General features: G+C 49.3%; 8 protein-coding genes and 1 long non-coding RNA gene across 19 annotated transcripts in view; 5 read left to right on the top strand and 4 right to left on the bottom strand.

The window, feature by feature from the left end:
- Window positions 1–16,434, bottom strand: part of CLEC4O (C-type lectin domain family 4 member O) — a 20,220-nt gene extending 3,786 nt beyond the window's left edge. The window contains exons 1-6 of one of the 3 annotated variants that reach the window (XM_045082360.1): window positions 16,169–16,434; window positions 15,723–15,830; window positions 15,146–15,199; window positions 14,960–15,049; window positions 12,510–12,661; window positions 11,540–11,643 (exon numbers count right to left, since the gene is read on the bottom strand). In XM_045082360.1, coding sequence (XP_044938295.1) covers window positions 11,540–11,643; window positions 12,510–12,661; window positions 14,960–15,049; window positions 15,146–15,199; window positions 15,723–15,830; window positions 16,169–16,250 — 590 coding nt within the window. In that variant the 5' untranslated portion in view covers window positions 16,251–16,434. The other 2 variants (XM_045082350.1, XM_045082357.1) reach the window with 2 other exon arrangements.
- A 12,750-nt stretch (window positions 16,435–29,184) lies between these two features.
- On the top strand, window positions 29,185–30,135 carry LOC101688009 (olfactory receptor 2Z1-like). Its single transcript, XM_004761184.1, has one exon. The coding sequence runs from the start codon at window positions 29,185–29,187 to the stop codon at window positions 30,133–30,135; it is 951 nt and encodes a 316-aa protein (XP_004761241.1).
- Window positions 30,136–47,981: 17,846 nt separating this feature from the next.
- LOC101687729 (olfactory receptor 1361-like) lies at window positions 47,982–48,929 on the bottom strand. Its single transcript, XM_004761183.2, has one exon. The coding sequence runs from the start codon at window positions 48,927–48,929 to the stop codon at window positions 47,982–47,984; it is 948 nt and encodes a 315-aa protein (XP_004761240.2).
- A 12,522-nt stretch (window positions 48,930–61,451) lies between these two features.
- On the top strand, window positions 61,452–62,399 carry LOC101687453 (olfactory receptor 1361-like). The gene has a single exon (XM_004761182.2). It carries the CDS (start codon window positions 61,452–61,454, stop codon window positions 62,397–62,399), a length of 948 nt encoding a protein of 315 aa, XP_004761239.2.
- Window positions 62,400–74,288: 11,889 nt separating this feature from the next.
- On the top strand, window positions 74,289–96,231 carry TPM4 (tropomyosin 4). Of its 4 annotated transcripts, none has more exons than XM_004761099.3 (9): window positions 74,289–74,476; window positions 80,214–80,339; window positions 84,731–84,864; window positions 86,840–86,957; window positions 87,429–87,499; window positions 88,514–88,589; window positions 90,464–90,526; window positions 90,612–90,681; window positions 91,717–91,990. In XM_004761099.3, the coding sequence occupies exons 1-9, from the start codon at window positions 74,363–74,365 to the stop codon at window positions 91,797–91,799; spliced, it is 855 nt and encodes a 284-aa protein (XP_004761156.1). In that variant the 5' UTR covers window positions 74,289–74,362; the 3' UTR covers window positions 91,800–91,990. The 4 variants fall into 4 exon arrangements, with proteins under 4 accessions (XP_004761156.1, XP_004761155.1, XP_004761159.1 ...); XM_004761098.3 differs by lacking the exon at window positions 91,717–91,990 and adding an exon at window positions 94,787–96,231 and having other exon boundaries at window positions 74,292–74,476; XM_004761102.3 differs by lacking the exons at window positions 74,289–74,476; window positions 80,214–80,339 and adding an exon at window positions 80,594–80,887.
- Window positions 96,232–99,028: 2,797 nt separating this feature from the next.
- RAB8A (RAB8A, member RAS oncogene family) lies at window positions 99,029–117,624 on the top strand. 2 transcript variants are annotated; one of them, XM_045082316.1, is made up of 9 exons: window positions 99,106–99,229; window positions 101,383–101,452; window positions 103,664–103,724; window positions 105,571–105,631; window positions 109,078–109,155; window positions 110,668–110,757; window positions 111,376–111,441; window positions 112,722–112,772; window positions 116,183–117,624. In XM_045082316.1, exons 2-9 carry the CDS (start codon window positions 101,443–101,445, stop codon window positions 116,273–116,275), a joined length of 510 nt encoding a protein of 169 aa, XP_044938251.1. In that variant the 5' UTR covers window positions 99,106–99,229; window positions 101,383–101,442; the 3' UTR covers window positions 116,276–117,624. The 2 variants fall into 2 exon arrangements, with proteins under 2 accessions (XP_004761153.1, XP_044938251.1); XM_004761096.3 differs by lacking the exon at window positions 101,383–101,452 and having other exon boundaries at window positions 99,029–99,229.
- On the bottom strand, window positions 102,546–105,349 carry LOC123392769. The gene is made up of 2 exons (XR_006607417.1): window positions 103,780–105,349; window positions 102,546–102,972 (listed from the first exon to the last, which is right to left on the bottom strand). It is a non-coding gene; the product is annotated as an uncharacterized LOC123392769 (long non-coding RNA).
- A 3,521-nt stretch (window positions 117,625–121,145) lies between the features above and the next one.
- On the top strand, window positions 121,146–130,315 carry HSH2D (hematopoietic SH2 domain containing). 4 transcript variants are annotated; one of them, XM_045082312.1, is made up of 7 exons: window positions 121,146–121,287; window positions 122,916–122,989; window positions 124,221–124,366; window positions 125,533–125,584; window positions 126,666–126,842; window positions 127,319–127,456; window positions 129,642–130,315. In XM_045082312.1, the coding sequence occupies exons 3-7, from the start codon at window positions 124,242–124,244 to the stop codon at window positions 130,206–130,208; spliced, it is 1,059 nt and encodes a 352-aa protein (XP_044938247.1). In that variant the 5' UTR covers window positions 121,146–121,287; window positions 122,916–122,989; window positions 124,221–124,241; the 3' UTR covers window positions 130,209–130,315. The 4 variants fall into 4 exon arrangements, with proteins under 4 accessions (XP_044938247.1, XP_044938246.1, XP_012916049.2 ...); XM_045082311.1 differs by having other exon boundaries at window positions 126,657–126,842; XM_013060595.2 differs by having other exon boundaries at window positions 125,533–125,622; window positions 126,677–126,842.
- A 1,466-nt stretch (window positions 130,316–131,781) lies between these two features.
- CIB3 (calcium and integrin binding family member 3) lies at window positions 131,782–137,439 on the bottom strand. 2 transcript variants are annotated; one of them, XM_004761090.3, is made up of 6 exons: window positions 137,308–137,358; window positions 137,054–137,088; window positions 135,266–135,377; window positions 134,164–134,311; window positions 133,099–133,294; window positions 131,782–131,907 (listed from the first exon to the last, which is right to left on the bottom strand). In XM_004761090.3, the coding sequence occupies exons 1-6, from the start codon at window positions 137,356–137,358 to the stop codon at window positions 131,886–131,888; spliced, it is 564 nt and encodes a 187-aa protein (XP_004761147.1). In that variant the 3' UTR covers window positions 131,782–131,885. The 2 variants fall into 2 exon arrangements, with proteins under 2 accessions (XP_004761147.1, XP_044938256.1); XM_045082321.1 differs by lacking the exons at window positions 135,266–135,377; window positions 137,054–137,088 and having other exon boundaries at window positions 137,308–137,439.
- Window positions 137,440–139,823: the final 2,384 nt, after the last annotated feature.

The raw sequence follows: 139,823 nt of genomic DNA, 5'->3' as shown, positions 1-139,823 counted from the left end.
AAAAAAACTCATTGTTCATTGGTGGATGGATGGATAAACAAGTTGTGAGATATCCGTACAATGGAATATCATTCAGCCTTGAAAGGGAAGAAATCCTGTCTCATGTTATAACACCAAAGAAGCTTTATGCTATGTGGAATCAGCCAGTCCCCAGAAAGGACAAATCCAGTATGATCGCACCTATCTGAGGTCCCTAGAGCAGTCAAATTCATAGAAACAAAGTAGAATGGAGGTTGCCAAGGGCTACAGAGAGTGGGAAATGGAGAGTTTTGTTTAATGGGTATAGAGTTTCTGATTTGCAGGGTGACCTGAGTTCTGCAGATCAATTACAACAACGTGAATCCACTTAACACCACTGAACTGCATACTTAAAATGGTTGGGGTCAACCTGGTGATTCACAGACCTGTACCCCTGGGAATAAAAATATATGTTTATAAAAAATAAAAAAAAAATTTAAAAAATGGTTGGGCTCATAAATTTTCTGTTGTGTGTTTTTTACACAACAAAGAAGGAACACATGCTGCGTCATAAATGAACGTTGAAAACATTCTGCTATGTGAAATAAAGCCAGGCCCGAAAGGTTGTCTGAAGAAAGGATTGTCTGCTTCCGTTAATATGAAATACCAAGGATAGGCAAATTCATAGACACAAAAAGTAGATTAGGGGTTGGGGGAAGCTGGAGCCTGGGCACGGGGGAATGGGGAAGTGACTACTAATGAAGGCAGTGTTTCCTTTTGGGTGATGAAAATATTTGACAGCTAGAAAGGGTGGTGATTGCACAACATCTGTCAATGTGCCAAATGCCTATGATTTGAACAATTCAAAAAGGTTAATTCTTTATTATGTGAATTGGGCCCGTTTTTTTCTTTTAGAAAGCAAACGAGCCTTCCTCGGCACTCCTTTACTTCTGAGTTGTCTCTCCCTTGATTCACAGCCCAGCCCATCCCCAGAAAGACAGAGAGTGAGTGTCTAGGGCCAGAGGGCAGAGGAAGAACCCATCACCTGCCCTTAAGCCTACCTGTGCCTTCCAGGGCAGCCACTGAGCCTCTGCCCAAGTGTGTGTGAGAACAGAAGGAGAAGCACCTCACAACAGCTCTTCTCAGGGGTGGGTGGCCTCCTGTCTCACAGACTGGGATCTGGGTGCCCCCTCTGTCTCACAAACACGTCCATGTCAGCGGGCCCCACGCCTCCACGTACCTGCATTCCCCTTGCCACTCATCCCCACAGGTGCAGCTGCCTTAAGCTCTCACACCAGATAGGCACCCAGCAGGCCAACAGGCACCTGAGCCCTGCCATCAGCCCTGCGCACTCACACAGATGCAGAGACCCCGCTGCGCGGATGGACCCACACAACAGCAGAGTCGTGGACACAGGCACACCTGCAGGTGCACACGGACCTACACTCTCACAGTAGGACACAGCACAAGCAGGAAGATGGTGACTAACGCTGGTGTCCCTGACACACAACCTTCCCGCTGAGATCTGCAGAGACAGCCAGGAAGTGCACAGGACTCTCAAGGAAACCCTCGTGCACAAAGCCCAGCCTGGATGCGCGATTCCGGATTAGAGGTCTCCGCCCAGGCACTATTTGCTTCAGACTTCGTTGAGCCCAGTTCGGGGTCCCAAGATCCACCCCAATATTCTTATTACCCACAGTCTTTCTCTGCATCCCGCTCTTGCATCACCTCCTCCTCAGAGACACCCAGGGGCACACACTCGCCTCTGTTGATGGCAGCCGAGAGCAGTCTGGGGGCGTCGCAGGGGAAGCCCGGGGTCCCCTCACTGGCACTCAACACCAAGAGCTCAGAAGTAGGGTGGGCAGGGCGGGAGGCTGCACCTGCACTTTATCTAGCTGTATTCCAGTGGCATTCCAAAGGCTTCCCAGGAGGAGGTGAGCAGCTGACTCAGCTTGTGGGCGGGGCCAACCTCAGGCCTCAGAGTTGGGCGGGGAGGGACTCGGGGGACTTCCAAAAGCTTCCCTGAGACCCACTGTACCTGCAGCCTCCAAACCTACCCTGAGGCCTCCCAGCTGGGCTGTGCAGAGGATGGTTAAGTCTGGAGATGGAGGTGACAAGACAGAGGAAGAAATACAGCAGGAGGCTGGCGTCCCTCCCCTACTCTCTGAGCATAGTCCTTTATTCTCATGCGTGCTGGCCTGGGCACACTCCATTCCCAATGCTCAGGCTCCATCCACACCCCACAAACAGGTAACCTGGGCTCTCTCAGACAGGAAAGTGTAGATTCTCAGAGCTTTAGTGTGGAAACCGTGGGACCCAGGCCCTGGGACTGGTCCAGAAGAGCTGCTGTCTGGCCTCCGCAGAAGCAGAAGTGTTGGGCCAGAGATGGGATCTCTAAGACATGGCCCTGCTCTGGACCCAACTGCCCAGGCTGAGGTCTTAGAGAGGAAGGAGGCAGTGCCAAGCCATCACATTTACCCACAGCCAGACTTGCCTTGCGCTTGAGGAACAGTGCAACTCAGTGTCCACTCACCTCCCACTCCCCGTGTCCAGTCCCCCTGCATGGTGTGAACACATTTGACCTAGAACACAGCACCTGCCCTTGCATTACTTTCCTGGGGCTCAGGGACAAATTGTCGCAACCCGGGGTGCTGCAAACTCCAGAAATGTGCTCTCTCACAGTTCTGGGGGTCAGGGGTCAGCAGGGTAGTTCCTTCTGCAGGCTCTGAGGGAGGATCAGCCCTATGCCTCTCTCCTGGCTTCTGGCGGCTGCCAGCAGACTTGACTGCATCATTTTAATCTCTACCTGCCCTCACATGAACTTGTCCTTGTGTCTGTATGTCTTCTCCTCTCCTTATAAAGACACTAGTCATTATACACCAGCATTTAGGAGCCCAGCACTCAGCATGTTTTCATCTTGAGATCCTTCTCTAATTACATGTGTAAAGACCCTATTTCAAACAAGGTCACATTCTGAGGTTCCAAGTGGGCATGCATTTCCTAGCGACACTGTCTTGACCCTTTGCAGCATCCATCCTGATTCAGTTCTCTGCTTCAGGTCTGGCCTCTGCACCTGCTTCCTGCACAGCATCAGAGGGATCCTGCTGAACAAACCACATTCCGTCTTCCCCTCTGCGTGGAACCAGCCATGGCTCCCTAGTCCCAGATGCTTCACTGCAGCCAACAGTCTAGTTCTTGTTGGCCTCTCCAGTTTCCTCTCTCAGCTCCCTCTCCATCTTCCAACACAGACCCCCACTTTGTATCTGTAGGCTAAAATGAGATGGGAGCATTTTCAATTTCTCGAGTGTAGCAGACTCTCGCATCCCCAGATCACACTGCATCCCTCATACCCCACTCCTATCTGCTTCAATCAACCGGTCTCACATCCCATGCCACCCTCTCCAGGAAGCCTATCCTGTGTCCTTGCACCACTGGCTTGGCCAGGGTCCTGTCTGACTCCTAGCTTGCCCTGAAGTCCCCCATCACATGGTGCTGTCATCACTGGTTATGGGTGTGTGTCTCTCACTAGACTTCGACAGACCTCCTGAGGGCAGAGATGGCATCTCATTGGGAGCATCCTGTGTTCCCAGCACCCAGAATGGTAAGTATTAAATGGAACAATACATACACAACAAATGCATTGAAGAAAACAGTGAAGGAAGCACATGCACAGTGCTGTGAGACCCTACAGTGCCTGTGGGAAGGGAGGAAGGTGGCATCTGAGCTGAACTCCGAAGGATGAACAGTCCCTGGAACACGGAGTCAGGGAGGGATTGGCCGGCAAAGGAACCACCTGAAGAAAAGGCATGGAGAAATGTCCAGAGTGGGGTTGGGGGAGTCTGGGAAGTCAGATGAGGTCAAAATGTGAAGGGACTTTAGGCACCTTGGATCCACCCTTGTAGCGTCCAGCAGATGGGGGTTGGAAGGAGGTCTCAGCCTGTACTGAGTGTCCCAACACTCTCCTCTAAGCTCTAGCCCACTGGCACAGCCGAAGACCCAGAATGTGAAGGCAATCTGGGAAATTCCTGGTACTACTCAAGTCCAGAAAGGACATCAGAGAAACAGATGTTCAACCAAGAAATGAATTCAGGTCTAAGGAGAAAGATCTTTGTTGTTGCTTCTGGATGCCCAGAGAAGTCAGGATATAAGGCCAAGGTCACAGAAGGGGGTCAGCAGGAAGTCAGGAGATGGAGTGGAGCCCAGTCTCAGTTCAGCCGCTTCTTCCATCCCTGCCTGGAGGGGGCGCTGTGACCCTGGACAAGGAGCTTGGCCTCTCTGAGCCTCATTTTCTATGAAATGGGGTGGAATGATAGGAAGAGACACAACCTGTATAAAGAGCCTGGCACACAGTAGGTGTGTGGTCTACCACCCTCAGCACCCATATCCACCTTTTTCTTGAACTGTGGGCACCGTGCTTTCATTTTTCTCACAGGTATTTCTTGTGCACCTACTGTGTGCCAAGCAGTGTGTGGTCACTGTAGATAAAATGACCAATAACCAAAGTCCCTTTGAAGCACAGTCTTATAGCTTTTTTTTTTTTTTTTTTTTTGTATACATACAGGTGCCTTGTAGCTTTGCTCAGCTGTTCTGTCAGGCAGGATTCAGGCATTTCTGGTTCTCTGCACTGGGTCTGATGTAGGGGTGACCAAGATATATTGTCCTAGTTGTTTCCTACCCTAGACATTCATCAACCCCTGCTGGGTTCTGGAATCTTTACTCACAGCTGCAGATGGAGAGATGGGTCAGACCCAGCCAATCACCAAGAGTAATGTCTTGCACCTACTTCTCTACACGACACTGCACTCCTGACCCCAGGAATGTGGAGGCAGTTTCCTGTGAGTCTTCCATCTGACCCCAGGCTCTGGGGGAGACAAGATGGTGGGGAAGTAGGAGGAGGTGCCGTTTCAACCTGTACCCTAAAGTGAGTTGATTACTTACCAAAGAACTCCGATCACCCATGAAATCAGCCTGAGATCAGAATTATACACGTCTGGATCTCTACAGGGGCAGAAGACGCCAGTGGGCAGGTAAAGCAGAGTGGGAACGTCAGACTGATATTGGAAGATAAACAAAAGGGGGAGGGAGCCACCAGAGGCGATTGGTTGGAAAGTAATACCCCTAATACGAGAGTGCCCTGCATCTGGGGACCAGCATTAACTTGGAGACTGGTTGAAAGCCATCTGACCCCAGGCTCATGGACATGGCAGGACTCATTAAATGTCAGGGGATTTCCTTTTAGGATCTTTTTACCTCCATGGGTTTCAGGGAAGTCACTGGGCCTGTAGCGTCCTGAGAGTCTACTGCACCTTCATGACATTTATCTCCAAGGATATGAATGATTTCAGCATTTGCCTGTCTCTCCCTCCTTGCCTGGTAGCCTTAAATGTTAGCACTTAGGTCCAGTCACTCTCCATCTCTAGCACAAACTAGAACACCATGAATGTGTACAGCACAATATTCAACTACAGACTGGACAGTTAAGTCAACTGAAAAACTCTCCAAATCTTTGGTCATCATCTTGCTTAAGAAGTCCTCGCTCATTTTGCTAGGTGGCAGTTTGTTGGTACATGGAGGGAGGAAGCCTCATGCTTGATCTGCTCCTTGATAACTGGGTAAAGTCAAACAGACCACACTAGCTGGTTAGTTTGATAAGCATGACTGGCCTCAACACTGTGGGCCAGATAACTCTTATCTCTGGCTGAGAAGACATCCAGCCCTAGCTAGCATGTATCCAATAGTTGTGTATACAATGCCTGAGTGCTTCCCTGGGGAGCCCACAGTGATCAGGACTGACATGCCTGCCTCTGTGCACATGACAGTAGAGGGGAGATGGTGGAAGAGAGATAGCTGAATTTAGACAAGAATATGAGATGAGTGAGGAAGGGAAGGTGGTGGGCTGTGAAAGCAGGGAAGATTGCAGGAGTTTTATGCAGAAGGGAGTATTTCAGTTGAGACTTTCTCCTCTATGAGTAGAGTGTGAGGAAAGGATGTGTCAGGTAGAGGGAACAGCACGTTCTGGGGATGTGAGGTGGGAATTTGATTGTCCCTTTCAGTAATGGAAGAAAGCCAAAGTGGCAGAGGGCTTGGACAGGAGAGGAGGAGTGAGTGGCTCAAGATGGTTTAAAGCCAAACAGGGATCCAAACAAAAGGACCCTACTCCATAACCCTAACTGCCACAGGATGGAACTCATCTACAGGAGATACTGGTTATGATACACACAAGAGGGTAGATGGGTTCCTGTGACATCTGTCACATAGTCACTCCTGAAAAGTCGATTTCAGATAAATTAGGGATGAACCATTCCTATTTCAGGAGGATTTTGCAGCTCATCTAATTTCTCTAGTGTTGTAATGAGAGGTGAGTTTGTTTTCTCAGCAGTTTTATTGACCACCTATTAGGTGCCCAGCTATGAGCATACAATATTAAGCTAATTTAGACTGGTCCTACCCTCTCAGGGCTGTTAGTCTGTGGGGAAGGATCAAAGGTGTTATCAGGTAATACTATAATGCAATGCAGTGACCATTACTGTGGAATTAGAAGCCTCAGCTGCTCCCAAAGCTCTGGAGACGTTTGTCCCTATTTGTGCCCAGCAGCATGCAGTGTTCACAATAGCCACTTGGCACCATGTGGTTTGTGGGCAATGGTTCTGCCATGGTGCGTGTTGTAGACCTCAGCCACTTTGAACTCCAAGAATCTGTTGCATGGGTCAAGAAATGGTCACCTCCATTTCCCACCAACTTCTCTTGGTGCTAATGCAACACCAAGTCTGAGCTTGAAATTAAGTGGTAAAACACTCTGGGGACCATTCCTCTGGAGTGAGCCGAACTTACCTAGCCTTGAGGTGTGTATTGAAACTCATCTGCCTGCAGATCTGTGGCCAATCCTTAGGGACTCTTTAAATTCCACGAAGGAAGTGGAGGTGTTGAACTGTGTGCCAACTTTTAATGAGTTCCCAGCTGTCACTTAAAATCTTGAGACTTGTTCAGTAATGACCATGGTCTTGGCTTCTAGGGATTGGTATGCCAGCTGGGATTGGCAGGCTGTACACAGAAGGAGTCCCATTGTGCTCTTTCATGCCTTTGACTGACTCCTGATGAGCCTAACTCAGTTCACCTCTCTGTGTCCTCCAGGAAGGGAGCCCAGGGGCCCTGGCAGATGGGCTCTGAGGCATGGGAGCAGGCTGGAGGTGGTGGATTCAGACAATTCTCCTAATCTCCTGCTACCCCAAGACATCACCTCCACTGAATTCTCTGGGGGCTTTTTGTTTGCTTCTTTAAACAAAGACTAACTAGACACCAGTGTGAACTGTTCAGCTCTCCTGAGGTTCTTTAACACAGATTGTTAGGCAAAGAGAGACTTGCATGTAGTAGCTTGGGTGGCTCTATGCCTCAGGGTACTGACTCACATCAGACAGACTCAAGTGGAAATCCTGGTGAGCCACTTCTGGTTGTGGGACCTTGGTGCAATGACTGGATCTCTCTGATTCTCTGTCTGAAAATGGGGACACCAATAGTAATAGCACCTGCCTAATGTATAAGCTGTCTGGTACTTAGCAAATGTTCAGGAAATGCTCGGTACTGTTATTTCTTTTTTTCTTTTTTTTTTTTTTTAGTACTGTTATTTCATCACTGAGGAGAGCCCTGTAGCAGCTTGGGTCCAGTGAATAGAATCAGTTCACTGTCTACCTACCTTACCCTATGCCTTTGGAACTCCTCCATCCATTCGTCCATCAAACATTATTGAGTGATTTCTATATTCCAGGCTCTGGAATTTTAAATACACAGCAACCAAGTTGAGGTTTCTTCTAGTTTTATGAAAATATGAGTTAATGATTCATAGAAATAAATGCTAATTTCCAGAAAATGGATTTGTGTTTGCAGTTCTTGGGCCAGATATAGCATAGAGTGGAGAAATAAATGGATATTATATCAGAGTCAGGGTGGACTGTGACAAAACTATTTTCCTGGATTTGAACTCGTCCCCAGTGAGGATCAGGTCCCATAGTTGTTTGTTCAAACCTACCGTCATGAGCATGCTGTGGAAGCACATACATATGTTGTGTCTTTCTATTATGTCAGCTTTATTCTGTCATAAAGCAAGGTTAACATAATTGTAAAACATTTTCAGGATCCCGAATTCACTGGTATTTTACTACATATTTAACTTGGCTTCACACACGTCACACAAAGCAAAGCACAAGACAAAGTGGTACCACAACCCAGAAACAACAGGGGTAAGAAGTCAGGAAACCAAATGCAAAGTCAGCCTGTGAGCATGCACTTGGGAGGAGTCTTTGGTCTGTAGTGGGTCAGCTCTCTGCCCTCCTGCTTATTATGTTCAAACAATGGAGGACCTCTGTTGTGTTCAGAGATCAGTCATGCAGACTTTTTGCAGGCAATTGCCTTTTTTGGTGTGGTCAGATGTGAAAGTGCAGCGTTTTGATTTTCTGACAGTTTGTTGCAAAAATGCTCCTTTTTAAAAGGAGTTTAATCAGTCTTGGGCCTCGGTTCAGCTGGTTACCAGATCTGGAAGCCATCCGCTTGTGTTGGTTTCAGCGATATCTGGTCTAAGCAGCAGCACCCTTAGCTGCTTATGTCAATGCTTGGCATAAGTTACTTCTTGACATGAGTGACTCCATCTTGCTCTGTACACCTGTTCTATCAGCTCCCCCTCTGCCACAAACTACAAAGCCCCAGGAAGGCATCCTGGTAACAGGTGTGTCTATCCCAGTTCTTAATCACTCTGTTTACCATGTTATATGTACTTATGAGTTTTTACTCACTACAGCAATTGCAAAATGCATCCTGAAAAAGCACATGGTTTGACCTATTTCACCAAATCATCATGAGACATCTGGTCTACCTGCATTTTTACAATAGCTGAACTAGCTAAACTTTCTGAGCAAAGAGCAAGACCCACTCTTAGTTTCTGACAGCTCATCTCCATGGTCCTAGAAGAGAATTGCATTTTATGTTTTTCTTCTCTGCATCAAGGATACAGATGTGCATCTCATTCCCATAAAGTTTCAGATTTAAGGAAAGAGATAGCAGGAACCAAATTGGTGTTTTACCTAATTCAAAATAGCATTTGTTGGAGAACAATTGTTCCGACAGACCCAAGCTTTGTTGTGACATGTCTATGTAACCATGAGTGAAAGATGTATAAGTAAGTGAGCCTGGGCCAGGTCCAAGGAATGGCCATAACTAATCCTAATGGCTGATGCCTTCTTACTGATCTTCTCAATGATATCGGTCTCAGGAATCCAGGCTTGCAAATGTGGAGGAAACTCACATAGGTTTTGGAATTAACAGAAGGGGGTCAGACACACTTAAGGGATTGAAGGATTTTTTAAAATGGGATAGAGATCCACTGCATCTGTACAATATAGACCATAAAATTTAATGAAGGTCTCTAAGAGGAAAACAAGAGTCAGACTCTGAGTACACCGTATACATGGTATCAGGTGATTTGGGCCCAATGAAGGAATAGAAATGAAACTTGGTCCTCTGTATTGGTCAGTTTAGGTTAAGTATGATGAGGTAACAACTGGTGGCCTCAAAATCATGGTGGCTGATAACCACAGAGCTCCATGTCTTTGTCATGTTTATGGTCATTGCAGGCCAGCAGAAGTTCCACTTGAGGGGGTCTTCTTCATTGCAAATTTGAAGAAGCTGCCCTCTCTGGGGAGAGCTGGTCTTGTGGCAAGAGCAAAATAAAGATGGAAGAACCACATAAAGCTCTTAAGATTCCTGCTTACTTGTGGCACATGTCAATTCCCAACACACTTCGTTGGCCCAAGCATAATCATGGCTGAGTCTGGCCTTAATGGGAATTAAGAATTATAATCCTCCTGCAGGGATGAGCCCTGCTTCTGGGGTACTTCCTCCATTCAGCAGAAATCAGGAAAGGAAAGAAAGGGTGAGCAAGCACAATGCCAAGAGAGGGATACTAGGCTTTGGAGAAAGGTCTTTTATTGTTGCCGTTGTGAACTCAGAACCCAGAAAAGAAAAGGCTGTGTAGAATGGGATCTACATTATCCCAGGGTGTGGATATAAGGGCTTGGGTCAGCAGTTCTGGCGCCTCTCACAAATGAAAGCAAATCTCCCTAATTCACAAGAGATGTCACTCCATTGTCCATAGCTTTGCATCAGCATGCAGGCTGGGGCAGTTATATTATCATGTGGTTCCTTGGAGTTCCAGTTGCTGTAAAGAGATGCCCACAAAATCCCTGAGTAGATGGGCCAGTGCCTGAGCAACCCCAGCCCTGTTTTCTATGAATGAGGGCCTTGCCCTGAGGGTCTTGAGGCCTCCAAAGAGTCATTTCTCGAGCCCATCTTCCAGTAGGCCTCCGGCCAACCCATTCCCATTTCTTTTTTTCTGAGTGGAGAAATGGATCTCAAATGAGAGTGGAGGCAGGCAACAGTCTTCAGAGAAGCTGAGGATCTCCAAGTTCTGGGACCACTCTCTTGATTGCATCATCCCACGGACCCTCTCCCCCTCTCTGAAGAGCATTTACTCTGAAGTCAGATTTTACCCAGTCCAAGATCTAGCTCTGCCCTAAGCTACTTACTTAATTTCTGAGTCACTGTTTTCCTCTTTTGCAAAATGGGAGCACATTCTGAGGATGTGATGACCAGTGCATTGTAAGATTTACTGTATGTGCTCAGACAGCAGATGAGTTTACAAAGGAGATGAATTCTGCCCTTAGCCTGGAGCCATCAAGGGCAGTTTGCCAGACAGGGAAAGGTGATGCTAGCAGATGGAAACATCCAAAGAAAAACAGAGTGTGGGGTGAGGCGGGTAACCTCCAGGAAGAAATCTGGGTTCAATATTGTCTCCACCAAAAAGATATGCCCACATCCTAACCCCAGGAATCTGTGAATGTGACCTTATTTTGGAAAAAGATCTTTGCAAATGAAATTAAGTGAAGGATATTGAAATGAGATCATCTTGTATTAACGGAGTGAACCCTAAATCCAATGACAAGTGTCCTTATAAGGGACAGAAAAGAGAAGACAAGGGGAAGGGAACAGTGTGTGGCCCCAGAGACCAAGATTGGAATGATGGGCCTCTGAGCCAAGAAATATCTGGAGTGGCCAGAAGCTGGAGGAGGCAGGAGAAGATCCCTTCCTACAGTCTTTGAAGGACATGCAGCCCTGCTGACATGTCGGTTTGGGACTTCTGGCCTCCAGAACTGTGAAAGAATAAGTTTATGTTGTGTTAAGCCACACAGTTTGTGGCTCTTTCTTACAGAGTCCATAATAAACTCATCCAGTTGACAACTGCTGCATTGTTATACTCCTGAGGAGGCCCAACCTGCATAGTAGCACCTTCAAGGTTCTGAGAAGTCCTGCAACATTGAATCTATCATTTCTCAAGCATGTAAATTGGAATACTCTCCCCAAGTAACAAAATAACAATAGCTGGTCTGGTAGAAAGTGTGGCATGTTGTTTGGGAGGTGCTGCAGGTAAATAGTGAGTGGTCATCAACTCACTCATCAAAAGCCCTGCCAGTCTCTTGGGGGTAGGGGACTATCGTGGATGATTAGGGGCACCTGCCTTGCAGACAGGGAGACTCACGTGTAGGTGGGAGTTGAGCCATCCATCCACTTGTGGTTGCCTTTCTGGCCCTCTTTGAAAAGGCCTATCCAAGATGTCACCTGCCCAGTTGTTGTCAGGAAGTCCTAGAAGGAAAAAGGCATATTGTGATGTAAAATTCCATCAAAGCTGAAAGGACAGAGGTTGGAGTGTCTGGGGTTTTCAAGAGGACTAAGGTACAGAGGAGCTCTCAGGTGGGCAGCAGACAGAGACAGCCATGCACAGTACTTTATATCCTGATGTAAACTCCAGACCCACTATGAGCATGTTGTATGTCTTCAAACAAGTAACCCACCCCTTGGTGTCCCCATCTGTACAAAGCAAAGAAGATTCTCCACCTCCTAATATATCCTCCAGATCAGAAGAATCAATTGTGTGAGGTATATGTATGTAGAAAGAAGTACTGGACAAATACTGGCTGTGAATGTTTCTTAAGGTCAATTCATGACAGAACAAGGGGTTTCATCTGTAGCCATAGAAATATCTCTGGCTGGAAACCCAACTCCAAGGACATTCTTGATGCCCTATTTCGAGCCAAGCCTTGTTCCTGAGATGGTTTAGATCCAGCCCCAGGCTTATAAGCAGGCAAACCTGATGCAGTGTGAAGTTCTATGATGAAACCTCTGATAATGTCATGAGAGAATATGGAGAAGGGATGTTTGCATTGGGGTTTTGACAGGTGAGTAAAAGCTGTCCACACAGATAGCAAGAGTAAGAGTGCTCCAAGCAGAGGGACCTAATGGATCAGAGCTTGGAGGCAGGACCACAGAGCAGAGAGTCCCTTCCCTGCATGTCATAGCAGTGAGGTTGGGTAGAGGCAAGAGGAGGCAGGTCTTGAAGAGCATACTAGAAGTGTTGTGCTAGATACCAAAAGAGACAGAAATATGAACCCCCAAATTCTTTTATAATACCTCCCCCACCCTGCTAAGATTCTAGTTTTCCCTTTTTCCACCTGCTCTGTTCGACTGTTGATGACAACCAGGTGAGCTTGCTTCTGGACACAAGAATCATTAGCCTGGGTCCAGGTGAGCTTGTCCAGGGAGAAGAAGTAACAGGAGCCCTGAAAGACCTTCCAGCCCAGGGGGCAAGGCTCACAAGAGGTTTCTGTGGGAATGGAGCCATTAGCAAAATCGGCATGTCCAGTTTTCCATCCAGTGAAGAGCTGTGTTACCCATCACTCCCTGGTCACATTCCCAATGGCCTCCCTTTGAGCACACCCAGCATCTGGAAATTCACTACCTGGTAAGTTGGTGCTTCCCATCATTGAGTAGTATCAGAAGGAAATAGTAAAATGCTATGGATATCCTGTGAGGTGGGGAAAAGAGATCCAAAGAACACTGTGGAGTTAATATCTTACTTTTGTATAAAATAGAGGGACACGTGTTTGACATCCTCATTTGCTTGAAGAAACTCCAGAGTGGTGGATTCTCAACCAGGGACAATTCTGCCCCCAAGGGACATTGAGCAACAACTGAGACCTCTTTCAGTTTTCTTACCTCAGGTAGGGTTCTCACATGTGGTGGGTCAACAACAGAGATGATGCCAAACACCCTACAATCCACAGGACAATCTCCCACTGTCCCCCACTGCAAAGTATGATGCAGCCCCGAAGGTCAATAGTGCTTAGTTTAAGAAACTGTGCTCTAAGGGAAAACACATATAACCACATAATATAATTACAGTGGTTCCTGAGAGTTAGGTAGGAACTTGGTAGCAAGGGTTCAGGAGTGATAGAGGGGATTCTCGTCTCATTCATTTATATCCAATTAGTGAACAGACACACACACACACACACACACACACATTAATCCTTTTTTTTTTTTTAAGATTTATTTATTTATTTATTTATTTATTTGACAGACAGAGATCACAAGCAGGCAGAGAGGCAGACAGAGAGAGAGGCAAGCAGGGTCCCCGCCTAGCAGAGAGCCCAATGCAGGGCTCGATCCCAGGACCCTGGGATCATGACCTGAGCTGAAGGCAGAGGCTTTAACCCACTGAGCCACCCAGGCGCCCCAAATTAATCCTTCTTATTTGCAGATTCCATATTTGCAAATTCTCCTACTGAATCAAATATATTGGTAACCCCAAAATCAATACTTATGAAGCTTTCCTTGTCACTCACAGAGATGCATATAGCCACAAAAAGCTCGAGTCTGAGGTAAAATAAAGCAAAGCTCTGCCTTCTTGTTCTACCTCTCAGACCGTACACAAGTGTTCTTTCCATGGGCTATTTTGTGCTACGATTTTCACATTTTTATGCATTCTGTCAGTGATTTTGCTGTTTAAAAAGGCTCTTGGGGTGCCTGGGTGGCTCAGTCAGTTAGAGTCTGACTTTGGCTCAAGTCATGGTCTCAGGGTCCTGGGGTCGAGCCCTGCATTGGACTCTGTGCTTAGTGGGGTATATGCTTGTTGTTCTGCCCCTCCTCCCACTCATGCGCTCTCTCTCTCTCTCTCTCTCTCCCTCTTTCTCAAATAAATAAGTAAAATCATAAAAAATAAGATAAAATTTAAAAGACCCTCAACCCTCAAGTATAGGGCAGAAGTGCTGCCAGTGTTCCTAAATGAGCACGAAGGTTGCAATATGCCTTATCAAGAAAATGTATGTGCATTAGGTAAGTTTCTTTCAGATATGAGTTATAGTACCTCTGGCCATGAGTTGAATGCTAATGAAACAGTAGCTATTTAAATAGAAACACACAAAAACGGGGCTATGTCTTGATTGGTTGAAAAAACATTATGGCCAGAGGCTTAAATAAACCTAACACTGTTATTTCCCCTCTATGAGCAATGATTCAATATGCACCAGTTTATCATTTGCAGGGACTTTATAAAACATAGCTACATGAATAATGAGGCTTTCTTGTATATTTTGTGAATGACATCCACTTGTACAAAAGTTATATAAAAAAAGGTGTGACACCGAGAACACCCCCTTCAGAAGCATCTGATCCCAATGGTTGTTTGGGAACAAGAAATGTACACTGTGGAGAATTCTCCAGGACTTGTAACATGCTGCTATGAACCGACCACATTTTGTAACACATCAGTGTGTTATTAAAAGTGGCAGCTCTGGATCCTGACTGCCTGTCTTGGAGAAAATATTGTTGATTATCCCCATTTCATAGCTGGAAGAGACTGAGGCTCCGAATGGTTTAAATGGGTTGCCCAAGGTCATATGCAACCACAAGCCCAGAGAGGTCTTGCTGTCTCAAAGGTCTTGCTTTCCTGGGAGCCCTCCAATACAAATATGATCTGATCATGTCACCTGAACTTCCTAAGAAGATCTGAAAAGCCATTGGCTTTGGGGTGCCCCTCTGAGAGCCACTGCTGTGGGCAGCCCCAGTGTTAACAGGTGCTGAAAGGAACACAGCCTCTTCCCTCACCACCTACTCTCCTTACCGTTGCCTGCCAGTATAGCCTTCATTTGTCGGAATACTTCTCCCCGGATGAAGTCCCGGTCGTGCCCAGCATCTCCCAGTCCTTGAGTTACTGGGAGGCCCAAAGAGAAACGGCTGGTGAAGGTCTTGGCAGAGAGAGGAGATACAGTTGAGGGGCAGGAGGCCAAACATACTGATCCCCACTCACCTTTTTCTTTGAGTTGGAAGACTTCCTTCTGCATTTGTTTTGTCCTCTTCAGTACTGGGGAGAGGTGCAACCAGCTATCCTGGACCCCAGAACTTCCCTGGGGTCTCTCCCTATTCCTTAAAGCCAAGGCTTTCTTGCATTCCCAGGGCAAGGCCTTCTGAGGCTCTGAAATGCCCCCCCCCATTTTTCAGATGGAGAAATTGAGGCCCAGAGAGAGAGGTAGAGGCCCTTGTCTAAGGCACCAATTAGTGAGCAGTGAGGCGGGACTTCTATTTAGGAGGTTCTGTTGAACTAGCTCTCTATGGTTGTTAGCAGGGAGCCTGGAGTTTTAGTCCAGGTCAGGGATGAGCTTTGGGGAGACACTCACCAATGATTCAGACTGACTTCAGTCCATAGAGCTCCCAAATGCCTCTGAGACTGATGGGCAGGTGAGCTCCACTCTGTTATCACTATGATCCCCCTAGGGACACAGACCAGCCACCCCCGCACTGGCCTTGTAGACCTGCCTTTGCAGGTTGGGAGCTAGTGTACTTGCTTCCCTGTGGTCACCCTGTTCCCACTGGCCCACATGCCTTACCTTCAGACAGGACCACACTGGAGATAATGACCACGAGAAGCAGGATCAGGGACACGAAGAGGCAGAGATACTTCCAGGTCTTGTCCTGGGATGTCTGTCCCCATTTCCCTGGGGGAAACCAGGTCAGCCTCCCTTTCCCCAAGGATATACACTCTCTTGCCCCCTGAGATGCCTCAGACAGTCTGCAGGAAACTGCCATATCCCCTGGGGTATTCTGGGTTCACTGCTGGACCCACCTGATAGGGAGGGCTCAGAAAAGGCTGGGAAAAAAGCCCATCCTTCTAGGATAAGAAGTCATGGGGGTGAAGGCCAGTGGGATGAGGAAGGGCTTCAGGAAGACTCACATCTCAGGTATTCCCTTCCTCTAATCTATGAGGGAATCAGAGCAACCCAGCACCCATCTTTTGTTGAAGTAAAGGGCCCCTGATCCCAGCTCCTTGACTCACCAGTGTTCCCCTGCTGTAGGGGGAGTTTTGTTCTCAATGCTGTAATCTCATTGGGGTTTGGGGACTGCCTGGCTTCGGCCATGGCTGCAGTTTACTCAGCTCTGAGATTCCCCTGCCCTGCAGGGTTTTCTGAGTGATCTACCCAGCTCTTAGAAGGAAGCACCCTCCTCCCCACCCTCCCACACTTGTCTTCCTTCCTGGCTCAGTGCGGGTCCCCAAGTTCTCTAGATGGCCGACAATCAAGTAATCTGATAGGGGAAGGGACCTGGGCACCTAGAGCAAAGGCAGTGGGCACCAAACTTCTCCTGAAAACTTGATCTCTGCCCAAGGAGGTTAAAACACAAGACAACACAGAACCGTATCCAAATTCCGGTACTCAAACCATTGCCGATCTTGGCTTCTAACAGCTTTCTGCGAACAGTTATCTTAGGTTTGCCCAGTTGTGGACATGTGGCCTTAGGAAATAATTATTTTAAAGATTTTGCTTATTTATTTGACAGACAGAGATCACAAGCAGGCAGAGAGAAAGGCAGAGAGAGAGAGAGGAAGGGAAGCAGGCTCCCGGCCAAGCAGAGAGCCCGATGCCAGGGCTCGATCCCAGGACCCTGGGATCATGACCTGAGCCGAAGGCAGAGGCTTTAACCCACTGAGTCACCCAGGCACCCCAGGAAATAATTTGCATGATTCTTTTCTTGGCTACTGAGGCCAGTCCCACTTCCCATTCATTCATTCATTCATTCATTCATGTATTACTCTAGCTAGCTAATTACCTATTTATTATTTTAAAGGTTTAAAATGTTGAATGTAAGGAAGAAGGAGCTAGCATTTATTGACTGCCCTCCGTTTGTCAAACATGATGAAATGCCCTTTACATACTCCATCTCATTTCATCTTCACACACACAAAAAAATGTCCAAAATAGTGACTGTTCAATAAATGAAAAGCTTGGCATGGTGAAACCACAAGGCTAATAAAAAGCACAGCTAGGATGTAAATCAATCCTTTTTTTTTTTAAAGATTTTATTTATTTATCAGAGGGAGAGAGGGGGAGAGAGCGAGCACAGGCAGACAGAATGGCAGGCAGAGGCAGAAGCAGAAGCAGGCTCCCTGCTGAGCAAGGAGCCCAATGTGGGACTCGATCCCAGGACGCCGGGATCATGACCTGAGCCGAAGGCAGCTGCTTAACCAACTGAGCCACCCAGACATCCCTAAATCAATCCTTTTTTACACCAAGCAGTCTTCCCCATTATTCTCTGCTGTGTTGCCAACATCAATACTATGCACTTGAGAGAAAAAGAAACATCACCTAGCCATCCGCTAGAGTTGAGTTGTAACCCTCATCCTCCCCAAATTCATGTGTGAAAGCCCTTACCCCCAGGACCTCAGAATGTGAGGGTGTTTGATAATAGGGTCATTGCAGATGTAATCAGTTAAGATCAAGTCACACTGGAGTAGAGTGGGCCCCTCATCCAATATGAGTAGTGTCCTTACCAAAAAAATGGGAATTACACACAAGGAAAATATCATGTGAAGATAAAAGTAGATGTTGAGATGAAGCTTCTACAAGTCAAGGAACACCAAAGATTGCCAAAATACCACAGAAGCCAGGAGGGAGGTTGGCCGCAGACTGCTTTCTCACGCCCACCAGAAAGAACTTATCTGCTGACACCTTGATCTGGGACTTCTGTCCTCCCAAACTGTGAGGCAACAAATGTCTGTGGTTTAAAGCACTCAATGTACCATACTTTGTTATAAAAGCCCCAGGAAATTAATACATCACCTATTTTGTGTATTGCATTGCAATCCTTAGCCACAGGCAAACCCATTTTATGCAGTTATGACCATAGCAGTCTATATCACAGTGTTTCCACATGCATCTTGAAATCCTGATAATTTTTTTAATTCCTTTTTTTATTCATTACAGTTTTTTATTTTTTATAAACATGTAATGTATTATTAGCCCCAGGGGTACAGGTCTGTGAATCGCCAGGTTTACACACTTCACAGCACTCACCATAGCACATACCTTCCCCAATGTCCATAACCCCACCACCCTCCCCCTACCCCCGTCTCCCTGGCGACCCTCAGTTTGTTTTGTGAGATTAAGAGTCTCTTATGGTTTGTCTCCCTCCCGATCCCATCTTGTTTCATTTATTCTTCTCCTATCTCCCAAACCCCCCACATTGCATCTCCACTTCCTCATATCAGGGAGATCATATGATAGTTTTTCTCCGATTGAAAATCTTGATAATTTTTTAAACAGGAAAAAGTCCTCACGCTTATTAGGGATCAGGAAGATGCACTCTAAATGAATAAAGAGATATTACTATGTGCATACCCGATTGGGGCATATTTTTAAATCTGTCACTAAGCGTTGGTGAAAATATGGAGAAACTGGAACATTCATACACTGCTGGTGTGAGTGTACATTGTTGCAGAAATTCTGGAAAACAGTTCAGCACAAATAACAAAGCTGAGAACACAAACACCCTTGGGGTTGCACTTGTAAGTGTATATGCAATCCAATCGCATGCTTGTTTGCATGTTTAATCCATCACATTTTTTTGTAATTGCCCAAACTGAAAATAATCAAATGCCTATCTGAGTAGGTTAGAAGAATACAGCTGCGGTATATCGTTATGACTGAAGAACAGAAAACATACATCCATGAAGATGAGCCAACAAGAGCTGTGTACAACAGCTTGGATGAGTCTTTCATATTTTATTCTTGTGAGAAAACATACACACATGCACGCATACACACACACACACACACACACACAAGACTACAAAACTATCTCTCCATAAGCAAAATCAAGTATCCAAAAACAATTTGTGGGTGCGCCTGGGTGGTTCTGTCGTTAAGCATCTGCCTTCGATTCAGGTCATGATCCCCGGGTCCTGGGATGGAGCCTCGCATGGGACTCCCCGCTCAGCAGGAAGCCTGCTTCTCCCTCTCCTGCTCCCTCCCCCTGCTTGTGTTCCCTCTTTTGCTGTCTCTCTCTATCAAATAAATAAATAAAATGTTAAAAAAAAAATTTGTCCTACCTACTCCCAAATGGATGAACAATGAAGAGTGTGTGAGAGATAAGCAGATAGGCAGATAGATGATAGATAGATGATAGATAATAGTTCATTAAAGCAATTCTAGCACAGAGTTAATAAATGGTGAATCTAGATGAAGGGCACACAAGTCCATTGGACTATTCCTGCAACCTTTCTGTAGATCTAAATTTTTTCAATTTAAAAGTTGTGGAGAAAAAGTTCAAAAATGTGAAATGCTAATGTTCATAGCGTTTTTGTATGTAATAGCCTCAAATCTCAAATAACTGAAACGTCCATCAATTTGTGAATGGATAAACAAATAGTAACATCTATGCAATGGACTACAACTGAGAGATGAAAAAGAAATGCGTTCTTGATTCGTGCAGCAGCATGGGTGGTTCCCAAAGGCATGTTAAGTGAGTGAAGCCAGACCAAAAGGACTAACTAACTACAGGATCTCCTCTACACAGAGCTAATTAGAGTGACAGAAAGCAGAATATACTTCTCTAGAATTGGGGATGGGGGATTGACTGGGAACTCTGAGGGAGTCGTGGAAATGTTCTATATCTTGATTGTGGTTGAGTTTCCATGTCAAATTCATCAAATATATATAACTTCAAATGAGGTCATTTTATGTGAATTATATATGAATAGAGTTGATTTTGTCTAATAGCAAAACTAAACTATATTGTTTAGGGGTGTATAGATAGATACACATGGGTAAAAAATTGTAAAGAAAATTGGTAAATGATTGTCAGAAATTCAGGATACTGGATAAGTCTGGAGAATTAACCTGTGTGATGAGAGACGCGTATGTGGCGCTTCTGGATCTGACAAGCATCTTTTACTGCACTTGGGTTGTAAATGTATGAATACTGATTACACAACTATTCATTGATTGTATATGTTTGTTAATACATTTTGTGTATATACATTATATTTCACAATAAGGATAAAAGTGTTGTGAAAAAGGGATATGAAAATACTTTGCACAGTTAAAATGCCATATAACTCTGAAACCAATAATACATGTTTATTTTTTAAAAAATAAAATAAAATGCCATATAACTGTTAACGGAATAGGGGACTTTATAGTTCCCTTGCTTTTTGGGATCAAATGTAAAAAAAAAAAAAAAGATGGATTTTCCAATTTGCATGACCTACTTGACACTCATCTATCAATTGGCATTTTCTGCAGATCTATTTTAGAAGACAACGTCATGATAATGTCATCTTACTTTTATACAACACGATTGGCTCCTATGTAACCACCAATTCATTTTTATGTCTGATATTGGGTGATATTGCCCTCTAGATGATTCCCATAAATTTTGTTTCCACCATCCTAGAGAGAAGTTATTTAAACCCAAAGAACATGCCAATTCATGCATACAGAATGAGCTAAGTTTATCATTCAATAGAGAAAAGGCCCAGAATACCTGCGTGTAGGCTGTAATTGACTACCAAGATGTAAGTTTTCAATTCTATTTATATGAAATTAAAACTGCAGTTGATACACATCACCTTATGGTAAACTGTTGGCACTTACTGAATTCACATGGTTTTTTTGGTATTAGCCATGCCTTTTAATTTCCTGATGTGTTGACACCTAGGGCCTTGCTGACTCTGGAGAGACTAGCCAATTTCTAGAGAGAGCCAACAACTCACTTAAGAGTACCTCATTCATATGCATGTCAGCGCATCCAAAGCCCATACCCCCAACTACCTCCTTTGTCTAGATACAAATCGTATAACTCATATAAATTTTATGTAATTATTTATAAATATTCATATATCTATTTTATATTTATAAAGTATAAGCATATTTTAAATTTGATATGCATTTAATTATATCTAATATTCATCAAATATTTATAAAAAGTCACTGTATATGTGGCCCAAGAAACACTCAAGAGATTCCAAACTACCCATACCTTTCTACTGCTAGTGAACCCTCTGGCTTAACCACAGACCCCAAGAGTTTAAACCCAAAACAGACAAGACCACTTAACTCATTTTTTTTTTCTTTATAAAATTATTTACTTGAGAGAGAAAGTGAGCAAGAGAAAGAGAGGGAGCGCGAGTGGAGAAGTTGCTGAGGGAGAAGCAGCCTCCCTGCTGAGCAGGGAGCCCGATGGGGGTGCTCTGGTAACTCAGAGTACCCTGGGATCACCACCTGAGCGGAAGGTAGCCCCTTAACCAACTGAGCCACCTAGGCGCCCCAAGACCGCTTAACTCTTACACTAAATCCCATTGTGCTTATTTCTTTTGCATTTTAGGAGGCACTGATAAAGGTGTTTTGCAATGACCCCAACGTTTCAACGGTCAGACCAGAAAAGTCCCACTAACAATGGACCGTCCAGAAGACCACACTCCACACGCCCCATTCGCTGCCCAGAGGACCGCCCCTGATCGCGCGCTTTCTGCCTGCGCTCTTGCAGCAACACCACTTTCCCCACAAACTCTCCTTATAAAACTCTAGGTGTCCCTCTTGTGGGCACGAGAGGTCCGTAGCTAAAGTTTGAGCCTGCACCTGCCCGGGCTGCCCATACACGAAACAAATCTCTCTCTCTCTTTTTCTTTCCAACCCTCCTCTCTTGAGTTACTGGCTTCTCTTGCGAAGAGTTTATCCGAGTTTATTCAGGCAACAGTGTTGGCGAGCCCAGCCAGCGGCTGCGCTCTCAATTTTTCCAGCCCCCCCCCCCTGGGGATTCCGGGAAAGCGGGGTTGCCATTGGCTGGGGCAGCACCAGGGCCGCCTGTTCCTTTTCTGAGTTCCAGGCTGTGATCCATCATCTGGTAAGAGCACGTGTACTCTTAGGCGCGTGGAGCAGCAACCTTTAAAAGTAACAGCAAACCGGGTCGCCTGTGTGCCTCAGTGGGTTAAAGCCTCTGCGGTCGGCTCAGATCATGATCGCGGGGTCCCAGGATCGAGACCCGCATTGGGCTCTCTGCTCAGCGGGGAGCCTGCTTCCCTTCCTCTCTCTCTGCCTGCTTCTCTAACTGTGATCTCTGTCTGTCAAATAAATAAATAAATAAGTAATCGTTAAAAGTAACAGCAAACTAAAATAAGTTAAAAACAGAGAGGGAGGCAAACTGTAGGAGACTCTTAACTCTAGGAAACAACGGAGGAATGCTGGGGCAGGGATGGGTATTAAGGAAAGCACATGATGGAATGAGCAGTGAGTGTTATATGCAACGGATGGCTCACCATCTTCTACCTCTAAAACTAATAATACAGTAAATGCTAATTAAGTTGAAATCAAATAAAATTAAAAGATAAAAAATAAAATAACAGCGAACTTCAAAATGCACACAACTAGAGATTGGATCGATGAAACCATTTTTTTTTAAAAAAGATTTTTATTTATTTGTTAGAGAGAGAGAGATACAGAGCGCAAGCACAGGCAGACAGAGTGGCAGGCTGGAGGCAGAGGGAGAAGCAGGCTCCCTGCTGAGCAAGGAGCCCGATGCGGGACTCGATCCCAGGACGCTGGGATCATGACCTGAGCCGAAGGCAGCTGCTTAACCAACTGAGCCACCCAGGCAATCCGATGAAACCATTTTTGAAACCAGTGGAAAGGCAGGTCTGGGTTGGTGAAAGTTAAGAGTTTAGTTTGGACCTATTGAGCCCAAGATCCCTAAGAATCTACTTTTTGGAGATGTTTCCAGGAGCTTTTATAATCTGGAGGCTACTTCTCTCCCCAGTCTTCCAGATGCGTGGAGATGTCAGGAATCCTATTGCTACACACCATGGGTCTTAAATTTTGTTTCATTAGGAAATAACTTAGATCTACTTACTTTCTGGTTATTTGTGGTTTTTTACAACTTATATTTTAATTAACTTCCTTTCAATTTCCATCTTTTTGGATTTCATATTTATTTTAATTAGCAATAAAGAAACCTGCTATTGAAAAATACCACACAGAGGGAGACCCTACACACATAATAGACCTCTCATGTATCTGTTTGCTGGTGAACCTTGTGAAATCATTCATGGACATCCATTTAAAATCTTTGGAAATGGCCCTAGGAGCATATGGCAAATGAAGAAACATTTATTTATTCCAGAATTGCCAGGTGGTCCCTTTGCTAATGACACAACCATAGAGCAGCACATTCCCCCATTGCTGCCTTTTGGTATCTCCTCTAAGCAGCTTCTCCAATAGGACTGTGGTCCCGCTCCCCCCTCTGTCATGGTTTGCTTGGGGCTTTGCACTCACTCTTCCTTCAGGACAGGATGCTTCTCTCCGCTAAACACACCTTCCCCAGTCTTCTTGTAGTTTTTAATCTTGGAATGCCTTTCACTTTCATTTTTGAAAGATGGCTTTGGTGGTGGATATATGATCCTCTGTATCTTTCCTTGACTCGATGCTTTTTGCCCATGAAGTACAAAGCAGGTTCATGGAAACAAAACCCCAGATCATTACTAAGGAATTACTCATGGGATTCTCGGAGAAGCCAGAGGATCAGTAACTTCTCTTTGGGCAGAATTTGATCTTCACGACTGAGTCCTCGCTTACTGTCACCTCTGACTCCCACCTCCACTACCCCTTGGGGTTTATCTTCTCCAGCTGCGCCTTTCCTTGGCATCTTTTCACCTCCATCAGGGTCCCTGACACACCAGAAGACATCCAGAAGGGTACAAAGTAATCACTTTGGCAGACTGCCTCACCTGGATGGTTTTAGCTGGGATGAACGATTGTCTCCTTGACCATGATTTGTTTGTAGCCAATTGCCTACTTTGTATCTTGCATGCTTTTATAACCTGTAACCTTACAGCTCTGTGTCCAGCCGGTTGCATCTCAGTTCATTATTCTTCTCCACTCCCTGATTCATCACCTGATTTTAATCAGGGTATTATTACACCCATACTAAGACCTTTCTCATTTCTTCAGTTATCTTGCCAAGGGGCTTACGGTTATCAATAGCTTCGATCTTCACTGAGTTCTCTTGTATCTGTGAGTTCGTGAGCACCCTCAGAGACTATGAATTGGAGAAGGGAATTACTCTGAAAAAGGTAGAATAAGTGGGGCTATTTCCTGGTTATTCTTCCAAATCACGGCTTCCTTATTTCACTCAGAAAAGATTCTCTACAATTAGAAATGTTATTTTTGTGTGTTCATGTTCATTTACATCCATGTTAGAAATACTTTTTAAATAAATAAATAAAGATTCTCACAATCCCTTCTCCCACAAGAGGACAAATAAAGACTTCTGAATTATCTGACATTATTGTTTGGCTTTGGATTCTTTGAAAAGTTTAATGATCCACCCAGGGATTCCCACCTTCCTGGAACTGAAGGTTGGAGAATGTATCTCCTGGCATAATTTCAGTCTCAAGGGCTCTAGCTCCCATGGTGATTAATTTTCTGTCTCTGATAAAAAAGGGAAGATAAAAAGAAGCTTTCTGATGCAACATAGTCCCTTAGAGCCTCTATCCTCAGACAATTCTGTCATTCACTCCATAGACCCAGGCAAGATTCATTAACCAAAGGTGCTCAGTCCCAGGGAGGTTTTATCAAAAAGGATACCCAGGATAAGGAGAATTGAGGTATGTATGGGAGCCAAGAGGGTGTCTCTTAGACCCTGGCAAGTAGAGGTGAGAGTCTGGAGCCCCACTGTTTGTGATGCTTTCTGGAGAGTAAGCATGTTTAGAGAGGAGATATTGATGGCAAGAAAAAGCCCCTGAAGTTGATAGTTTTATATACATTTTTATAATCATGCCGACTTTGAGTATATGCAGGCATCTGGAGGGACAGAGAAGACTGTATACACCTCTTAATCTTGCTCGGCTCACCAGTGAGCATCTTACCATTTGCTTTACTTCAGCCCATCAACACTGCCTCAAGCCTCAAGCCTCAAGCCTCGTGCTTTGTGCAGCAGGCGGGAGCAGGGAGTTGATTATTTTAATGTCCACACATGAACTTCCATAGAAGCTGGTGAGCTGGGAGGACCTGGTGTCCTTGATCATTGCCCAAATATTGGACTTAAGACATGCTCACTGCCACAGCCCAGAGACATCCTTCAGCTCCCCTTCCAGAAAGTCTAAAACACTGACATCCCAAAACAGTTTTCAGAGATCAGATCAGATCAGCTTGGAGAGCCAGGACAGAAAGAGGCAAACCTCTGTTCAGCTGGCAGAGTAGAAAGAACACATGATTGGGGCCCCTCAGAATGGGTTCAGGTGCCAGGACTGCCGGTCAATCCCTGTGCCACCTTGGACGTGTCATTACACTAAGTATTTCCCTTGAAGATTTTGTCATCCAGTAAATGCACAAGGAGCACTTCTACGTTCCTTATGCTGTGTGGTCAGGAGTGAGGGTCAAACAGAAAACAATCTGTGAGCTGAGCTCCCAAGTATTCATTATTTGATTACTAAATTAGCAAAGGAGGGGAAAGGCAGGAATGCAGTGTAACTTGAATGGGCCATAGACACTTTTGCTTCTGTGGACCCCTTCCTCCAAAAATAACAATATTAAACAATTATAATTTATAGCTTGTTATTGGTATAAAGACACTTCTAGTTCTGGTTGGATGCAGTCATCTTTTCTCTTCTGATTTTAAAATAAATAAATACATTTTAATGTACCCTGGACCACCTGTGTCATCTGATGGAGGAAGAGCTCAGCCGTGCTTCCTCATAGGTGAGAGATGCTGTGAAGGTTTTGTTGGCAACAGAGAGTCTGCAAACTCTAGTGCCTCTTCTCTCATCTTTCATTTCAGCAAAGGACATCAGATCTTAAAAAGCAGACAGTAAAGAGGGAAACATAGAAGTGGTTTAAAAGTCAACTCCAAAAACAGTTGGAGGGGCACCTGGCTGGCCCAGTTAGTAGAACATACAACTCTTGATCTCAGGGTCACGAGTGCAAGCCCCATGTTGAGTGTAGAGCTTACTTTAATAAAATGGTTGGAGTTGGAGGGGCTTTTCATCGTAAGGTGTGAGGTAACTGACTTAGAACAAGGAGACAACACACCCAAAGCCAAGACCGGTTTCTGTCTAGGGCTTCCTGCTGCCTCCCTTGGGAAGGTGGGTTTAGTGGAGGGAAGCATCCTATCCTGAAGGAAGAAAGTGTGCAAAGCCCCAGGCAAAACATGACAGAGAGGATGACAGTTCTGTTGGAGAAGCTGCTTAAAGGATATTCCAAAAGCCAGCAATAGGGGAAGGTGCTGTTCTGTGGCTGTGTCATTAGCAAAGGAACCCCCTGGCAATTCTGAAAGGAAAGTGAGGTTAGGGAAATAGGGTTGCGTATGAGGGAAGGAAAGCCTTTTATAGGTAAGACATTGGGGAGACATCATATAGTCTTCAGAGGTAGAGGATCCAAGGTACCAAGACAAGTAGTACTGAGTTCACATCATGCTCTAGACCAAATGACACTTCTTGGATGTAAACCATGGTTGATCTTCATGGTTTCTTAAGGTGGAGATTGGAGAGCTGTTGACCAATCCACTGTAAGGACCACCATGCCGAAGTCAGGTGAGTGAGCGGGGGAGCATCACAGCAAGGGAATTCAAGACCATGAACCCACAGCTAGTGAAGTGGCTCCTGTCCCAGGACAGGCAGTAGAATAACTGTCAAACAGAAGAGAAAAACTTAACATGATTGGAGCAGGAATGCCAAAGATTTACTTAGGAAAGCAGAATCTGAACGATCCATTATTTTTTGTTGGAAAGTAAGGCGTGAAGAAAAAACACAGGAACTTTAGAATCATACCAGCTGTTGTTTAAAAACTAATTCTACCACTTCTTTGCTGGGTGATCTTGGACTCCTGTATGAATGTCCTGGGGCCACTGTGTGGCCTAAAACAACAGACATCTGTTCTCTCACAGTTCTGGAGGCCAGATTTTCAAAGTCAAGGTGTTGCCAGAATTGAATCCTTTTAGAGGGTCTGAGGGAGAATCTGTCCCACGCCTCTCTCCTAGATTGTGGCAGTTCTGGCAATCCTTGGTGTTCCTTGGCATATAACTGGGTCGTCCATCTCTGCCTCTATCTTCACATGGTCACCTTCTTTCTGTCTCTGTGTGTCCTCTCCTTGTCTTACAATAACACTAGTCACTTGATTTAGAGAACACCCCAAATCCAGGATGATTTTATCTCAAGATCCTTAATATAGCTGCAAAGACCCTATTTCCATATAGGGGCACATTCTGAGATTCCAGGTGGATGTGAATTTGGGGGCAATGTTATTCAACCCAGTACAGTTGACTACTGCACTTCTTTGAATCTATGCTCCTTCACCTATACACAGCAGATGATAACATGTACCAGTAAGATCAAGTGAAAAAAAAAATGCCTGTAACACTTAAATGGTAAATCTTAAATGCCTATAGTACTTAAAATTATCCAGCCCTAAATGTCAATAGTGTCAATATCGAGAAACACTCAAATGAAACCCATCAGCCTTTCTCTGATCTTAACATGGTGTCTGGTACATAGTAAATGCTTTTTCCCCTTTGGTGGGGCACTTGAGGTGGAGATGTGGGTGAAAAGAGAAGAAATAAGTACACTGTCCACTTGAAAATCCTTTGACTAGCTCCAGAGAGACTGACTGGTTATGAGTTTACCCCCAAAGGATAATGATTAAAGAGCAAACCCTTCTCTATACAGAGTCACGGAAACAATGCAATTCTCCAGAGATATAAGTTGGGACTAGTCTTATTAATAATTTCTTTAAAATGTACCTGGAAATTCAACTTCACAGATTAATCTCCAGGCATGCATTGGGCATGAAGCTTATCTCTGCTAGAAGACCAAGATAATGGACCTAGGAGATCTCCCAGAGGCTCTGCTCCAGGTCAGAGAAGAGTTGATGGATGTCAGTTGAAGGGTTTCTCAACCTTGGCACTATTGAAATTTGGGACCAGACAGTTCTTTGTGGTGGAGATCATCCTGTGCATTATATGATATTTAGTAGCATCCCTTATCTCTACCCACTACATCCATTAGCAACCCCAGCCATGACAACTGAAAATATCTCCAGATATTGCTAATGTCCTAGGAAAGAGGGCAAAATCACCTCTGGTTGAGAACCACCAATTTAGGATAAGAACAGGGAAATTGTCATTTCAGGAGAGCATGACTGAGAACAGACTTGATAAATTTTTGTCATGTAACTGAACAAGAGTTATAATGTTGAATAACATCAACAAAAAGGGCTAATACATGTTGAACAGTCTTACTATATGCCAGACACTGAGCTAAGTACCAGACATACATTATCCTATCATAGGAGACTCATCCTACCCAGATGACTTTTTTAATGTATACATTTCCTCTACAATATGACTAATAGCTGTGAACTTAAAAAAAGAAATCCCCGTATGGTTGTCATTGAGCTAAGTTGTTTAATTCATTATCTCATTTAATACTCCCAGCTACTCCTACAAGGAAGGTGTTATTTATCCCTGTAGACAGAGGGGGAAACTGAATCCCAGGGTTAAATAACATGTCCAGAGTCACAAAACTAAGACACAGCTGAGTTGGTATTTAAATCTTGCTCTATCCAAGTTCCCTTAACCATATACCAAACAATCCACACACTCCATATTCCTTCTCCAGGCTCATCATCCCTTATTATCTTTGGCAAATTCTCCCTGCTTGATAGATAATCTCTTTGGAATACCTCCCCTGCTTTGGCTGAAGGGCATCTTGGATGGGGTATATTCCAATACTCCACTGGGACTAACTTGCACTCCCTAGCTCATGGACAAAGTTCAACTGAAAATATTGGTGGATTGTATTTGCTTGGAAGGCAAAGACAAGACTTTGCTATTCCCATCTCCTGACCGAAGCAGACATAATAAATCAGTGCTTTTTTTCCTACTGAGACTGAAAATGCTCCTCATCCTTCTTGAGACTTTAAGCAACTACTACCAAACAATTTTATTTGGCATGTAAGACAAGACTATTACCCACGGAGACTCCTTCCAAATATCCTGTTCTTCCTACACATGTGTGATGCTTCCTGGAGGATGAGAGAATCAAATCAGTCAGTGATCTCAGACTTCACTCTCACGGGGCTCTTCAACCACTCAAGGCCACATCTGGTCCTGTTCTCCCTTGTGGCTCTCATATTCACTCTGGGCCTTCTGGGCAATGCCATCCTGCTCTTCCTGATCCACATAGACTCCAGGCTCCACACACCCATGTATTTCCTGCTCAGTCATCTTTCCCTATTAGATGTTGGCTTTCCACTGGTCACCATCCCCAAGATGGCAGCTGACTTCCTGCAGGGAGAGGGCTCCATCTCCTTTGGGGGTTGTGCAGCTCAGATGTTCTTCCTGATGCTGATGGGTGTCTCTGAGGGTGTCCTGCTAGCCCTCATGTCTTATGACCGCTATGTTGCCGTGTGCCACCCCCTGCATTACCCTGTGCTCATGAGACGTCAGGTCTGCCTACTCATGGTGGGCACCTCCTGGTTGTCGGGTATGCTTGTGGCCTCTATCCAGACCTCCATCACCTTGCACTTCCCCTACTGTGCCTCACACACCGTGGATCACTTTTTCTGTGAGCTGCCTGCCCTGCTGAAGCTGTCTTGTGCAGACACCTCTGCTTATGAGCTGTCGCTGTCCATCTCAGGGGTGCTGATCTTGCTGCTGCCCCTGTCACTCATCACCACCTCCTACAGCCATGTGTTGAGGGCTGTTCTCCACATGCACTCTGCTGAGGCCCAACACAAGGCTTTTACCACCTGTTCCTCGCACATCACTGTGGTGGGGCTCTTTTATGGGGCAGCCGTGTTCATGTACATGGTTCCAGGTACCTACCACAGCCCACAGCAAGACAATGTGGTCTCCCTCTTCTACAGCCTTGTCACCCCTACACTCAACCCCCTCATCTATAGCCTGAGAAACCGAGAGGTTCGAATGGCTTTGGTCAAGGTCCTTGGCAGAACTGGCTTTAGGTCAAAGAGATGTTCCTAGGACCCTCCCTTACAGTTGAGGCCTGTCTCATTTGTAGTTCATGTGGTGCAAGGTATACTATACCCAACTCCTTTTCTCCTCCCAGACTTGCTTTTTTTCTTGAAGGTTTATAAAAAAAAAAAAAAAAACCAAAAATAGTGAACCCAATCACTGAAACAAGTGGAGGGTCTATTTGCTTGGGTTGGGTTTTTTTTTTTTTTTTCATTCTTAAACAGAAGAAAATATTTACCAAAATAATACTAACCCAACAGCTTGTGGATATTTCAGTCATGCGGTAGTGTCCTGGCTTACACCCCATTCTTATAAATTTCTGCACAATGAGTGGTGGGTCTGGGATCCAATCTCTGGAATCCAAGTAAGAAAGGAGATATAAGGCTAGTGCTCTGGCAGTGGTGTTCTATAAGTCCTTTCCCATGTTGGTTCTCCGCAGTATCTTTGTTTGAGTCCCACTTTAAGGTTTCACAGAAGTGGAAGACTGTCATTCTAGATGACCCCGGTTGGGCAGCCCAAGCATGTGTTACTTTTACTGTTTCAATTACTATGAAGCAGGGATGTAAGATGGTGAGGCCCACTCTTATCTGAATATCAAGGCCATATAATATTGAATGCTGCCATTTTTAAACTTTTGTTGTCATCACCATTAGGTACAAGAGTTAAATGTACTCAATTAAAGATTTCCAGAGGAAAGATACGTACTTGAAATTTATCTTTACAGAGATATTTACAAAATATATAGGTATCAGAGCTGTTCCTGTGCATATGAAGGCTGAGTTGACAAGTCACCCTAAGCATTTTGAACAATGGGTGCCAATCTATGTGTGTGTCGAAAAAAGGAATTAATTGAACGGGGGCTTTTAAGTATTTAAACTATGTCACCAAGCCCACATCTCAGTCTAGGCTCTGTTTTCAGAGCTGTCTGGGCCAGTCAATATAGGTATCAGGGATGTACTGTACTACTTGTACTACACAACACTACAATAAAAGTATCATAACTTGACTACAGAAGAGTATCAGGGTAGTATAGTATGGATCAGAGATGACTTACACTGGAATTAATATGGGCAATAAATAAACTTTTATCTATAAAACCAGCAGGGTTTCTATTATCACAGCATCCGCCCTCAACAACCCTGTGAGTACATACTATTATTGTCTTATTTATATATGGGGAAACTGAAGCACAGGGAGTTTAGGCAACATATCCAAGGTCCCCCAGCTAGGAAGTAGGGAAGCTTGGATTCTAACCCAAGCTATCTGAGTCCATGTTCAACATATCACAATGCTTCCAACTGGCAAATGCTCCTGAAGACTAGAAAAGAAATTGTAAAAATCGAGTTAAGGAACTATAGCATGGTGGCGAGACTTCTCTTGTCTCCTCCTGGCCACTGTCATCATTGGGTAGATCACTCTGAGGTCATAGGTGAGATGATGGTCTCATGATGGTTATCATGGTCTTGCTGTTCTTAGAGCTAGGCAGGTGAGTGGGGTGAGGAGGGCAGGTTTTAATGCAGTTTTACAAACTAGTAAGAACAAACCAGAAGGACCCGAATCTTCTCTATTGCCCTTCTCTTCTCATTTCTACCCTTGCTCCTCCCAGATCCGGTAAGGCTTCCCTGAACTTACAAAAAAAAAAAAATGGACTGGATGTGAGCATATTTCTTCCCAAACTTGAGATACTTTTAAAGAAATATTCCACTGTGGTGGGTAGAGTGACGGGAACATAGAAAAGAGTAAGTTTCTGTGGGGCTGATTACGTTTTTTATCTTATTTTATTTTATTTTAAAAATTTTTATTTATTTGACAGACAGAGATCACAAGTAGGCAGAGAGGCAGGCAGAGAGAGGGAGAGTAAAAAGTAGAGGAAGAAGTCCTGCTAAGCAGAGAGCCCGATGCGGGGCTCAATCCTAGGACCCTGGGATCACAACCTGAGCTGAAGGAAGAGGCTTTGACCCACTGAGCCACCCAGGCACCTCTGGGTACGTTTTTAAAAATTTTTTTTATTTAAATTCAATTAGCCAACATATAGTACATCACTAGTTTCAAATGTAGTGTTCAGTAACTCATCAGTTGCATGTGCTTGGGTGGCTCAGTCAGGTAAGCATCTGCCTTCAACTCAGGTCATGACCTTTTAGCATCCTGGGAACGAGTTCTGCATCAGGGACTCTGCTCAGTGGGGAGCTGCTTCTCCCACTCCCTCTGCCCTCCCATACTCTCTATTGCTCACTCTCTCTCTGAAATAAATAAATAATATTTTTAAAAAATTTATCAATTGCAAGGGCTGATTAGTTTTATTTCTTAGACATTTCATGAATATAGGCATGAGAGGCTTTAAGCAAGTTCAGTGGGAAAAATGACGCTAGACCTGTTTCCAGCTCTTCCTATGTCTTCACCTATGCCGCTGACCCTGTCAGAAGGACTGGGTCTCTCACTTCCTCCCCCTCTCTTCCTCTGTCTCACACCCATCTGTAATCTCCAAAAAATGAGTTGTGGGGCACATGGGTGGCTCAGTCGGTTAAGCCTCTGACTCTTGATTTTGGCTCACGTTGTGATATCAGGGTCATGAGATCCAGCCCCACATCAGTCTCCACACTTAGTGTGGAGCCTGCTTAATTAAGATTCTCTCTCTTTGGGATGCCTGGGTGGCTCAGCCAATTAAGCATCTGCCTTCAGCTCAGGTCATGATCCCAGAGTCCTGAGTTTGAGTTCCATGTTGGGCTCCTTGCTCAGCAGAGAGTCTGCTTCTCCCTCTACCTATAGCTCCCTCTGCTTGTGCTCTCTCTCTCTCTGACAAATAAATAATTAAAATCTTAAAAAAAAAAAAAAAATTCTCTCTTTCCCTCTTCCTCTGTGCCACTCACATGCATGCTCTCTTTCTCTCAAAAAAATAAGATAAAATAAAATAAAAGATAAATTGCTCCACCATAAAGTACACACATTTTTGCTTGAATAGATTTTTGCCAAAGTACCCTGAAAAGATTGTCACCTAATGAAGGATAGTGGTCATTTTTCCAACTATGTCACCACCATTTTGAATGGTAAAACTTCAAAATTAGCCAATTTCCTGGTGGGAAATTATATTTCTTGATTATTTTACTCTCAATATCCCTGATTTCTAGTGAGGGTGAACATCTTTTTATAAGTTTATTGATGATTCAAGTTTCCGTGGCTATGGATTTCTTACAAAAGTGTGGAAACCAAATGATGATAATAGAATCATAAGAAAGTTGGCCTGTCTACATCAATATCAGGAAAAACAGACTTGAAAGCAAGGAGAATTATCAGAGATAAAGAAGGACATTTCATAAAGATAAAAGGATCGATTCATCAAGAAGATAATAAATATAAATGTAGAGGAATTCATTCCTCAACCCCATTCACAAGGGCACCCTCTTTCATTACGTGTAATCCAAACCAAGCTCTAGGGGATGTTAGTGTTTCAAAATCAAGGGAATCATTCCCAAGATTCTCCAGTGGCATGTTTAACCAGAGGGTCTAACCAGCCCCTTATTTCTTTTCCCCAGCTTCAAAGGTGGGCACTGCCCACTAACACTCTGCAGCATCCCAGAAGCTTCTGGAAATAATTGAGATCTAGGAATGAAAACAAAATTTAAAAAGAGCAAAGCAGAGTTTTGCTCCAAAGCACAAAAGTAAAACCACAAAATTGAAATCATTAAATATTTAAAGAAATAACTACCAAATGAAATGTTACCTCAATTTCACTAATTGTTGGTTTTAATGTTTATAAAAATGACAATACAGCCCACAAAAGAACCTGCACACAAATATTCAGAGCAGCTTTATTTGGAATAGCCAAAAACTGGAAATGACCCAAATGTTGTTCAATACTTGAATGGTTGAACAAGTGTCAGTACACCCATACAATGATATTCTATCCTGTATTAGTTTGCTAAGGCTAACTGAATAAAGTACCATAGACTGGGTCATTTAAACAACAGAAATTTATTTTCTTGCAGCTCTGGATGCCAGAAGCCTGAGATCAAAGTGTTGGCAGGGTTGGCTCCCTCCAATGGCCACGAGAGGAAGGTCTGTCCCTAGCCTCCCTCCTAGGTTTGTAGATGTCTTCTCCTTGTGTCTTCATATCATTTTTTCTCTGTGTTTCTCTCCATGGGAGAATGTCCTCTTCTTATAAGACCATCAGTCATATGGGATTAAGGCTCAGCCTAATGAACTCATTTTAAACTTGCTTATCTCTGTAAAGACCCTATCTTCAAATAAGGTCATAGTCTGGGTTACTAGAGGTTAGAACACCAACATATGAATTTGGAGTGAGGAGCACAATTCAGCCCATGACATATCCAGTAGTGAAAAAGGAACAAAATGCCATGATACACAAAACAACTTAAGCAGATCTTCAGGGCATTATGCTGAATGCAAAAAAAAAAAAAAAAAAGAAAGAAAGAAAAAAAAAAAAAAAAACAATCACAAGAGGTTATATACTGTATATGTCTATGACACCCTCAAAATGACAAATTTATCCACACCTGTGATAAAATTGCATACAACTATATAGATACATTGTACTAATATAAATTGCCTGATTTTGATATTATACTATACTTATATACGATGTAACTACTGGATGAAACTCAGTGGAAGGTATGCAGAATTCACATACTATTTTTCAAACTCCTTGTGCATCTGTAACTATATCAAAATCAGTTGAAAAAACAATTCACTTTGGTAATAAAGACTCATTCTTGGGTTAAAAAATTTTCCAGTGGAAGTCATTTATGTTTTTGCTTTTTTACTTAATGGGAAAGTCTATTAATGTTCAAAGTATCCAACTAAAGGTTAAATAAGCAATATACTCATGGTTACAAAATAATTTCAAGAGAGAAACGTCCACTTTTTCCTCAAGAAATCACTTCCTCTTTTTTAAAGAGGAAAATACAGATATATTTACATATAAAATATATTTTAAAAATATATACACTATATATGTATGTGTATATATACATATATAGTAAATATATATATATTATATATGTATACTTTATACATAATATATATAGTATATATATTAGTCTTAATTTGTGTTATAGGAGTCCACATGCTTGGTAAAGTATATGGATGGCTTGAGTTATCCAGATTTCACTAAACCAACATTCACGAAATGGATAAGTGGCTTAAAGAAAATTTCTTGAAAAGAATCCACAGGACAAAATTAATTTTAACAATGCAAATACCATGCCTAAGAAAATGACTAAGGCTAGGATCCTTCACTGGGTAAAGTGTGAGAGGAAAAGATCGTAATCAGAGATGTTGGCAGATTGCATTTTCCAAGGATGACCATACCGATGTCTGTCATCCCACATATTGTCCTTGCAATGTGATGTTGATACTTTTCCATCAAAAAGTGAGACATAAATTCCCTCCCCTTAAATCTGGGCGGGGCACTGTGACAAGGGCAGAGTGGCCCCATGTGACTGCCAAAGCTGTATCATTAAAGGTGAACCATGAGAGACTACGGACTCTGAAAAATGATCTGAGGGGTTTGAAGTGGCGGGGGGGTGGGGGGGTGGGTAGGAGGTTGAGGTACCAGGTGGTGGGTATTATAGAGGGCATGGATTGCATGGAGCACTGGGTGTGGTGAAAAAATAATGAATACTGTTATGCTGAAAATAAATAAATTTTTAAAAATAAAAAATAAAAAAAGATAAAGGTCATACAGTTTCCACCTGGTCCTGTTGAGATGCTCGCTCTCGGAACCCAGCCACATGTTAAAAGGAAGCCAAGCTGCCACATGGAGATGCCATCTATAGGTGCTACAGCCCAGTCCCAGCTGAAGTGCAGCCAACAACCAGAATACACTGTCTCCAATGATTCCAACCCTCAGCCTTCAAATGGAAGAGATGAGCTGGCCTTGCCAAGCACCACTTAAGTTAAAATTCATAATCAAACAAAGACAATTACTACTTCCTTTCTACTTTGGATGCCCTTTATTTCTCTTTCTTGCCTAATTGCTCTGGGTAGGACTTCCAGGACCATGTTGAATAGGAAAGGTGAGAGTGGACATCTCTGTCCTGTTCTTGATCTTAGAGGAAAAGCTTTCCACCTTTCACTACTGGCCATGATGTTAGCTGTAGGCTTGTCATATATGGCCTTTATTATGTTGAGCTACATTCCTTCCATACTCAACTTGTTGGAAGTTTTTATCATGAAAAGATGAGTTTTTTCAGATGCTTCTTCTGTACCTAATAATACGATCATATGATCTTTACCCTTTGTTCTGTTAGCATTCTTTCGTATTTATTTATTGTCAAACATTAAGCTTTCCTTGCATCCCAGAGGTCAATCCCACTTGATCAATGTGCTAGTGAATTTAGTTTGCTAATATTTTTTTGAGGATTTTGGCATCCATGTTCATCAGGGATCTTGCATTGTGTTTCAAAGATATAGCTCCATTTCCATCTTCATTGCAGCATTATTTTTTTAAGATTTTATTTATTTGACAAAGAGAGATCACAAGTAGGCAGAGAGGCAGGCGGGAAGGCGGGGGGGGGGGGGAAGCAGGCTCCCTGCTAAGCAGAGAGTCCAATGCAGGGCTTGATCCCAGAACCCTGGGATCATGACCTCAACCAAAGACAGAGGCTTAACCCACTGAGTCACCCAGGTGCCTGCATTGCAGCATTATTCACAATAGTTAAGATATGGAAACAATGTAAGTGTCCATCAACAGAAGAATGGATAAAGAAATGTGGATATACAGATATAGATCTATAGATACAGATAAGAGGGAAATAATACTTCTTGTGACAATATGGATGAACCTTGAGGGCCTTATATTAAGTGGAATAAGCCAGGCAGAGAAAGAAAAGTACTGTATAATCTCACTTATATGCAGGATCTGGGGACGGAAGGAGGAAAAGTCAAACTTACAGAAACTGAGCAGAATGGTGGTTGCCAAGATTGGAAGAAAGAAGAATGGGGAGATGTGGTCAAAAGGTACAAACTTTCTCGGGGCCTCTGGGTGACTCAGTCAGTTAAGCAACTGACCCTTGATCTCAGCTCAGGTTTTGATCTCAGGGTCGTGAGTTTAAGCCTCACATTGGGCTCTGCACTTGGTATGGTACCTACTTTTTAAAAAAGGTACAAACTTTCATTTATAAGGTGAATAAGTTCCGAGGACCTAATGTACAACATACATTGTACTAATGTACTAATGTCCATTAATGTACTAAAGTGCAATGTACAATGCACCTAATGTACAATGAGGAGACTATAGTTAATACTTCTGATCATACACTTGAAATTTGCTGAGATAGTAGGTCTTTTTTTGTTTCTTAAGTAGATTCCATACTCAATGTGAAATCCAACCTGGGAGTTGAACTCACAACCTAGAGACCAAGACCTGAGCTGAGGTCAAGAGCTAGTTGCTTAACCAACTGAGCCACCCAGGCATTCCGAGACAGCAAGTCTTAAGTGCTCTCATCACACACGGAACTTTGGTAACCTTGAGCGGTAATGGATGTATTAACTTGATTGGCGTAACCATTTTATAACAAATATACATGACAAATCATCCCCTTGCATGCCCTAAATATATACTCAAGTATAATTCAGTAAAGCTGGGAGGGGAATTTAATCTAGAAAAAAAGATATTCATAAGCAAAATAAATGCTGTTATTGTTGCTGTTTTAATCCTCTTACTTTGGGGTTATTTGTTACAAAGGGATTGATAACTGTAACAGCCAGGATAGAAGTCAGCCTCCCCACAAAAAAATCAAGAAGACTATCAATAGTCATCAAGAAGACTATCATATATACAGATACATATACACTAATGTTAACCATGATATGTGCCTTGAAGTACAAGCTAAGAATACTATGGAGTTCCCATAATTATAAATCCATTTAAATAGGATTTATTTTATTCTTGCTTTCTGTAAATTAATTTACAGGATGTGGTTTATGAATTATTGTATCTTCTCTCTATAGTAGGTGTGCCTAATTTATAGATAAATATATGGCTTAAATGCTTTCTTTAAAATAAAATGTTATGTAGGAAAAAACTTGTGGAGGTGCTGCCTGGCAGTGGGAGCCATGGTAAGATTTTGAGTAGAATAGCACCATGGATTTGTCACAAGGGTGCAAAGCTTCCAAGGGAATTCTGCCACTTCTAGGGCCATTGAAGGAAGTTCCCCCAAGAAAAATGCTTCAGCGATCAAGGCCTCCACAGAAGTGGAAGGAAAAGAAAAAGACAGAAATGATGAGTGTTGCTCACTTTCCTCAAGAGACCACATCTAGCACGGGTTCCTTTTAAGGCAGACAATTATTTGGCATCTGGATCTCTAACAAAGCACTCAGTGGCTCAGCCCAGAGCAATAGGATCAGGGCGTGAGCTCTAAAGCTTCTTCCTGAGGGACCAAAGACCCCCCTCCCCATCACTCAAAACATCGGGCCCCATTCCCCATGCAACCCAGCTCACCACTCAACTTCAGATCCAGAAGCCAGAGGTGCATGGACCACCCTGGGCTTAGAGCCTGGCGTCATAACTCACCTGCCAGGTGAGTGCAGAAAGAAAAAGCAGGAGTTCTGAAGGTAGCTAGTCCCCCTGTGTGACCTTGGACTAGTAACTTTGCCTCTCTGAGTCTTGACTAGTTAGTCCCCACAGTGTATGAATGGGACCAGAAAGTCTTTATGTGTGTAAGCCATGCTAAAACCTATGTTATGCTGTATTATAGGAATGGGTTTTGGAAGCAAATAAACCCAAGCCATTTGACCTCCTTGCACAAGAAAGTCTTCCTCTAGAGAATAGGATTAACAGTAGCTACCTTGGAGAATCAGACACAGTCCTATGCATAGAGTCACACACAGCGAGCCCTCAGCACAGGTGAGCCGTCAGCAGGAAGAGCTATTGTAGGATTGCCCACAGGGAGGCAAGTGAGGTTGTAACTGGGAGAAACTAGGTCTGACTCTATATTGCTTCTATTTCCCTTGCTGCTGGGACCCACAGCTGAGAAACTTCTGATGAGCCCTGTAGGCTTGTTAACCATCGAAGGAATTTTGTTTGCAGCTCAGATTTGCAAAAACTGCTTTTTTACCAGAAACCTACCTCACTTGAGGAGAGAAGAAAGAACGAACAGAAATGACTTACAAGGTTTGAGATTTTCAGAAAAGATATGACCAGATTCCTACACCCAAGGATCAACTGACCAAGATAAAGAAGTTTCATGACCTTCCTGGGATGTCAGTTATCTTTCGGCTGCAACGCCCTCCTGTTTCTCCCCCCTTTCTTTTTAATAGGGGGTTTTCTTTTTTTTTTAAGATTTTATTTATTTATTTGACAGAGATCACAAATAGGCAGAAAGACAGGCAGAGAGAGAGAGAGGAGGAAGCAGGCTCCCTGCTAAGCAGAGAGCCTGATGCGGAACTCGATCCCAGAACCCTGAGATCATGACCTGAGCTGAAGGCAGAGGCTTAACCCACTGAGCCACCCACGAGCCCCTGTTTCTCCCTTTTGCTAACGTAAAAGCAGCTCGAATTTCATATTCAGGGAGATGGCTCTTTGAGACAGTAGTCCACCATCCTCGGGTTCCTGATTTGATGAATAAATTCACTTTCCTACCCCAACAACTTACCTCTCCACTTACTGGCTTGTCCTGTAGGGAGCTTGGACTTGGTTACAAGGTTACTTTGGGGATTGTCCCAGGGAAGAGGGGAGAAAGAGGAGACATGAGAGTGACCAGTGAGGGCACAGACTGGGTGTCCAGGAGACAGAGGAGAGGCAGGGGGCTGGAGAGGATAAGAAGGAACAGGAAGGAGGGACGTTTTAGGAGGAAAGAACAGCAGGAAGTGGTGATCTATTAGCCATAGAAGTGAGGGGGTGGGTGGGCGGGCTGAACAACACCCTGGCTCTGCTTCGGGGGTGGGAGGATATCAGGAGGCTGGAAGTCCTGGAGGGTATCCCCCAGGGGATGCCCAGGGGGTGACATCAACCTGAGAATTGCAGACAGAACCCAGATACAGGCCGGTGGATCCTTCTACTTGTTCCCACATTCTTCTTTGAGAACAGAGGACAAGAACCAGGAACTTCATCAAGATTGTATGTGAGACGAACAGAGACAAAGAGCAGTACAGACACTGAGACAGAGGCACAGAGAGAGACAGACACAGGGAGAGAAACAGAGACAGAAAGACACGGACACAGAGACATAGAGAGACCAAGACAAAGATACAGAGGGAGACACACAGAGAAAGTGAGAGTCAGAAACAGGAAGAGAAGCGTTTGGATTTCAGGCCTTCCGAAATGTTCAGTATCTTGCTTATGGTAATAATTTCACAGGCCATACATAATCAGGACTCAACAATTTCTGTGTTCACATATATGCCATTTATTACATAAGGTATACCTCAAAAACATAGTCATACAGGTCAAAAGAAAGAAATGTAAAAGCATTCTTTATAATATAACAAATATCACCCACCTTAAGAAATAAAGCATCAAAGATACAATTGAAAATCCCATGTATACCTTCCCCTGTCCCATTATTTTCCTCCTCCAAGGTGACCACTATTTCTAAATACAGCCTTTGTCATGACCCTATGGTTTTTACAATTTTTAATGTAAATAGGGTCACTCTACGCATGCCTCTGCAGCTTCCTGGATTTTGCTTAGAATTATATTTTTAAGATTCATAAAAATAGTCATATTTTAAGATTCAGATCAATACACAAGTCTCTAGCTCATTTGCTTCCAGAGTGATAGAATATTCTCTTGTGGAAATACACCCTCATGCATTTTTCCACTTTGCTGGTGATGGAAATCTAAGTATTTTCCAATTTTCCACTATTATGAGGAGAGTTGTTCATGATTTGTTTTCCAAATTTTTTATGGTGGTCAAGTAACACATGACATAAAATTTACCATCTCCACCATGTCCAAGTGTCCAGTTCAGTGGCATTAAATACATTCACATTGTTGTGCAACACTCAGCACCAACCATCTCTAGAACTCTTTTCATCTTGTGATCACTAAACACTGACTCTCCATCCCCTCTCCCAGCCTCTGACTCCCACCATCTACTTCCTATCTCTATGCATCTGACTCCTCTAAAGACCTCACATAAGTGAAACCATACAGTATTTGTCCTTTTGTGTCTGGCTTCTTGCATTTAACATAACGTCCTCAAGTTCCGTCCATGTTGTAGCCTGAGTCAGACTGTCATTCCTTTGTAGGGTTGCGTAATATTCCATTGTATGGACGCACCATATTTTGCTTATCTACCACATACATTCTTTTTTTTTTTAAATTTTTTTATTTATCAGAGAGAGAGAGGGGGAGAGAGTGAGCACAGGCAGACAGAATGGCAGGCAGAGGCAGAGGGAGAAGCAGGCTCCCTGCTGAACAAGGAGCCTGATGTGGGACTCGATCCCAGGACGCTGGGATCATGACCTGAGCCGAAGGCAGCTGCTTAACCAACTGAGCCACCCAGGCGTCCCCACATACATTCTTGATCACATCTCCTCATGGGCTCACATGGAAGCATATATGCTATGCTTCCCATTGGGCACATCTTTATGCCCTTTATCTCTGCCAGTGCAAAGCTAAGAATGACTAAATTTCAGAATATGTACTTTTTCAGCCTTTCCAGATATTGACAGTTATTCTCCAAAGTGATCTTGCCAATTTGCTCTCCCGCGCCCCCAGCCACGGATAAGGGTGTCTTTGTTCTACATTCTCCAAAATTCTTGTTGCCAGACTTACTCCTCCACATTGGGTGATGAGTGAAATGAGATCTTGTGGGGGCCTCCAGCTCCTCATTGTTGGTGAGGCTGAACATCTTGTATTTTTTCACGTCCCATCTGAGTTCCCTGGTCTGTGATATTGTTTCTTCATGTCTCTGCTGCAGGTAAGGGGGGGGTGCTTACGCTGATCATCTGGTCACAGTCTAGGAGTACCCCCAAAGTGAGGTGCTCAGTGTTTGATGATAAATGAGGAAGTGGAGGCTGTGCATATAGACTCATTGGGAAGTGAAGAGAGACCCGGAGCAAGCAGAGGAGCTGATGGGGTCAAGAGGGTTCCTTCCAAGCCTGGACAATATCAACCAAAGTTCTGCCGCCACTGCTGCCGGAAGCCCAGCCACCTGTTAATGCTACCAAGAGAGCTTCTGGGATTATGACAGCCACCTATCTCTGATTTTACCTCCCTCTCACCTTCTGAGCCTTCCTGAGGCACTCAGAGTGGCAGAAACTCATTGGAAGCCAGCTAGAAAGTGGGAAGGCACCGACCCAGAGAAGCAGAGAGCGGAATGTGAGAAGTGAACAGTACTATGTCCCTCTGCACATCCTGGGAAGCACCATAGCCTTTCTGGCCCAGCACATCACAGCCCACACACCCTCCACCTGCAAAACCATCTGCCCAAGCAGCCCTTGCTGGCTCTTCCTCAGGACACCCTATCCCTTGGTCTCCCCAGAAACATCTGAAGTTGAGAATTCCAGGTCCCCAGAGAGGGAGAAAAAAATAGCACTGAGTACTTCCCTAAATAATTCGAGGACCCAACACCTGGTCTGTAGTTCCTGCCAAATTATATGGCTTGAGCCTAATCATGAGGAAACATCTGATAAACCCACATCGAGAGACACACTACATGAAAATCCACCTGGATTCTTTAAACGTGTCAATGTCATAAATATGGGAACCATTGAACCTGGGTGCCTGGCATATCAGAGCTTGTTGTAAAGCTCTATTGATGTTTATACCCATTAGGAAAATGTATAATAAAAAATTAAATATATTTTTATGTATTTTTTAAATTTTATTTTATTTTTTTCAGTGTTCCAAGATTCATTGTTTAAGCACCACACCCAGTGCTCCATGCAATACGTGCCCTCCTTAATACCCACCACCAAGTTCAACCATTCCCCACACCCTCCCCCCAAAAACCCTCAGTTTGTTTCTCACAGTCCACAGTCTCACATGCTATTATATTTTTAAGTATCATGAAAGAGCAAGAAAAGTTGAGAAGCTGGCCTTTATGAAAAGAGACAAAAGAAACATGATAAGTAGAAACGGGTGCTTGGTCTTGGACTCGATCTAGGCACACCTGATCCCGCCTCTATCTTCTGGAGCCTGGAACAGAGAAGAAAATCGCTATAAATCGTAGCCATTCAAGGACAACTGGAGACATGGGAATCCAGACTAGCTCTTATGTAATAAGATGTGTCCGTAATGAATTTCTTGAATTTTATAAATTTGCTGTGGTTGCCTAAGAGAATGACCTTGTTCTTAGGAAATGCACAGAAAGTATTTAGGGGTAAAGGGGCACTATGTCTTCAAGTGACGCTCAGGTGGTTCAGAAAAAAAAAAAAAAAAACGTTTTTATACAGGCATGGAGCTATAAAGCAAATGTGAAAAAGAAGGGTGAACAATCTCAAAGTAGGAGGACACGAAAGAACTCTTTGTTAAATTCTTGCGACTCTTCCCTAAGTTTGAAATTATTATTTTAATTTTATATTATTGGTATGTTATATATACTTAAAATTATTATTATAAATAATTATTATTTTTAAAGTATACGTGTACACACACGCCAGAACTTACTAGATCGTAGGCTCTAAATATGTTCCGTTTGTCCTATAATAATGATACCTCGATCAAGCTAGTGTAGAAATAAAATAAGTAAGTAAATGGAGAGGGAACTTCATTTTGCAAAGGCAGAGAGGCATGACAGGAATCTTGTGTCGGGGAGGACACTTCCTTCTAGTTGCAGTTTGGGTTTCATGGGGCGGGGACAACTATGAGAGAAAGGTTGGGGAGCCCGGAGGCCGTCCGTGGTTTTGCGGGTTGACTTTCCTGCAGCCCCAGGATGGGCGTGGCCCTGCATCCTCGCAGGGTGCGTTTCCCAGTATGGACGCTGGGGGGCGCAAGTACATCGCCGCGCCAGAAGGTTTTTTAGAAGTCTGAGAATATTCAAAACCTGGAAGAAAACATTGGAAACCCCACACTCTGATGTTTGAGAACATAAAAGCAAGGCTACAGAAATCAAAATCAATAAACGCTTAAATAGCAGGATGTCGACCTCGTTCATTGTTAACCTTAGCATTCCCCCAAAATGTCATTACATTTGGAAAGTTACGTTCTCGATTTGCAAGAATACCCATGGGTGCCCAATAAGCAAATGGTGCAATAATTTTCACGGCACCTAAATAATTTCAGAAGCATAACGATCTTTTCTTCCTCTTTTTTTAACAGAAGAAGAAATACATTTACTGTGAGTGGCTTGTTAAAATGCTTGCTATGAGGCTGGACGGGACCTCTGGGAGTACAGGTGCCCTGGGATGTCCTGTCCAGCCTTTTGCCTTCACACCTGCTGTTCCTTTGCCCTGAATCACTCTTCCCTCCCTACATTGGCCAATTCCATTCCCTTTTTCCTTCCTGTTTCAGCTGAAGGCCACCTCCTCGGGGAGAATTTCTCCGACCCCAACTCAGGCTCCTATTTCCCTTGCTCTGAACATCAGATGCTTCAGAGCCATGTCATGCTGTAACCATACATTTATTGTGTGTGCAAGTATTGGGTTTCTCTCTGTCTTCTCCATTCAAATGTGAACTGGATGGGGGGCAAAGATGCTGTCTTTCCTACCCTGGCCCAGGCCTTGGCACATAGTAGGTGCTCAATAATCATCGAATGAAGGAATGATTGAAGGAAGGAAGGAAAGAACAAACAGGTGCGTGAGAATGATAAACCTGTTCTTGTCCAGTCTTCTAATCCAAATCAAAATTCCTACGATTCCATTGCAAAACTCTGAATATTAGTTGTCAAAACTCTCCTTAAACTCACGCTTATTTTCTCGACAAGAGTCCCCTCTTCTCCTGATGGCTCTCTCTGCCCAGCCTTGTGCTGGGCAGCACAAGGGCAGTGTTGAGATAGCAGAGAAAGTTCAGTCCCAGACTCGGCCCTTGAGAAGTTCTAGTCTGGTCTAGTCCACAGAGATGGACACAGACACATCCAGCCTAAATGTTTAGAGATGGGTCACAGAGAGGATCCCGAGAGCTGATGAACAATGAAGGAAAATGTCCTAGAAAAGAGGCTTGAACTTGGCATGGAGAGCAGAGGATAAAGAATCGTTAGTACATGGTGGCTTTCCTTGCTGAGGGACCACATAGGCCAACGCCCAAAGACTCAAGAAAGCATGAGTTTAGGTTAGAGTGGAGACAGGAACTGTGTAGAGGAGACTGGCAAGGTCCACTGTAAGGGATCCTGTTACCCAGCAAGTGAGGGACTCCATCCTGCCATAATAGATTAGCATCAGCTATTGTCAACATCGGGCAGACAAGGTGCTCCAGTGAGAAGCAGGCTGGGCTGCTGGGAAGAGTGGAACAGGTTGCATGCACTGTGCTAACCTCAGGGGGCACCAGTCACACAGAAAATAATGAGAACGGTGCTCACACACATGCTCCACACAGAGGAGTTCTGCTCAAGAACGTCCCTGCATGCAGGGAGGAAACAGAACTTTCATGGATATTAATTTTTTATCTCCTAAGAACTTTTAAAATTAATCGTAATTAGAGAATGCACAGCAGACTCACAGACAGCTGGGACTTCTGGCTATCTTCAGGCAGGGGTGTTAGGTGGAATCTCTGGCAGAAGCATGCTTTCATGGAATTAGCGGCCAGAGGGACGGAAGGTGGACTGCTAGCTCTCCGCAAAAGTCTACCCTCTCCCTCTTCTGTAGTGAGAGGATCAGAGTCTGGCAGCACAGTGAGCCAGCAGCACCACGTTTCCTGGTCTCTCCTGCAGCTAGGGGACAGGATGGGAGACCTACATGGTGCTTTGAGAACAGGTGCTTGCCTCCTTGCTCTCTGAGTGTTTGTGTTTTTGTAGTAATATAGTAATAACAATTTCTGGGAAATGGGCCAGAAATAAGACACGGGGAACTTGGGTCTGTAAATGATTTAAAGCAGAGTCACCCACTGACCTAGAACGTCGACTGTCACGTGAGAGAAAATGAACGTTTACCTTACTCAAGCCATATTCCTTTTGAATCCCTTTTTCTTTCTTTCTTCTTTTTTTAGCAAATCTTATGGGTTGAATTATATTCCCTCCCCAAATGCCTATTTTAAGTCCAAAGCCCACTATTTCTGAATCTGAGCTTATTTGGAAATAGGATTGTTGCTAGATGTTAACAGTTACAATGATGTCATACTGGAATTGGGTGGACTCCTAATCCAAGAGAATTGGTGTCCTTCTAAAAAGGGGACAATTGGTTGAATCGTTATATTGTGCACCTGAAACTAATATAATATTATGTTAATTATAATTCTTCTTTAAAAAAATGAATAAAAAATAGAAAGGGGACATTTGCAAGGTAGACATGCACAAAGACATGCACAAAGAGGATGCCATGTAGAGATGAAGCATGATCTGCAAGTTAAGGGACCCCAAAGATGGCCAGAAGAGCACCAGCTCCCACCAGCTAGGACAGAGGTTGAGACGGATTCTCCCTCACACACAGCCTCAGAAGGAACCCACCTGCCAACACCTTGGTTTTCCATTTCTGGTCTCCGGAACCATGAGACAACAAACTCCTGTGTAAGTCACCTCCTTTGTGGTCCTTTTCTAAAAACAAAATCTCCCAGAATCTAATATAACACATAAGCTAGTCAACAGACTAAAACAGAAAATGGAGCAGAAGTGAGAAGCTGACATCACAAAATTGAAAACTTAGTTGTATGAGCTGAGTGGTCCGGTGGTAAAGACACAAATGTCACAGGCTGGAAAGCTGGAGACCCTTGTTATGGCAAAGACCAACATCTGACAATACCGTGACTGGTGATAACCTGGAAGGTAGATTGTTCGTTCACTGAGCCTGTGTGTCTAGAAGTGATGGGAAAGAGCTATGATGTCACTGTGAGTTGGCTGCTTCGTGCTGCTTTGCAGCAAGGAATCACAAGCATGAGATGATCCCAGGCTAGAATTGGCCACTTTTCAAAGTCAGAAACATCATAAGGTGGGACACCTGGGTGGCTCAGTGGGTTAAAGCCTCTGCCTTCGTCTCAGATCATGATCCCAGGGTCCTCGGTTCGAGCCCCACATCAGGCTCTCTGTTCAGCAGGGAGCCTGCTTCCTCCTCCCTCTCTGCCTGCCTCTCTGCCTATTTGTGATCTCTCTCTGTCAAATAAATCAATAAAACCTTTAGAGAAAAAAAAAAAAAGAAACATCACAAGGTTAGAAGAGCCAACAGCTTCCTGTCCTTCAAAAGAGTATAAATAAGGATCTTGCCTCCTACACAAGGCTATTGTTTCAGATGACCATTAACTGAGAGTGACCAAAATGTAGGTGGTTCAAGGAAGCAAATATTGCAAAATCAATAAACACAAGAACTCTGGCTAGAAATGCACATTAGATCTGGTGCCTCACAATGGAACATACTAGAAACAAGTAGACCATATGTCTACGTTAAGTTTTTGAAAAAACCGTGTTGTTACAGAAACAAAGAGTTCAGCTTGCAAAATCTTACCAGTTCTGAGCCTCTGTATTTGCAACTTTGTATTAGAGCAGGTAAACCTGAATGTTAACCAAGGTGGGGTCTGTATCCCGGTCTCTCTAGTTTCCCAAGCACTTCCTTTAACCGCGATGTGGTTTTCAGGCTGCAGTGGGAGTGCTACAAGGGCAGGGATTTTGTTTGTTCCCTCTTGGACCTTCAACCCCTAAAACAGTGTCTACAGATAACAAATGTTCAAGAAGTTGTTGTTGGAAGAATGAAGTAATACACAGAGAACCACGGAGAATGATATGAAGGAAACATCTAACTTTGGGACCATGCAAGAAAATTTCGTACAGATGGGCACTGGATTTGGGTCGTCAAACATCCCAGTGCTATGGTCACTGAAGAAAAACTGGCTTCCTATTGATGAGGGCCCCCAAGGCCCCCTTCATGTCACTGTTGCGTAGACTGTAGATGAAGGGGTTCAGCATGGGAGTGACCACAGTGTACATCACCGCAGCGGCTGTGTCCTTCTGGGCCGTGTGGGAGGACGTGGGGCTGAAATAAACCCCAATGAGTGTCCCGTAGAACAGGGACACCACAGACAGATGAGAGCCACAGGTGGAGAAAGCCTTCTGCTTGCCTCTCGTGGAGGGGATCCTCAACACTGTGGCAAAGATGCATGTATAGGAGACCAAGATGCCCACAAAAGGAGTGATAGTGGGTAGGGCACCCATGGTGTACACCATCACATTATTGAGAAAGGTGTCAGAGCAGGCCAGCTTCAGCAGAGGACTGAGGTCACAGAAGAAATGGGGCACCCTGTTGTGGGTGCAGAATGAGAGGCGAGTCAGTAACACTGTGTGGGTCAGAGCATTGCCGAAGGCTGCAGTCCAGGATGCAGCCACCAGGAGGCCACAGAGCTGTGGTGTTACAGACCTGGCATAGTGGAGAGGGTGACAGATGGCCACATAGCGGTCATAGGCCATGGCGGTCAGCAGGAAGCTATCGATGCCAGCAAACCAGATGAAGAAGAACATCTGGGTCAGGCAGCCTGCATAAGCGATCCCTTTGTGCCCTGACACGTGGTTGGCCAGCATCTTGGGGATGGTGGTGGAGGTGAAGCAGATGTCCACAAAGGCCAAGTTAGCCAGGAAGAAGTACATGGGGGTGTGGAGTCGGGGGTCAGTGGCGATAGCCAGGATGATGAGCAGGTTCCCCAGTCCCGTGACCAGGTACATAGTCAGGAAGAGTATGAACAGCAGCTGCTGTTGCTCGGGGTTCTCTGAGAGCCCCAGGAGCAGGAACTCAGAGACAGGGGTGACATTTGCCCCTTGCATGGCCATCCTGGATCAATCAGAAAGGAAACCTGAGAGTTGTCCAGGGTCCTGATCACGGCCAACCCTTCCACTGCACCCTGATCTCATCCCCTCTCCTTAGTTCAGACGTTCGTGGATTCTTCCCACTCTTTCCTGTAACAGGACCCCATCCACCCACCTGTTTGCTGCAGCCTTTCAATCAGTGGCACACCATTCATTCTCCACAACCCACCGGCAGGATCGGTGCACAGCAGCCAAGCATGCAGACCATTTCTCACCTGCAACCCCTACACCTGTTGCACTTCCTAGTGGAGTCGTGGACCTCTGACAGAGCATCTTCAGTCTGGCATTCCCCAAGCTGCGGATGAGAACTCTGATATGGTGGCAAACACAGGGACCCCTCCTAACCCTGCAATTCCACCACAGAGGAATTCTAGAAGGTGCGTGGAGAGGCTTGTTCAGGGAGGTTTGGAACGAGTAGTTCTCATCCATAGTATGGGTGCATACATCCATGGGGACATTCTTACTCGGTGGACATTTGTATAGTCAGAGGAATGGAGGAATTGTGGAACTGCTCTCACTAGTCCGGAAAAATTTCGAAGCAGGGACAGAAGAAAACCAAAGAAAGTTGTGGGTAGAATCATGTTGCTCACGTGAATTTAAAGACAGGCCACACGATTCTGTGGATCGCTCGTGGATACATCCCAGAGAATAAAGTTGCAAATGTGCATGGGAGTGACCCACATTAGTTGTAGGATGTCCTTATCTCAGGACCAGGGGGAGGGAGGGGGGAGGGAGGGGTGTGACACAGGCATATGGGAGTCGAGGAATGGAGGGGGAATGTACAGAGATGTTTACTTCCTAATCTGAACGATGAATACAAGCCAGACTCCAGCGTGAAGTATGATCTATGCTTTTTTTAAAGATAATATTTACTTATTTGAGAGAGTGTGCAAAGGGAGAGAGATCCTGAGTGCGGGAGGGGCAGAAGCAGATCTGCACAGAGCAATGAGCCCAATACGGGACTCAGTCGCAGGACCCAAGATCATGACCTGATCTGAAGCAGATACTTAACCGTTGAGCCACTCAGGTGCCCCTGACCTATGTTCTTTGAAACACCTGCAATACCACACACACGCACACACGCACACACACACACACACACACGCACACACGCACACACATTCCCGCATATCCTTAAGGAACTCAGAGGAGACCGAGGCCAGGGTGGGTGGGTAAGTGAATGGTGGATTCCACCTCATTCTCTGCCAGGGTCACTGTGTCCCCTGGGGTCCCACCCCGAGGTTCCAGGCACCCCACCTTTGCTGAACTTACCCTGGGTCCCACAGAACCCGTGTCAAGCCCAGCTCAGCGTCTACCCCAATCCCATTCTTCCTCTGTGCCCAGGCTGAGTGCTGGCCCCACTGACCACCCAGGAACCTGGGCCAGAGATGCGGGCGGCAGCCTGGTCTCCTTCCGCCCCCTGAGGAATCCTGATGCTTCTACATGACCTTCCTCTTCTTCCTCTCCTCCCAGTGCCCCACTGAGTTCTCGTCTTGTCACACTTCACCATCAACACTGCCCCTTCTCTGGGCTCTTTGGGGACGGGCTTCTCCTTCTGACTGAACCTCCATAATGGCCACCGCCACGCTGAAATGACCTCTCCCTTGCTGAGAAGCCTGCGCTGGCTCCACATGGCCCTGCTGCTAACAGCGAACATTTTCTTCCACACCTCCCGTGCACCTGACACACCACCGCAAGGAGTTTGACTTTGTCTTACTTAACCTGACCTACTGAAGCCTCACTTAACAAGGCTTTGTCTTACTTAACCCTCTAAGAGGGCACTCGGACCTCCCTTTCTAGGATGAAGCAGCTTGGGGAGGTCAACCAGCTACCCCACCTCCCAGTCTCCCTTGTTCCAAAGCTTCTCAGTCTCTCCACTGAGGACCCAGAGCTCGACCCTCTGAGCAGGACTCACACTCGCTGGACACTTCCCGTTTTGTCCTGTTTTCGTTGTACAGACAGGTGACTTGAGCCCAGAGAGGCAGAGTCACTTCCCGGAGGTCACCCAGCAAGCCTGGCTGGAGACTCCACAGCCCCCGCCTGCCGTTGACTTGCCCTGTCTGCCTCCGTCTCCCCCACTCACCTGTGGAACGTGTCCCGTCCGCTGCCAGGACGCCTGGTCAAAGGCGAGCCAGCTTCTGCTGAGAGAGCGCTGTGGGCCACCTGTGATGTAGAGGCAAGTCTTGGGCCTCACAGGAGGGAGCTGGAGGGCCTGATGGAGCCAAATGTAGCCCTCCATCCCACTCCTCAAGCCCAGCCCCTCGTGTCTTGTTAAGCACCTGCTAATTGCTCGCCCCACACTCTGTCCCTGCTGGCCTGCCTCTTTGGGGAGGAGGGAGACCTCAGCATGCCCTGCATTCTTCCCTCCACTGCTGAGCTGGTGGGGGAGGGCACGGGCTCTGGGCCTCTGGGGGGGGGGGGGGGGAACCTTTGCCAGGGGAGGGGGTGGTGGCTCATGCCCAGCAGATTCCCACAGCTCTGCTGGAGCTGCCTCACTGCTGGGCCAGGTCCCTGGCTTCCCACCGCTGGAGCCGTGGCCTACTGACCTTTATTTCTTCATTAAGGTGAAATTCACGCGACCCAGGATTAACTATCTGGAAGTGAACGCTCCTGTGGCATGCAGCACAGTCGTGATTTTGTGCAACAGCCACCTCTGTCTAGTTCCAGGACATTTGAATCCCCCCATCCAGACGGACTTCGTGTCCCCCTGAGCAAGCAGTCACTCCCAGCCCCCTCCACGGCCCCTCCTGGAGTCTCCAGCCAGGCTTGCTGGGTGACCTCCGGGAAGTGACTCTGCCTCTCTGGGCTCAAGTCACCTGTCTGTACAATGAAAACAAGACACAACGGGAAGTGTTCAGCGAGTATGAGTTCTGCTCAGAGGGTCGACCTCTGGGGCAACCACCAGGCTGCTTTTCTGGCTCTGTGGGTTACTCATTCTGGACATCTCACAGACCCGGGATCCTACACTGTGGGGCCTTTTGTGCCGGGCTTCTCCCTTAGCGCGGTATTTTCACCGCACACCCTCGGTAGAGCCTGAGTGAGAGCTTCCTTCCTTCCTATGGCCCAGTAGTGCTCCACCAACAGACAGTCCTCGAATGTTAAGGGAGTGCCATTCCATTGCAAGAACGAACCACGCTTTGTGTATCCAGTCACCACGGTCGTTCGGGGGATTGCGACCTCTGGGCTGTTGGCCAGAGTGCTGCCGTGAACGTCTGTGCACTGGCATCTCCTCGCTCCCTGTTGTTACTCGGTGGGGAATGTCCCGATGTGCAGATCGGCTGAGCCATCCAGTAGGTCTAGGTTTAACCTTCTGAGGAAGTCTCATTTTTAAGAAAGATTATATTTATTAATTTATTTGAGAGAGTTGAGAGCACACGTGCACAAGCAGGGGGAGCAGCAGGCAGAGGGAGAAGCAGGCTCCCCATTGAACTGGGAGCCCCAGGCCAGACTGGATCTTGGGATCCTGGGATAGTGACCCAAGCCAAAGGCAGACACTTAATGGACTGAGCCCCCCAGGCACCCCAGGAATAGACTACTGATACAGGATGGTTCTCAAGGGAATTATGCTAAATAAAAGAAGCCAATATCAGAAGGTCGCGTACTGTATTTCTATGCGTGACTGTCTTGAAATGTCAGAATTTGGGGAGTTATATTGACCAGAGTATGTTGCCAAGGGTTAGGGAGGGGGTGTTGACTATAAAAGTGAGGCACAGCGGTTTCTTTGGGCGGTTAGAACAGTTCTGTGTCCTGACTGTGGTAGTAATTACATGAATCTGCACAATTTCATAAAATGTTTCAAGACTATTGAGTGCATATAAAAAACTGATGAATTCCCCCCCCAAAAAGGTATTTAGTTAATAGAATTGTAGCACTGTCAATGTCCTGGTTTTTATAAATGTACCATAATTATATGGTATTAAATATATACAAATCTATAATTATATATATATTTAATGTAATATATAATTATTTTTAATATATTTTAATATATAATTATATCATAATAAAATGGTTTCGTTGGAGGAAGCTGACTGAAGGCTGTACAAGACCTCTTCATCTATGTGCGACTTTTATGTGAGTCTAAGATTATTTAGAAATAAAAACGGTTTAAAAATTAAAAGGGAAGTGTACTTTGTTAATATTTTCTATTTCACCAGATGGATTCCTAAGCTCTCACCCTATTTTGACGTGCATTAATGCAACTTCGTGGATCAGAAGGAGTATATTTACAGGTCGTTTAACCATTTTATATCCACCACCAATCATCAAATATGAGACTGTGGCATTAAAGACTGCACGAAGACCCACTGCCAACCAGAGAATGCTGCTGGCGTCACTTCCGCCCCTAAAATGAACTCTGTGTCAGCCCCATTGTGAGGGGAAAGGCAATGACAAAGAAATCAGTTGTGATTGGAAATAGTCAAACATTTTTCAATTGTCAAAAAAAGCCCACGTGATAAGGGTGTTTTTTTTTTTTCTTTTCTAAAAGCTTTATTTATTTATTTTGGAGAGAGGGAGACACACACACACACACATACACACAGAGCTGACACTAGTTAGGGGAGGGGCAGAGGGAGAGACTCTGGAAGCAGACCCCCCACTGAGCCACGGACCCCAGTGCAGACCTGCCTCCGAAGACCCTGAGATCAGGACCTCAGAAAAAACCGAGCGTCTGGCACTCAACAGGCTCAACCACCTGGATACCTCCTAATAAGAGTTTCTTTCCATACCCTTAGCCATGAACTTGGCCCAGGGTACCTTAAGTATGAGCTATCGTCAGGGTTCCCGTCAGGGTTATTTGAAGTAACCAAGAGTTTATTTCATCCCAAGAGCTTCCCTTTTTATCTTCAGTTTGGGAGGAGTGTTTCACAATGCTCATAGCATTCCATGGTGGTGCAATACTTAGTTTTTAAAGAAATGCTCCTATAGCGGGAGTGTGTGCCCAAATATGTTTTACCAGTAGATGTGGAAGCTCAAAGGTATTCAGAGCATGAACAGATGTTCAACTTGATTCCTCATGAGAGGAGATGCAAGTCAGACCATGAGGAGGTAAGGCTTCACGCCGCTCCTAAGAAGGACGGACGAGGCTTGGTGAGATGTGGGGAGATCGAGACCTTGTGCCCTGCCAGGCACAAAATGGGGGAGCCTCTGTGGAAAACGGTTTGGCGGTTCCTCAGAAGGTTAAACCTAGACCTACTGGATGGCTCAGCCGATCTGCACATCGGGACATTCCCCACCGAGTAACAACAGGGAGCGAGGAGATGCCAGTGCACAGACGTTCACGGCAGCACTCTGGCCAACAGCCCAGAGGTCGCAATCCCCCGAACGACCGTGGTGACTGGATACACAAAGCGTGGTTCGTTCTTGCAATGGAATGGCACTCCCTTAACATTCGAGGACTGTCTGTTGGTGGAGCACTACTGGGCCATAGGAAGGAAGGAAGCTCTCACTCAGGCTCTACCGAGGGTGTGCGGTGAAAATACCGCGCTAAGGGAGAAGCCCGGCACAAAAGGCCCCACAGTGTAGGATCCCGGGTCTGTGAGATGTCCAGAATGAGTAACCCACAGAGCCAGAAAGCAGCCTGGTGGTTGCCCCAGAGGTCGACCCTCTGAGCAGAACTCATACTCGCTGAACACTTCCCGTTGTGTCTTGTTTTCATTGTACAGACAGGTGACTTGAGCCCAGAGAGGCAGAGTCACTTCCCGGAGGTCACCCAGCAAGCCTGGCTGGAGACTCCAGGAGGGGCCGTGGAGGGGGCTGGGAGTGACTGCTTGCTCAGGGGGACACGAAGTCCGTCTGGATGGGGGGATTCAAATGTCCTGGAACTAGACAGAGGTGGCTGTTGCACAAAATCACGACTGTGCTGCATGCCACAGGAGCGTTCACTTCCAGATAGTTAATCCTGGGTCGCGTGAATTTCACCTTAATGAAGAAATAAAGGTCAGTAGGCCACGGCTCCAGCGGTGGGAAGCCAGGGACCTGGCCCAGCAGTGAGGCAGCTCCAGCAGAGCTGTGGGAATCTGCTGGGCATGAGCCACCACCCCCTCCCCTGGCAAAGGTTCCCCCCCCACCCCCAGAGGCCCAGAGCCCGTGCCCTCCCCCACCAGCTCAGCAGTGGAGGGAAGAATGCAGGGCATGCTGAGGTCTCCCTCCTCCCCAAAGAGGCAGGCCAGCAGGGACAGAGTGTGGGGCGAGCAATTAGCAGGTGCTTAACAAGACACGAGGGGCTGGGCCTGAGGAGTGGGATGGAGGGCTACATTTGGCTCCATCAGGCCCTCCAGCTCCCTCCTGTGAGGCCCAAGACTTGCCTCTACATCACAGGTGGCCCACAGCGCTCTCTCAGCAGAAGCTGGCTCGCCTTTGACCAGGCGTCCTGGCAGCGGACGGGACACGTTCCACAGGTGAGTGGGGGAGACGGAGGCAGACAGGGCAAGTCAACGGCAGGCGGGGGCTGTGGAGTCTCCAGCCAGGCTTGCTGGGTGACCTCCGGGAAGTGACTCTGCCTCTCTGGGCTCAAGTCACCTGTCTGTACAACGAAAACAGGACAAAACGGGAAGTGTCCAGCGAGTGTGAGTCCTGCTCAGAGGGTCGAGCTCTGGGTCCTCAGTGGAGAGACTGAGAAGCTTTGGAACAAGGGAGACTGGGAGGTGGGTAGCTGGTTGACCTCCCCAAGCTGCTTCATCCTAGAAAGGGAGGTCCGAGTGCCCTCTTAGAGGGTTAAGTAAGACAAAGCCTTGTTAAGTGAGGCTTCAGTAGGTCAGGTTAAGTAAGACAAAGTCAAACTCCTTGCGGTGGTGTCAGGTGCACGGGAGGTGTGGAAGAAATGTTCGCTGTTAGCAGCAGGGCCATGTGGAGCCAGCGCAGGCTTCTCAGCAAGGGAGAGGTCATTTCAGCGTGGCGGTGGCCATTATGGAGGTTCAGTCAGAAGGAGAAGCCCGTCCCCAAAGAGCCCAGAGAAGGGGCAGTGTTGATGGTGAAGTGTGACAAGACGAGAACTCAGTGGGGCACTGGGAGGAGAGGAAGAAGAGGAAGGTCATGTAGAAGCATCAGGATTCCTCAGGGGGCGGAAGGAGACCAGGCTGCCGCCCGCATCTCTGGCCCAGGTTCCTGGGTGGTCAGTGGGGCCAGCACTCAGCCTGGGCACAGAGGAAGAATGGGATTGGGGTAGACGCTGAGCTGGGCTTGACACGGGTTCTGTGGGACCCAGGGTAAGTTCAGCAAAGGTGGGGTGCCTGGAACCTCGGGGTGGGACCCCAGGGGACACAGTGACCTTGGTAGAGAATGAGGTGGAATCCACCATTCGCTTACCCACCCACCCTGGCCTCGGCCTCCTCTGAGTTCCTTAAGGATATGCGGGGATGTCTGTGCATGTGTGCGTGTGTGTGATATTGCAGTTGTTTCAAAGAACATATATTGGGTTATCTGGGTGGCTCAGTTGGTTAAGCATTTGCTTCCGCTCAGGTCTTGATCTCAGGTCCTGGAATTGAGCCCCGTGTTAGGCTCCTTCTTCAGTGCAGATTTGCTTCTGCCCCTCCCGCACTCAGGATCTCTCTCCCTTTGCACACTCTCTCAAATAAATAAATGTGCTTTTTAAAAAAAAAAAAAAAGCATAGATCATACTTCACGCTGGAGTCTGGCTTGTATTCATCGTTCAGATTAGGAAGTAAACATCTCTGTACATTCCCCCTCCGTTCCTCGACTCCCATATGCCTGTGTCACACCCCTCCCTCCCCCCTTCCTCCCCCTGGTCCTGAGGTAAGGACATCCTACAACTAATGTGGGTCAATTCCATGCACATTTGCAACTTTCCTCTCCGAGATGTATCCACAAGCGATCCACAGAATCGTGTGACCTGGCTTTAAATTTCACATGAGCAATGTAATTCTACCCACATCCTTCTGTGGTTTTCTTCTGTCCCTGCTTCGAGATTTCTCCGGACTAGTGAGAGCAGTTCCACGATTCCTTCATTCCTCTGACTATATAAATGTCCACCGGTTAAAAGTGTCCCAAAGGATGTATGCACCTCTACTGTGGATGAGCACTACTCGTTCCAAACCTCCCTGAACAAGTCTCACTATGCACCTTCTAGAGAATTCCTCTGTGATGGAATTGCAGGGTTAGGAGGGGTCCCTGTGTTTGCCATCATCTCAGAATTCTCATCCACAGCTTGGGGAATGCAGACTTAAGATGCTCCGTCAGTGGTGCACGACTCCACTACCACGTGCAACAGGGCACAACGTTGACTTCCTGGGCAGGGGAGGAGAGAGACGAAGCAGCAGGCATAAGGTCCCAGGGAGGAAGATCTTCCTCAGTTTCAGAGAACACAGTCCTGAGGAAACAGCAGCCACCGTGGGTTGAGCTTCGGAGGAGGAGGAAGGATCTGTGGTGGGTCTTGAATCTGGAAAGGGCTCCTGAAGCTCGAGGCAGAGAAAAGAGGAAGTCCTTGAGGAAGGGCCAAGCTTGGACCCATCCTTGTGGCTGGGGAACCATGACAAGAGTAGAAACTGGGGAGGTCAGCAGGGGCTAGACTTTATAAGATTTGTGTTTTGCTTGGTTTGAGATTCCGCACGTAAGTGATTACCAAGCTGTGTTTGTCTTTTTCCATCTGGCTTACCTTACTTAGCACAAGACCCTCAAGACCTTTCTGTGTTACCTCCAATGGCAGGATTTCCTTCTTCTCCATGGCGGAATGATATTCCAATCATGTATATGCCACATTTTCTTGATCCTTCATCCACTGACAGATACTTGGGTTGTTTCCAGAACTCAGCTGCCGTGAATAATGCAGCGAGGAATGTAGGGTTGCAGATAGCTCTCAGACATTCTGCTTTCATTTCCTTTTTCATTTTTTGAGAACTCTCCATATTGTTTTCCATAGTGGCGGCACCAGGATTTGGAGTTGTCCTCTACATATAATGGAGAGAAGGGTGCTCTGTGAAGGACAGGATCTAGTTGACTTCTATAAACATTTCCTTTTGTCTGCTTCATGAAGATGTTATTTTAGGGGCTGGAAGTGGAAAACGGAGCCGTGTGGCTATCTGGGAAGAAGAATGAAGAATGTTCTAAGCGGAGGGAACACAGTGCAAAGGCCCCGAGGCTGGAGCATGCCTGGCTTGTTCAGGGACTGTCAATGACACCAGAATGAGTGCAATGGAGAGTAGGAGGTGAGATCAGAGATGAGGAGGAAAAGATGGAGAGAGCGTTAGCTCAAGGTGATGGCCCTTAGGTCACATGCAACTTCAAAAAAATCAAGATTTTCTCTTAACATCAATACTGTTGTTTGAGGTGCTAAAGTTCTCTCTTGCCTTCTACTGAGCAAACTGTTTTTTTTTTAAACAAACAATTTTACTGAATGCAAAGTCCTAGTTCTCCTAGTCCCATCTGAGAATATTATATATTTGACATCTCTCCACCCATTGAAGCTCTAGCAATGATTTAATTGTCCTATTTATTTGAAGAGCTTGATTTTATTAATATTTGTCCCACAGAGCTTCACAGATAGACTCTGATCAACTTTTAGGATTTGATAAATGGATGTATTTTTACTCTTGTCATCAAATAACGGTTTCATTTTCATGAGATTTAGTCCTGGACCCCCAAATAATCTCCCGGCCCCCGCACCTGGGGATTGATACTTATTTTGTTGGATTTCAGGTAGCATCCCATGTTTCTTCATTCCTGTAATATCTCACACTTCTGTCTCAGTGGGAGTTTTTTTCACTTATTTTCGTGTGTTCAGTTCTTTTTATATATCAAATTATCATCAACTTTAATAACCCAACTATTCCTTTCTCGTAAAACTAGATAGGGTGTTGATGTCCCTATTAGAATTGCATTAATTTAATTTATTTATTTGAGAGAGAGAGATTGAGCATGCGTAGGGGGAGAAGTGCAGAGAGAGAGGGAGAAACAGGCTCCCCACTGAGCAGGGAGCCCAACAGGGGTTTGATCCAAGGACCCAAGATCATGACCTGAGCCAAGGTCAGACGCTCAACTGACTGAGCCACCCACGTGCCCCTAGAATTGTATTTATTAATGCCAACTCTTAAAATCTAAAGACAACCAAAAAATACACACCTTTAGTTTTTAAGTGCTGACTCCTTTCCCACAATTATTACTGAGAAGAATTTACAGGACCTGACAAGATTTCCAGGCTGTTCTTTGCAGTCTTAGCTCCTCAGTTTTTTCCATTCGCATTCAAATACACTTCCAATTCTCTCTTTTTCAATCCCCAGCTCTTCACACACATTGAATTATTCTCTCTGTGTTTACTGGATGCATGGCAGCATATGTAACATTTTAAGAAGCATATTTAAAGTCCTCCATTTTTGTTGTTATCTTTTTTGAATCATCCAGCAAAAGCTGAAGAAAGAGGCTTCAATGATACCAAATTAACATCCAAAAAAGTCTGCACGATTTGCACAAAACTCTGGACTTACATTATGTCTGTGAGTTATGCTTCTAAAATTAATTCCGGAAAGTTACGCTTCTAAAATTAATTACGGAAACAACTTTAGTGACATGGATCATGATTGAGGTTTTCCTTATTTGAGTAATTCTACACCAAACTATTTTCTCTTTTTAGGGAATGGGTTTTGCCACAAGCAAATCCATCAGTCTGAATGGCAATTGTCATGCCAATATCGATATAATGGTTTTGATGTTTTATTAATTATATCAGATCTGAAAAGTCTCTATGACTTTTAACAATACATCAGAGTATTTTAAAAGACATATTGCTTTCTAAATGCTTTCTGTCTGCTTTACCAACATATTTGGAAATAAAACAATTTTTTCCAGGAACTTTTTATCATTCCATTGATTTTTAGTGTGACACTTAATAATGACATTAATTTCATCTTTTGTCCTTGAGTATTACAAATTTTCTTTGTTTGAGCCCCAAATGAACTAACTATGATGGCAACTGAAATCAGGTGTCAGCATTTCCAATCTCAGTGAACAGCTTTTGAGCAGTATTTGGATCCAATATTTCCTTCACCTGTTACTACAAACCACCCATACTTTCAGTGTTAAATAGTAGTGTGCAAAAAATATAAATTAGTTGTCCTATTTTACAGTGAGTCTTACGCAGAAGCACAACCATTCAGGTTGTTCTGACTTCTGCTAGCATCGGATGTAGCTGGGAAACAGATCACTGTGAATAACATTCCTCCTCTATTCTCCCACAAATCCAGCAGAGTACTCTTCATGATATTTAATAGGAACCTTGGAAAGTTTAACCAAGCTCTGTTGCCTCTTCGTTCTGGATACTTTCCCTTAATGTCTTATTATAAACTTGAATTGATCACTATTCAAACACTGCACACTTACGCAAAAATTAGAACGCACAAACAGTAAACAGCAAAGTAAATCTTAACTATCTAAATCCAGAGTCAACCTCAGATTTGAGGATACTGAGAGACTAGTCCCTCTTCCATAGTGCAGATCATAAACACGTGACCACACCGTTCACCCTGACAAAAGCCAAATTGACAAAAAAGTTTTGCAAACACTTCTCAGATGCTGCCGGTGCATCAAAGCTCATTGCAACCTCCAACAACAGGGAAATCGAAATCTTGAGCTTACCTTATAATTTGTATTAATTAATTTTACTTTTCTTTGGAATTACCATGAGGGTATCTTCTAGCCAAATATTTCCAGATTGTAGCAACGGACAAATGTTCTGGCACATACTGGCTGCATACTAGCCTTGGAGTGGCAGCAGGAGGTCATGGCTGCTCTATACATGCAAGAACAGGCAATATTTTTGAGGAGCGCTCATTTCAGGGAAGCAGAGAAAGGGGGCAGAAGCTGGAGGGCTATTGGGGACAAAGAAGGGCTTCTCTCAAAGGTGGAAGAAATTCCAGAATCCTTGAGTCTTACTTTGGATTCTCCCCCAAGCAGGTTCTCACTCAAGGGCAAATTGTATGTTTAAGAAGTAATCCCGGGAGATCTAATGAGCATTTGGAGAAGAGAGGCATGGGAGAACAGATGTCCACTTGGGGCACATGAGGGGGGCATCCTTCTAGGGCTCCCCAAGAGAACACACCTCAGAACTGCCTCTTTCAGAATTGATGAAGGCAAGGGGAGCCACCCAACAAGGACAGGTCCTCTGCCAGCTGTAACTCACTCCTGGGGGTGTTAATGCTCACATTTCCATCTTACCCCATGTGCCAGCTGAGCTCAATACTGTAACAAGTTGACCACCTGGGGCAGCGAGGTGTAGGGGTTGCAGGTGAGAAATGGTCTGCATGCTTGGCTGCTGTGCACCGATCCTGCCGGTGGGTTGTGGGGAATGAATGGTGTGTCACTGATTGAAAGGCTGCAGCAAACAGGTGGGTGGATGGGGTCCTGTTACAGGAAAGAGTGGGAAGAATCCACGAACGTCTGAACTAAGGAGAGGGGATGAGATCAGGGTGCAGTGGAAGGGTTGGCCGTGATCAGGACCCTGGACAACTCTCAGGTTTCCTTTCTGATTGATCCAGGATGGCCATGCAAGGGGCAAATGTCACCCCTGTCTCTGAGTTCCTGCTCCTGGGGCTCTCAGAGAACCCCGAGCAACAGCAGCTGCTGTTCATACTCTTCCTGACTATGTACCTGGTCACGGGACTGGGGAACCTGCTCATCATCCTGGCTATCGCCACTGACCCCCGACTCCACACCCCCATGTACTTCTTCCTGGCTAACTTGGCCTTTGTGGACATCTGCTTCACCTCCACCACCATCCCCAAGATGCTGGCCAACCACGTGTCAGGGCACAAAGGGATCGCTTATGCAGGCTGCCTGACCCAGATGTTCTTCTTCATCTGGTTTGCTGGCATCGATAGCTTCCTGCTGACCGCCATGGCCTATGACCGCTATGTGGCCATCTGTCACCCTCTCCACTATGCCAGGTCTGTAACACCACAGCTCTGTGGCCTCCTGGTGGCTGCATCCTGGACTGCAGCCTTCGGCAATGCTCTGACCCACACAGTGTTACTGACTCGCCTCTCATTCTGCACCCACAACAGGGTGCCCCATTTCTTCTGTGACCTCAGTCCTCTGCTGAAGCTGGCCTGCTCTGACACCTTTCTCAATAATGTGATGGTGTACACCGTGGGTGCCTTACCCATTATCACTCCTTTTGTGGGCATCTTGGTCTCCTACACACGCATCTTTGCCACGGTGTTGAGGATCCCCTCCACGAGAGGCAAGCAGAAGGCTTTCTCCACCTGTGGCTCTCATCTGTCTGTGGTGTCCCTGTTCTACGGGACACTCATTGGGGTTTATTTCAGCCCCACGTCCTCCCACACGGCCCAGAAGGACACAGCCGCTGCGGTGATGTACACTGTGGTCACTCCCATGCTGAACCCCTTCATCTACAGTCTACGCAACAGTGACATGAAGGGGGCCTTGGGGGCCCTCATCAATAGGAAGCCAGTTTTTCTTCAGTGACCATAGCACTGGGATGTTTGACGACCCAAATCCAGTGCCCATCTGTACGAAATTTTCTTGCATGGTCCCAAAGTTAGATGTTTCCTTCATATCATTCTCCGTGGTTCTCTGTGTATTACTTCATTCTTCCAACAACAACTTCTTGAACATTTGTTATCTGTAGACACTGTTTTAGGGGCTGAAGGTCCAAGAGGGAACAAACAAAATCCCTGCCCTTGTAGCACTCCCACTGCAGCCTGGAGACCACATCACAGTTAAAGGAAGTGCTTGGGGAACTAGAGAGACCGGGATACAGACCCCACCTTGGTTAACATTCAGGTTTACCTGCTCTAATACAAAGTTGCAAATACAGAGGCTCAGAACTGGTAAGATTTTGCAAGCTGAACTCTTTGTTTCTGTAACAACACGGTTTTTTCAAAAACTTAACGTAGACATATGGTCTACTTGTTTCTAGTATGTTCCATTGTGAGGCACCAGATCTAATGTGCATTTCTAGCCAGAGTTCTTGTGTTTATTGATTTTGCAATATTTGCTTCCTTGAACCACCTACATTTTGGTCACTCTCAGTTAATGGTCATCTGAAACAATAGCCTTGGGTAGGAAACAAGGTCCTTATTTATACTCTTTTGAAGGACAGGAAGCTCTTCTAACCTTCTGATGTTTCTGACTTTGAAAAGTGGCCAGTTCTGGTCTGGGATCATCTCTTTCTTGTGATTCCTTGCTGCAAAGTAGCGAGAAGCAGCCAACTCACAGTGATGTCATAGCTCTTTCCATTCAGTTCTAGACACACAGGCTCAGTGAACGAACAATCCACCTTCCAGGTTATCACCAGTCAAGGTATTGTCAGATGTTGGTCTTTGCCATAAGGAGGGTCTCCAGCTTTCTAGCCTGTGACATTTGTGTCTTTACCACCGGACCACTCAGCTCATACAACTAAGTTTTCAATGTTGTGATGTCAGCATCTCACTTCTGCTCCATTTTCTGTTTAAGTCTGATGACTAGCTTATGTATTATATTAGATTCCTGGGGATTCTGTTAAAAAAAATAATACCATAAAGGAGGTGACTTACACAGGAGTTTGTTATCTCATGGTTCTGAAGATCAGAAGTGGAAAACCAAGGTATTGGCAGGTGGGTTCCTTCTGAGGCTGTGTGTGAGGAAGAATCCGTCTGAACCTCTGTCCTAGCTGGTGGGAGCTGGTGCTCTTCTGGCCATCTTTGGGGTCCCTTAACTTGCAGATCATGCTTCATCTCTATGTGGCCTCCTCCTTGTGCAAATGTCCCCTTTCTATTTTTCATTCATTTTTTAAAAAGAATTATAATTAACATAGTATTATATTAGTTTCAGGTGTAAAATATAGCGATTCAACAAAATGTCCCCTTTTTAGAAGGAGCCCACCCAATTCCAGTATGACATCATCATAACTGTTACATCTGCAACAATCCCATTTCCAAATAAGCTCAAATTCAGAAATACTAGGGATTAGGACTTAAGATAGGAATTTGGGGAGGGAATATAATTCAACCCAAAACATTTGCTTAAAAAAGAAAAAGGACTCAAAAGGAATATGACTTGAATAAGGTAAAAATTCATTTTTCTCGCATGTGACAGTCAGTGTTCTAGGTCAGTGGGTGACTCTGCTTTAAATCATTCAGAGATCCAAGTTCCCCATGTCTTATTTCTGGCCCATTTCCCAGAAATTGTTATTACTATATTACTACAAAAAAACAAACACTCAGAGAGCACAGGGAGGCAAGCACCTGCTCTCAAAGTACCAGGTAGATCTCCCATCTTGTCACAGGCTACAGCTAGCTGCAAGAGAGGCCAGGAAACGTGGTGCAGCTGGCTCACTGTGCTGCTCGCGCTGTGCCTCTTACTACAGAAGTGGGAGAGGGTAGACTTTTGCGGAGAGCTAGCAGTCCACCTTCCGTCCCTCTGGCCGCCAATTCCATGAAAGCATGCTTCTGCCAGAGATTCCACCTAACACCCCTGCCTGAAGACAGCCAGAAGTCCCAGCTCCTTGACGCAGTCAGCTCCGTTCAGAGTCTCTGGCTGATATACGGCCACCTTCATCATGGTGGGATGTTTCCCCGTGACCCAAGAATTTGCAAAGTAAAGGTGCATTTACCTGGCTCCTCCCTTGCCCACTGTGCAAAGGAAGACCAACTGCAGATTAACGATCCAACCTCCTGGGGTAGGATTTATGTAAGAATGCCCTGCTTGTGAAGTGCAAACTCCTTGGCTCACTGGGGGAGATCCCGTTGTCTGTTGTTCCCTGTGGTCTCTGGTTTTGCCACCTGCCGCCTTGTCCATGCACCCTCTGTGGCCACATGTAAAGTGAACATAGAAGGAGACGCCCTTCTTAGGCACTCTGCAGTTGTCATAGATTGGTTCCTCTGTTGCAAATTAGTGCAAATGGCTACTGTTTTGAGGCTCAGACAGACATAGACTGGGCTCTCGATTTCAAAGGAATTCTGCAGAACATTTGGGAGGCTATTTGCTTTGAGTCAGGAGCCACAGCCCAAGTTCTTTCCCAGGGAGAATTTTTGCATTCCTTGATTTACTCAGGTCTCTTGAGCATATTAACGGCTGATACTTGAGGTCATCTGAAACAGAGGTCTTGGGTGGAATGGTGCGCTCGTCTCAGCCTACCGACAGGGCTGCTCTGGCTGGCCAGGCCTGAGGCCCTCACCTATTTGTGGGAGTCCCCCCAGATATTTCCTGACCAAGTCAGTATTGTGATGGGACCAGACATCCTGGTGCTTCTTAGGACTGCAGGACGCACCTCGGCAACAACCATCAGGGAACTTTGAAAAAAAATAAGATTTATTGCTGATATTCCTAGAAGGTTCACAGCCCAAGTCTGTGGCTGGAGGGAGACGGAGCACAGACCTCAGGCTCTGCAGCTATGAGGGTCCATGGGTGAGGTATGCAGGGTTTCAGGGGATCACTCTGTATTGGCTCCTTGAAAGCATGCAACTCTTGATCTTGGGGTTGTGAGTTCGAGACCCCTGCTGGGTGCAGAGATTACCAAAAAAAGCAAACTTAAAAATTTTTTTTAAATGAAGCATCAGAGCAGGAATTCGGGAGTAGGAAGGGAAACATGGGGTCAGTCAAGAGGTCTGTTGCCTAGATTATCTGAGCTTTTGAAAAGGGGAACTTCATGGCAAGGGCAGACTAATTCCTTATCTGGTTGTTCTGCTAGGAGCCCCGTCATGCGATGGCAATACGTTTAGTCAAGATGGATGAATTCCTTGGCCATGAAAAAGAAGGAAATCCTGTCATTTGCCACAACATGGAAAGCCAGTAGGCATTATGCTAAGCGAAATAAGTCAGGCAGAGAAATACAAACGCTGTTTGATCCCACTTGTAGGGGGAATCTAAAACAAAACAAGTAAAAAAGGAAAAAAAATCCTAGATTCAGAGGACTGGTGGATGGTTGCCAGGGGCTCAGGATGAGTGATAAGGAACGTGGGTGAAGGGGGTCAGAAGGTACAAACTTCCGGCTAAAAAATAAATAAATCATTGGGTGTAGTGTCCAGCTTGGTGGCCACACTTAACTGTATTGTATATTTGAACGCTACTGAGAGACCAGATCTTAAAAATTCTCTTCACCAGCAAAAGGAGAGTATACCTCTCTGTGCTGGTAGATATTAACTAGATAGATAGATATTAACTAGGCTCACTGTGGTCTTTCACAACATATACAGATGTTGAATCATTATACGGTACCCACGAAACTAAAAGCAAGCAAGCAAGCAAACACGACCAGCTGAGTTAGGACAAGCATCAGCAAGCTTCTGTCAGTCTACAGGCCAAATCTGGCCCACCACCTGTTTTGGTAAATAAAGTTGGATTGAAATACATTTTTTTAAAGAAATGGACATCTTTCGAAATGGATGCTTCAGTGGTTAAAAGCTTAGGGTCAGCCACTTTCCCTACAAAAGACAATGCCCTCCCTACCTCTTCCCCAGCCCCTTGGGGACCCTCAGCTGTGGACCTTTCTATCTCTGTAGGGCGACACTGTTCCCCCTGAGTCCACATTTTCTTGTAAACTTTGCACCAATTGGCAAGGAGCCACCAACTCACAATGATTTTTTTGCTCCTTCTAATCACTTTATCGAGGGATGTGGGCTTCTTAACCACTTGAACCATCTTCCAAGTTCTCAACAGTTAAGTTTCACCTTGGCTTTGACCTAAAGAGGATACCCAGCTTTCTAGCCTGAAATACTCACCATCTCAGCCACTGAGATAACGCCCTCTACTGTCACGGTAGCTCCCTACTTCTTCAACAAATTAGTATACTTCAAGTTTGCACTAAAATGAGGCCAAAGATGTGTATGTGTGTGTGTGTGTGTGTTTAAAGATTTTACTTATTTATGAAAGAGAGAAATAGTGAGAGAAGGAACATGACCCCAGGGGAGTGGGAGAGGGAGAAGCAGGCTTTCCGCTGAGTAGGGGCATGTTAAGGGGCTGGGTCCCAGGACCCTGGGATCATGACCTAGAGTGGAAAGGCAGACGTTTAATGACTGACCAGCCAGGAGTCCCTAAGGCTTTGTTTTGTTTTTTAATAAAAACAATCCTATAGCTAACAACATAAGAGTAATCAAAACAATATGGAGAAATGTCTTGGATTGTATTCCCAACAGAGGACACCTTAAAAAAAAAAAAAACTGTATTGTCTTCTCAACAATTCCTCACTTCATTGGTTATTCCTTTTTTTTTTTTTTAAGGTTTTACTTATTTGTCATCTCTACACCCAATGTGGGGCTCGAACTCATGACCCCAAGATCGAGAATCACATGCTCTTTTGACTGAGCCAGCCAGGTGCCTCTGATCATTTCTTTTGGAGAGAACCATGCCATCTCCTTTTAGCATGATCCGATCCAGTTGTCCTCTTGACTTTGCTTTAGAAAGAATCTCTTTGTACCGTCTAATACGAGGTCCCTATACCCATCAAAACTGATGATACAGCCCTCTGCATATTCACTGGCTTATAAAGGCATTCCTGAATCTAAGATCTCTTTCACAAATACCTGAAAATGATGGGCTGCACTATCACCTTCTGCATTTTTTGGCTCACATGGACCACACTAACCTACCTGAAACTCTTTAAATGATAGACTTACTTTAAAAATTGAAGCAAATGGTAGTATCTATGGTACACAGACATGGCCTTAGCAGACTGTTGATGGCTCCTTCCCTGTATTCAACCCACCAGTAGTTCACCTGCAGATGGTTCCCATTACATGCCTACAGTTTCCAACATGGAATGTTCATGGCCCGCATGGGACAGACCAGAAGCATCAGGACATTAATGCCTAGAGGGGAACCATCAACCAGTGATGGTCAGCAGTTGGTAGGCAATTGCCCCTCGCTTCTTGACCTTCCCCTAGATGACTCTAAACCGTCTGTGGAGTGGGAAGTCAGAAGTTGCTGAGAAGACCCCAAGAGGAACCAACACCCAGTTGCCTGTAGCAGCAGCCTACTCACGAATGAACTTTCCCTCCTTGTCTCCTTTCCTCATTCTCTCACCAGACTTCTAGGACCATCTCCCACAAATCCTTATTTGGGGGGTCTACTTTTGGGGAATTCAAAAGTAAAACATGCACAAAAATGGTAGAGGTGATGTAGGAATGACTGAAGTTTGTAAACCCTGAGATAGTGCATCTAAAACACTCGGTGTCTGGCACAAAGTAAGAACTGAAGAGATGTTGTTGTTGTTGTTACTTTCAAATTGTAGTAAAATGTACAAAACATGAAATTTACCATCTTCACCATGTTTTAGTGTTCAGTTCAGTGACATTAAGCACATTTACATGGTTTACATTTACATCACCACCAGCCATCACCAGAACTTGTTCATTTTGCAAAACTGAGACTCTGTCCCTGATAAATGCTGACACCCCCCCATTCCCTCCCCCGGCTGCTGACACCCGCCATCCTACTTCCTGTCTGTATGAATCCAGCTCTTCTAGGGAGACCTCCTATAAGTGGGGTCAAACAGTATTTATGCTTTCGTGACTGGCTTCTTTCACTCTGCATGACGTTTTCAAGATTCATCCATGTTGTAGTGTGCGAATTCTCTTCCTTTTGAAGATTGAATAAGCTATTGTATAGCTATGCCATGCTTGTTTATCCATTCAACTGTCAATGGATACTCAGGTTGCTTCCAGCTGTTGGTTATTGCGAACGGTGTTGCTATGAACATGGGTCCACAAAGCTATTGTTACTTTTTATCATTAATCCATTTGTTCAAAGTCTCAGGAATTCTGATAAGCCAATGTCCAAACTAAGGTTATTTCAGGAATCATTTCCATATAATGTAGGAGTATAGAAGGATTCCTCCAAAAACAAAACAAAACAAAACAACCCAAAAACCCCAGACTTCCTAAGTCAAAGAAGGCAGCTTTGTTGGATGCCCAAGATGTTGGTCCTTCCTAGAAGGAGCGGTTCTCAACAAGAAGGACAATTTAGACTGCCCCCCCCCCAGGGGACATTTGGCAATGTATGGGAACACTTTTGAATTGTCATGACTGGGGCTGGGGTGCTAATGACATCAAATAGGTAGAGGCCAGGGATGTGATTCTACATCCACTGTACAGACAGTCCTGTGGCATGAAGAATGATCTGGCCCCAGATGTCAACAGGCCGAGGATGAGAAATAAGCCTTAAAAAGACGGCATGCTTTTTAACTCATTCTCACCTCACTCTGCACCAGCTCAGAAAGGCAGCAGCAGAGGTGAGACCTCAACAGGGTATTCCAGCATTCCATAAGAGACACCTTGGCGACAAGCGGCATCAGAGAGAGCAACGAGGTATCAAGAACTATGAAGGGTCTGAGATTTCACCCTACTTACTAGCTGACAATTTAACCTACCATCACTATGGATGCCGGCAGAAGACACGAGACTCCAGGGCCAGAGACAAAAGACTTTATTACTTGTGGTGCCAGCAGCATAAACTTCCTGTTTGTGCCAGTTCCTCCTAAGTCCCACAGAGACCATACAGGTGGACGCAGATAGGCAATGGAGGCAAACCGTGTTTGTACTACGGCCGAGGAATTCCAAGCTGAGAAGTAGATTACGAACAAACCTGTTCTACCCTTATCTCAGAGGGAGGCATTATCTTTATTATATGGACAGCAAATAAGCCTGCCCTCTGCTCTGCAGGAAGAAACTCTGTCTCCCACAGCTGTTTGCTATACAAACATCCTTGAAAAGATAGCCAGAATAAAACACTCCCCACGCCACTGCTTGTGAGTTGTATAGAAATGCCAAAGTCGCAGAAAGTTGTCTCTGAATAGCAGTAGCATTGAGACCCAATAGGGGGTGGCCATCGTTTGTAAGGATAATTTGGGTTGGAGGTCAAGCACGGAAGGCTGCTCAGGATACAGTGCAGTGGTTCAATGAATACACTCTAAAGCCAGACAGTTCTGGGTTCTGTTACTTTTTAGCTGGGTGACCTTGAGCAAGTATTTGACCTCCCTGTGCTCCAATTTCTCCTCTATTTAATGGAAATGGTAATAGCCCCTATCTCATAGGGTTATGTGAAAATTAATATATGAGCTTATATATGCAAGGCACTTAGAAGAGTGTGAGCAGATTGAGAGCCATGTCAGTGTTAACTATAATTATTATTAATTAGCATGACAATGCCACAGAGCTTGTGGTCATGCCTGTTTTTCGGCATTTGTGGGCAAGCTCTCTAACCCACACAGTTCCCTTGGAGCCTGTCTCAGAGATTTCTGGGAGGACACAGGGCTCTTTGGTCCCTCCTCCCCCTACTGACTTAGTAAACAGGGCAGCAGGGCTGGAGTGGTAGTGGTTTCAGGACTCAGGGAATCAGACAGACTTGGGTTCAAATCCTGGCTTTGCCATGTGCCCGCTGTGTGACTGTGGTGAGCAGCTTCCTTGTGGGGGGTCTCCAAGGTCACTATACAAGGATCTGGGTAAAGGATCAATGACTCTCTCCTCACACAAATACTACACACACACACACACACCCTGCATGTGACCCACCCAGCATACACTCTGGGTCATCCTTAGCCAGTGCCACTTTGATTATCACAGTTGTCATGTTATTATTCAACAAGCAAGATTCCATAGAGTGCAAGATGAGATCTTTGCTCTTTTCAACCAATACTAGGTTCATTCTGGCCCCTGCAGTTTCTCCGCATGCCTCAACCTCCAGAAGACAAATCAGGGGCCCCCTGATACTCTCCTCTGTCACCTGACCCTTGCTGGCTCATCTCCCACCTACCACGCTCCTCACCTGTCTCCTCACCATCAAGGCACATTCACCCCCCTCTCAGACCCTCTCACCTGTGGACTTTATATATGCAACACCTGTTTCTACTCCCTCACCTCTCAGTCCTCCTTCGGACCTCACTTCAATTGCCACCTCCTCCGGGAAGGCTTTCCTGACTTCCACTTTCCAATCAGGAAATCCCTGTATTGTATACTCCATTAACATTTTATCGGAAATGCTCACTGCCTACCCAGGGGCCCTTGGCTCCCACTGCTCCTCTGGCATGAAGGGCTTCCTTCTTCTTAAACCTACATGGGGGTGGGGTGGGAAGGGTGCCCCTGGCAAGGGCACCCACTCCCCGACACAATCAGCCTTCAACCAAGGAGGACGGGGACTGGTGGATAAATACCCCAGCTTCCCTGCCCCTCAGTCCCTACAACTATGAGGAGTGTGTCCTCCGCTGTACCCCCAGAGGTGCTGGGCGGGACTATGCCCCAGTTGTGCAAAGAGGTGACCGGCTTCAGTATGGCAGCCTTCCTTTACTGACCTCTTTTCCTTCTCTGTCTCACTTTCCCACCCTCTACCCATGTCTCCTTGGGTTGCCTCCCAATTAAATTACTTGCCTTTGAATTCTTGCCTCAGCATCTCCTTCTGGGGGAGCCCAACCTAAGACAGCAGTCCGCCCTATTATTATAATGAATGCCGTAACTGTTCGCAGCTATTGGTCATTTTACTCCCTGGGCTGAGTCAGGTCCATCATCATGTCTTCCTAAGCCCATATGGTGCCTGGCATGTAGTAGATGCTCAATAAATGACCCCAAGTCTCATGGGTGTGAGGTGGCCACAATGGCAGCGGTCACTACGCTCACCACCATCCTCTGATCCCACTGTCGGGAGGGGAGTTCACTCCTTCTGAGCTATAAATGGCAGCTTCCACCCCCCTCATGCCCCACAGCCTGGACAGCTGGGCCAGGGACTCCAGGAGCCCTGGATGACCCTTTTAGCCCTGGCCAGCCCTCCTTGGGTGTCTCTGGGGGCAGACACACAGAGAGGGCATCGTTTGTAAGGATAATTTGGCTCCCGAGGCTACAGGGCAGGGAGCACAGCTGGGCTCTAACACCATTTCTAGCCTCTTTCTCCCCTTCCCAGCATCAGATTCCACCTCTGGGAGCTCCTTGAGCAAGAGGACATTCCAGAGACAAGGGTCTACCCTACAAGGCCACCGAGCTAGCTGACAGCTCCTGAGGGAGGGATCCTTTTCCTGACCTGGTGGTGTCAGGCCTGGAATTAGCCACAACACCTGCGGTAAGGCTGGTTCGAGGGACTCCCAGGAGGCAGGGGGAGGGGAGGATGTGGGGAGGGAGATGACCTCTGATGACCCCGTCTGAGACAGTCAGAGGATGGGAGAAGAAGGGCAGAAAGACATGGCAGGGTGTCTTAGGACGTCTCTCCAGCTCTGTCTAGGGGCAGCTGGGTGAGGTTCCAGTTCTGCCATTCACAAGCTGGGTGACCCGGGTGAGTGACTCTGGGCCTCAGCTTCCTCCTCTATAAATGGGAATAAACCCGTTCTTCTAGGTCTTAAGGTTCAGGGAGGCTGAAATGAGATGCTCTGAGTGGAGTGCTCAGGATGGCACTGGGCACAGCACTTCATTATCTGTCCCCAGTCTTTCAGTCATCACGGACACTCTTCAAGATGCAAGCATGACGGTCTGCTTGTATCCTAGGAGGAAACCGGATCTGCACAGCCAGGACGTGGGGAGGGGTGGGATAAGGGAGAGAGATGGAGACAGAGTTGGGGAGGGATCTGGGCCAAGCCCCCTGGATTCCTGAATGTGGGGACAAGCCAATGTTGTTGGAGAATGAGAAAAGTTCCAGAATGTTCTCCTTGCTACTGTTTGGGCCCCCATGCTGATGGGGGAGGGACAGGAATTCTCAATGTGACAAAGAAAAGGAAGCTGGTTTGGGGGGCAGAAAGAAGCAGGGACTCTTTATCTGGGCCAGACACCCATGCTCCCCAGTGGTGCTGGCCACCGACCCATCCCTCTTTATCCCAGTCCTTCTGTGGTCTTGGGCAGGAAACATGGAAGCCTTACTCCTACTTCATCCCACATAGAAGCTTTGATGTTGGGGCTAAGGGTCCAGCTGTCTAGGAGTCCAGGAGGGCTTTCTGGAAGAGGAGCCTTCTGATCTGAACTTTAAAAGATGACTAGTTTCCTAGCTGGAGAAGAGCGAGGGGCGTTGGGGGGGGGTGGTGTGAATGTGTGCGAGAGAGCGTGTGAATGTATAGGGGCAATTGTTCACTTTAATTAACAAGGGTTCTCTGATCTTCTGGAGGCCAGGTACTCAGGGGCCACAGACATGACTGATGCACAGGCCTGCCCCAAAGCGGCTCATAGTTCTAACCCGATAACCAAATAACGGTAATGGTAGGACATGCCATGTTCTGAGCATGGGCCGCGGGGGCTCAGCACGGGAAAGCTCTCTGTGTTCATCACACAAAAGAATGAGCGACTACACCTTTCTGGAGGCAGATTGCTGGAGGACAGAGGGGCAGCGTAATGGGGCAGCTGGGGGTACCCTACCTGCAAAGGCCTGGAGGTGGGGAAAGCACAGCCCAGCCTGGGAAACACCGCTGGGGAGAGTTGAGGAGGGAGCAACGGACAGGAGTCTGAGTGACAAGCTGAGCTAAGGCTACCTCCTGTTCTAGTGGTGTTGGGGAGCCACAGAGAGGCACGGAGCGGGGACGGGAGGGCGTGCCATCTCAGGATGGCATCAGGGCCTGGTCTGGGCCTGTCTTGGGCTCCAAGGATTTCCAAGAGGTGATCCAGGTCAATCTCACCCTGGTGGTGCCTGCCTGCAGGGGCAGGGAAGAGGACAGAGAGACAGACAGGAGGACACAGATAGAAAGAAGGACAGGGGGAACCTGAAAGGATAGACAGAGAGACAGACAGACAGACAAAGAGATACAGAGAGAGTCCAAGAGAACAAGACCAAAAGAGACGGGGAGACGGGGAAATTAACACATGGAAAGGTGGAGAGACACAGAGACAGGGTACAGAGAGATGGAGAGAGACAGACAGAAACAGAGAGGGACAGAGGGACACTCATCAGAAAAGAGATGGAGGGAGAAGATGATGAGTCAGAGACTCACCAGAAAGAGGGGGGTAACCCAGGGAGCCCCTGGGACAGAGCAGAAAATGGAGGCAAGACCAGAGGGGAGGGGAGGGGACGACGGGTGCCTCCTCACCCCACCTCGCCCCTACGCCACACCCACACCCAAGCCCTCTTCTGTGCTCCCCAGCACAGATGGGGAAATTGAGGCCGGCTGAAAGGCCACCAGGATCCTCCTCCTGAGCCAGCGCTGTGTCCACATGCCCACCAGGGACCTCTGTCACCAGGTTAAAAATGGAAACGGGTTGGGCTTTTTCTTTTTCTTTTCTTTTTTTTTTTTTTTCCCCTTTGAGAAAATCCTAGGCCCAAATAAGGCGAAGGCTGCGGGCGGCCGGTGAGCTGGCCAAGTCCTCCTGAGCAAGCGAGTGGCGGCTGGCCCGGCGGCGGCCTGGGCTTGGGCGTCCTCCAGGTCTCGCCTGGCAGCGGGGCGGTGCGCCCGGGAGCCTATAAGGGCCTCGCCCCCACCTGGCTGCTCACTCGGCCCGGCCCGTCAAGCAGTCCCCTCCGCAGAGCCCTCTGTGCCCGCGCCCCACCGCCCAGCCATGGAGGCCATCAAGAAGAAGATGCAGATGCTGAAGCTGGACAAGGAGAACGCCATCGACCGGGCAGAGCAGGCCGAGTCCGACAAGAAAGCCGCCGAGGAGAAGTGCAAGCAGGTGAGGGGCCGTCCGCCAGGCCAGGTCTGGCTGCCCAGTGCCTTCTCCGGGCTACCCCTGCCCCAGACGCCAGGCTCTGGGATCCAAGGTGGGAGTTCCAGAAACCTTGGTGCCTGGAGTCAGGGCAGGGACCAGGTGACACTCTGGCTGAGAGTGAGGGGACCGTTGTCTTTTCAGCGTCCCTGAGCTGGGAGAGAGAGGCAACCATCACCCCACAGCGCCAGGATGAGCAAAGTGAGAGAGAGAGAGCGAGAGAGAGTAAGCGAGCACGTTTGGGCAAAGGAGAGGTGTTTGTGAGCGCCTGGATGTGTGTGCAAGCTGGAGTGCGTGTAGGGGTGTTGGGATGAGCGGATGAGCGTGGGGTGTGTGTACTAGATGGGGTGTTTGGTTGATGCCGTGTCTGAGAGTGTATTGTGTGCTTGGGCATTCTGTGTGTGCACAGGTGGTGCGCATGTGTGTGCGTGTTTGGGCTGGACAGAGCGCAGAAGGGTAAAGGTGTCTGTGACAATGAGTGTGTGCAGACCGAGGCACGAGTGCGTGCTTGTTGGAAAGTGGGGATGCGGAGCCTGGATGTGTTCGGGCGTTTGCGAGGGCGTCGGTGCTGGTATCACTGTGGGCCTGTGTGTAGCGAGGAGAGGCTGGTGGTGTGTGTGTGTGTGTGCTGATGCCAAAGCTGACATGGCAGCAATGGAATGTGTGTGTCAGGGTGAGCGAGTGTGTGTCGAAGTGAGTGTACTTGTACTGGCATGTGTGTGCTTGTCAGGTGATTGTTCCTGCAGAGAGTGTGTGTGTGTGTGTGTGTGTGTGTGTGTGTGTGTGTGTACCTTAGTGTCCAGGTGAGTGTGGCAGTGCCCAGGTACCTGTGCACACATGTACACATGTGCGCGTGTGTGTAGTGGTGAGGGTGGCAGTGCCGAGCTGTGTGTGAGTGTGGGTACCCTGTCCCCGTGTCAGGACAGACCCTGGTGGGACTGTGCCGGAAGGGTGGCCGAGTGTGGGGCCAGCTGTGTCCGGCTGCTGGGGCAACTGGGTGAGAGTCAGGACTGGGGCAGTTGGAGATTTGGGGGTGAACCTGAGGATCTCAGTGCATCCCTGCATATCTCTGGTGCCCCTGCCAACCCTGCCAGGAGCCCAGATGTGCTAGTGGCAGGCGGAGGCCTTGGACCTAGAGCTCTGGAGACAAGTTTGAAGAAGGCTCTGGAAACTGGGTACACCGGAGGCTAATGCAACTGGTGGGCAGAGGCCTGGGCTAGGCAGTCCCAAGGCCATGGTCTGGAGCAGAGCAGAAGTCAGCTGTCTGGGTGGCTAGATCAGCCAGTGGGAGGAAGGAAGGGGGTTCTGCTCTCTCTGTAGCACCCTGCCCCCCACAGGACTCATTGGCACCCCTTAGGGTTAACCACCCAACCCTCAGGAACGTCAGGGTCTCGGATAAACCGTGGGAACCTGCCCAGGACAGCGACACTCTGTGCCTTAGCCCAGCCCAGCCCATATGCCAGGCCAGCTTGGATGGTAAAAAGATCAGGCTCTGAGCTCAGACCGGCTGTGTTCACAGCTGGGGCACTGAGCCCCATGGAGCAAAGGTCTTCACGGGTCTGGGCCTCAGTGGCCCCATGTTTGAGATAGGAAAGTGACAGCAGGGCTTCCCTCACGGCCATGGAAGGATTAGAGGTGACTGCAGGTGGAGCCCTTGTCCTGGGCCTGGCGCAGAGTAAGCACTCAATAAAAGCAGGATTATTTCCTCCCGGCCCTCCGCCCTACTTCCTCAGTGGGCCTCCCCATCCCCCAGCATCCCAGGGCTTCCCTGAGAGCCCGTGACACATTCTCGGAGGCCAGCCCCACCCCAGCACTCCCTGCCACACTCCCTTCCTCCTTCCTCCCTGGCAGACGCAGACACCCATCTTGTGCCGCCCGAGCTGCCCACTTCCATTCACTCTTCGACCCTGGCCATGAGAGGCTCAGCTAGGGATTCAGAGAAAAGCAAGTTTATGGCTCTAATTTTCACTAAGTTGTGAGTGACTGATACAGTCTCCCAAGGCAGACACACATTCAAAAGGGAAGGCTTCTCAAAGCCTTCAGCCCCCCTAGTAAGGCCAAAAAGGCAGGGACAGATTTTCTGGCCTCCAGCTGGGTTTTCATTCTGTTCTTGTTTTCCCATGAAGTCACCCCCTGGGGTGGACTTGTGCTTGAATCCAGGCTGGATCTTCTAACTTTGACTCAGGACATATTGCTGCTTCTCTCTGAACCCTCAGTCTCATCTGTGAAATGGGGGCATGGGCTACCTTCTGACGGCCAGGCATGGAACCCAAGATTCCAGAGGCCCAAAGCAGAGGCCACATTCCAAAGGGGCCAATGGCCTGTCCCGCCTAGGAACGGAGGCAGGATGCCATGAGGGACTTGACTTACCTGGAGTGCCTCACACTTCAGGAGGCCAGAGTGTGGGTCCTGGAGCCAGCCTGCCCCTTGGGGACCCCACAGCAAAGTCTCCATTCTAGGCCCTGTTTGTCCAGTGTGGAAACAGGACCAGGAGGCCCAGCCCTCCCACTTCCTGCCCGCGCCCCTCCCAGGGCAGTGACATCCGCCACAACTGGCCTTTGACCCCACATCCTGCCTCAGCCCTGTCCTCAGGCCCCATTTACCGGGACTAAGGTGTGCAGTCCATGACCTTCCCAGCCATTTTACAGGCAGGAAAACTGAGGCCCAGAGAAGGAAGTGACTTGTCAGAGACCAGAGCCAGGTCCAGAGCGGGGGCAAGGAACCCGATATGTGTCAGTCTTATCAATTTTTCGTACCTGGCTTCAACCACTGAAGGCTGTGGGGTGTGTCACTAATTCATTGTGCAAACTTTCCCTGGACTTCTTTGGTGAGGACTGAGCCTAGCCCCATACTGGGTGATGCTGGGGCTTGGCTCAGGGTGACCTCAGCCTGGCCCAACTCTGGAGAAGTGCAGGCTGGGAGAGAGAGAGCCAAACATGGAGGGACGCTCCCTGCCTCAGCAGACAGGGCTGGGCCAAAGGGAGGGACAGGGATTGGGGTGGGGGGGCAGGGCGGAGGTCCAAGGCCATGGTGAGGCTCTGCCCAGGGCAGCAGGGCGGGCTTCCCCGGGAGGAGTGGGCATTGTTGCTGGGTGTGGAAGGTCAGTGGGAAGTCAGTGAGCAGCGGGCATGTGTAACCTAGAAGTCAGGCGAACCAGCTTTGGAATCAGTCTGATGAGGATTCAAATCCCCTGTCTGTATGGCCAGGGGCAAGTCCCTTTCTCATGTTAGGACTCAGCTTACCATTCTGTGACATGCAGCTTCAGTGAGACGGTATGTGTCATGTGCCTGGCACTTTCTAAATGCTTCATGGCCCCCGCACCATGTGATCCCAGTCCCCACCCCTTGTTGGCCAAACCTTGCTGGAAAATGTCATGAAAAACCCACCCATCTTTACACCTGGATGAGCCCAAAGCCGCAGAACTTGCTCTCACTCTGTCATGTTAAGACAGCACTGTGCTGGGCACAGAGTTGGCACCTCGTAAATGCTGTACCCCACAGATCCTTCCAGAAGGATGTCAGGTGAACACTGGGTCATGCTGACCTGCCTTTAAGGAAACTGGCTCATTTTCTTGGTTAAGGCAGAAGTTTCACGGCAGCTGCTGGAGAACTCAGAAATCACCACGACAAGGTTCCCATTTTGCAGATGAGAAGACTGAGGCCAGAAAAGGGGTCATACAGCTGGGATTTGGAGCCAGGCATCTAGACTTACTGCCTAGTAAGGTCAAGATCAGGCCTTGGGGAGCCTGACATAGGCTTGAGCTGTTGTCACTCTCCTTCTCCTTCTCCTCTGAACCCCCACTCCCCTCCCCATCCCCTAGCTTAGCAGTAGGACACTCAGTGGCCTTGAAGACAGGACAGGAGGCCTTTTAAGAATTTGCATGGGGAGACACCTGGGTGGTGCACTTGGTTAAGCGTCAGACTCTTGGTTTTGGCTCAGGTTGTGTTCTCAGGGTTCTGTGATCGATTCCCCATGTTGGGCTCTGCACTCAAGGTGGAATCTGCTTAGAATTCTCTCTCCTTCTCCCTGTGCCCCTCCCACTTATGCGCTCTCTCTCTCTCTCTCTCTCTCAAATAAATAAATCTTAAAACAAAACAAAACAAAGATTTAGCACAGGGACAAACACACACACACACACACACACACACACACACAGAGCATCTGGCACATTTTGCACTTCATCTAGGGTGAGTGTGTAACCCAGATCAGATTCAGAACTTGACCTAGAAGCCACATCAGCTTCTAGAACATACCTTCTTCAGGAAGTTAGAGAAAAGAGGGAAGTCAGAAGAGGACGAAGGAAAGCAAGACTGGCACAAGGGTGTGTTCAGAAGTGGGTTCCGACCTGTGCGGCGGGGGGGATCTTGGAGAAAGTCAGTTGACCTCTCTGGGCTTCCTGCTGGGAAAGGGAAGCAGGAGGATGAAGCAGGGCTCCTGGGAGGGCTGCTTGCTCACGCTGGGAGCATGGACTGACTGACCAGGGGGTCAAACTACCAGAGACACAAGTCAGATAAAAACATGAGCTGGACTGACCCAGCTTGGACCAGAATTCAGGCCAGGGGAGGGAGCCTGGAGGTGACAGAGAAGGCTTCCTGAACTGACTCTTGACCAGTACAGAGGAGGGTGTTGGAGAGGTGAGGGGGTCTGTGGATTGTATCCTGTAGATCTGAGCTCTTCAAGCTAGGAAGGCCAAGAGAGGGGCAAGGCTCCCAGGATAAACATAACTGAAAACCTAGAGAATGTGGGGGACATTTTTATTAAAATGAATATAAGCCAGATGTGCGGTAATTTTAAAGATTTAACCTTAGCCTTCAAAGAAAGTGGTCTTTGAGGGTTAGCTCTCTTCTAGCCAGGCCCCCCAAGTACAGGAGAGGGACAGGCCTGAGCCCTTCAGCCTTTCAGAGTTTTTGTTTTGTTTTATTTTGTTTGAGACCGAGCATGGGACAGGGGTGGGGGCAAGGGGCAGAGGTATAGGGAGAGAGAGAGAGAGAGAGAGAATCTTAAGTAGGCTCCACACAGCGCCAGCCGGACTAGGGGCTCCATCTCACTACCCTGAGTTCATGACCCTGAGATCATGACCTGAGCCAAAATGAAGAATCTGAGGCTTAACCTACTGAGCGCCCCCCCCCCTCACCGCCACCAGGTGCCCCAAACTTTCAGAGTATTTTGTGGGAAAGTCAGGGAACCGCTCTCTTGGGCAATGGGGAGCCATGGCAGTTCAAGGCAGGAGCAGGGCAAGCATACATTTAGAAAGTTTCTCTGGCTGCCAATGTAGGAGGCAGGACTAGAGAGGGACAGGCTGGGGTTTGGGGGAAGGTCTGGGCCCAGAGTATAAGACTCCTATTTCTGCTTAGCTCAGGATCCCCAGGAGCCCGCACCCCTGAAACTGGGATGCAAAACTGAAATGTGTTTCTGGAAAGCGTGTAGGGACTTGTTTCCCAAAAGCCGCAATCGATTCTGGAAGAGTATCCGGGACACCCCCCCCCCACAAAGATAACCATACACAGCTGATCCCAAGATATGGGAGGAAGGTGAAAATCATATTAACAGGGGGCATTTGAGGGGTGCACAGTATGGTTATCCCTGTTTTGCAGATGAGGCAACTGAGGCCCAGAGAGACAGAGGACTCTTGTCAATGTAGGAGACGCCCCAGCGCCACGGGTACGTGGGCCCCAGGCTGACACGTCCCCCCATCTGTCCCCAGGTGGAAGAGGAGCTGACGCACCTCCAGAAGAAGCTGAAGGGCACGGAGGATGAGCTGGACAAATACTCCGAGGACCTGAAAGACGCCCAGGAGAAGCTGGAGCTCACGGAAAAGAAAGCCTCCGACGTACGTGCGCAGTAATGGGGGCGCCCGCGGCTGGGCCAGGCGGGAGCCCCGGGGCCGGGAGGGCGGGCAGCGCCGGAGGAAGAGGAGGAGGAAGAGGAGAAGGCGGTGCCTCCCGGCGCTTTCTCCAAATAAGTCCCGAAAAGGGGCACTTTCCAGCAGCTGTGGCCAGCGGTGCCGACGTCAGGCCCTCCCCCAGCGGTGCTGACGTCGGCGGCCGGGCCGGGTGACCTCATCGCCCCGACGGCGGCCCGGCCGGGGGCGGGGAGAAGCGGGGGCGGCCCCGGCGCAGGCAAAGGCTCGGGGGCCGGGGCGCGGCTGGTGCAGCTTTCGCCGGAGCCGAGCCGAGCCGAGCCGAGCGCCCGCCGCTGCCCGCCGCTGCCCGCCGCCCGCTGCGTGCGCCTCCGCGCCCCCGCGCCATGGCCGGCCTCAACTCCCTGGAGGCGGTGAAACGCAAGATCCAGGCCTTGCAGCAGCAGGCGGACGAGGCGGAGGACCGCGCGCAGGGCCTGCAGCGAGAGCTGGACGGCGAGCGCGAGAGGCGCGAGAAAGTGAGAGCCCGCGCCCGGGTCCGGGTCCCGCGCCCCGGCATCCCCGGGCCCAGCGCGCGCTCCTTTCTCCCCTTCTCCCCGCGCCCCCCGCTTCCCGCGCTCCCCGCCCGCTCTGGGCGGCCGCTACCGGGTTTCCCCGGGCTCCCCATTAGCCCGCCTTCGTGCGCTTTGGCCTGGCGGCTCCCCGATCGCGGACCCGCAGCCCCCTCCCGCGGGCGGGCTGAGACCCCCTTTCTCCGCGCTCATCCTCTTTCCCCAGCCTGGGACGGGGGAGGGGGCGCCGCATCCGGATCGGGCGTGGCCGGCCCAGCGGGTAATGGGGGGATGGGGCCGAGGAGGACGCAGGATCCTGGAGTGGGGAGGGGGTTGTGTGGGGCGCCGCACTGCCCTCTGACTCCGGGCTGGCGCCGGGGTCCTGGGCGGGAGGGGTGGGGTGGGGGGGGGGGGGGGCGACTGGACCTTGGAGCGGGAAGTGAGAGTGGAAACATTGAGCTTCCATTGTCTGGGGTTGGACTAGCCGACGCGGACTCGGGGAGGGGGGGCGTCGCACTTTCTCCCCTCTTACGCGGCTTCCCGGCTCCAGCTGAACTTTCCCAGCTGTTCCCAGGGGCGCGGCGGCGACGTGTCTGCTCCTGGCGGGGGGGCGGAAGTTCAGCCCGGAGCGGCCGGCCTTTCCCTCTCCAGCTGGTCCCCGCGGGAACGACCGCCGAGCGACGGCCGCGGGACCCCGCCTTTCTCCAAAAGAACTTGGGAATGTTAGCTCGGGGTCCTCGACCCAACACGGTCTGGTGTGCCTCAGCTCCATGCTGCGCGGCCTGAGACAGATAATGGGGCCGATGGAGGAGGGCTCTCTTCGCCCTCCCTCCGTCCTCGGACTGGGGCAGGACACAGGGTGGCAACTCCTGGGGCTGGGGAGAGACCCGCATTCTAATGCCGTCTCCTACCACTTGGTACTTAACCCCTAGCGCCGTGTCTCCCCATTTGTAAAGCAGCCGTGACAATAGTGCCGACCCCCCCTATGATAGCTGGGAGGGTCTGGGGAGTAATGGGGCATAGTAGGTGCTCAATTCATGGCTGTTTTTCCTCCTCCCAGTCACCTTAGGCGAGCTCACAGTCTAACGGGTGTGAGGGGTACAAATAAGGCTGGATAGCATTGCAGAGGGGTTCAGTGTTCTGTTGTGGGAGCAGGAGAGGGGAGCAGCCCCCCTTCCCTCTTGGGGTAGGCTTCAAAATGGAAGTCGAGCATTTATTATTATAGAATAAGGATTTGCTGGGAGAAGGGCCCTGGGTGTGCAAGAAAGTTGGGGGAGACCGTGAAGCCCCAGGGCCCTGGAAGGCTGGAGTGTTGAGGCTGAGGGTGGGGATCCCAGAAGTGGAAAAGATGCCCTGGGTGTTGACAAGTCTGGAGAAGAGCCCCAACACCGCCCCTGTCTTGGCCTGAGTGGAAGCATTTGGTCTGTCAGGGCCGCTCTGGCGTGAGGAGGCCCCAGAAACCTGTGCAAGCCTCAAACAGTAGCTGGTTTGGCCTCTTTCACACAAGGAACCGGCAGAGCACTCCCCCTGATCTCATCCCAAGTCATCTCGCTGGAGGACAATTACTTCTGCTTAAAAATGACCCTCAGCCTCAAGCCAAGACTTAGGAGTAGGACAGTCCAGTGGGGAGGAAGGATGTTTTTGGAAAGTTGTGGACTTCTTAAAAAGTTTGCTTTTCAAAGCATGCTCCTCTTGGTCAGAATGGGGAAGTCTGAAGAAAGTACTCAGGCCAAGGAACTGAGCCCAGAGAGGGAGGAAAAAAAAAACCCTTTCTCAGTCTCTTGTGGAGAAAGCCAAGAGCCGGCGTGTGGCAGACTTCTGGGTCTGCCTCCCGACAGCTGGTTTCGTTTAGATTTTTGTGTGATTAACCGACATCTTCCTGTTCCTTTGCCACATGTATCTAGCAAGCCTCTTTTACCTTATAAGGGAAATCCTTTGTAGAGTGTAGGAGCTTTGATTGCAGGAAGGGGCGGAGCCCAAAATGACTAGCAGTGACTAGCAGTTTTTCAAAAATACATATATATATATATGTATGCACGGATATAGTCATGTGTATCAGCATTCTTTCAATTCCAGACAGTTGAGAATGTGCCAGAGCGTGGTTATCAGGATTCAGAATTCCCCACAGAAGGATAGACCCACTTTCATTTTTTTAAAGACAACTCATGAATAAAGCACCTTTTTGTATGATCTTAAAAATCAATACCTTGACTGCTAATGGGGATGAGGTTTCTTGGGGGCGGTGGGGTGATGGAAATGTTCCAGAATTAGGTAGTGGTGTTGGTTAGGCAGTTTTGCTAAATGTACTATTGGGGGAGAGGGGAAATCAGTTCCTGCCCCTGTTGCTGAAGGAGTTAAAATTTGTGTTATTAAAAAGAAAAAAAGGCACCCACTTGTTGGCAGGAGTGGGTGAATTTCTTAAAATAGTTCATCGGTGGTTTTAATGTAGTCTCCAGATTGGTGTTTCAGAGGAAGTGGCGATCAGAAACACCTGTGAGAGTTTTCCCTCCATCTGCTGCTTAAGACCCTGGAGCTGAGCACAGTTTCCTGAGTCACTGAGTTTTTCAGCATCTCTAGTCTCATTCTTTTACTCCTGGTTTTTTTTTTTTTTTTTTGTTGTTGTGTGTTTTTTGGTTTTGGTTTTTTTTTTTTTTTTTTTTCTGTATAAATTCAGGGGGCTGGGGAGGGAGTAGTTTCCTACTAATTTTTATGGCCTCCCCCAACTCAGAGATTGTCTCGATGGGAAGAAGCCAGTGTAGCTTTACACATCTTCCCTCCGTTGAGTCAAATTTCACCAACTCCTCAGTATTTCTTGCGGAGGGTGGCTGACCTCAGAGCCCCCACAGGTCTCTGCAGGATAGACTCAGCCGGGGAAGAGCTGTGGGCTGGGGTTCCTGAAGCTGTTTTCTCACCAGTTCTGTGACACTGAATGGAACGACTGCCCCTAGCTGGACCTCTCCGCTTCCCGTTGTAAAATACCGGAGGATTAAATGAGGTGAAATCATGGGACTTCCCACCTGGCAGGTGCAATGCCACACCCTCAGTTACTGTCTCCCCCGTGCTGGGGCTGAGTTGGGGGCACTCAGAGCAGTGAAGCAGCCTGCCCAATGCGACTTGGCTACAAATCGGCAAAACAGGGTTTCTGACCGAGCGCTTTTTGAGCCCGGAGATCCTGCTTTTATGTCCGCCGCCTTATTACCTTCCTTGTAGGTGCAGATACCTTAAAAAGCCAGTATCACCATTCAGACATTGCTTCCCTTCCATAACCAAGTTTTCTTTTCTCTGCTTACTTAAATCTTTTTGTCCCATCCTCTCTGGGCCAGGCTTAGTTCAGGGTGGTGTTCTGAGGGTGCTGTCCCCCTTGCCCACACATTGTGTGGCCAACATTTAACTGAGGGTTCCATACTCTTAAATTTATCTTACTGTTGAGGTGACTGGGAGCAGAGCTTTTTATATGCCATGGTAAGTCAGGGCGCTTGGTGGCCCAGTTCTCTAGGAATCCCAGAGAGGCCAGCACTGTCTTCTCCCAGGCACTCTTCATGTTGACTTGACTGCCTGTCTTCTACTGGAATACACACCTTTGTCGTTGAATGGTGGAAGTTCCCAGACATTTTCGGAGGAAGATCATATGGAAAATTCATGTTCTCCAGATGAGAGCATGAATTCCTTTCTGCCTGCATTCTTGGGTGGACTTTCTCGGGCAGAGGGAGATGCGGGAAGCATGTCAATAGAGGGAAGGATGCCATGCGACTTCGGGATGCTGGGGTAGCCTTTCACTTCTTAACCTATCTGCGCCTCTGACCTCCCCAGGCCGAAGGGGATGTGGCAGCTCTCAATCGACGCATCCAGCTTGTTGAGGAGGAGCTGGACAGGGCCCAGGAGCGACTGGCCACGGCCCTGCAGAAGCTGGAGGAGGCCGAAAAGGCCGCGGATGAGAGCGAGAGGTAAGGATGCTTCAGGCTTGGAGGCATCCGCGGGTGCTTCTCAGAAGTGGGCATGGCGCCAGGTGGCTGACCTCCTGGAGCCAGGATGGACTGTAGGAGAACTCCCAACAGGCAGAGAAAATTGACAAATGGGTCAATGTAAGCCTGCAAGGACAATTGTCCCTGGCCACCCATTTGCAGACGGCTGCTTCGCGGATTCTCTGAGAGCTGCTGTGCGTCTCGCTGGTGTTCTCAGAGTATCAAGTTCCGGGTGAAGGGAGAGGGGGTCGGGAGATGGAAACTTTGAATGGGGCATCTGCATGGATGATCGATCGTTAAGGCAGCTGGACAGTGACAACCGTATGTCAGGGACACTCGCAGAGCAGCACCATTAGTCAACTGGGAATTGATAGCACTCCTCACCTCAGGGGCATGCACTCTGCCTTCGGGCCTCCGGCGGGATGCTGCGTCCTCGGGCGCAGGATAATTCATGCCTTGGCACAGGCTCTGGAGGACTGAGGGCAGATTGTGTCATTCACAGAATCAGCCGTCTCTGTGTGGTGGTGGTAAATGGGCTCCTTGTGTGGGGACAGTGTGGGCCCGGCCAGTGGTCATTGTGTATCTAGCCGGCAATCACACCAGGACTTTCGTTTCGCCACCGGTTCCTGGTGTAAGCTCCTCTGAAGGATTAATTTCTGATTATGCTCTGGTGAGATGAAAAACCAACCCGGGAATCTTGGAGGCTGACTTTGCCAGTTGCCATGCGGGACATTTCTTCCTGTGCAGCGTGGAACAGTCTGTACTGGGGTGGGCATCAGCCCAGCAGATGCTTCCTGGTCTTCACAAGTTGCTCTTGGCTGTGCCTGGGGCCTGGATTAGTTGCTGCCCGTATTCATGGGCAGACCGGGCTGGCCAGACATCTCACCTCTAGGATCTCACCAAACCCAGAAAGCCTGGGAAGGCCCCTCACGTCTCTGTGTCGTACCACGAGAGCCCTTTGGTGATGCCCTTGTTAGGAGACAGCTAGTTTTGGTAGAAAGAATTCTCTGCTTGGGAACTGGAGGTCTGGATTCGAGTCCTTCCACGGCCCCTCACGTCGGGTTGGGCAAGTCACCTGGGTCTTTCCAGTTGTTGCAAAGGTTTCCCAAGCTTGCTCTTGTGCTGAGTTTAAGGCTTTGTACAGGTGTGAAGGTGTCTTGACTGTGAGCGGGGGATGCTAGTGACGTATTTTTTAAGCAACAAGACATGTATGGTCCTCCAGTCTGGGCAAGCATGACACACATCAGTACGTTATCCTGGGTTGGCCTCTTGGGAGGTATCTGGTCTTACTCGTGCATTCCAAGCAGTGCAGGCCAAAGCCAGCTGCCCTGTAGATATCCAGCCATCCCCAGACACTGTCCTCTCCAGACTTGACCTGTCCACTTCGGTTCAGCTCCTCCTTACCCCTCACCTTGTGGGTACCTGCCTCTTACCTGGTCTCCCCACGGCAGTCCCTTCATCTTTCTGGTTTCCATTCCTTCTAAAACCCTCCTGTGGTTCCCTGTGTTCCCTTCTGGAAAGCCTGCCGTGACACGTACACACCTTCTCCCCCAGCGCAGTAGAATCCATCATTCCCACAGCCAGGCTGGCCCACGCGGTAACTGTCATGGTACAAGTACTTGTCAGTACTGGTTAGCGAGAGGCTGTATAGGACGGGAGCACAGACCCTGGAGCCAGATCACCAGAGTCTGAATCCCAGCTCTGCCACGTATGAGCTTCGCAACCCTGAGCAAGTTACTTGGCCTCTCTGTGCTTCCGTTTCTTCCTCTGTCAAGTGGGGATGGTGTGCCTCATAGGGCAGCTGTGAAGTCGAAGGGGAAGGGGAAGTGAAAGCGCCGCTCTACGGCTTCCTCTTCGGAGCATGGCTCTTGGAGAGGAGTTTGGACGAGCCGCCGCATGGAGGTGTGTGACGAGCCTAACCCGTGTGCGGAGGTAATGACGAGGTTGCTCCTTGCAGGGGAATGAAGGTGATAGAAAACCGGGCCATGAAAGACGAGGAGAAGATGGAGATACAGGAGATGCAGCTCAAAGAGGCCAAGCACATCGCTGAGGAGGCCGACCGCAAATACGAGGAGGTGAGTGGGGCTGGCAGAGGGCAGCCGCAGGAAGTGGGGAGGAAACGGATCTGTGATAGGGAGAGCCCGGGGCTGCCTAAAGGAAGCTTTGGGTTAGTTCATCTGTCCTTCTGCGTCCACATCTGTTCTTCCAGACACAGCTGCTGGAAGCCGTATCTTCCACAACGCCAGCAGGGCCTGGGGAATTCTGCGACACTTGTCTAACTTAGTGGAGAAACCGACCGATCGGATCACTTTTTGTCCCACAGCTGGGTGTTTCGGCTGAAATTGGGAATCATGGGTCTTCAGACCATGAAAGCTCAGTGGCTTTTCTGCTGGCCTCCGTGGTCGGCTTCCCCTGCCGCCTGCCTCATTCCTGGGGTCCAGGTGCTCGCAGATGATCTGGGCGCGGCTTTGCCGTCTTTAAGGGTCAGGGGGCGGCATCCTCCTACATGCGGTTGTTGGGTCTCAGTCGATCCTTTCCGTCTGCAGGTGGCTCGTAAATTGGTCATCCTGGAGGGCGAGCTGGAGCGGGCGGAGGAGCGTGCCGAGGTGTCTGAACTGTGAGTGCCAGAGCAGGATGGAGAGGGGACCCGGCTTGGCTTGGGGTGCCGAGCGGGAGGGAGCTATCATGTCGGGAATTGACTGACTCTTCAAGGCCTCTGCTCAAGTGAATGGGCACCTGGGACTCCCAGCTGAGCCCTCCCCCTTTGCCATCGTGGCTGACAAGAGAGTGTCCTTTTGTTCTCACTGCCCTGGGAAGCACTGCCTACGTGCTCACCCGTCCCACAGAGGTATTGGGAAATAGCCGGGAGACAGGCCCTAGCAGAGAAGCCCGGAAGTCCCATTCTCCCAGAGAGGGTATCTCTCAGGAGGCTGTGCCTTCTTAAAGGAACACTTCCCTGCAGAAAGCGGGCTTCCCTGTCAACAGTTTCTGCCTTGTCTTGATGTCATCGTTCGCCTGGGACGCCTTCCTGGGTGGGCGTGGCAGGCGGGAAGTGAAAAGCCAGCCCACAGTCCCGCAAGCTCCGAATACACAAAAAGCCTCTCCCCCCTCAGCCTTGGATGAGGGATCCAGCTCCATGGAGCATCCCAAGATGCCGAGAGAGTTTCCATTAGTATATATATACTATATATATATACTAATCTGAGTTGAACCCTGCAAGACAAGAAACTGTACGGTGTACAGTTTCGCAGATCCATTCAGAGCTTGCGTCCTGGAGCATCGGCTGCAAACCAATTGCTATCTCCCGGCCTCCTGCGTTCCATTTCTTCCTTACACCTTCCGCAGGTAGCCTCCTGAGTCACAGATTTCACAAGTCCCTGTTGCCTCACCCTTGGCGAGAGCCCAGGAGCACTTTACACAAATCTTCCAAACACTCCTCGGCCTATTTGCCAGGCACCGTGGGGTCTGGATAAGGGCACAGCACTACAGCTCAGCAAGAAGCCATTAACATTTTTCCCCACATTCCTTCCGGGGGCCCTAGGCAGCGTGGATTCCTCTGCTTGAAAGCTTTCAGGGGAATTGTCTGCTCTAAGCGGGGGATAGGACATAAATTTCTTTTGTGTCTGCGCAGGAAATGTGGTGACCTAGAAGAAGAGCTCAAGAATGTCACCAACAATCTGAAGTCACTCGAGGCCGCATCTGAAAAGGTTGGTGGTCGGTTTGGTGCTGGCGATTTGCTGGGCTTTCTTTCCTTCCCCTCACGGTGCACGAGAGTTCGAGCCGGGGCGTCAGGGAGCTGACTTCTGTTTGATAACGGTGGCTTTCGTGCCCAGCAGCAGGGTTTTCCACCCCCAACAAAAAGGGACGTCCAGTGGCTACAGTTCCTTCTTCTGTGTAGTCTTTGCACCGTCTTTTTTTTTTTTTTTTTTAAATTTTTTTTTTTATTTTTTTGACAGGCAGAGATCACAAGTAGGCAGAGAGGCAGGCAGGGTGGGGGAGGGGAAAGCAGGCTCCCCACTGAGCAGAGAGCCCGATGCAGGGCCCGATCCAAGGATCCCGGGATCATGACCTGAGCCGAAGGCAGAGGCTTTAACCCACTGAGCCACCCAGGTACCCCATGCACCGTCTTTTATCTCCACCGTCAAGGAGGGTGTACAGGGAATGTGAGATTCCTACCTGGTCAGCCTCCTCTTAGGGAGACCTGAGCCTAACTGTGTACAGAGCCTCACTCTCAGATGAATCCCTTGAATCCTCCAGAAATACACTCTAAAAGGCCGGGCAGCAGATAGGAGACGCAGATTTGGGCTTTTGGGATTGAAATAGTCCCCAAAGCAGTCATTACCAGAGAGAAGCACGTGAGGAGCAATGTACGCCTTCTTCTGTGGCCTGCCCCGTGGCCCGCCCCGTGGATTCGCTGTCCCCGCTTCCTCCCTCCCCCCACCTCCTGTTGCGGGCCAGGTGCATTGAACACCCAGGTTAGGGGTTTCCCGACTTACAGCCCCACTACTTCTTTTCCTATCATGATGGCTAATCACATTTGTCCTAATTAATTAAGGACATGCCTTCCTTGCTAGATGGCAAGTTTAGGAACGGAGACTGTATCTGTCTTGTTTGGAGCTATGTCATTAGTATTCACAGGGATACGAGGATATGTGACGTGGCTCTCACGTGCATGCCTCATTAGCTCACGTGGGCATGCCAAGTGCGGTCGTAGGCCGTGGGGGTAGACCTTACAGTGATAATATGGCTTCTGCTCTGCAAGGCTCAGAGTGTAGTTGAGTAGAAGACGCTGATCCAGTGATAACGTGCTTGGAGACTTCAACAGAGGGACCTTGGAAAGCTGGGGAATGTGTCACGAGGAGGTGGCATTTACAAGGGCTGTAAAGCAGGAAGAAGGCCTGGAGCTCAGATTCCAGAGTCCGGTTCCAGTCGGTCACGGTGTGGTCACTTCACAGCCATGGGACCCCCGACCAATGACTTAACCTGTCTGTGACTCTCCTCCTCATCTGTAAAATGGGATTGAGGATATCTAGCCAGCTAGCGAGCGGCCGTAAAATCGCTATATATAGTACATATATACTATATATATATACTAATCTGAGTTGAACCCTGCAAGACAAAAATCATTTCTGATAGGTAGTCAGCGGGGGATGGAACATCCTGTGCTTGGCAGGGGGCCTAAGGCTGGGAGACTAGAGAGTGCGTGGAACGTGTTTGGGAAAGGTGGTGGGGAGCGGGCTTGGAAACATCAGGCTGGCTGCGGAGGACCCCACGTGGCACGTGTTTCCATTCAGCTCTCTGCTCCGTCCTCATCACAGTGTCATCTCAACTTATGCAGCCCCGACCTTCAGCTCGGTGCCACCCCAGAGGCCTCCTGTGCAGATCCTCTGGAGTGTTGGGCCCATTGCTTCTACCTAGAAAGGTGCCACCTCCACTTTGCTTCTTGGCCACGTTCATAGTGCTTCAAGCACCTGCTTTTCTCTAAGGAACAGAGAACTTACCTTCTTCTGTGTGTTTTGTTTTGGTTTTTTTGTCCTTTTTTTTTTTTTTTTTTAAAGTACGGTTTTGGTTTCTCCCACAGTATTCTGAAAAGGAGGATAAATATGAAGAAGAAATCAAACTTTTGTCCGACAAACTGAAAGAGGTGAGTGCGATCATGCCTTGCTAGTTCCATTTTCTCTCGAGGCTGGTCTCGAAGCCCTCATAGTGAGGCCTCTCTTTCCTTCTAGGCTGAGACCCGGGCTGAATTTGCAGAAAGAACGGTTGCAAAACTAGAAAAGACAATTGATGACCTGGAAGGTATGAAACTGCCATCTGCTTATGCTTGCTCTGCCTCCAGCTTTGTGACAGTCCGCTGCCGGGGGGAGGAGTCTATGGAGGGCTGAGCTGGGCTTTGTTCATCCTAGGAAAGTGCAGTACAGAGTGAGGGCCCATCTGGAGGTCTGGGGCACTGGAACAGGACAGTGCAAGTCCGATGCAGACCGGGGTGGCTGTTTTTCAGGAAGTAAAAGCTCTCAGCTTAATTGGCTCCACGTATGAATACAGAGACCCAAATATGGCTGATTTTGTTTGAAAAAGCCTTTAGAATTTCCTTCAATGTGCTCATTCCTGAGAGATGCCTTGCATTTTTAAAATGCCTTCCATTTTTACAGAAGCTCTCTCCCAGAGAGCTCAGAGCTTATCACAGTAGGAGAAAACTGAATACAGAGAATGTAGAGACTGAATAAAGACTCCTGTCTGCAAGTCTGGTGCCCACATAGCCCAGAATCTCTTGAAGAGTTCCAACTGTAAAAAGAAAAAAAGAAAAAAAAAAGGAATTCTGTCCCATGTTCTTTATAAAATAAGCAGGAAATTCTAGTATCTTTGGATTCAAACAAAAAATCTCCTAAAACCGTCTGTCTCACTCAGAAAGGGTGCCAGCCTTATTCCTCAGACCATGTGTCCCAGTGTTTGGTTTGGGAGGCGAGGTTTCCGTATAAGGGAAAATACCCAAAGTATAACCTTTGGACTGGGTGACATCACTGCAAGTCAGAAATAACCTGGGGCAGAGGGTTGGGGGTAGAAGCTGTGTCCATTTCTAGTCCCCCTTCTTTTAAAGGTTTCTTATGGCTGATTCCCCGCAGAGCCTCAAACCACTTAGCAACCACTCTGTCAATCTTTTGCTTCCTCATCTGTTTTACGTAAGATACAACTTTCTTCTGGTTCATACTTTGTTTTCTCACTTTTTTTTTTCTCCCTCTCATTGTTCATCTGTGGCACTCCATTCCGACCCTCTCGTTCTGTTCCCTGTACCTCTTCTTCTGAACTCTCTCCCTGGGGACCTCCGCCCTCTAGACGAGCTATATGCTCAGAAGCTCAAGTACAAAGCTATCAGCGAGGAACTGGATCATGCTCTCAACGACATGACGTCTCTCTAAGAGGGAGCTGGGGTGCCATCCTATGTCTTAGCAATACCGAAGTTGGCCTTCTCACTGTGGTGCCTACACTTCCCGTGGGCTTCTAGAAGCTCGTTTCCTGCCTCCTGGTTTGGTCTTTCAAGCCTTCCTCTGCTGTGTCTGTGACTGTGTGACTGAAATAAAGACAGGCGCTCCTTGTGCCCAGACCCTCATTTTCATTTCCTTCACTTGCCGCTTTTGAGCCGTAGCTGTGATGCCCTTGACGGTGGCTACAACAGAAAGTGGGTGGTTCAGATGGGGAGCTCATTTCAAAAGGAAAATGATGCCCACGTGATGCTTTGTGCCTGTATGAAAACAAAAGCCAATTTGGCATGAGCTCTCAAAAATGTGCTAGCTAACTATATCTGCACGCCAATAGCAGTTTTTCCTTAAATAGAAATTGTTTTTGAATGGGGACTCATCCAGCCCCTTAAGGAGCTTGATAGAGTCAGCAGAACTTGCAAAAACTGGAAGGCCTCTGTCTAAAGAGAGGCTCGTCTTGAATGGAGTTTGACTTACGGTTTCAAAAAAGCGGCAGTGGCATTCTGGTCTCCTTTTTCTTCCTTTTCGCATTTGTTTTCTGTGTTACCCTCTGAGAGTGGTGTCCGGGGTTCCCGGTGTCTTCACTGTTCGTGGAACATCTATCTAGCCCTGGGTCTTGGGAGGAAGTTCACCAGTGAGCCTCACCTCTATCCTCTGCCCTTAGAAAACAACTACACAAGGGATGAAAACGCATCCCATTAGCAGGGAAAGGGGGTGGAAGCTGCTGGAAAGTCAGAAAGAGATGATTCATTCCCGAGTTCCAAAGTTGCCTGAGATGGTAACAGCTATCTCCTCATACTTAAATTTAACTCGAATCAAGAACCTTGCTTTGGTTTGGTGAGAACTCTTAAAGTTAGCCTGTGGGTATTAAGAGATAGTGTATATACTGACCGAAAGCTCATAGATTTTTCCACAAGAAACCAAATTTTAAATATTTTATCTACTGTCCCCTGCACCCCACTACCACCACCACCACCACCACCATAAAATTATCCCAGAAGCACTGCCATTTTGATGTCCACGCATGTCTTCTAGACTGCCCCCCCCCCCCCGTGAACCTGAGAGCAGCATGGAGATCTCCAATTAGAGCAACAATTTTTGGTCACTGTAGCTTTATTTTTCCTCATCCTGTAATTTTATTCAGGTAGGAACCTCTGTCCCAGTTCTCTATATTCATGCCTCCCAAATCCATCTCCCTCCAACTATTCACAGCCTTCCAACCTCAGCCTCTCCCCGGTTTCCTAACTCCCATCCACCGTGAACTCTTGCATAAACCACTCCCCCTCCCCCCCCCCCCGCCGACATGGCCATACTCAGGACTGTGGAAACATTGGGCTATGAAGGGGTGGGTGTTTTTTTGTTTGCTCACTATATTTGTTCCTGGGGTTTTTCCAGATGTAGGTGGCCTCCACCCTTTGAAATAACTGCAGCCCTACTTATCCAGTCATTCCACTTAACTAAGCCCCTAAGTGGAACTTCATTTACAGAGATTTGGGCTAACGTGACCTCCGACCACCTGTTGACGGTCTAGGGGTCTGTCACACTTCTCGAGGACAATTGATACCTTACGGGAAAGGCATTTTTTTGTTTTGTTTTGTTTTCTCTTAGATCTAATACAAAGTAGATGCCAGGGAATCCAAGTGGCAAGGTGACATGTGGTCAGGATTTGTAGCGGGGAGACCTGGGTTTGAATCTCAGCCCTGTGGGACCTTGCACAAGCAGCTTAGCTTTTCTGCAAAACACAAGTGGTGGCTCCGTCCATGAGGCGTAGGGGAGACCACGGAGTGGATACTGTCCATCCACATTAGTCAGACCCACGTGGCTCGCTGTGCTTTTCTTTCACAGAATCTGCCCGATTATAGGGAGACCTGGTATATTTCAGTGCCTCGTGAGATGAAAGGTTGAGCCGTTCTAGTTGAAAGATTGCCATCTCTGCAGTCATTTTTTTTTCTTTCTGAAAATTTCCAAGCTGATCCTATCACAGTTTATGAGGCATTTTGCTTTCCTCCAGTGTTTTAATGATTTTTGGCCTCGCCTCTTATCGGCCATCACTCACGGCAAACCAGTTCTGTCTTGATCGCTGTTGTGCCTAGCCCTAAATGGCATCTCACTTTTTCGGTTTTTGAAAATTTATTTTATCAGCCTGGTCACTTAATAACTCACCTGTAGTCTGACTTAGATTTTCAGTCACGCTGCATTTATCTGAGGTTTGACTCCATGGCTATGGATGCACAGACACAATAAGACGATTATGCTTGGAATTTCAATGGCCGTTCCCAAAACCTCCGAAGAAAAAATGGATTCCGGGATTATAATTTCCTACCATAGGCTAATTAACTGACCCTAGGTGGGGGATGTACTGTTTCCTGTATCTACGACTATGTTTTATGTGCGTAGCACTTCCTGAGTTCTGAAGCACCTCTCATTTGTTCCTTATGGTAATCCGCATGCCCCGTATTGCGGTTCTTATCCTTGACAGATGGGGAAACCGAGACTTAGCAAGGTTAAACGGTATATTTCAGTGGTACTACTGAGGTCTAAGTCCAGGTGTTCCAACTCTAGATTGCCAGATTTAACAAATGAAAACATAGGACACCCAGTTAAATTTGAATTTCAGATAGGCAATGAGTAATTTTTTGGCATAAGTGTATCTCATGCAACATTTGGGATATACTTGTCCTAAAAAAGTATTTGTTGCTTACTTGAAATTCAAATTTAATTGAAGACTCTGTAGTTTTATCTTGCAACCCTGACTCCCATATTTGATACTTGATCTCTGTTATTCCGTGGTATTCTGCAATAATTAAAATGTTAAGTACTTTCTCTGTTATGACTTCACTGTGACAGTTTGTGGAGTTTAGAAACCTTTTCCTCCTTAACAAAGATGCTTATTAATTTCTTTTTCCCCTACTCTTAATCCTCACCAGAAAAACTTGCCCAGGCCAAAGAAGAGAATGTGGGCTTACATCAGACACTGGATCAGACACTAAACGAACTTAACTGTATATAACCAAAACAGAAGAGTCTTGTTCCAACAGAAACTCCAGAGCTCCGTGTCTTTCTCTTCTCTTGTAAGAAGTTTCTTTTGCCATTGAAATCTTCGCTTTGCTGGAAATGTCAAGCAAATTATGAATATATGACCAAATATTTTGTATCAGAGAAGCTTTGTGCACCAGTTAAATCTAATTCCTTCCTTTTTTCAAAAGGCACCAGCTTTTTCAGCTCTATTTTTATCCTTAAGTTGCATTTATTCATAAGGTAGGCAGGGTATTTTATATTGAGCATACTCTCTTAAGACTGAGGGCATTTGGTTCCTGGGAAAATAGACAACCCTATACTTTTCAAAAACAACTCCAGTATCTAGTCATGGGTCAGCTTAGAAGGCTAAAGAATGTATAACTTTCTGGGCCACTGTTGGTCACATGACAGGTAACCAGGGACCATCACATTAAAATATGGGTAGGGATTTTCCATGGGGGGGGGGGGAAGGCCACAGGGAGGGGGCTGGCTTTGTGGAAGTCTTAAACCATAGACAGATTAACCTAATCATCTTGGCTCTTTCCCATACTCTACCATGCAGAACAAACATCTTCTGAGCAGTCAGCATGAGAATGCTCAGGACATAATCGTATTACCCCAATATTTTCTGGATAGATCCTTGATGTTAGGCTCTTCTTCATGTTCCTTTCATTCTAAAGTTGTTCTCTGAGGAGCAGATAGCTTATTCCAGTAATGACCTGTGCTTGTCTGCTGTGATCTGAGACCATCTCCTCAGCAGGAATGAATGTGGTAGAATTCAGTCTTATTCAGAGAAGTCCTATCAAGAAGACCACTAGCCTTCAATAACTGAGCATTTGTTAACAAATACTGGGCGGAAGGGGCCTCTCTGACAGCAAAGTAGAGATAAAGTAATCGGCCTAGCTTCATCTCCTTTATACTTCAGGGAATGGCAAACTGAAGATTTACTTATGTAGGACTTTAAGTCCTTCTTCAGGACCAAGTTAATAAAAGACCAAGAAACTCCTGATTAAACTGGATATGGAGTATTTTGTAGGCAGGGCTGCACATTTTGGCTTCATTATATTTCTGCTTTCTTGGTTAACATCTCAGAGCTGAAACATTCCACATTCCCCGGCAGTGTGGGGGCCAACTCAAGTTTACAATTCTGATAAAATCACCCTGCTTCTAGCTTATCCAAGTCCTCTACCCCTCACTCCTATTTATTAAGCATCACACTACCCAGAAGGTACACTAGCAAATTGTGCAATTGAATAAAACCCACACTTTCCATTTAGATTCTTGCAACTGTATCATATGTAATAGTATCACTTTTTCTACATTTTGGTCAAATAAATTTTTACATAAACTATAATTTGTGTGAACTTCAGAATCTGTTTGGGGGGACACTGAAGGTACTCTTGTTCAATGAATGCTGATTGGACGGGAGGGAAAGATAACTGCCAAGATCATTAACAAATGTTACTTGTTTTATACCATGACTTCATATGAGGATTATGATCTCTGTATTCAGGTGAGAGCACTTTGCCTCAGTAATTCAAAAACTCCTGTCCTTTGTTTTACCCAGTCCTGCCTGACTCAGGCTGTGAAGCGTAACTAGGATTTTAATAGATGAGAGGGAAAATGGTCGCTGCTGCTTGAGTCAGGAAAGCCCAAGGCCTGGATATATAAAGGAAGGAAGTAGGAAAATTGAAAGGTAAGCTGGGTCCATAGCAATGAGAGCCTGAACTTAATTTGGTCAGGAGTGGAGAGCCACTGAAGACTAATCAAAGAAACACATTAGGAAGATCCACTTAGTCATTTTCAGGAGGGACTAGAGTGGGAGTAGACTAGAGGCAGTAAGGCCAGTTAAGAGGATGTTTCCATTAATCCCAGGTAGTGCTTGCCATGGAATGAAAAGAAGTGATCAGGAGGAAGTAACCTTAAAACAGCTGACCAGCTGGCAGGTATCTTAAAGAAGAAAGATGACTGCAGTTTCACTACCTGAATTGCTCTGATACCTGCCTCAATATCTGATCTTGGGGAAGTGGGGTAGGGAATCAAAAAGAGAAACGAAAGCCTTAAAACATTAATGTCGTATGCAAACAATTTTTGTCACCAAGTACAATTAAAAACATTTTCTTCATATTAATTCAACAATTAGCTGATGCTGTGAGCTTGTTTAGATGGTGGATGCAGGGACTATCAATGGCTGCAATTCCTTCTCTAAGGGCCCTCCCTGGACTGAAGCTCGTTCTGTCCCTCTGGCCCACCACCTTGGGCTGTAATCCAATCTCAGGATACTGTTACAGTCCATCCCATGTCTCAGCACCTAACAAGTGTTCGATGTTGGGTAAACTGATCTCAGATCTCCGGGAGTTCCCAGTCCCATGATGTGCAACACAGGGTGAGCTTAGGGCCAGGTTGTGAAGGCCTGATCCTGACAGGCCCTGGATGGGTACTGGGGGTTTTAAAATGAGCACACTGCAGGGTAAAATCTAGATTAGAGAACAGAATAGTCAGGAAGACCAGTGGAGAGGACACAGTTCAACCACCAAGATACGCGGGGATGAAAGAGCAATCTCAAGGATGGCTTCAGTTTCACTCATAAGATAACTCGGGCCAGGCTAGTTTGAGTCGAAGTTGCCGCGTTCAGTTGCGGACAGGTCGAAGTACATCTGCCAGATGCAGAAATGGGCTGGACACAAGGGTGGCCGGGCTATGGGTTTCCTTAAGGAATCACCTGTGCGCGGATACACTAGCAGCCACAGGAGTGAATTGGCTCCCCCAGAGGGCGAGCCGACCTGGGACCACGGGGAACTCCTAAAAGACACGCGGAGACCCCGAAAGTCTGCAATGCAATCTGAAAAGCAGGCCGTGGAGGCGTAGGCGACAGAAGAAACAGTAGAATGTGGAGTGTCGCAGAAAGGGGGCCAGTGGCACCGAAGACGACGCGGGCGCGTCTCCGCCTTAAGCTCTCTCCACCCGAGCCAGATGCGCGCAGTGGTCTGCGGAGAGATGGAGGAGGGGTGGCCAGGGCTACCAGTCTAGACGCTTCTCCGACGCCCTGCCGGTGGCGTGGCCCACCTCGGACCCGCAGGACACGCTGGTGATCTCCGGCCTCCGAAGCCTGCGCGTCCGACCTCGGACCCAACTTTCCATCCTGGAGTCTGGGAAAATCACTGAAGCTCTGGCCTCGGGTTGCTCGCCATAAAAAGGCAGGAAACGCAATACCGACCTCAGTAGGTCAGGGTAGGGACTGACTACTTTCTGTATTTTTGTAAGAGCGGACAACGCCAGCAGACGAAGAACAATGATCGGAACCATCACCTAGGAGCCTCACGACCCTAGCTCCCTGGGCGGCCGACTGGGTTGGGGCAGCCGAGGGTCCCGGGGAAAGCTGCAGGCAGACAGTGGTCTGGGCAATCTCTAATTAGGTCCGAGGGCGCAGCGCAAGGAGTCCCCGCGGGCCTCAGCCCAGCGAGTGGCGGTGAAGCCGCTCAGGTGGCGGAGGCCTGGGTAACCCTAAGTAGTCCCCTGGCCAGCGCTGAGACTCCGGAGGACGTCTTGAGGGGGCCTTGCTTCGACTACGGCGGGCGCCCCCTCTCCCCTTTCCTCTTCCGTTGCCCCGGGCCTGACGCAGCCGCCTCCACACACCAGGGCCACCTTCGCAGCCCGTTCCCGCGTTCTCCCCGGCGCCTACGGAGACTGCGCAGGCCGTGAGGGCGGGAGCCGGAGAGCCCGCCGCGCGTGCGCCCTCTACTGGCGCCTAACGGTCTCTCTCTCTCTCTCTCTCTCTCTCTCTCTCTCTCTCTCTCTCTCTCTCTCTCTCCGCGTACGCACGCGCCCCAGGCCCCGCCCCCAAACTGCGGGCACGCGGAGCCGTTGGCGACGCTCCCCGCTCTCCCCCTCCCACCGGGGGGCGGGGGAAGAAGGCGGGGACCCGGGATGCCACGCCTCCTGCTGGTCTTCTTTTGAAGCCCCTCGACTCTTCACTGCGGGCCAATTGGAGTCCGCCCTGTCCCGAGCGCCGACCAATGAGCGGCGCGCTCGGGCCGCTTCCGGCACCGTTCCTTGCTCGCCCCTTCCCCAGGTCTCCCCGCGACGGGCGGGGCGCGGGAGCGGGCGAGGGCCGCGGTGACGCGCGGCGGGCCGGGAGCCAATAGAGGGCGGGCTCGGCGCTGATGGACGGGGCTAGCGGCCAGTGGCGAGGCGCTGGCCGCACTTCCCGTCGGGGAGAGAGTGTAATATGGCGAAGACCTACGATTACCTGTTCAAGCTGCTGCTGATTGGGGACTCGGGGGTTGGGAAGACCTGTGTCCTGTTCCGCTTCTCCGAGGACGCCTTCAACTCAACTTTCATCTCCACCATAGGTAGCGGGGCCGGGGAGCGGCCGGGGACGCCGGAGGCCCGGGCCGGGCGCGCCCCTGAAGGGCTGGGGCTGAGGGAGCGGCTGGGCCGGACGGATCCAGGGATCTGAGAGGGTCGAGGGGACCGGAGGGGAGAACAGCCGCCTCCACCGCCTTTCGGGGGTTCCCGGGCTCTGGGGGGGGGGAGCGAACCAAGTGCCCATTTTGCAGATAGGGAGACTGAGGCTCCAGCCTTCAGCTTGCTCCTCAGGTAGTATGTGCCTTGGGCTGGGGTTCGGGCGCCGGTCATCTCGTTCTGTCCACGCAGCAGCCCTCGAAGCTGTTCTTTTGGAGTTCCCACCTTACAGAAGTGAAACAGGCCTGGGGAGTAGGCCATAGGAAGAGGCCTATGACATCTGACCTTATTAAGCATTTACTGTGTGCTAGCCGCTTTATGTGCATTATCACACTCTCCAGTCTTCAGTGTTAAGTGCTCTTATGAGTCCGTTTCACAGATGAGGAATTTGAGGTCCAGGGAGGGATGAGACTCACCCAAGGTCACAGACTGCAGGTAGCAAAGATAGAATTTGAATCCATGTGGGTCTAACTCCAAAACTCAAGGCTGGACCATCCCAGAGAGATGTGAGCGCTTGCCCCCAGGGCAAGCATCGCTGGTCCATCTACGAACCAGAACTTGTTTTAAACCAGACCTCTCCTGCTCTTTTCCTCTGGCATGTTGAGGGGTTAAGCCCCTCTCCCTGAACCTGTTTCCTCCACGGGTGATTTTCCTCTAGAAGGAATGGTGAGGAGTCTGGAGGCTTTCTCTGCTGGACTTTCCATCACTTGAGGGTGACAGCTGCCTGCCCAAGGACCTGTCATCCCCAAGGAGATGCCAGATAAAAACTTCAGTGAGAAACCAAAATCAGCTGCTGCCACAGACAGCCCTGACTTCCCTATCTTGAGGCCCAGGACACCGGTTGTCACTGCAGAACAGCCTTTCCCACAGAGCCAGCCCACATTGTGGTTGAACAGAATTGGCTTGTTGCTTCTCAGTGCTGATACCCACAAAAGTGGAGCTCACTTCTCCCCGTGTCACAAACAACGGCCATTGCCCGCGTGAAAACGTTTGACCTGAAAATAACACCGATCAAGCAGAGTGGCCTGTGAGCTCTGCAGTCTTGTTCCAGCCCAGGAGTTGATTCTGAATGGGGAAGACCTAGGGACCAGATTTTGCTTTACCCCTGTGTAACTTGAACCCACTCATCTATCTCCCTGAACCCCATGATGATCTGCTTTGTCCAACCTTGCCCTCCTCTAGGGGCTGCACTTTACAGTTGTACGCCAGATGCAGAGTAGAGAGAATTGGACTGAAAATGGCCATGCCTGCTTTCCAGCTGCTGTTTGCCCTTGAATAAGCACTTAGTCTCTCTGAACCCTGTCTCTTCAGGTTAGGAATAACACTGGCTGCCTTGACCAGTGCCCTGGTTGGTCGAAGATCCGAAATGTACAGTGGATAAGGGGTTGTCATCATGGCCAGAGGCTACCTGGAGGAAGCAAGATGGCTCCCTGCAGTGGCAGCATCCCATCCTTGGACACAGATATTTCTGATTCCTCCCCCTTTGCCACCCTAAGGTCAAACTTTGGGATAACCCTTGCGTCTTCACCAATCAGGAAGTGATGTTAACTCCTGGCAGGTTGTGGCTCGCTCTCAACCCAGATCTGTTTCCCAGCATCAGAAACTTCCCATTCAGCACAAGCACTAGTGATATTAGTTCAGGGATTAGACTTTTTTGTTTGGTTCCTAATTCTTGGCCAGAAAACCCAGTCTAGCACTTAAGGGCTCTGAGGAGACTGGCCTTCACTTCCAGACAAAGACATGACTTGGGCGAGGTCCCCTGGGAAGGTAGAGGTGGCCCTTGAACCCAGAATCTCTCCCTCCCACCATGGTATTCTCATTACATTTGTAGTTTTCCTGCAGGCCTCTGTCTTCTAAGAAAATTTCATTCATCCTGACCTTGAAGTAATGGCCTCATAATTCTTAGCCTTGTAAAGTTTACACTTCCTAATTAAATTTGGTGTGATAATGAAACCCAGGAAGAGGAGAGGACAGAGTAATGCTGTTGGACTTTGCCAATGAAACAGTGTTTATTTTCTATGTCCCTGTGCATCTGTGACAGGAGGTGGAGGGTGTTTTAGGAAGGAGCATCACTGGCCTCTTAGTCCTGAACTACAACTGAATGCATAAAGGTGATTCTCTGTTGGCACTAAGTGTACGTCTGGGTTTTCTTTATAGATCAGGGATTAAGTGGCTGTTTGTTTCCTGCTCATGTTTCATTTTGCCAAAGCCTATTCTCATCAGCTTCATCGATCATTTGTGGTGTGAACTTGGCCCCGTGGCTCCTGGAATTGGTTCTTTGCTGCCTGGCTCAGCTTCCACCGCCTCCTCAGGGCCCCATTCACTCATTCCTTTAGGGAGACAGATGGTGTAGCGTCAGAGTGCATCATAAACCATGCAGCACCACACAGACCCTGTTGCTCTTAGTTCTGTTGCCCTGCCGACTTTCCCCAACACCTGCTAGTGCCATCAGGGCCGCCAGGGCCGCAGAGATGACTTGGATGAATCAGAGGGAAACAGAAATGCAGCAAGACCTGTAGTCAAGGTGTGTGTGCAGGACTGGGTGATCAGCATCTAGCAAATACGTAGTTGGCCTCTGCCATGCTGAGTTACTGGAGACACTGCCATGAGTGAGACATCTGAGCCCCTACCCTCCTGGAGCTTATGTTCTTGTGGGCAAACTTCACGTGCAGGCTGACATTCCCTGTGGCCCCCTGGATACTTCCTGAGGTGGGCAGGGATGGAATTAGCATCCCTGTCATCAGTTCTGAGGGGTCAAGCCAGGCTTCAGCCTCATGGCTTCACGAGCAGAGATCTGGGCTATTTGCCCTCCGTGCAGGCCATTCACATGGGCAGGTTTATTCCCAGGTTCATGGAGCAAATAAACACTGTCAGGGATAAGTGCATGAAGAAGGAAAAAGATTGGGAGGAGAGCGCGAGGCTGGTCAGGAAGGCTTCCCAGAGGGGGTGACTTGAACAGAGACCTGAGTGAATGGCCCAGGGGTGGGGAGCAGTGAGGAGATGAGGCAGATAACTGGAAGGAAACAACCTTGCAAGAAAAGAAAGCAAACAGAGAGCCCCCAGGCCGGATCTTGGGATATTTAGGAAACCGTCACATGAGCCACAGGTGCGGAGAGGTGACCAGGCTGGGCAGAACCAGTTCCCATGCCGCCCTTCTCACTTTTTTCTGGGGCCACGGGGGTGGTGGGAAGCCAGTGGAAACTGTTTTGGCTTTTTTAAACAGTTTTATTGAGATAGAATTCGTGAACTGTAGAGTTCATCCATTTAAAACATACAAGTCAGGGGCTTTTAGTATAGTCACAGAGTTGTAGAGCCATCACCGCATCCAATTCTAGAACATTTTTGTTAGGACAAAAAGCCCCCAAAAAGAAGTCAACCCCCTGAATCTCCCATTCCCTCTGCAACCTCTGGCAACCGCTGATCTCGTGTTTGTCTGGATTTGCCTGTTCTGGAGAGTTCATACGAATGGGGTCCTACGCTCTTTGACCTTTCCTGTCTGGCTTCTTGCTCTCAGCGTGATGTTCTCAAGGTTCATCCATGTTGCAGCGTGTGTTGGGGCTTTGTTCCTTTTCATGACTCAGTAGTAGTATGGATGGACCCCATTTTGTTCATCCATCAATTGGCAGACACCCTAGAAGGTTTGGAACAGAGGTTAGCTTTGTGACATGGTTGAATGTGGTTTGGAAACCCTGGGAGGTGACCGAGGGGGTAGGAGCCTGGAGAATAGCCAAAGAGGCTGACGGGTCACCCTCGTCTTGGGGAAAGGGGACAAGAGGGGCAGGGGCAGAAAAGCTTCTTGGAAGGTGACCTTCCAGCATGGCCTAAGAGAGAGAGTTTGGTGGGCTGAGAGGTGGGTGGGGTGGGGACCGCCGACAGAGAAGGAACAGCAGGTGGGAAGGGTAGAGGCCTGGAGGCCATGGGAGCAATATCTTGGGGTGTCATGGGGCTCCGTGCCCTGTGTGCCTGAAGGGCCTGGTGCTGGGTGGCCGGAAGCATGGGGCTCTGGCCAGCAAAGCGTCCTATAGAGGCTCACCCCCAGAGGCGGCCCGGTGGAGAGAGGGGATAGAACAAGGCTTTGGCACCTGAAGTATCTGGGTTTGCCTGCCAGCTCTGAACCGCAGCCTCCCCGTCCATGAAAGGAGAAAGTTCTCCAGGTGCCTCCCGATCTGTTGTGGGAGATTCCGAGATCCCACGTGCCCGGTGCCCGACAGGTGCTGCCAAAGCCGTGGATGCCTTTCCCCACCCAGGCTGGCAGTGCCCGCCTCGGAGGCAGCTTGGGAAATGGGCTGACGGTGATGTGCCTTTTTTTTCTTTTCTTTTAGGAATTGACTTTAAAATTAGGACCATAGAACTCGATGGCAAGAGAATTAAGCTACAGATATGGTAAGCGTTGTTGCCACCTTTGCCCATGAGGGCTTTGAGCCAGAAACCCTGGTACCTCTTTCCCCGTCTCCGTGACCATGGCCTCCATCTCTTTGTGCCCTGCCGTACAAATCAGGCTTTTCTTCAGAAACCTCGGGGACTGTGCTCTGCTGGTTACTGGGCCCTGGAGTCTGTGTCAGCACCTTCTGGAGACAGAGCTGCCAGTCCTGGTTAGCTCAGCATTCGGATGTGGGCACAGCTGGTTCTGGGCTTCTCGGTGGCCTACTTCCATTAAACTTGGAGAGTGCTCTCTGTGCCCAGGCAGCGGTGAAGGCTGCAGAGCAGTGAAATTCCCCAGCCCAGCGTTTCCTCTTTGAGCCTATCAGGTCACTGAAGGAGGCCAGACATCATTTCCTCTTTTCTGTCCTGGGGCAGCCCAGGCCTTACTTCTCTAACACATAGACCCGAAACCCCCGAACCAAAAATAGACTGAGGCCCAGGCCCAATGGTGAGACCCATGGCCATTCCACTGACCCGGGGCCGATTTCTCACGATTTTTAAATTAGAAGCATAGTGAGTCCCTGTGACTGATGCTGACTGTGGTCTGTGTAGCCCGTGGCGCCAGGAAGGCTGAGCTTAGCTGGTCAGGTGGAGGGGAGTTCCCTCCCCGTAGCCACGTCACTGACAGGGAAGTGTATGCCCTGAGCAGAGTTAGAGAGAAGTCCTGTTTGAGAGGGTGGTGCAGTCTCCTGGCCCCAGCTAGCCCCTGTGGTGGGATGGGCCGCAGAGCTATCTTCCCTGCAGCCTGTCTCCCTCACCCGGCGTCAGAGCGCGGGCATTGCCCTGCTTGCCAAGTATGGCCCCTCGGCTTCTGTGGCGTTTGCCTCGGACTCGATCAGACTCCAGAGTCCCAAATCTGGATGAGTCCTAACCCTTGTCTGTTGGGAATCAGGCAGTTTCAGGCTGCCTCCAGAAGTGCCTCCACCTGCCACACGTGGCTCCCAGCAGCCTCCGTGCCCGAAGTCCACAGTGACACTGAGACAAGAGTTTCGCTTTCCTCTTCCCCTCTCTTCCGTTTTCTGCTCTTAGCAGTCTCCTTAGGGTTAATGACTTTCGTAACTTTTTTGGACGAGGGCCACAGTTGGAAATAAAATGACTGTCCGTAACCACGGATGTCACCTGCTGTTGGCATCAGAAAGTGAACAGAGGCCCAAGTGAGGCGCTTCTGTGCGGTCCAGACTGAGAGCCCTCGGCAGGGGAGGAAGCGGGTGTGGGGTCGTGAAAGGAGCCATGGGTCCAGAGACAAAAGACTTGGGTCTTGCCCTGGCTCTGCCACCAATCCATAAAGTCCCCTTTATCCCGAGCACTGAATACCTCCCATGCCAGGAGCGGGGCTGGGCGTAGCGTGTCTCAGCCTGGTGTCACCTCTGCCCCAATGACGGAGGGCTTTCTCCCTGGCCTCCACCAAAACAGCAAGTGCAGAAGTGCTTCTGGGCCCCCCTGAGGTTGCCCAGCCCAGCCCTCCTGCCGTGTAGCCAAGCCTTTCCAGACCCTTGTGGCCCTGGACTTTCACAGATAATATCTGATTTGCCTCTTTGGTGACCCAGCAGCTCTGGGGAGAAGCCCCAGAAACCAGAGGAGTCATGGGGGGCATGGCACCTGACTTTACACCCAGCGGGACACCTCTTGGGTCACCGTTTCCTTCTCTGTAGGAATAGGGAGAGTGGAGGTGCTGCCCCATGGCAGGTCGGTGAATTAGGAACTCACTCGTGAGAAAGCGGGGTGTCCGTCCTGGGAAAATGTCCCCTGCTGCCACTGTAATGGTTATTGGTGTTCGCCATCACCCGTATCCCTTCTTCTCCTTTAGGGACACAGCTGGTCAGGAACGGTTTCGGACGATCACAACAGCCTACTACAGGGGCGCAATGGTATGGATTGGTTTTTGCTTCCTTTTCTTTTTTTTTTTTTCTTTTTTGGTCAAAATGAACATCACCATCTTGAATACCAAAGCCTGGACGTTTCTGGGGATCCCACGCGCAGGCGTCTTAGGGGTCCTCGGTCCCAGGTTAGTTTCAGGAGAAGACAGTGCGCCCTGCCCCCACGTACATCCCCTTTTGCTTTAGAGACAATGCAGGGTTTAAGGAAACCTAATTCTTCAGGGATGAGGGAAGACCCAGGAAGCCGGTTCTTCCAGGTGAGGTCAGTGAAATTGGAGATGGCATGCCCCAACACTTAGGAGTGTTCACGTGGCCCACGTAGTCTCTATGGAATCTGCGCCCAAAGACTTGAAGATTATCCAGGACCTGACTTGCTCTGGGCTGTTGGCCGTTAGGTTTGTCTCCTGGGCCAGAGGCGGGTACTGTGATAGGAAGACTTGCTCCACATCCCTCCAGTACTTCTGTTGAGCACCTTCTCAAGGCCAGGCCTGAGGTAGAAATAGAGGAGGACCTGGAATGGGCTTAGTTCCTGCCCTCGGGGGCCTTGAGCAGGTTGTGCATGTGTGAAGCATGTACAGAGCCGAGCGCTTGGGGGCCAGAGGTCTGCAGCCTGGCTCAGAGCCCCAGGTCACCATCTGAGCTCCATCTCCTGACTTGGAAAGTGGAGCAGAGAACAAAACTGTGTTCCGGGCAGCTATGAGGATGGATGGCCAGCTGCCCCTTTCCAGCTCCTACCACACCCCACCCTTCCCAGTGTATACCCCATCCTACAGCAGCATAAATGCCTGCTTCCGCCGTCAGCCCATAAGCTCCGTGAGGGCAGGGCCCCGTCTTGGTCACTGCCGCTTGCCCTGTGCCTGGGACTGTGCCTGGGAAGTGCTGGTGGACTGCCGAAATGAGTGGCGGCATTAAGTATTTTTAATACCCCACGCAGCTTCTGAAACATAATAGAAACTCAGTCATGTGGGTTGCAACCTTAGCACTCCTCATTAAGATGTATTTACTTATTTTCCTCTCACCTTGCTGTGCTGTGGCGGGATAGGGGTCTTGGGGATCTGGGGCCTGGCCCTGGGGGAGCTTCTGCTGTGTGGCCCCAGGTGGGCCCCATCCCTGTCTGGCCTGCAAGAGCCACCTCCACCCCACTGCTCCATTCACTGAGCCCCTTCCTGGGCCAGCTACTGGGCCCAGGTCTTGGCCATTAACCCCTGAGCATGGGTGCTATGGTTATCCCCATTTTATAGACAGGGTACCTGAGGCTCAGCACGGCTTCATGCCCTGCTTAAGTTCACGTGGAGGGTAGATGGCCGGGCCAGTACTGATTGGCTGCCCACATCCTCAGCCAGCCCCAGGTGGCACTGGGCTGAACCATTTGTGTGGCCCTGTCCAACCCCAAGGTTTGTGGTTTGCAGTCCTAAATCTGTGCGAACCCATATGGAAGCCAGCAACCACTTTTGGCTCTTTGAGTTTAAATTGATTAAAGTAAAAAATCCAGCCCCTCAGGAGCACCAGCTGCATTTTAACTACTCCAGAGTCACGTGTGGCCAGGGGTGACCTCGCGGGACAGTCAGAGGACATAGCCACCATGGAAGCCAGCTTCTCCCTGCATAGTATTAAACTGTGGGGGCCCAAATTTGGCAGCATTGGATGTCTGTTGTCCCATCATGAACTTACAACCCAATACGGGGAGCTGTGCACAACGAGGGCTGGGAAAATGGTCATTTGGAGCTTCAAGGAGAGTTTCTGGGAGGACCTGGAATAGGGCGATTTTGTGTTTTCTAGGAACTTCTCTTTCCTGATAGAGCTCTACCCACTGCTTATACCCCTTAGTTGGTGAATATCTGGGACCTTGGAATCTTGAGCCTGTGGTATCAATTGGTCTACCAGATGGGCCAGTCCCTGGATAAAGAGTGGGAAGGCCTCAGGACCCCGTGGCATTCCTTGCCCCTGACGGCCAGAGGGCAGCTGCTGGGCAAGTGATGCTTGACTTATGGAGTCTGCACGCCGGCGTCTTCTATTCACACTGGCCTCGGCTGGCGTGTGGTGGACAGCACGGCTGCTGAAACCTCCACCGAGTTATCCCACAGGTGGCTTCTGTTCAGTTTCTCCAAGAGAGCCCTGAGAAAGGGCCCCTAGGAGGCATTTTTGAGAGATTCGGCCATGGCCATGGTTGTGGCAGGCTACAAGTCTGCAGTGCATCCTCTCAGGTTCATGGCTGGGATTTAGGATTGCGGAGGCTCTCTCACACCTTTGAGGTTTTGTCACACGTCCTCCCCATGGTCCCCACTTCCCAGCCTAGCACCGACAGCCCGTGTTCTTACTCTGCAGACTCAAACAGCTTCAGAGACTTCATAGCCAGCGCCAGAGGTCACGGGTGCAGGGCTGTGCCCTTGGTGGGGTAGCCTGAGGGAATAGAGTAAGCCAGGCTGGGTCAGGACAGCTGACCCCATTGGGCCGCAGAGGTGGCCCTCAGCATTGCTTGGTCCCGAGGAGGGCCCAGGGAGGTTCCTGACAAGGGCTGGTGTGATCAGCTTCTTCAGAGTTAGCCTTGCCTGGGCTTCAGTCTTAAAGGTCTCTTCTGTGTGCCTCAGTTTCCCTTGTATCAAACAAGGATATTTGCCCTGCTCGGTGATGGCAACAAGATCATGGGGACCCCTGGACTGTCCCATAGGTGCTCACGCATTGGGTTATGGAACCTCAGGGGCCTCAGTGCTGCCCAGCCCCTTGCTCCAAGCTGGCCCCCCACTTAAGTGGAGTCACCAGAACGCAGAAGGGTGTCAGCATCAGGCCATCCAGGGGTTCAGGCCTCAGTTGTGCCCTTTACTCTCAAATGGGACAGGAGACAGGCCTAGCCATCCCCCACCTCAAGGTCCTCGTCTGTATATTGGGAGTGGTGGCACCCATGTGACCAGGACCTGGGGCTTCAGGGAGACCCTACTGCAGTAGGTGTCAGACGAGAGGTCATCTTGGAGTGCCCAGAGGTGACTCCGGCCGGGAGGGAGGGTGGCAGTGAGGGAGAGGGTGGGGGAGGCTGAGCACAGCAGAGGAGTGGAGTGAAGGGGAGCCCAGTGGGCGCTGGGCCCATGGAGCACAGCGTGTGGGGCAGGGCGCTGTGGGACGTGAGGCTGGGAGGTCCGCAACACGTCACGGGCTGCCGGGTGTGGGCCAGACTTACCCTGCTGGCCCTGGGGTGGTGGGAGCTGGTCTGTAGGGTGAAGGGTCCCCCTCAGTGGCTCAGTAGAAAGGACGAGAGCCTGGGAGACTGGGGAGGAGCTGGTGCTGCAGTCCAGCAGAAGGGGGTGTGGTACCCAGGGGTGGAGTAGAAGCAGTTAGTGGGAGGGGTGTCCTGTTGGGGCCAGTCCCAGCGCCCCCACGTTGCTGGGGGCCTTCCCTGAAGCTCGCAGCTTATCTAGCTCGCGTGTCTGTCTCCCTCCGCTCAGGGCATCATGCTGGTCTATGACATCACCAACGAGAAGTCCTTTGACAACATCCGGAACTGGATTCGGAACATTGAGGAGGTAAGGCTCATAACCTCTCCCGTGGCATAGGAACTTCATACGTGTCTCTTCTCAGTCCCCACCCCAGAGCTGCCTGGTCATGGATTAGATCACTGAGATCCCTAGAAGTCACTTGCCAAGAGCCCTATAGCTAGGAGAATACCCGGGATGGAGACTAGAAGCTAGGCAGCTGACGCTGGAGACCACACATGGGCCTGGCCTCATCACGGGGAGGCCTCAAGAGCCCATTTCCCCAGCGGGACTGTTGGATCTGGGCAGTGTCTCAGTCATGAGAGAAGAGATATCCAAGCTCTTGATCACCGTGAACGTTTGGTGCTAATTAGAAAAGGAAGGTTCTAGAATAGGCGTGACCCTTGTGTTGGGTAGAGGTGGTCGGAAGGCATTTCAGTTTGTACTGAGTTCCAGCAGAGAACGGTGTGAGCTGGTCTGAGCTACCTGTGTTCAGGCCAGCAGTTCTTTGACTACAGCTGGCCTAGAGGGAAGACCTGGAACCAAGGAGGGAAAAGAAGGCAGCTAGCCCCACCTCCCAGTCCCAAAGCTGGTGTCCTCGCCTTCCGGCTGTCACCTGCCAAGCCTTCTTGGACGATGGCACTTATGGCTCTTGATGACTCATCAGGTGGGGCTTTGGGTCAAAGGTGCAGCCAGAGGACTTCACCCATCCATAAAGCCACAACCAAAGGTCCCGTCACCACTGGCGTCCGGGAGCAGTGGCACCAGGCCGCCTTCTTGACAGCCCCACACTGGCTGGCTGGAGGCTGGGCCCTGGCGGAGGACAAGGAACAGCTCCCACTGGTCTTTGTGGAAATTCACTGTTCCAGCCAAGAGGGGGCTTGCAGTTAACAGGAAGTTGGGCAGGGAGCGGGGCAGCATGTCTCACCAAGACCAGACCTGAACTACACAAAGAAGGCCCTTTTCCATACCCTAGTCCCTCAGGAAGCACTGACTCCTCCACTGGGGCCTCAGGAAAATTGGAGGAAGAGTCCTGTTCAGACACAGCATGGGGGGTAGAGAGGGCAGTTGTTAGAGCACCAGGGGATAGGGAAGCACCCACGGCTGGCTGAGGTTGGCGGGGGGCACCCCAAACAGGTGTTGCCCACTTCAGAGCCTAAACAGAGAGAGCTGGAGTGGGGCAGGACAGCAGCTGGGGCCTCCGGCGGAGGAGCCAGAGGGAGGGAGGCAAGCAGAGGGAAATGGCCAGCCTTGCTGGCCTCCCGTAGGCCGGGCCCTGCCAGGAGCGGCCTCGGAACCTGGGTGTCGACATGGCCCATAGAGAAGCTGTCCTCAGGAGCCAGTAGGCGTGTGCTTGGTCAGAGTACTAGTCGAACCTGGACTCTGCCCTTGTATTGGCTGTGTGACATGGGACAGGCCACTCAGGCTTTCTGAGCTTCAGCTTGTCGCCGGTACAAAGGTGGCTAGCAGTCTTGGCCCACCACCCTGATTTCAGGACAGACTGCTTGTCGGCCTGTGGTCCCCTCTGACCTCTCACCCTCCCTGTCTGCCCCTCCACCCTAGCATGCTTCTGCAGATGTCGAAAAGATGATACTCGGGAACAAGTGTGATGTGAACGACAAGAGACAAGTTTCCAAGGAACGGGGAGAAAAGGTGAGCACGGCAGCCAGCTTGGATCTGGTGCCTCCCGGCAGAGGGACCTTGGGGTTTTAGGGTTCTCTGCATGGAGACCTGTTCTGGCCCAAAGGGTCCCCAGTTGCTCGCTGATGGAGTGGGGGCGACTCCTTCACAGTCTTTCTGAGCATACACTGACCCGCCATCCTGGCTTGTGTAAGACTCAGGGTCTAGGACTCAGGTCTTCGCCAGGCAAAGTGGGACACGTTGGTTGCGCTGGTGGGGTGCTTTCCTTGGGAAGAGAGGGGGGAAAGCACACTCCCCTGGCTGGGGTTCTGTCTAAAGACTGCAAGGGCCAGGGCTCCTGGGGTGTGCACTGTGTGCCCCCAGAAGGCATCTGGTGGGAACCTGCCGAGACCACAGAGAGCAGAGGACAGAGCTGTGGTTTGAGCCGGGCCCCTCCATCTTCCTGCCAGAGACATTCCCCCATTCACCACCTACTGTCCACAGGGGGCTTGAGGGAGCAGCCCAGGAGGTCACGTCCATGGCCTGAGAGCCCCCCCCCCCCCGCAGCTTCCTTGCTCCCCACTTGGTGGTTTGTGGGGTTCAGGGGTGCCTGGTGGCTGAGGTGGACATGTGTGTCTCCCTTCCTCACAGCTGGCCCTGGACTACGGAATCAAGTTCATGGAGACCAGTGCGAAGGCCAACATCAATGTGGAGAATGTGAGTCCCAGGCCCACGGCACAAACCCCTCCAGGCTGAGGAACAGGCTGCACCCTTTGGGGAGGCTCTGACCTCAGGCTCTGGGCTGCTTTATCAGCCGGCTGGCCTGGAGGCACTTTTCGGACAGTGCCATGTGCCAGGACCTTTGGGGGAACCGCTGCTGTGTTGGACATCAGCAGGTGTGGGCCCCAGCTGGCCACCCAGGACATTACCTCAGTGGCTCTTGGGCAGCCCTGGGCAGCAGGCATGGTTTTGCAGATGGAGAAACTGAGCCTCAGATAGACCTAGCTGACTGGTGCCCAGGCCTGGCTCCAAGTTTGTGCTCTTGGCCATGCCACCCTCAGACAGGCCCTGGTCACAGCCCAGATGGAGCAGGGAGCCCTGGCTAAGCTTTGGCCCACACCACCCTTTCTTCTCCATGGGCTGCAGGCCTCGCAGCTAACCTGCCCACCTCTGTCCCACCGCCCCAGTGATCTTCCTACAGTGGGTCTCCCCTGTCACTGCTGAGCTCAGCCCCGTACACCTGGCACAGAGGCCCTCTCTGACCAGCCCCAGCACCCTCCTTGCCACGCCGCCTGTGTGGCACCCTCTTTGTACCCCCTTCTCCCTCAGAGCCCTGCCCAAGTGAGCCTTCCCCGGGGAAGCCTCTTGTCCCTCAGGCCTATAGGCCCCTCCCCCTTTCCTCAGCACCCCAGGTCACCCTCTATAATAGAACTTCCCACATCATGTGGCCCCCAAGAGAGCCTGGGTTGAGCCTTTGTCAAGCATGGGGGGAGAAACGTTTCACCCAGTACCGGCCTTTCCAGGCCTCCCTGCTGGCAGGGAAATGAAGCTTATTGGGCTGAGAATGGTTTGTCTTTCTCTCTGCCCCTGACCATCAGAAGCAGGGGCGAAACTGGACAGAACACAGGAGTTGGGGATGGAAAGCTAGGTCGTCCTCATGGATCCTTCTAGCTCTGTCAGTTAGGCACTGTGTGCCTTCAGACAAGTCACTCACCCCTTTGAACCTGAGTGTCCTTTCTGCCCAGTCATGCTGTCCCCCATCCCGGGTCATTGGCCCAGGGGAGGTAGTGGTCCAGGTTGGCAGGAGTAGCCCAGTAGCAGCAGGAAATGGGGCTGGGCAGGGGACACCTACACCCGGGGAGCTGCCCTAATGCTGCCCCCTGCCCACCCCACGGTCCCACCACTTCTCCTACACGGGGGTAGGGGTACGGCCCAGAACCGACAAGCCCCTCTCTGTCCCCTGCTCCAGGGGCACTAATGACATGCTTATTCCACAGGCGTTTTTCACTCTCGCCAGAGACATCAAAGCAAAAATGGACAAAAAATTGGTGAGTGTATATCCTTTTTTTCTTATTTTTGAAGATTTTATTTATTTATTCGACAGAGATCACAAGGGGGCAGAGAGGCAGGCAGAGAGAGAGGAGGAAGCAGGCTCCCCGCTGAGCAGAGAGCCTGATGTGGGGCTCAATCCCAGGACCCTGAGATCATGACCTGAGCCGAAGGCAGAGGCATAACCCACTGAGCCACGCAGGCACCCCAAGTGTATGTCCTTTTTTGAATCTTTGCTCCGGTCCCTGTTGGAACCAGCCGTCCTTGGCTTCACTGCTGTGATGCATCCCCAGGGCAGATCCTGCTTGTCGGGGCCCGGCCGGACCCAGCAGGGCATCTTTGGAAAAGGGGCGAGGGGTAGCGGGAGAGGTTTGGGCCCTCGCACCCAGAGGCACTGCTTTGTTCCATCCTTCCTATATGGCTCAGAGCTGCTCCATGCCCAGTGCTGCCCGCTGAGCACACAAGCTGGCAGGAAATACACAGCCCCTTCCATGCTGCCTGGGAGATCGCATGCATAAGGAGAGAGCCTCCTGCCGAAAAGCCGCATGCAGGCCCAGAACCACAGCCCTCCCCGGGATGAGTCTGCCAGCAGGGCTGTGTCTGACAGCCACCAGCTCTCCATCTCAAGTCCATCTCCAATGCTATAGTTTGGGACAGCTCTGTGAGCTTCAATGTGTCCCAGGGCCCTGGGGCCTTGGGGGGGTCCTGCCTGGATCCCTCCGCATCCACGCTTTTGTTTGTTTTCTGGCTTTCTTGCTTCATAGTCCCAGGCACTAGTATTTTTAGTGCCGCCTTTGGTCGTGTCTACACAGTTGGCTGTACTTCGGGCGTGTTGAGCACCTAAAGGCTGCTGAGAGTGTTGCCCCAGAGTCCCCAGCCCCTCTTTGGCCCCTCTTTCCTGGCCCTTTCCCACCTTTCGTCGTCGGATACGAGAGCATAAAGCCGTCTGTCCCTTGAGTCACATCTGGTCACAGATGAGGTCACATGACACAAAACACCCCTCAGGTAGTTCACATCTGATTTAAGATGTGCCTCCGTAATTCTCAGCAGCCGTGAATGGAATTATAAAGAACAAGATTGATGAGGAGCAGCCCCTTGGTCGAAATAAGAAGCCATCCGTGTGCACAGATCCACTGACCAGCAACAGCTTGTCGTTTTCCTATCCTTTCTTTCCTCTTCAGTGTGACGTAAAATTGTGATTCTTGATGATCTCTCTTGACGCTTCCGCCCTGGCAGTTACACTAAGCGTGTGGTGATGCTCTGCTTTCCGCGGCCTGTAGGTGGCCTCCGGACGTGCTGTATGAAGATGGTGTGCAGCCGTTGTCCTTGCGTTTCCTCTTTCTGAACTGGATTGCAAATCACAGACAGTTAAATTCCTACTCATTTCCTAACACGTTTGTTTATACTCAGAGTCACAGCCCCAGACCACTTCCGCTCTGCTTTTTCTTTTTAATTGAAATGTAATTGACATGTAACAGCGTGCAAGTTTGGGTTCCCATAATTATCATTCCTTCTTTGTGTTGAGAACAATTAAGATCGAGTCTCTTAGCAACTCTGAACTTTATAACACGGTGCAATAGAGTCAACAGAGTACTGTTGACTGTAATCACTGTGCAGTGCGTTAGCTCTCCAGAACCTGTTTATCTCCGAGCTGCAAGTTCCTTTTTGTCACATCAGTGATGCAGCCAGCTCTGCCCATCCCTGTCTTCTCTCTTGAGAGCAGCATAGAAAGCCAGGCTCTTCCCCAACCACCCTGCTGGCAGACCTCTGGGCCTTTCCTGCTCTGCGCAGCCCAGCACTCTTCGCTGCACGGAGAGCAAACTCCGCACTGCCCAGGCCGCTGCCGCCCTCCGCCTTCTCACCCTGCCGCTTCCCTGTCGTCTGCTGCAGCCACACAGGCCCTTTCCTGTTTCCTTGAACCCCTCACGTGCCTTTGGACTTTGCCCTGCACCTGGGGCGCTCCCCTCTTGCGCCAGCATCCTGGGACCCCCGTAGCAAATTCCCGTAACACTCAGCAGCATCCAAAACGCACGTGTGTAAAAGTTCTGGAGGTCACAAGTCGGAAACAGATCTCAGACTGAGACCAAGGTGTCGGCAGGGGTGCCCTCATCCCTGGAGGCCCCAGGGGAGAACTCGCCTCGTCCGGCTCCTGGAGGCCATTCCCTGTCTTGTGAGCCCTTCCTGCATCTTCCGAGCGAGCCACTCAGCATCTCTCTGACGCTGCTTCCTCCGTCCCCATTCTGTCCACCGCAGCTGGGAATTTGCTCTGCTCTCAGGGTTGGATGCCCCCTGCCTCCAGGGGATCCAGGCTGTGCTCTCAGCTCAGTCACATATGCAGAGTCCCTCCTGCCTTGTCAGATTTCCTTCTGCACAAGTTCCAGGGACGAGGGCATGGACATACTGGGGGTAGTTACTCCGCTGACCACAATTGTGCCCCTGGACTGTCCCTGGCCTCACTTCACGAGGCCTCTGTTCAGACACCACCATCAAAACGCTTCTCCACCCTCTACCTGTCCTATCGCTCATTACTCACTGCTGTGGGAAATCATGGCTTTTTTGTTGACCCTTAAGATTTGTCTGCCCTATACAATGCGAGCTCCCCAAGCCTGGACCATTTGCCCACCGCTGCATGCCCGGTGCCCACACAAGAATCTAGCACAGCATAGGCCTCGATGGCTACTTGAATAAATTCAGGTTTTACTTAAGAGCAGAAAGATGAGAAGGAATTAGTCAAAGAAAAGGGGACCAAGCCATGCAAACAGGGTGGAATGGGAGAAAATAGGTTCTTCTGGATCACAGGCAGATGCTAGGTGAGCACCCCCTGAGAATGGGGGTGTATGGGTGGGTTTCAGTATGGATCGAGTGGACAAGATTAGAGCATAGGGCCTGTGATACCAGCTGTGGGACAAGAAGGTGGACAAGTCAGAGCCTTGGCACAGGGACATGGAGACCAGCCAGGAGTGACCTTGAACCCATCTCCCCTCTCCCTGCCCCCCAATCCCAGAGGGCAGTCTTTCTGCTGCCTCCGGGCTGCCTCACTGTGAGGGACGCAGCATAGTGGGTAGATGGATTGAAAGGAAGGACATTGGGGCGGGGGGCAGTGAGCAAATGGGAAATATGTTGAAGGGATGAATGGGAGCAGGGGATGGGCAGGCCAGTAAGGGACTGGAAGAACGATTGCTTGGAAAGGAGAGGTAGGTAGCAGATGTGTGGCTCTGAGAAAAGTGAGTGGTCAGTGGGAAGGGACAGTTAGATGATTGGCTGGTTGGAAAGTGACAGAGTTTGACAAATGGGAGGGGACGGAGGGGTGGATGGACTGGCAGATGGGTGGCTGGCTGGGTGGCTGGCTGGTTAAGAGCCGGAGAGCTGATGCTCAGCCATGACCTCAGAAAACCTTTTGCCATTTCAGGAAGGCAACAGTCCCCAAGGGAGCAACCAGGGAGTCAAAATCACACCAGACCAGCAGAAGAGGAGCAGCTTTTTCCGATGTGTTCTTCTGTGAGGAGCACTGCCTTACTCTGAGCCTCGCTCAGCCAAGCTGACTGTGCCTGTCCTGAGTGAGGCCCTCACTCAGCCGGGGCCCTCCCCCTCCAACACTCCCTGCCGTGCCGCGGCCCCTGGGCCCGTGGCCACCAGACACAATTGAGAAATTGTTTATTTTAGTAACTGTCTGATCTTTTTCAACTTTGGAGACAGAATAAGTTAAGAATTTGCTATTTTTCCCTCGATGTCTGCTGAACGGGCCCTCTCGTCGCGTAATCAGAGAGGAAGACGGAGTTGAGGTACGACCGTGAGCGTCAGCCACCACGGCGGGCCTCCACCTCCAGGCCTTTGATCCTCATCTCACGGCAGCACAACTAAAGCCCCCCCGGAAAGCCGGTTCCCAGCCCCACCACAGAAGCCAGGCCCCCAGAGGCCAGCGAGGGTTCCAGGAGTTCCAGGCCCCACACCCTGAGCGAGGCGACGCATGCCGGGCCCACGAAGCGTCCACCTAGCACATCGGACGCCTACTTTCTCCTCTTCTGTCAGTTTTGGACAAGTGACGAAAACCATTCCCTTTCTTCCCCCCCGCCTTCTTCGCAACTGTCAAACCAAACCAAAGGGAAGCACAAATTATGGAAATCCTGAGGAAAGAAGCATGGGGCGGCCCTTCCTGTTCACAGCCAGGTGCTGGTCTGTAGTCCAGCGAGGCCTCGGGCGTGGTCACTGGGCCTCTTGGCATTCCCTGTCTGAGCACCGAGGGGACACCACATGGGCCACAGGTGACCCCGAACGCGCAACCACACATGGTCCACCTGTGCTTGAGGCATCTGCCTCTTGCCCCCCACCCCAGCGCCCCCCCACGCCTCTTCCCTCCCTTTGTCTCCAAATCGGACATCCTTTCTAGCTGAGATTTTTATTTTTCCAGATCTGTAGTGTCATGAAGTGATTCCGACTTTGATTTCCAGTGGCAGACCCTGGCCGGGCGGGCTGGGAGCGTGAAGCCGCGCTTGGCCTGGGCCGGGGTGCAGGTGCCAGACTGAGTGCAGAGCAGTTGAGTTGGTTTTAACTGCCGTCACCTGGTTCTGTTGTGACAGCTCTGCCCTCCTGTGGAGACTGTGCAACTGGGACCAGGTAACCAGGTCGGAGGGGCGTCACCCGGGAGCCTTTCTTTCTCTTTCTGCCCCCACATCTTCGCTACCCCCACCCCCAAGCTGCTGTCAGTCCAAGCCATTGGCGTTGTAGTTTCTTTTGTGAATTAAAACCAACATACCAGCAATAGTCTGCTCTCCCCTGAAATCTCTTAACATGCTCTGTTTACAAGGATAAATGCACTTACGGAAGACAAATTAAAGCTCATTTTAAAGTTAACGGGTTTTTTTTTTTTTACAGCTTATCTTATTTCTTGGTTTTAATTTCATCTGTAAAATCAGAGATTGGACCAGATTCAAGTTCATGGATTTTTATGTCCACATGTTCCTGGAGGTACACGGGTATGGCCAGGTGTTGGGTCAGGGGTCCCCGGGAGGCCTCTTACTTAAAGCACAGGCTCGGCTGGCAGGGCCTGCACACCTGTTCCACTCTCGCGTGTCTTGGCTCTCATCCGCTCCTCTAGGTGTGCCGGGTTTGCTCTTACCCCAGGTCTAGACAGGATCAAAGCGCAGGAGGTTGGTTACCCTGAGCTCTGAGGAGACGAAACTGTGACCAAAAGCCTGACTTGGGAGAAGAAGCTTCCCGACCCCTGGCTCTGCCCTCATCACTGCACCCCCCTCCCCGCAAGGAGAACGGAGAGGTGTACGCACCCACAGCACCACTGGGGGACACCATGTCCCCTATTAAGCCAGCCTGGTCAACCTCGGACCCCACCGTGCCCCCACCGTCCGTCCTCTCGTCTGGATCCTTGCTGGCACCCGTTTTGCCACGTCAGTGCTGGGTTCTGAGCCCCTGTCCTCCCCCCCCCTCCCCCCCGCCAGCACAGCGGCGGGCTGAGCCCCAGTCCCCTTGCCAGTCAAATAGGCACGAGCCAGCAAGCTAGTGCATCTCAGACTGGGATGGGCGCCCGGTAAGCACTGGGAGGTGAGCCGCTGGCCACGTCGTCCTCATCGTCCTCGCTGTTAGCCTCACTATCCGGCTTGCACCCCCGGAGGAAAACTCCCACCTCCCTTCACATCTTGTGTCTCTACAGGGCACAAGTCAGAGAAATAGCTCTGGCTCTGAGCTCAAAGCATTTGCCCCATGAGGCCCCAGTTTTGTCCCCGTTGCTCCCAACCAGGTCAGGCCTGGTGTCCTTGAACTCAGACCTGCGTTAGACCCGCGCTTTTCTGCAGTCACTAGGGCTTCGATGCGGTGGCACGCAGAGAAGTGGCTCCTCGGGTCTTGTCCCCTTGAACCAGCAGAGATGACATGACTTCTTAGTTTTTTCCATAACATCTTAATTGAGATGTAATTCACACACGGAACCATCCGCCCACAAACCAAGGTGCAAGTAAGCAGTCTTCAGTGTGTTCCCAGAGTTGCACGACTGTCGCCACAGTCCATTTTGGAATGTTTTCGTCACCTCATCCCCAAGATGGGGAGTCACTCCCCATCCCGCAGCCCCCCACAGCCATTAATCTTTCTGTCTCTGTATTTGTCTGTTCTGGACACTGTGTAAATGAAATCTTAACACCGTATGGCCTTTTGGATCAGGCCTCTTCTGCTCCACGTGGTTCTCTAGATCCATCCTGTTGTGGTGCATATCGGGGCTGCATTCCTTTTTATGGCTGAGTGATGTTCGTCGTGTGCACGGACCATGTTCTCTTAATCTGTTCATCTACCAGTGGGCGTTCGCTTATTTCCACCTTTTGGGCCCCCGAGCTGCCTGTTTCTCCAGCGTGCCTGGTGTATTCCTAACCCAAGCCTTTGCCCTGGCTGTTCCCTCTTGTGCAAGCCTTTCCCACGTGGGGGCTCGTGCAGTAACCATCTCCCGGTGGACTGCAGGCTCCGGCCGGGCAGGGACAGCGCTGGTCCTATCTGCTCCGTCGCCAGCATCTAGCATGGTGCCTCCAGTTGGGACTCAGCCAATGTTTGTGGAGTGAATGAATTCGTGAATAGAATGAAAGCCTCATAGGACGGTGGGATGGTTGAAAACACATCAAGATCAGCAATGGCAGAGACTCACTGCCCCACCCCTGCCTGTCTGCAGGGTTGAGAGGGCACTGTGGTCCCTGCCCCAAGAGCCACCCCACGTGGGGCCAGGAAAGTCCTACTTGCTAGTTGAGGCCTCCAGTGAAAAGCCCAGAGCTACGCCAGAGCGGGAGGGGCCTTGCAGTCCCAGATCCATATCCCCCTGCTGGTTCTCTTCCAGAAGTTTCTCTGGGGCCACCCGTCTGCTCACAGTTTTGAGGACTATGGTCACCAAGGGCTGGGGATGATTCTGTTGTGACATTCTCAGGGGAGGACTTCGGTTTGTGTAAGACCATGTCCCCCAAGTGGGTCAAGCTTACTGGGGGGAGCCCTCTGTGGTAGAGACTCAGGGGGCAGGGCCAGAAGTGGCCTGAGACCCTTCATGTTTCTGGAGACTGCACCATATGCAAACGAGACCAGGATTTGGAAGGGGCAAGGTTCTCTTGGGCTGGTGCGAGCCCCTCCCCAACAGCATTGCTCCTTACCATCAGGGCTCGGAACTGACTCACCGGGCTGCGGAGGGCACAGAGGTGACGCAAGTGGCACAAGGTGGCCAGGCTGTGCAGTCCCAAGCCCGGGCTTCTGTGTCCCCAGCCAGGCCCAAAGGCATCAGATTAAATCACAGTGAAGAGTCCTGATTTTACCCTCAACTGAGCCCCACGCCTCAGGCTTGATGACTGTCACTCCTGCCATCATCCCGTGATTAAGGGGGGCCGTAATCATGCCCACTTCACAGTTGAGGCAACCGAGCCCCAGGGAGGTTGAGCAAGTTACCCAAGGCTACCCAGTCGGGTGAGTAAGAGGCCACATCCCATGTGTCTCCCGCTTGGGACTTGTGGACCCATAGACTCCAGACAAGGCCACCCCCTACCGACCTTGAGCCTGCAGTGGGAGCTATCTAGACTGGCTGGCCCAGGGTGATAAGCCCCCGGGGGAGGCCCCCAGCTCAGCCACGAGGATCTGGGCTATTTCTGCCTGAAAGGGGAGAAGGAAGTGGTTTGGCCCCTGTGCTGGGGAAGGAGGTGCAGCTGGCTCACATCCGGGCCTGCCTGGTCCGTTAGACACAAGCTCCTACACTCACGGCCTACGGGGGGTCGGGGGGGAGGCGGGGGGCGAGTAGGGCTCCCTAGCATGTCTTAGTTTTCTAAAATCAGAAGAAAAGAAATGAATACAATAATGAATATATAATAATCCAGCTTGGACTAGATGCCAATGCCATAAAATATCATTTTAAATGTGGTTTTAGTGTGTGTTTTGTTACAGAGGAAGTCATAATGTGGCCCCATGTGCATAAGGAGGCCCCAGCCTGTCCAGGTTTGACCCTGCCTCAGGCCTTTGCCTGTGCTCTTCCCTCCACCTATAGCCCTCTCTTTCTGCACCTCACAATCAAGTTAACTCCCAAAGCGCCGCTTCCTCCAGATCAGTTTAAACCCCCTCTGGGGTTCTTGCAACTCCAGACCCTCCTTCCTGAGAAGCTGTCTCCTTTAAAACATTAATCATTTCTTACTCTTCTTCATTGCTTGCTAGATTATAGATGCCAGGAGGGGTGGGGCTTGCACCTCTTGGGGTCCCTCTCTGTCCCCTAAGGATCTGGCACACAGATAAACAGTGCTCAATAAAGGCTTGTCGTGGGTGAAGCTAGGGTGTCCCTCTACACAGCTCAGAGGCTTTGCTGGACTGCATAGCATACCCAGGGCAACCAGCAGAGTCCCAGTCCCGCCCCTAGGGCTCACCTGCTTAAGGAAACAGGAACAGCCCGGGGGCAGTAGCCCCACCCCACTGACGTGCAGACCCTGAATCGAAACCAAGGCTCCTGCAGGTTCTGAGCACAGCAAGAGTGAGGGCGTTGGCCGACCAGGGGTCTCCCAGGTAAGTGCAGGGTGGGAGTCCCTTAGCCAGCCACACGCCCACTTCTGGGCCTGCCCCATGCTGGGTGAGGCCCGGGCCCCGAGGGCCTCAGCGTCATCCCAGATTTCTAGAAGACAGAGCGTGAGAGCCAGGCTGGGCCAGAAGGAGGGACAAGGTGGTAGAGACCAGGAAAGCAGAAGGAATTTCCAGTGGGAGCTGACCATTGAAAAACGGAGCTGGGGCAGGGGGGAGGGCATACCTGGCAGGGAAACAGCATGGACCAAGGTGTGGAGGGTAAGAGCTTGGTCAGTTTGGGGTAGAACAAGGATGTCCCTTAGGGCTGGAGTGTGGGGGACAAGGAGATGGGGAAGCCCCAGTGTCTGGGTCAGGAGGTCAAAACTTAGTACGGATTCATTCATCCCTGGATGTTCATCACCAGACACCCCTGCACACTCGTCTGTGCCTGCCCAGCACCAGGTAGTACTGGGGATCCAGAAAAATCCAAAATGACCTAGCCCTGGGCCAGGTCTCTGGGCGCCCTTCATATGGGGGAGACAGAAACAGACACAGTGCTTTGTGCATCTCGGTCGATTGATAGTAAATGACTCCGGCGCTCGCCCAGGCCCCTGAGCTTCCCACTCATGTCTCCCCTTGCCAAACCAGTGTGACAACAGGACTGACCCCTGTGGTTATTAGGATCGCAAGCTGACCCTCAGCCATAACCACCTGGAAACTTTGAAGAAACTTTGTGTGTCCAGGGGGCACACAACCAGGTTGTAGAGAGGGACCAAGCTAGCGCACATGGCCCTGGGGTTCTGCTTTTATTGGGCTTGGTGGGGGGGTGGCTAGGGTTTGGGGGGCTCCTTATTAGTGAATGTATAACAAGAGCAGGAATTTGAAGCATGGGAAGAAGGAAAAAAGAAAAGAAAGAAGGGGGGGGGTGATCCAAATGGCCAGTTACCGAAATCAACTAGGATGTCTGAAATAAAGGAACCTCGTGGTGGGGCTGTGGGGGTGGGGGAAGAAAACCAGGGGGTGGGGGGGGGGATATACTGGCTCTTTATCTAGTTGTGCCGCTCTCAATGTGTTTATTCGTGATAGACTTCAGTGAGTTCAAGCAGATGACTTGGCAGTCAAAGCTTAAGTCAGGCACTTGAATTAACAGAAAGAAAAACCAGCCATCAGGACTCACATGCACGGCAGACACTTGACCTCCACGAGGCAAGGCTAGGCAAAACTTGGGCAGGAGCAGAGGGGAAGATGGGAGACAGAGAAGGAGGCCAAGGCTTTGTCTAGGGGAAGAGACAGGAAAGCTGCCTGGAGGAGGGGATATTTTTGCTGGGTCTTGAAGGATAACTAGGAGTTCTCCCAGGTAGAAAAAAGAACAAACCTGGACACTACTGGATTCATGAATATTTATCATATACACAGAGCGCATAGTTCTGAATACAATAAACTGTATTTTCCCAGGCAAATATTGTCATATCCCCAAACTACAGATGAAACTAAAGGCACAGAGATATTAAGTGACTTACTCAAGTCACACAGCAGCTGAGTGGGGGAGCTGGCTCTGATTCCAGGCTCTTTGCTTTGTCACCCGACTTTATTAAATATTTCTTAATAGATCTCTTTAATTTTACTCCTCCCAGAATGCCTTTGGGCCTCTCCCAGGTGGGCGTGCTCAGCATCTGTCTTCTGGCAGAAGAAAGTCAATATTGACCAGGTTAGTCAATATGTCCCCACCTCTGGAAACAGCCCAGTAATTTTATTTATTTATTGGAGAGAGAGAAAGAGAGACAGCGAGAGAGAGCATGAGACGGAAGAAGATCAGAGGGAGATGCAGATTCCCCATGGAGCTGGGATCCCGATGCGGGACTCGATCCTGGGACTCCAGGATCATGACCTGAGCTGAAGGCAGTTGCTTAACCAACTGAGCCACCCAGGCATCCAATAAATAAAATCTTTTAAAAATAATTTTTAAAAAATCAGGACTATTCTTTTTCTTCAGCTCCCTGTCATTGGCTCACAGTTCCAGTGTTACCTTGAGCTTAAAACTGTCGAAACTCGTGTGAATTAATGTTGTTGTCCCTGACACATTACAGATGTGGCTTTGGTGCCACCAGACATGATGATGTTGGGAGCAAAGGAAGTTACTCAGGGCCACATCTCTCTAGTGTTTCTTCACTTACCATTTTCTTTTTAAGATTTTGTTTATTTATTTGACAGGCAGAGATCACAAGTGGGCAGAGAGGCAGGAAGAGAGAGAGGGGGAAGCAGGCTCTCTGCTGAGCAGACAGCCCCATGCGGGGCTCGATCCCAGGTCTAGATCATGACCTGATCATGACTTGAGCGAAGGCAGAAGCTCAACCCATTGAGCCACCCAGGTGCCCCTTCACTTACCATTTTGCCATGTCCCCATAGCTCCTGGGATGTTGATATTTATTTAAATAAAGTCAGTTCATTTTTTAAAAAAGTATTTGAGAGAGAAAGAGAGAGAGTGTGTGCACTAGCAGGAGGGACAGAGGGAGAGGGGGAGAGAATCTCTAGCAGACCCCATGCTGAATGTGGAGCCCAATGCAGAGCTTGATCTCAGGACCCTGAAATTGCACCCTGAGCCAAAACCAAGAGTCGGGTGCTTACCCGACTGTGCCACCCAGGTGCCCCTCAATAAAGTCAGTTTTTAAGCTTAAATGCATCTATTTATAAAGGGAGCTTTCTAATTCGTAATAGTGTAATAAGAATAGAAGGACAAGGAAAAATTCTGGGCGGATTTTTGGAAGAAGCCAATGAATGAATGCATAGTAGGTGCTCAAGAAACACAAGCCAGTTTCAAGCCTGTTGCTCTCACCCACTTGGAGGACTTACCCCAGGAGGAGGCACCATGAGCTGTAAGAACAGAGCAAAGTACAGGAGGTGGACCAGGCTTGACTCTCTCTCCTCCCTCCTACTGCCAGGTAACCGCTCCCCAGAAAGCCATGACAGAGGCAGGAAAACTTCCCCCACCACTGCCCCCTCGACTGGACTGGTTTGTGCAGACGCAGGTGGTTCAGCTCTCCCAAGAAGGGATCCCTGCGTGGTTCCACGGTGCCATCTCGAGAGAGTAAGGACACACACACACACACTTCCACCATGCTCTTCACCCTCTTTCCTTGTCTGCTCCCGCCCTGGGCAGATTTTCTACAGAATTCTGGACTCAGCTTGGCTTGGTGAACAGAGCTCTAAAGTCCTGGGCAGGTGGGGACTCGGTGTGGGACGTGGGCCAGCTACTTCCCATCCCTGAACCTCAGCTTTCTCTATACTAGTGGCCACCAGATCAGCACTGCCAGGGACCCATTCCCCGAAGCCAGGCATCCACCATCAATCATGGCAGGGTGCAGCCTCTGAATCCTCCTTAACACAGTGTCCCAAACAGCTGCTTTCCATCCATCAGGGACATGACCTACATGCACTTTCTACACTGGTCTGAGTTCTGAGGACATGAACAAATACATATCATTAGTTCACCCCCTCAGTTCTCAAACAAATGAAGAGAACATCTATGGCCAGCATTAGCCTAGAGACATTGAGAGAATGTCACAAAAGCCACAAAGAGGGCAGATTGGCCACCATCTCTGAGTTTTGGGGTGGGGACACCCCTAAGAATATAATGTGAGCCACGTGTTGCAATTTTAGCTTTTAGTAGCTATAGTAAAAGAAGGAAAAAGAAACAGGCAGAATTAATTTTAATCTTATCTTTTCTTCAACCCAGTATATCCAGGATATTACCATTTCAACATGAGCACTAAAGGCTCACTCATGAGATAGTATCCATTCCTTTATCCTATAGTAAGTCTTGAACCTCTGGTATCCTATGCCAAAAGCGCATCTTAAAAACCACATTTTAAGTGCGCAGTAGCTACACGTGGTCAGCAGCTTTTGGAGTAGACAGCTTGGGTCCCAAGTCTCCCCATCTTGTCCTATAGAAGGCCACCTTCTTCCTCTCTGTGACCCCAGGATAATCATAGTCACGATGATGGTGAATACTAGTAGTAATTTGGTGAGAAGTTACTGGGTATGCGGGCATTTCAGGCATCAGGAAGGCAGGCAAGGGTGGTGGGATATAGAAGAAATTCTGTCCTGGGGTCAAAGTCATCAGAGGCCTCTGCCCCTGATTGGAACATCCCTGTGCCTGAGAATCCCAAGGTGTGAAACCACAACAAAGGGGTTTAGGTTTGTTCAGTCCTGGGATGACGGGTGCACATCTCCCTCCTGTGTCTGTCCTTCCAGGGACGCCGAGAATTTGCTGGAGTTAGAGCCACTGGGATCCTTTCTCATTAGAGTGAGTCACAGCCACGTTGGCTACACACTGTCCTACAAGTAAGGCCCGGGCTAGGGGCCAGGGAAGGGGTGGGAGGGCTCCAGGGTTTCCTGGGAGGAGGCAAGGGGTGTATCATGCCACAACTGCTCAGAGAGCAGCTGGTGTCAAGTTCTAGCCAACTCTGGCTGCAGCTGCAGGTCCGGCTATAACCAGCAGATGGGGGCTTGGTGGTAACAGCCTATGTGTCCGAGAACAGGGGCTGCTGGGAGCCCAAGAGTGGCTGCTGCCCTCCCCTAACCACCCCTCCCCATTCAGCCATCTGCTTGGCAGCTCTGTGACTCCACCCACAGGAACATGTTAAGGAAACTTAGGGCAGTCCAGCTCCTTAAGGCCTCAAAACCTGACCGGGCGTCCCACAGGATTCAACAACACAAACCACTTTTCAAAAAGGACTCCAGGCCAAAGGAATTAAAAAAAAAAAAAAAAATCCAATGGCTTCACTGGAGAGTTACCCACCATGGGAAAAGTTTAGGTCCTGAGTCACACAGTCTAAGGCTTGACTCTGCCACTTACTTACATGCTGTGTGACCTTGGACAAGTTACTCAACCTATCTGTGCCTCCCCCAAAGTCCTCATCTCTAATATAAGAATGCTAAAGTCATTCAGACTGTTGTGAAAATTAAATGAGATATACTAAGCACATAGTGGGCCATTAATAAGTGCATCCATCCATTAATAGACCATTTATTGAGGACCTGCTGTGTGCCAGTGCATCGACTTAGCGTGGAGGCCTGACTCTGGTTTTCACTACCATCACTTCTACCGATCCTTTGACTCCAGCTAGACACCGAGCTAAGCTTTTATCTGCGGTAGCTTATTCCATTTTCATGAGAAATCCCGAGGTCAGCCTTAGTAGCCCCACATTATAGATGGGGAAACCGAGGCACAGTGTAGTTAGTACCAGTGTCACATGGCTAAAAAAATGCAGAAGGCTTCTAGGAACCTAAACATTAGAGCTGCACCCTCAGTGCCACCAGCTGGGGGAGGGGGTGGTGGGAGATGGGGTCGGAAGGAGGAGGAATAGGATTTCTAGTCCCAGCAGTGTCACCGCAGAGCCCAGAGCTGCTGCCGCCACTTCATGGTGAAGCTTCTGGATGATGGGAGCTTCATGATCCCTGGGGAAGAGAAGGCCCATGCCTCGCTGGACGCCCTAGTCACATTCCACCAGCAGCAGCCTGTGCGGCCACACAGGGACCTGCTGACCCGGCCCTGTGGGCAGGTAAGGGTTGGAACCCCTGGGGGACTGTAGCCACCTCGCAGGGGCCAAGCCCCCAGACTCATTTTGTTCCCATGCTCCCCATTCAGCCTCTTGTGATTCTGTCTTGCTTGTGGTCCCTGCCCTCCCACAGCCCCACCCCTTCTGGTCCCCCTTCCTTGCCTCACCCCAGCCCCCCAGGCTAATTCGTTACAAGGGTTCGTTTGTGGGGGTATAACCTTGGCTGATCTATAGGAATAATATATCTCCTTAGAAGGCTCATGGGAGTGGAAGGGGATGGCGGGGTGGGGGGGGGTGAGGGGGTGGAAGGGGTTGCTCCTACCCTCCGAAGCTACTGTGGGAGGGGCAGGCTTCCATACAAGGTTCATGGGCAAGGCAGGTCCTGAGCACCACCTTCTAGGGTTTGTCTGGGACCCTGGGACCACCCCCATCTCCCTCCTTGGGAGGGAGATGAGCAGTACACGCCCTCTGCCCTACAGAAGGATCCAGAGAACTTGGATTATGAGGATCTCTTCCTTTACTCCAATGCACTGACTGAGGAAGTCACCAGCCCCGCCCATGTCCCCAGGGAGCATCAGAATCCTTCCTCCTCCTATCCCAGGGCTGCACCTGAGAAGGTATGTGACAGAAAGCTCGCATCTCCAACACAGGGGTGGGGCAGGGGCAGAAGTGGCCAACAGCTGACAGAGGAGACTTTCTAGAGTGAAAAATTAGACCCTATAGCTCTAAATATAAAACCTTCCGGTGATTTTTCAAGACACTGCAATGAAAATCCAAACGGTGACCTCAGCTACTCCTTGTGTCCAGCACCAGCCCAGTTCCAGCCTCTCTGTTATCCTTTCTGTTGTTCTGATGCATCAAACTAGCCTCAGGATCTTTGCATGTGCTGGTCCCACCTCAGGAACTTTGCACATGTTTGTGCCACCAACCTCAGGGCCTTTGCACATGCTGTGTGTGCTCTGCTCCCAGATTTCCTATGCCTGGCTTCTTTCTTCAATTCTTCAAGTGTCTCCCTCTCCAGACTCCAGACTGGAAGTAGTCCCCTCTGCATTCTCCATCACCTCACTCTGTTCATTCACTGCAGAGCTCTCCTCACAATTTAAAAAGTCTTTTTGTGGTTTAAAAATTTGTGCATTTTCATGTTTCCTGCCTGCCTCCCCTATCAGACTGTGAGCTCTGGGAGGTATTCATAATTTAACTGGTCTTTTCCTGGGTTAAAGTTTATTTGTAGGTTTTCATGTTTCCTGTCTGCATCCCCTATCAGACTGTGATAGTGAGTGGTGTTCTCCATGCCCCCACATGGCAAGGAAGTTCTGATAATAGTGGCAATGAAACAGGCTGGTAGGATGAACATCAGTGGGTGTGGAGCTAAGTGGTGAAGGAAACAGTCAGGGAAGACCTCCTGGGGGAGGCGGTGTAGACCTGGGATGCATAGGATAAGGAGGAGTCAGTCACACACAGTGATGCAGGGAGGGTGTTTCAGGTAGAGAAAAGAGCACATGCAAAGGTCCGGAGGCTCAGTGTATTTGCAGATCAAAAGAACAACAATAGCCAGTATGTGTATGGAGTGGGCTGAATGAAAGGGAGGTCCCTGGGAGGTGAGGGGCCAGGAACAGCAGGAGCCAGTCATGCAGGGCCTTGGGGCCTGGGTGAGGAGCTGGCATTCTAGTCTAGTTGTGCAGGGGGAGTTGCAATGAGAGAGCCTGTGGCTGCCAGCTGCAGGAGGGGCTGCCTGGTGGCAGTAAGGAGGTGGCAGGAAGGAGGCAGGGACTGTCCAAGGCAGAGACTGGGAGGGACCAGAAAAGGATCCCTGGGGGTAGAGCAAGAAGAGGATATTTTAGGCATTTTAGAAGGGAATCTGGAGGTGGGGGGTGAGGGGAAGCGAGCTGCTGTCATGGCTTGAGTCCCTGGGGCCTCCATTATTTGGGAGGTGATCCCAAGATGTGCCAGTAGGGGAGTGGGGAAGTGGGACAGAAGAGGGCGGCGCAGGAAGGGCGTGTTAGGGAGCAGGTTCCCCTGTGGGAAGCCAAGGTTTGGTCTCCCCCCGGGAAGGCTGGAACTCTGCATGGGACATGCATTCCGGTTATCCCACCTTAGGGGAAAGGAGTTGGGGTATTGATACTCCATCTCCCATTAGTCCTTGGTCAAGTGCCACTCCTGGGAGATTTTAATTCTCTGCACTTCTGGCCTGCCATGGGTTCATAGAAGGACCCCGGCCAGAGTCCCCTCTGCTGGCCTTTGGGAGTGGAGCTGGGGGCACTGAGTGCTCAGGGCAAAGGGAGATGGATGGGGCATTGTCGGCATCTGCCACCAAGGTCACCTGAATGACCAAGTAGGTCAGGGCCTGAGGACTCCATCTGGCCTGTTTCTGTCTGGCCCATGAGCTAAGCATGGCTTTCATGTTTTTGAGCAGTCGAAAAGCATAAAAATGAAAATAATATGTCATGAGCTGTGAAAATCAGATGAAAGTGGAATTTGCATATCCATCAAGTTTTGCTGGAATGCAGGCACACTCACTCGTTGACGAACCATCTCAGTTGCCTCAGAACAGAGACTGTGTGGCCAAGAAACTTAAAAATATTTACTCTCTGGCCCTTTATGGAAAGAGTTTGCCAGTCTCTGGGGGAGATAATGAAGGTGTTCATGCGGAGGGGGAGGGGGCATGGGATCAGGTTTGGGGGTTCACTTGGGGTCCTTCTCACCCCTCCAGATGTCTGAGTGGGACCCATGTCCCAACCTCCAGGGCAGATTTAGAGCTCTGGTGGGTGGGATGGCCCAGGTCTCACCTGCTCTTGGTTTCAGACCTCAGCAAGCCCGGTCCTGCTTCACTGGCCAAAGGGAAGGGAGCCACGAGCACAGATGGACAGAGTCTCCACGGAGGAAGCCACTTCCTCCTGCCCCCCAAAAGCTCCTCTTGAGAAGGCCTGCCGGAAACTCTGGAGGAACCTCAAGACACTCCCTGAGACAGGCAAGAGGGTCCAGCAGCAGCTGCCATTCCACCTGCCATCTGTGAACTTGTCTTCGCTCTGGAGTGCTGGGCCACCAACAGCGACACACAGCTCAAGGACCACGCCAGGTGACACACACTGGGACGATAACGTCGACACAGACAGCTCAGTGGCCATGTCCCCTGCAAGCCCCTCATGGCCCCAGGATCGGAGAGACAGAGCCGACCCATCCAGGAAAGCCTCAAGATTGGCCAGCTGGAGTGAGGCGACCCCGAGGGTCAAGGGTTGGCACCAAGCGGTAGTGAGGGCTCTGTCCTCCAAAGTGTCCAGACCAGAGACAAAGGACTTGGCAGAATCCCAGAAGGACTGGCTCCCTGAGGAGTACCACCCACCACCACCCTTTGCCCCTGGGTACTGTTAAAGAAGAGCTTTGTCCTGGCTCTGGGGGTTGCTCACACTGGACCCCTTGTTATTAGTCCTCAGGAACCGAGAAATGTAATAAAGACATTGCTTGGGTCTGGTCCTGCAGCTGCCGGTGGGGTGACGTGGTGATTTGAGTAATAATAACCAGTTACAGGAAGGGTCTAGGGCATCTACTGTGTGCCAGGACTCACGCCAAAGCCTCCACGTTCATTATTTCTGTTCTGCCTCTGAGCAGGCCCAGCAGGTAGGTTCATGCTGCATATTTTAAAGAAGAGACTAGGGGTCAGAGAGGAGGAGAGGCACAGCCAAGGTCACCCGGTTATAGGAGGTCAGTGCCAGGATTTGAAACCCAGTCACTTGGAGTTCTTTCCCTACATCCTCTGCCCCTGGCTCACCCCTAAGTACATCCTCACCCATAAACAGAGCTCTTCACATCTTCCTCCCGGGGTTCTCGTGCAAATGAAGGAGGTGAGATTTGGAGCGGGCTTGGCACACGGTATACACTTCCAACATCAAAATCAGCTTTAGGAGAAGCATATGAGCCCCTTTAAAGAAGAAGACAGCCAGCCCCGGGTCATGGTTAGCAGTGGGTTCTGGAGGAAATCCCAGGTCACAAGACTGTGTGACCTCTAGTGAGATCCTACACCTCTCTGGGCTTGTTTTCTCATCTGGAAAATGGGGAGAGAAGCAATCTCTCTACCTCAGGATGAACCAAAAGGATGCACATAAAAACTGAGGCTTTGGCTCACAGTAGGTGCTTAGTAAGTGGAAGCTGTGGGGGGGGGGTGGTGAGCAATGACACACAGTGGAAGGGCCTGGGAAGGGGCCTAGCAGCTCGTTTCGATTCCAGGAATGACCATCCCTCCCTGGAATTACTGGGGCTCTAAGTGAGCCCCCAGATGTGGTGGAGTGGATGTGGGGCTTCTCAAATCCTCATAGTGTAGATATTCTGGGATCTGGAAAGAGATGGGCCTGGGCTCAAGGCTGCCTTTGTAGATGACGTGTGAGGTGTAGCCTTGGGCTAATGAGTCCGTTTGCTCCGAATGAAGTGTGATTGCTTCTTAGTCAACCCCACTGGGATGCCACAGGCAGCCAATGCAATGGCAGAGAGACGCGTGCTTTGTAAACTGTAAAGTACAGTGCCAGCCTCAGAGAATGACATTGCTGCCACCTCCCCCAGAGACCTCCTCTGGCTGTTCTAATGAATGAGCATGGAGTTAAAGCTTTGGTCCCTTTGAGAAGCTCAAGGATTGGGAGGAAAGAGGAGACTTAAGAGGTTGGAGGCAGGGTTCAGCCTTGGGAGGCCCGGGGGTGAGATCCCATGGGCGTGATCTCCACATCTGGTCTCTGCCCCCCAAAACTCACAGCCACCAGTGCACCTCCAGCTCTCACGGTGGCCAGAGATCTAGAAGTCAGCCACTCCCTAGTATAAATGGGGAGATCAGGGTTCAGAGGGCATAGCCACAGCCACACCCAGGGTCACGCAGTGAGGGCAGAGGTGAGAGCCCAGGCTTCCTCTCTCCCATCCGGCAGGTTTAAGGTGAAACACGTGTCCTCCAAGCAGATGTGACTCAATGATGTGTGTTTATTCCTGGAACCCAGGGAGATCGGATTCCACCATGGATTGAGGGGTCACCCCGTCCTCCTCTGACCCGGCTTCTCCTCCATGGTGCGCTCAGATGCGGATGTGGAAGGTGCTGGGTGCAAAAAGATGGAGAGTGAGTCATCAGGCAGAGAAGGTGGCCCTCCTTTGTCACCCCTCCCATCCCCGAACTCTCCCGTAGGGACTCCCTGAGGCCAGGAACCACAGCAGGAGATGGATCCCCTCAAGAACCCCAGGCTGCGGCCCCCCTCGACCCCCACAGGGGTGGAAAGCACACCTCTGTGGACGGGAGTTGACATCCTGACTCCGCCGCAGACTTGCTGTGGGACTTTGAGTGAGTGGCTACCCCTGGGCTTCAGTTTACTTCTCTGTAAAATGGGGATAATAGCCATCCCTCTGCTTGGGGCTATAATGAGGGCCAAGGGGGCAAATGCACAGGGCAACTGCCACACAGAGATGCTGTCTTCTGTAGGGCTCATTCAGTTGTCATTATTCCTGTCTCTGTCTGCTAAGAGACCAGCCGCGCTTCTCCAGGTGGTGGGGGTGCCCTCTGTGCATGTCAGGACACATAGTAATAGCCACGACTGCAACCCCAGCACACAGATATAGAGCATCTACTGTGTGCCAACCCTGCCATAAAGTCTTTCTATGTACTAACTCAGGGATCGACCAACTTGTCCCATAAAGAGCCAATCGGTTGGTATTTCCAGCTTCGTGCAAGGAGTCAGCTGGGCCTTGTAGCTCGAAAGCAACCATGGCCAATCCAAGTACAGGCAGGCCTGGCTGTGTGCCAATAAACCACTGCTGGACACGGAAATTTGAATTTCATATCCATTTCACGAGTCACAGAGCACTATTAGTCTTTAATCTTTCCCCTGCCATTTAAGAAACATAAAAATCATTCTCTGCTCATGAGAGGTACAAAAACAGGTGGCTGGGCCACCCCCTGTATTAACTGGCTATCTGCCCTACGATGGGGGCTCTGATTCTCTCCAGGACTGCCCAGTACAGTTGTACACTCTGTTCACTGCCAAATGTTCAGGCAAGTGAGCACTGAAGACCAGCCATGTTGCATTCACCCAAAGAGCTGCATCCACCCACAGGGCATTACCCACAGGGTCCCCAATTATCCCCATTTTAAAGATGCAGGGACTGAGGCCAGGAAGGCTGGGAAAGTTCTCCAAGGTCACAAATGAATGAACAGAGGAACTTTCACAAATGGAGTCTGTGAACTAGTTCTGTAGGAGCCCCTCTCAGACATGCAAAGTGGCAAGGAGTGTCACACCTGAGGAAGTCGGGTGCCCGCAGGATCATGTTCTGGAAGTCTTCCAAGGACAGCCGCCCATCGTGGTCACCATCAGCCTCATCCAGCACCTTCTCACACACCAGGCTCACCTCCTCAGCACTCAGCTCCCCCCGCGTCAGCTTGGTCACTGTCTGCTCCAGGTCCCACGCACAGATGTAGCCATCATTGTTAAAGTCTGTGCAGTGGGATGGAGGGGATATGGAGTGGGGGCACAGCTGGGCACAGGCAGGTTGGGCCTCTTGACCCCATGTTACAGAGGAGCAAAGTGAGGCACTGGAGAGAAACCAAAACCCTGCGATAATAGCTGGGTCTTGCTTTGGAATTGAGCAGAGTCCTGGTGGGAGGTCATTCATTCACTCTCCAAGTATTTATTGAGCCCCTACTATGTGCCAGGCATATGTGACTGTTTTTCATCTACTCACTCAATAAGGATTTAGAGAGTGCCTATTATGTTCTAAGCACTGTGACAAAGTTCCATTAATTCGACAGGTTTTTAGTGAGCACCTACTATGTCCTAGGCGCTGTGATAAATGTCCATTCATTCGGTCAGTCAACAAGTATTTATTGAGCATAAGAGACCGATGGGGAAGAAAACAGACACTGTTGCTGTCCTTGGGTCTCATCAGAGAGAAATCCATAAGAAATGAACAGATTATGAACAGAAATTAAGCAGCACTGCTCCGTGCTAGAAGGGAACTAGGATGTGGGGTGGAGAGTGATTGAGGGTGGAACTGCTTTTGCCCTAGACTTCAAGATGAGCAGGAGTCCAGGAAAAGGCGCTGGCAGGCAGAGGGAACAGCAGATGCAGAGGCCGGGAGGGAGGAAGAGTTTGGAGTGCTGGAGGAAGAGGAAGGCCAGTGTGGCTGGAAAGGAGTAAGGGGGTGAGGGGAGCAAGTACCAAGTGTGCAGGACAGGGCCACGCAGGGCCTCAAAACCCCCGGGGAGACATCAGTGATGGCAGCGCAGCCCCTGGTCCCAGGCAAGGTCTCGTTCCCACTCCCCACCCCACTCCCACGCTCCCCCACCCCCATGCCCTGCACGCACCATAAATTTTAAAAGCATAATAGGCTTTGAGGTCGCGGGGAGCCATTTCGCTCATCACGGAAAACATGTCCAGGAAGTTGTCCAAGGTCATGTGCCCGTCCCCGTCCTCAGAGAACACCTGGGCAATCCTCTGGCGGAACGGGTTGTCCTGGAGGCAGGAAGCAGAGAGACCATCCCTGACCCGGGACTCCGGGCTCCCTATGGAAACGCTCTCAGCATCCACCTTCCTGAAACCTTCAAGTACCCCCCACCTTCAAACTTCCTCCCGCCGGTGGCCTTCAGGCAACTCCTTGCTCTGGACCTGTGGTCTGGGTGGCCTTGACCTCACTTGTGGCTCCAGATGGAACCACGTGACCTGGTTGAGGCCAATCAGACAGCGCTACCATTGGCAACCATGATTGGTTCTGGGGTAGGTAGCGTGACTCAAACTGGCCAATCAGAGGCTTCCCTGGAAGATGCATCTGGAGGGACCTGGTTTCCGGTGGTTGGAGAGCTGGCAGGAGGGATCTGGGACCACCGGGGCTTCCCTTCACCACCTCGGGCAGACAGGCTGCCTGAGACTAAAGCCCCTTCCTGGGGGAAGCTGAGAGATGGAGAGAGACTCCTGAGCACACCCTCAGAAACCCGGGTTCCAGCCAGACCCGGTGATAGCTCTGCCGCCTGGGGTTTCTCCTCCTGTGTTCCAATACATTTTGTCCCTCTCCAATGAGGTCTCTGTCTCTTGTGATAAAATCATCTCTGCTCAGTCCCTCACCCCACAAATCCCCTTTGGCAACACAAACTATGTGACAAACATCCAGCTGAGAAGGACCTGCCTTTTTAGCGGCTCTTGCTATGAAAAGCAGAACTCAGGTTCCCTGACTACTTGCCATGCCATAGACCCCATGCCAAGCCCTTCACCAGCATTATCTCATCCCATCGTTCCAACGACTCCCCGGTCTGAATCCTGTCTCTGTCACATCCTAGCTGTGTGACCATGACCAAGTTTCTTAACCTCTCTGAACCTCACTTCTTACATCTTTAAAATGCATCCACTTCATAGGAATGCCACAGCAGGTATCCTTACTATTTTTTCTTTGCCTGCCCAATGGCCCGCAAATACCTTCAGCTCGGGCATGCTGCCGATGAGCTCGTAGGGCACCTTCACATCAGGGCTGCTGGTATAGTCGAGGGGAACAAGCTGGGGAGCCAGGTCCTGGTAGCGATAGAAGAGCCTGGTGCGGGGAGGGAAACACCGGGCAGGGCTGGGCGATGGCATGGGGAGGACTTGTCCCCTTTCTCTCATTCTTGCCACTGCTCACTACACACAGGAGGACTGAAGGATCATGGGTCTCCAAGAGTCATCTGCTCTGGGCCCTATCCTCAAGCACACAGAGCCAAACACAGGCACGTCTACCCCCTGGGGACAGGGCCATAGTGGAGAGGGCCCCAGAGCCAGGGGAAACTCAGTGGAGACATTGACACTGGGCTTTGAAGAATGAGTAGGAGCTGACCAGGCAGGTGGGGATGGCGAAAGGGAGTGTGCTTAAGGTGAGATCGTTTCACATCAAAATTCAGAGAGTCCGAGTGAATCTCTGAATCTCTGAGTATCATCACATTGTTGGCCGCTGGCTCTAGAGACCCCCCCATTCTCACATTTTCCTTCCTTCTTCCCCATAATGCAAGCATTCCTTAACTGGGCCAGAGCAGAGACAAAAGGCCAATATTCGGGATTTTTTAATGCATGCAAGACATTTTGCAAAATACCAAATACCACTGACACCAGCTAGATGGTGAGGCCAGCTCTCCACTCCAGTGTGCTCCCCTGCTGTCACCCTGTCTTCACTGGGGGCATGAAAAGCAGCAGCCTTGGTGAGACTATCTTTGGTGAGTCAGAGGTCCCCAAGCTGCTAAGGGTTGATTCCAAGGGAGATGGGAACCCCTGGGCCATATGATGGCTAGGAACTCGAAGAGGAGGTATCTGGAATTTCAGTCCTGACCACCCAGGTCCCTGTCTGGGCCCCCTCAGGGAACAGTCTGGGTCTGGGCTTCTGCATGGCCATGAGCATTTTCCTCTTCCCCTCTGAGCTTGAGTTATTCTGCTGATAAACAAAAAGCTTGGGTGGACGAAATGTCAGCCCTCTAACTCCTTGGAGCTCTGCCCATCTGCAAAGCTGGGGTCAGCCTCCCCTGTCCAAGCCTCAGTTTCCCCATCAGTAATCTGATTCTGATGGCCAGGGTGACCCTATGAGCTGTCCTCACCCAGACAATGGGGCTCACTGGTGAAAGGTGTGCCCATCAATAATGGATATTCCATGCCCACACAATTCGGGCCTTGGCCCCTATCACTCTGTATCTGAACCCTGGCCGGCTTGGGTTTCATAGCTCCGAGTTCATGGGTCAGGGCCTCTGGACAATGGCTGCGTGGGCACTGAGCAGTAACGTGGGATACCCATCTATGCCTCTCTAGTGCATGCCAGCAACCTGCAGCAGCCACAGACTGCCTACCCGCACCCTTACCTGGATGCTACCCCCACAACCCAGAGCTGATTCTAGCCTCTGCCCCCAGGTGCCCAGCCTTCAGTCCCAGCCTCTTCACACTGGCCGCGGGAGGGGGGATCTTTCTAACATGCTGATTCCCACTCCCCCACACCCCTGCTCACATACTCTCCATGACTCCCCACAACCCTTGGGAGAAAGCCCAAGCTAATCAACCTAGAGACAGTGACAATGTGACAAGACGTGGCTTCTCAGCATCCCCATCTCGGCCTCCATCCACTGACCATGCCCGCAATCCCTCCCTTTGTGTTTTAACCACCATGGGGCACTCAGCCCTGGTCAATTACAAACATCCTCCAGCGAAGGAGAGAAAGTTGTTTCCAGATCTTCCTCCCTTTCTCCCCAGACTGACCTCATGATTTCCTTTCTTGTGAAGAAGGTGCAATCCTGCAGAGAGAGATAGATGTCGGCTTGGCCCAGAGCCTGCTTCAGAGGCCACCTTCCTCTCCCTCCCACTGCGCGGCCATTTCTGCCTGTTGTTGCACACAGAGCTGCACCAGGAATGCTTGTTGGCTGCACACCCAGGACAAATGATGCTGTCCCCACTTCTCAGGCCAGGAAGCCAAGGCTGCCAAACCTCCTGAGGGCCCAGCCCATCACCCCTACCTGATACACTTCCAGCTGCTCATGAGTGAAGACTGTCTGCTTGTTGCCCATGGTGATGACTACTGCCAGGACTCTGAGACAAGCTCCCAAAGACCCCAGTCTCCTCAGGACCACACAGGCTTCCAGGCAGCTGCACACCAGTGTCTGGGCAAATCTCCCTGCCCTGGCGTCACCTGCCCACCCGCCCGTCACCCCCAGCCTGGTGAGATCAAGTTACAGCTGAGCTCTCTGGGCAACAGCCCGAGTACGTTCATGGCCATCAGGACAAGATGGACTGCAGGAGGTCCCAGAAGAGCAGACCACATCTGCCATGACTGGGTGAAGTGGGGGTATGGGGCCCCTTCCAGAGACACGCAGGGTGATGGGGAGACAGCAAGCAGATCCCAGCTCAAATACCACCTCTCCACCCACCAGCTTTGTGCCTTAGACACATCACCTGTAAGCCTCGTTTGTAAGTTGGAAGTTATATTAGTACCTAACTCATCGAGTCGTCCTGAAGATCTAACGAGACCATTAAAAATTTTTTTAACCATTTGGTTTAAATCAATTTTAGGCACTGGGCAAACAAGCTAAAGAGGTCCCCAGATGTACACTGAAGGTGATGATGATGATTGATGATGTTATAGCTTAAGAAAAGTGATCCAAGGTGTAAGTTAGAGAACAGTCAGTTAAATAATATCAAACAGAATTCCTTATTGCAGGACTTTTTCAGAGCCGTTAGCATGCTAATGTTCACCATGAATCCTCAATGGGTACATACAAGGTAACAGCTACCAACCTTATTAAGACCCAGAATCCTTTTGGGCAGAACACCTGGGGGTCAAAAGTCCTCAAACTGGTGCTCCACGCTCTTCTTCCTTTGGGTCTCTCCTGTCCCTCCACTTTCTTCTCCTGCTCAGCCTTTTCCACTGCCACCCCTCACCCTCCCTGAACTGCTCTGGGATCTTCCCCTTCCCTCATTCCCAGTCTCTCTGGCCTGGACGATCACATCATCAATTCTCATCCACCCCAGTGTGTGAGGCCATCTTGTAGAATGTGACTATGATTCGGCTTTAAAGACCCCCTTGGGATGATTTGAAAGAAAAAAAAAAAAACCCTGACAATATCAAGTATTAGAGAGGATGTGAGACAACTGGAGCTCTTATTAATTGCTGGTGGAGTTGCAAAAAGTCCAGCCACTCTGGAAAATGGATTAGAACTTTCCTATAGGGGTGCCTGGGTGGCACAGTTAGTTAAGCCTCTGACTCTTGGTTTCAGCTCAGGTCATGATCTCAGGGTCATGAGATTGAGCCCCATGTCCAGCTACATGCTCAGCACGGAGTCTGCTTGAGATTCTTTCTCCCTCTGAAGATCTTATTTTTTTACTTACTTATTTGAGAGAGAGGGAGAGCACGAGTTGGAGAAAGGGCAGAGAGAGGGAGATGCAGACTCCCCACTGAGCAGGGAGCCCAATGCGGTGCTTGATCCCTGGACCCCGGGATCACAACAAAAAAGACATAAAATAGCAAGTTGTTGGCCAGGATGTGGAGGTACTGGAATGCTCATACACTGCTGGTGGGAATGCAAAATGGTGCGGCTGCTTTGGAAAACAGTGTGGCAGTTCTTTAAGAAGTTAAACATAGAGTTAACATATGACCCCAAAGTGTTCACTCCGAGGTGGAGAGTATTGAAAATGTATGTGCCCATAAAGACTTGTATGTGAATGTTCATAGCAGCATTATTCAAAATAGCCCCAAAGTAGAAACAACTCAGATGTTTGTCGATAGATGAATAGATGAAGAAATTGTGGTTTGTGGGACACCTAGGTGGCTCAGTTCATTAAGTGCCTGCCTTTGGCTCAGGTCATGATCCCAGGGTCCTGGGATCGAGTCCCACATCCGGCTCCTGGCTCAGCAGAGAGCTTGCTTCTCCCTCCCACTCTGCCCGCTGCTCTCCCTGCTTGTACTCTCCCTCTTTGTTAAATGAATAAATAAAACCTTAAAAATTTTTTCCTTAAAAAAAAAAAAAAAAGAAATTGTGGTCCATTTATACAATGGAATACTATCCAGTCATATAAAAGAAATGAAGCACTGATGCTTGCCACAACGAGGATAAGCCTTGAAAATACCACACTGTGTGAAAGCAGTCGGACACAAAAGGCCACCTAGTGCGTGATTCCATGTATATGAAATGTTCAGAAGTGCCAAGTCCACAGAGACAGCACATTTAGTGGTTGCTAAGGGGCTGGGGGAGGGAGAAGGAGATTGACTGTTCAGGGGGCTGGGGTTTCCTTCTGGAGTGACAAGAATGTTCTGGAACTAGACGGTGGTGACAGTTGCACAACTCCGTGAAGGGGATAAATCTCACTGAACTGCACACTCTAAAGGATCACTTGTAGGGTGGGTGAATTATATCTCTGTTTTTAAAAATATCTGTACGGGAAGAGCGATAGCGACTTTATGCATAATGACTAAAAACTGGAAGCAATGCAAATATTCTTCACCTGCGAAATGGTTAAACTGGGGTCCATACATGCA

Source organism: Mustela putorius, unplaced genomic scaffold (genome assembly GCF_011764305.1).
Source record: "Mustela putorius furo isolate JIRA1106 unplaced genomic scaffold, ASM1176430v1.1 tig00000095_pilon_pilon_pilon, whole genome shotgun sequence".
Taxonomy (NCBI): Eukaryota; Metazoa; Chordata; class Mammalia; order Carnivora; family Mustelidae; genus Mustela; species Mustela putorius.
Note: the sequence above shows the minus strand (reverse complement) of the source record. Positions and strands in the feature narration are given on the sequence as shown.

Bases quoted from the DNA above. Each gene is read 5' to 3' on its own strand.
- LOC101688009 (XM_004761184.1), top strand. From the start codon at position 29,185: ATGAGAGAATCAAATCAGTCAGTGATCTCAGACTTCACTCTCACGGGG.
- LOC101687729 (XM_004761183.2), bottom strand. From the start codon at position 48,929: ATGGCCATGCAAGGGGCAAATGTCACCCCTGTCTCTGAGTTCCTGCTC.
- LOC101687453 (XM_004761182.2), top strand. From the start codon at position 61,452: ATGGCCATGCAAGGGGCAAATGTCACCCCTGTCTCTGAGTTCCTGCTC.
- TPM4 (XM_004761098.3), top strand. From the start codon at position 74,363: ATGGAGGCCATCAAGAAGAAGATGCAGATGCTGAAGCTGGACAAGGAG. The intron at 74,477-80,213 runs GTGAGGGGCCGT...ATCTGTCCCCAG, and splicing joins CCGAGGAGAAGTGCAAGCAG to GTGGAAGAGGAGCTGACGCA. The intron at 86,958-87,428 runs GTGAGTGGGGCT...TTCCGTCTGCAG, and splicing joins CCGACCGCAAATACGAGGAG to GTGGCTCGTAAATTGGTCAT.
- RAB8A (XM_004761096.3), top strand. From the start codon at position 99,106: ATGGCGAAGACCTACGATTACCTGTTCAAGCTGCTGCTGATTGGGGAC. The intron at 111,442-112,721 runs GTGAGTCCCAGG...CTTATTCCACAG, and splicing joins CCAACATCAATGTGGAGAAT to GCGTTTTTCACTCTCGCCAG. The intron at 112,773-116,182 runs GTGAGTGTATAT...TTGCCATTTCAG, and splicing joins CAAAAATGGACAAAAAATTG to GAAGGCAACAGTCCCCAAGG.
- HSH2D (XM_013060595.2), top strand. From the start codon at position 124,242: ATGACAGAGGCAGGAAAACTTCCCCCACCACTGCCCCCTCGACTGGAC. The intron at 124,367-125,532 runs GTAAGGACACAC...CTGTCCTTCCAG, and splicing joins CACGGTGCCATCTCGAGAGA to GGACGCCGAGAATTTGCTGG. The intron at 126,843-127,318 runs GTAAGGGTTGGA...TCTGCCCTACAG, and splicing joins TGACCCGGCCCTGTGGGCAG to AAGGATCCAGAGAACTTGGA.
- CIB3 (XM_004761090.3), bottom strand. From the start codon at position 137,358: ATGGGCAACAAGCAGACAGTCTTCACTCATGAGCAGCTGGAAGTGTAT. The intron at 137,089-137,307 runs GTAGGGGTGATG...CTCTCTCTGCAG, and splicing joins AGCAGCTGGAAGTGTATCAG to GATTGCACCTTCTTCACAAG. The intron at 131,908-133,098 runs GTGTGACACTCC...TTTTGCACCCAG, and splicing joins CGGGCACCCGACTTCCTCAG to CACCTTCCACATCCGCATCT.